Genomic DNA, 141,094 nt, shown 5'->3' with positions numbered 1-141,094 from the left:
TATTATTATTATTATTATTATTATTTTCATTATTATTTTCATTATTATTCATTATTAATTTTAAGCACCTCAGAAATTTCAACAGATAAAACTACTGAAAATAACCAAATGGACATTTTTTTACTTCAAAAAATACTGTAAAGCTTAACCTTATTCATTTCCTAGATGTAAGCCTTTTCACATTCTGCAAATCTCACAGTTAAGGCTGGGAACCAAATAACCCAATTTAAAAATGGGGTACAGAGATCAACAGAATTCTCAACAGAGGAATAGTGAATGCCTGAGAAGCACTTAAAGAAATGCTCGGTGTCCTTAGTCATCAAGGAAACACAAATCAAAATGACTCTGAGACTCCGTCTTACACCCAGCAGAATGGCTAAGATCAAAAACTCAAGCAACAGCACATGCTGGCTAGGATGTGGAGAGAGAAGAACAAGCCTCCATTGCTGGTGGGAGTGCAAACTTACACAACCACTTTGGAAATCAATCTGGTGCTTTCTTAGAAAATTGGGAAGAGCTATGCCTCAAGACCCTGTTTTCCTGGGCATATACCCAAAAGATGCTCTACCATGCAACAAGGACATTTGCTCAACTGTGTTCATAGCAGCTATATTCATAATAACCAGAAACTGGAAATGACCTAGATGTCCCTCAACAGAAGAATGGATAAAGAAACTGTGATATATTTACACAATGGAATGCTACTCAACTATTAAAAACAAGGATATCGCCGGGCGGTGGTGGCGCACACCTTTAGTCCCAGCACTCTGGAGGCAGAGGCAGGTGAATTCCTGTGAGTTCAAGGCCAGCCTGGTCTACAATGCGAGTCCAGGACAGCCAAGACTGCACAGAGAAACCCTGTGTCAAAAAACCAAAACAAAACAAAACAAGGATAATCATGAAATTTGCAGGCAAATGAATGGATCTGGAAAAGATCATCCTGAGTGAGGTAACCCAGTCATGCATGGATATATACTAACTTATAAGCGGATATTAGCCATACAATACAGGATAACCACACTACAATCCGCAGACCTAAAGAAGCTAAATAACAAGGAGGATCCAGGGAAGATGCTTAATTCCCATTCAGAAGGAAAAATAGAAGAGACATAGGAAGCGACTGAAGAGAGGGAACAGGATGGGAGCCTTCCATATTTGTCCTCTTAAAGACTCCACCCAGCAGGGGATCAAAGCAGATACTAAGACTCATAGCCAAACTTAGGGCAGAGCACAGCGAGTCTTTTGGAAGAGTTGGGGGGATACAAGGACCCAGAAGGGACAGGAGTTCCACACAAAGACCAACAGAGCCAATAAATCTGGGTCCAGAGGGGCCTGAGGAGACTGATGCACCAACCAAGGACCAGGCATGGAGAAGACCCAGGCCCCCCGACTCAGATGTAGCCAATAGGCAGCTCAGATTCCTTGTAGGTCACCTAGTAAGAGGACCAGGGGCTGTTGCCTGTACTTCAATCACTTCCCCCGGGTGAGGCAGCCTTGCCAGGCCACGGAGGAAGAGGATGCAGGCAGTCCTGAAGAGACTTGATAGTCTGGGATCAGTTGGTGAGGGAGGAGGACTCCCCCTTTCTGAGCACTAGAGGACACGGATGGGAGGAAGAGGAAAGGGGTGAGACTGGGAGGAGACAGGGGGCTCTAATTGGGATGTAAAATGCATAAATGAATTTTAAAAAAGAAGAGGAAAGGGGAGAAAAGATTGGGAACCATATTTACTGCAAAGCATGTCTCCAATACCATGTGAACTTCTACCCTGCGGTCTTTGGTTTCATCTTTTCAACCTGTACTCACCTCAGAAACCACCCTAGGATCTGATTTTTTAAAAACAAACATAAGGGCTGAAGAGATGACCTGGGGATGAAGAACACGGCTTGCTCTTTCAGAGGACCCGGGGTCAATTCCCAGCACCCATATGGCAACTCGTAACTGTCTGTAACTCGGGTTACAGGAGGCCCAACACACACACGTAGGCAGAACACATCTGAAAAAAAGAGAAGGGGGGCGGGGCTGAAGAGATGGCTCAGCAGTTAAGAGCACCTGCGTTCAACTCCCAGCATCCTCAGGGTGGCTCACAGCATCTCTAACTATGGGCTCAGGGGATCTGACGGCCTCTGTGGGCACTGAATGCACATGGTCCACAGACATACATGCAGGCAAAACACCCATACACATAAATAAAAATAAAGAAATCAAATCAGACCAATGGCTCAGTGCAATGAAGGTTTGCAAGTAAAGATGCGTGGACATCAGGGTGTACTGTGGGACACACTGTGGACACTACAACTTCCACGACGAGATGTTTCCTATGCTTAGTTTTGTTTTGTTTTGTTTTGCTTGTGCGTGTTCATGTGTGTGTGTGTGTGTGTGTGTGAGAGAGAGAGAGAGAGAGAGAGAGAGAGAGAGAGAGAGAGAGAGAGAGAGAGAGCTTGGGAGGGCAGATACCAGGGGAGGGAGAGATGAGTAGGACTGTGGTGCATGATGTGAAACTCACAAAGAATCAATAAAAAAGTTTTTTAAAAAAGTAAGTCCTGATGCTATTTGACGTGCTGGGGTGGGTTGATGGGCGTGGGGCTCCCCTTTTCTGAGGAGAAGGGGAGGGCGATAGGAGGAAGTGGGGATGGGACAGGGAAGAGAGGAGAGGGGTCTCTGATGTGAAGGAAATAAACTTAAAACATTTTTAAGTTAAAATAAATAAATAAAAATAAATGTAAAACGTTTCCTTAAATTTTTCCTGCTAAAATTTGAAATAAGTCAAGACTATTCATTTTCCCCACTTCTGTTTGACGATGCACTGAGATCTCAGCCAGTGATGTGAGGAAAGAAAAAAGTAAATGGCATGTGAATTAGAAGTAAAATGGTCTTTCTACATCGATGAAATGGTTGTTTATATAGAAAATCTTAAGGCACCACTAAAACATCTTTGAAAACTCATAACTAAAAAGAAAACTTGTAACTACAATAACAATATACCAAAATCAATCATATTTTATATTCTAATGGTGAAAAAATTAGGAAGTGAAATAAGAAAAACAATTTCATTTATTATATTGTCAGAAATCATGCGATACTTAGAAATAAATATAACAAATGACATTCCCTCTATGAAAATAAAAACTACATTAAAATCCACAAGATATTACAGAGAATTAAAGATCCTCTAAATAAATGGAGAGATAGACCAAGATCATTGAGTGGAACCTTCGGTGGCTTTTGACGTCACTCACCTGTAGGTTTAAAACCTTCCAGCCATACTTTGTCCAACCATTTTGTAGGATTTGTCAAACTGGTTATAAAATGTATGTAGGAATGCAAATAGACAAAGTGATCCTGGGAAAGAGTGCATTTGTGGGCTACCTCATCTGACAAATTCTCCAGGATGCTGCAGTAGCTGTGGCATTACAGCAGAAGAGTAAGGAGAGAAAACTCACTAGCTGGACTAGAACAGAGGACCCGGAAGCAGACGCTGCCTCAGGGAGACTGGGTTTTTAACAAAGGCAATAAAATAAGGAAGGAGCCGTTCCTACCGAATGGTTCTGGAACAACTGGACGTGTGATGGGGGGGGGCGGGAGGAAGTTACCCTCAACACCCTCCCCTTCCTCACCACACCACACTCAAAAGTTAAGCTGATGGCTGGTGAGATGGTTCAGCAGGGAAAGGCACTTGCTGCACAAGCCTAACAATATGAGTTCAAGCCCCAGAGCCCACAGGGAGGTGAAAAGAGAGAACCAACTCCAGAAAAAGATGACTTCCGCATACATGCCGTAGACGTAGCACATGCATTGATCTTTCACTCGCACTCACCGTGCGCGCACACGCGCGCGCGCACACACACACACACACACACACACACACACACATACACGGAGTGGGTTAGGTCTCTCGGCTTCCTGCTTCTACTGCCTTCCCTCTGGAACCATAAGCTGAAATAAGCTCTCTCTTCCTTAAGTTGTCCTGAGTCACAGTGTGTTATCAAAGCTATGGAAAAGTGAAAAATACACTCAGCCTGGACAAGAAGGCTCACTGAAGATCTAGACAAAGGAAATTGCCTTCTGCCACCCTGAACTGGCCAGAAACTTCCTTAAGGAAGAAGATGGGAGAGTGAGGCTGTGGCTTGGGCTGAGAGCTCCCTCCTTTTCTGAGCCACATCCCAGAGTGGCCAAGGACTGGAACGGTGCCTCCCACGGGCTGAAGTCCTGGCCCTGCACACTATTCATTGTGCGGAAGTGCTCCAAGCCCCTACCTCCAACTCCCACCCCACCCCTACCTCCCACCCACCCCACCCCTACCTCCCACCCACCCCACCCCTACCTCCCACCCCCAGCCTACTGTGGCACACTGCATCTATGAGCCCAAGTGAAGCTTTCCTTCCTTCCTTCCTTCCTTCCTTCCTTCCTTCCTTCCTTCCTTCCCTAAGTTACTTCTCACAGGACATTTTGCTGTGATAACTGGACAACTACTGCAGTCTCCTTTTGAGTGAAGTCAAGGAGATACACCTTAGACTTGGCAGAGAAGTCTTGCCATTTGCAGAGTCCCTGTGTGGACTGAAGATGCTGATTCAAGCTTTCCAGAAGGTCCCAACTTGACTGTTTGCTAAAGAACAAGAGCCAAAGCTTCTTCTTTGGTAACTTACACATTTACATATAAATTGCCACCTAATGGCTCTGCCCTCCTTTATCTCAGCTCCAGACTCTAATGAGCTGGAAAAATGTCCTGTGCCAGGGAATAATGACTCTTCCAGGCTAAGGAAGAGAAAGAAAGTGGTTCCTCACTTGCTGTGCCTTGGGGAAGGTAAGAAGAGGGAGAAACAATGCCCCATCCCCACTGAGACCCATGGCCTACTGTCTCAAAGGAAGAGAAAGAAAACATTTTGAGTTGAAAACGGAGTGGAAAATCAGGCGTGGAGGCATGCAAAAAGCTTGACACAATTTGTGGAGAGTGGGTCATAATTCTATTTGTTCTATCCCCATGTACTCATTGCAAATATTTCACCCAGACAGACTGAAGATGAAGATGAGCCTGGGCATCATCTGGTATGTGACCCATCACCATCCTTAGCTATTCAATGGCAGAGATCTCTGCAGACACTGGGAGATACCATAAGTGCCTTCTTCCCAAAGTATGCACCGAGGTAGGGTGCCAAGTTGGTCTTACAGCACTTTAAACACATTCTTGGGGCGGCTGGGAGGTAGTCCACTGTGGAGTGCTGGTCTAGAATGCACAAGGCCTCAGGTATGATTCCCAGCACCCCCAATAAATCAATGTTCCCTTTCATTTTATTCCCACCACATGTGAGAATTTTAAGAGCTGAGAAAACTACTCCTTGTCCCCATAAGTCACTTACAACTTGCCATCAAAGCAGTGACTCTCTGGTTTCCACAGCCAATGTGTCCATCAGCCCTCGAACAAGCTAAGCAAGCACCCTCCCACTGAGCTGGATCACCTAGTCCCCTCTTACCGTTCTCTCTCTCTCTCTCTCTCTCTCTCTCTCTCTCTCTCTCTCTCTCTCTCTCTTTCTCTCTTGAGATCAGGTCCCACTCTACAGCTTTGTCTAGACTTGAACTCATTCTGTAGCCCAGACAAGCTTTAAACTTGAAATCCTCCTGCCTCACAGCCTGCCAAGTTCTTGGAATTGCAGGATTACCTCGCCGGTCAGAGCAGAGCAGAAGTTCTTTTTCCTTAAGCTAACACTTTTAAAATTGTATTTATTGGAGCTGGGGAGCATGTGTATATACAAGAGCCACAAGACACGTGCAGCAATCAGAGGACTTCCTTTGGGACTCTGTTCTCTTCTTCCACCATGCAGATCCCAAGGAGCAAGCAAATGGCCATCTTGCTGGCCCTCAAAACTACAACAAAAAAAATCTCACCTGAGGCCCATTAATAGAATTTGGGGGTGGGTGGTCATAAAAATTGTTTTAATGTTTTCTGCTACTTCAAAACAAAGGTCAGCATTTCCACCAAATCTTAATGTGGGCAGCAAACTAGTACCTGTGACGTGTCTACCAGTAGAAATCACAGAGTTTGATACTCTATTCCAGTTTGTTCTGTCTGGAAATGAACTACGATAGGCAGAATTTGGGATTTGAATGAGGGCGTTGATTAATCATGTACCAAGAACAAATAGCAAGCAGCAGGGAGACGGCAAAGCAGCAAAACGTCCAGCGCCCAGCAGAAAGCACAGAGGGAGCCCTGAAGAAACGGTCGTGCTGGAGTTCCCAGTGGGGAGATTCCCAGAGGCCTGCTGCTCTCTCCACAGATGAGCTTCCAGCTTCTGCACCCCCACTGTAGATGCCTTTATGGCACAGGATAAGCAATAGCAAGTTCCGTTGTAAATGGTCAGTCTTCTGGCTGTTGTCAAGGGTGCAGTGTTTTTCATGCCTGTAGATGTTTGCTGTCCTCCTTCACCCATGTTCCAAGGTCAGAAGGCCAGCCTGCCCCAGGAAAAGGAGTCTCTGAGAACACCAGAGGCAAAATGTGCTTGGGTCTGAGACAAGGGGATCCATCGTGTCCTCAGAGTCGGCTTTCAACAAACGCAAACAGCACGTGAGAATTTACAGTTTCTGTTACATGCTAATGTCCCCTAGCGCGAGCATTTTTTTAAAATCATTATTTCAAAACGCCAGCAGTCAATAGACCTACCACTGCAGCTTGTCGTTTCGTGCATTAAGAAGCACGTCGGCCAGGCACGGCAGTGCGCACCTGTAATCCCAGTACTGGGGAGGCTGAGGCAGGAGGATGAGGAGTTCATGGCCAGCCTGAGCTACATGAGAACCATTGTTTCAGAAAAGAAGAAAAAAAAGAAAGAGGAAGAGGAGGAGGAGGAAATGGAAGGAGGAGGAGAGAAGGAGGGAGGGAGGGAGGGAGGGGAGAAGGAAGGAGGGAGGGAGGGGAGAAAGAGGAAGAGAGGGAGGGAGGGAGAGAGGGAGGGAGGGAGGGAGGGAGGGAGGGAGGGAGGGAGGGAGGGAGGGAGGGAAGCACTGCACTAGCCACACAGCTTCTAAAACTACAGCTCTGCCTTTGCAGTTCCCCGGGTGTGAATGAGCGCTCCTACGTCACTGCTGCCAAGTTCAAGAACAGCTACGTTTAACAACTTGTTTACACATTTCCTGAAAATGGAGCCATCGGTATCATCTAGACATGTGGACAAGGTAACTGCTGCACACCAGTGGTACCAGGGAGGCTGTTCCTGGACTTGGCCTGCACCCCCTGTGCGAACCCCTCACCGCCCCAAATCCCTGCAGCCTTCAGTGTGATCATACCAATAACAGTAACAAAAAAAAATTATCTTCACTCATCTCAAACCCTTGTCCTAGTCCAGCTGCAGCCATAAGCGCCCCGCATGGCCTGTCTCCCTCACACTACCAACAGTGGGGTAAGGCAGATGCTCTTGGAGTTGTTTCCAGGGAAGAGTGGGAGAAGATGTGGCTTTGCCACCTGGAAACATTTGGTGAAACCTAAAGACCTTATGGTTGTCATAACTGGGTTTGCTACTGGCATCTAGTGGGTAGATGTTGCCAAGCACCCTAGAACATGCAGGGCATTCACACTACCCAACCCAGAACTTTCCAACCCCAAACGCCCAAAGCGCAAGACCGAAAACCCTTTGTTGCTGTTATTTCCACTAAAGACGAGAAACCGTAACACACATATCTGCAGAGATGGCTCTGTGCGTGTTCCCTCAGTGTACCAGTTCTGGGAGAAGACCAGTTCTGTGTTAGTCCTTTTCCTCCGTGCAGCGACAAAAGCAACATCAGTAAAGGAGGGTTTCTCTGGGCTCATAGTTCAAGAGAAATGACTGTCATGGCAAGTAAGCCATGGTGACAGGAGCTTGGGGCCTCTGGCCAGCTGCCATCAGTAATTCATGCTGTTGCTCAACTGATCCAGTCCAGGACTGCAGCCCGTGGAATGGGGAGTCTTCCCACCTCAAGCTAATCTAGACAACCCCTCACAGGCATGCGCAGGAGCTAGCCTAACTGGGGTAACAGGAGGAGAAGGAAGAAGAGAAAGAGAGGAAGGAGGGAGAGGAAGAGGAGGAAGAAGAGGAGAGGAGGAAGGAGGAAGACATGCTGGAATCATCCTTGCCAAGGTCTGAGAGTCCACATTTCACAACCTGGAGTCTATACATTTTGGAGACTCTAATCCCAGATGCGTCTAAAGCCTGGGGAGACATAGCCTTAAAAACTGTTCCCAAAAGGGCTCAGTCAGCTGCCCTCTCAGGCTGTCTGTGAAATGAATGAGGTACATGATATGCATGTACCAAAATGCCACGGTGAGCCCTATCGTGTGTACAGCCAACATACGATAATAAATAACAAAACGGAGCTGGCAAGATGGCTCAGGGGACGAAAGTGCTTGCTGAGCAAGCATGACAGCGCAAATTCAGTACCTTCACCCACAGTAGGAGGAGAGAAACATCCTCTAAAAGTTGTTCTCTGAGCCCCACACAAGCATTTTGGAGTGTGCATACAGGTGCATGTGTGTGTGCACATTCACACATCATCACCATCATCATCATCATCACCAAGTTAAATGGGAAGAAGTGATGATCATGCATTCCACAAATATTTATTGTGTAATATGTGCCAGGACTATTGCAGGTTCTGGGACTAGACTAATGAGCAAAACAAAATTGGCTCTTACCTTGGAGAGCGTACAGTCTGGTGGAGAGGACAGAAAACAAATAAAGAATGCGGATTAATCTGTGGGTGGGTGGTGCACACCTGTAATCCCAGCACTTAGGAGCACAGCAGGGGATCAGAGTTCAAGCCTCAGCCACATGAGGAGTTTAAGTCTAGAATGAGCTACATGAGACTTTGCCTCAAAAATAAAAACAAACAAACAAACAAGCAGATAAGTAAGTAATTACAAATTGTGATTGGTGCTATGAAGGAAGCAAGAGCGGTTGTGTAATACTCACTTCCGGTAGCATCCTCTTTAGATAGGACGGTCAGGGAGGACCTCTCTGAAAGGGGGCATGGAAGCTACTACCTGATGAGTAAAAAGCTGGTCACAGGAAGAGAAAGGAGAGGAGACGCCAACTCTAAGGAACTGTCAGGGCAGGGGAAACGACTCCATACATGGAAGAGGCTGCTGGGTTCTTTTTGCTTTATTTTGGTTTTTTTGTTTTGGTTTTTTGTTTGTTTGTTTGTTTGTTTGTTTGTTTTGAGGCAGGGTTTCTCTGTGTAACAGTCCTGGCTATCCTGGGCTCACTTTTGTAGACCAGGCTGGCCTCGAACACACAGAGATCCGCCTGCCTCTGCCTCCCGAGTGCTGGGATTGTTGCTGCGTTCTAACCATCACAATGTCGTCGTAGAGGCTGGGGAGATGGCTCCGTGCCTGAGGAGGCAGGAACACAAGCGTGTTGGCCAGCCAGGGTACCAATCACTGAGCTCCAGGTTCAGTGAGAGACCCTGTCTCAAAAAGTAAGGTGAAGAGTGATTGAAGAAGACACCCAAAACCAACCTCAGGCCTACATGCGCACGCACATACGAAAGAATGCACGAAGGTGTCCTCATACATGTGTGCACACACAAGAAGGCATGCGCTCGTTCTCACACACACGTGGGCATACACACATGCATACACACAATGGGCACATGAGCGAATGGAGGGAGGAAGCGTGGCTGCAGGTACCTAGATGGACTTCCGGGCTCCCCCTTGCTCCCCACCAATCTCCCTGAACCCCTGTACTGAGCCAAAATCTCAAGATACCAGGAATCTGGATGAACTTGGCTGCATGGCTTGAGGAACAGCTCTACTCAGTATTAGTCAGGATTCTCTAGAAAAACAGACTTGATAGACTGAATATATTATAAATGGGGTTTAGTAGAGTGGCTCACCAGTTACGGTCTGACTAGTCTGACAATGACTGTGTCTGAAAGAAAAGCCCAAGAAGCCAGGAGTTGTTCTGCCTGTAAGGCTGGATGTCTCTGCTGATCTTCCATATGCGTCAGGATCCTGAGGAAGTAAGCTCTAGTGCCAGGGAAGGGACGGACTTGCAGGGAGAGGAAGGGCAAGCAGGCGGGGAGAGCAAGAGCTTCCTTCTTCCGTGCCCTTTACCTAGGCAGCTAAGGGGGGGCGGGGGGAGGCCCAGGTTTAAAGTGGCTCTTCCCACCCCCCAAAGATCTGGATTTACTGTAGGTCTTCCCACTTCAAATGATTCAGCCATGAAAAAAAAATCCAGAGGCTGGAGAGATGGCTCAGAGGTTAAGAGCACTGGCTGCTCTTCCGAAGGTCCTGAGTTCAATTCCCAGCAACCACATGGTGGCTCACAACCATCTGTAATGTGATCTGATGGCCTCTCCTGGCAAGTAGCTGTACATGCAGGGCAAAACACTGTATGCATAACAATAAATAAATAAATCTTTTTTTAAAAAAAGAAAAAAGAAAAAAATCCAGTATCCAGATGCTTGGGTTTCAGTTCACTCCACATGTAGTCAGGTTGCCAACCCAAACTAGCCAACACTTCTAGAAAATCAGAATTGCTCAAGACAAGTGTGGCCTCTGGGGAAGAGAGAGAGAGAGAGAGAACGCAGGGAGGCTCTGCTCAGATGTAGAAAGGGAATGCTACACAAAACTTATCAGAACTCTCCAGAAATAACAAATACTCAAGAATCCAGTAAAGGTATTAGAACCTTGGAGATCCCTTCAGCTATCTAAAGAGATAGTCTTTGGAGTTTTATAAAAAAAAAAGATTTTTAAAATTCTGTATATGAGGTGCGGTGTTTATGTGAACGTGGATTGCAGGTACCAAGGAGGCCAGAGGTGACAGAGTCCCCTGGAGCTGGAGCTACCAAAGGTTGTGAGCTGCCTGGAGTGGCGCACACCGTGCCTGATTCCTCTGCAAAAGCCGATACACACTTAACTGCTGAGCTGTCACTCCGGCCCAGAAATATGTCTCTGAACCAAGCAAACAGCTTCCCTCATTCTCCATGCCTATGACTTATGGACTGTGTCTCTTCTCCTCACCAGCGCTTGCTCTATTGTGAGTGTGTGTTCGTGTCTGTGTGTGTCCGTGTGAGCATGTGCAGTGAGTGTAGGAGCCAGAAGTCAATGTCACATCTATTCCACAACCACTCTTCGCTCTACTTTTTGAGACATAATCTCTCACTGAAACTGCACTCAGGTCCTCAAGATTGCACAGCAAGAACTTTATCTCCTCAGCGCCCCCCCTCTTTCCATGTTAAAGATATTTATTACTTTAAGAGAAATGTAGGCAACCCCCCCTAAGCTCAGAAGGCCATATCTCAGCTTGAGATATTTCTGGAGAGAGTGACTTTAATGCTAGGTGACGGTGGCGCACACCTTTAATCCCAGCACTCGGGAGGCAGAGGCAGGGGGATCTCTGAGTTCGAGGCCAGATTTGTCTACAGAGTGAGTTCCAGGCCAGCAGGACTACACAGAAAAAACCCTGTCTTTAAAAAAAAAAAAAAGCCGGGCATGGTGGCACACGCCTTTAATCCCAACACTCAGGAGGCATAGACAGGTGGATCACTGTGAGTTCAAGGCCAGCCTGGTCCACAAAGCAAGTCCAGGACAGCCAAGGCTACACAGAGGAACCCTGTCAAAAAGAAAAAAAAGCTGGCCTAGCTGGGGACACAGAATTCTTGATTCCAAAACCTTCCCTTTCCATATCAAGCGAGAGCTTGAGGCGTGAGTCTAGAGTTTCTAGCAAGGAGTCATGAGGTGGGATTGCATCAAACCCACAAGGGAAGATGGCGGAGCAAGGAAACAGATAGTGGGAAAGTGTGGCCGGGAGAAAGGCGTCTGCCTGAATCCCTTGGGGACACCCCCCCCCTAAGCCTGGTACCAGTGTGGGAAGGTCACCACTAGGGAAGGGATAAAGAAAGATCTGAGGGAAATCCACATGGCTGAAGCTCTAAGGCTGTGCCACGGCTGCCCATAGCCACCACACAGAGAAATGGCCACAAGCACAAAGGAAGTGAAAGATCCTGTGCCGGGACAAGGACACACACAGATGTGGGAGGACTCGGAGACACGGAGGAAAGAGGGTCACAGAAGCAGCCACTGATGTCTGCCGGGAGCCCCGGTGCGAGTGGACACATGTGAGCTTGTGGAAAGGACAAGAAGCCACCCCCGGCTGCCAAAGGGAGCCCAAGAACAGGAAGCTCGTCAGACAAGTGGGGCGGTCACTGCATGAATGCAGCCAGTTCAGCTGTCTCTCATGAGCCCCTCACTTTAGGTCGCCCTGTGCCACCTCGAGACTCCGGAGACTCCGCGGACAGTCACAAACAGCACGGAGGTCCTTGCCAGATGGGGACGCTGTGTTCTTGAACGCCACCTCCAGTACCACTGACTAAATAAACTTCTATTCTTCGTGATTGCCCAGTCTGTGAGTAAGTTCCACTATAGTAAAAGAAATCAGACTAAGACAGGAGGGTGTGGGGGAGAGGTTAGTAATCAAGACAGTGTTTTAATGCAATAACTTCTTAAAAATTAGCCTGAGTACATAACAATCCATCAGCAACACAATCAGGAGTACTGATTTTTTCCTTTCGCCTCAGGCTCCAATATGGTTCAGCTCAGCAAGGTTACTGATCCTGTTGATTAAAACCTTTAATAGTTTGTTCATCATGGATTTTTTTTTTGTATTGTTTCTTTTCTCTTTTCACGTTGCGTTAAAATCTATTTGGTTGCTAGGGTGTCAGTGGGGTTTGTGTATTTGTTTTGAGGCCCTCTTAAATTTTGCCCTGAGGTAAAATATTGAGTTAACCCCTACCCAATCTCAGTGCTGAGGAATAGGTCTAGGGAGAGAGAGATCGACCAAGATGCAGCCTCGGATACACCTGTGGATAAAATGAGATCACGGGTGCTCAGCGCCTGGACAAGCGTCGACCTTCCAGCTCTGGTATGACAGACGCTCCTGGCTCATCTCCCACGCCTTGCCGATTCCTGGGCACACTAGCTGCCAGCAACACATTTCCTGTGTGAGGACTTTCTTGGCCACCAAGTGAAAAGGATCGGAAGGGCAGGGTAATGGCCTGATAATACCGGGCCACTTCCGGATCTCACTTCCCCACCCTCCTAAGGGTCCTGGGGACATCTCTCAGATCTTTGAATGTGCTTGAATCCTAGCCTCAGGACATACGTCCAGAACTATCCAAACCAAGACGGACCTCGGTCCTTTAATTTTCTGACCCTCTTCTCTGTGTGTGTGTGGGGGGTGGGAAATAGTCCACTCTTGTACAGCATCCTGATTAACCTGACATCACCTTTAAACCCCGCTTGACAATACCTAACATACTGGTCATGATTTCCAAGCAGGGTTTAACAATGATGGGGGCATGGGGAGCAATGGCTCAGAGGTTAAAAGCACTGACTGCTATTCCAGAGGTCCTGAGTTCAGTTCCCACCAACCACATGGTGGCTCAGAGCCATCTATAATGTGATCTGATGCCCCCTGCAGGCCTACAGGTGTACATACAGGCACAACACTGCATACCTAACAATGATGGGGGCAGGGGTGGAAGCTGGAAATACAACTACTTCATTAAGATTACCCAACCTGTGGATGCTTATCCAGAAATGCTTCAGCGTCAAGGCAGACAGTGTGGGCTCCAGACAGTTGCAGCAGGTCCACAGGTCCCTACAGGGACGGCTATGGTGCTCATGGGGCAAGAGTTCCGTTGTGCTAGTTAGGTTCCTGTCGCTATGATAAAACGCTCTGACAAAAGCAACTCGATGGAGAAAGAGTTTGACTCGCAGTTGCAGCTTACAGTCCGTCGTGATGGGGAAGCCACAGCGGCAGGAGCTTGAAGGAGCTGGTCACATTGCATCTGTAGTCAAGAAGCAGATAGGAATGAATGTATTTCTCCTTATTATGTATTCCAGAACCCAAGCAGAGGGAATGGTTCCACCCATAGTGGGCACATCAATTAATAGAACCAAGATAATCCACACAGCATTCTCAGAAGCTAACCTTAATCTATATAACCAACAAGAGTTATGCCCAGAGGTTTGCTTTTTTTTTATTTTATTTTTTTTTTAATCTCATGAGTGATTCTGAATCCGACCAACTTGGCAGTTGAGAGCAACCAACATGGCCATGGTGTGCAATGCCAACACAGAGCATCTGGCAAACAATCCAGCTCTGGGGAAACTATTATCTTATATCAGGGAGCAGGTGAGCAGTTGTCCACCAAGGAGGACCTCAAAGAAGTCAGGGACTTGCTGCTGGTCAGTAAGGTGCCAACTGCTGTTCACACTGGTGTTACTACCCAGGGGAAGTCATTGCGCCAGCCCAGAACATTGGCGTGGGGACCCAGAAGACCAGCTTCTTCCCGCCGTTAGGCCTCACCACTAACATTTCTCCAGAGGCACCATTGAAATTCTGAGTGATGTGCAGCTGGTAAGGATGGAGACAAAGTGGGAACCAGGGAAGCCAAGCTGGCAAATATCCCTTCTTCTCCTCTGAGCTGTTCATCCAACAGGTAGATCTTTGCCAAGGACAATGTCTACCACCGGGAAATGCTACCCAATGGCGGAGGAAATTGCATTCTTGCTTCCTGGAGGCTGTCCATGATCCTGGCAGTGTTTTCACAGCAGCTGTCTGACTCCTCCCTCAGTGCCACATTCTATCCGTGGGTACCAGCACGGGGGGGGGGGGGGGGGCGGGGACTAGGGGGCATGTTCTATGAAGACTGGGTACATCATCTTCCAAGCTGGTGAAAAAGCCAAAGCTTCTCAGCTTGACCCACCTGCATTGGTGACTCCCGTGCCTGCAACCTCACTGCTACCACTGGACTCTGTTGCTGCATCTGCTCTGCAGTCTCAGATGATACTGAAACCAGGGACGCACTGGAGGAGCCAGGCAGGGGCAGAGGATCTGGTCAGCCTCTTTGACTGACCACCAAAGAGCAACTCAGCCAGCTTTATTTGAGAAACATGAAGACCTGCACACACGTGGGGCCTGGGCACACCCTAACAGGAGAGGCCCTGACTCCCAGCATTCTCCAGAGATGTGTGTCCTCTGGGTAACTTCCAGGCAGCACTGGGAGCCAGGCTGGACCTGAGATGGGCTCTGCTGAATGTTTGCAATCTCTGCACCCTGAGTGAGAAAATAATTGGCAGACACCTTTCCTGGCCATTAATTCTTCACGGCCAGCTCAGAGCCCTCGGGGCAATGTCTGGTTGTTTGCAGTTACTGCCAGCCTGGCCCTGAATTCAGAACAGGGTCTTGGCTCTCCCCTTACCCTCTTTATGCACTTCTTCTCCTGGTGCCCTCCCCTACCCTGTCCCAGAGCCCCTGAGGGGCCAGAGAGAGGTGCTCATGCAGATTGGAAGGGAGAAGAAATGGCCTTCCTCTGTACAGAGAAACTAAGGTCTGAAGGCCACTGGGTTAAACAATCACAGAAGAGAGAGAATTGACTTGTGCTTCTCTCTAGAAACTACTTCTTGGTGTGTGTGTGCTCTTTAACTCTCATCCCACGAATGCCTGCAACCACCTTCCACAGTGAGTCTTATTAGAACCCCAGAGGACAGATCGAGGACACCATCAATAGATTTGGACAGCAGCGCTAGTCTCTTCCAATGTCACATATTATCTTCCCTCGGTAAATATTTCCTATTATATCTATGCTGGCGCCAGAAAACAATAAAAAGTGAGAGACATTTCCTTCCCATCCCAACCCGCCAAAGAGAAACAAAATCTTCCCCAGCCCAGCCATTCTCACTAACCCATCAGTGCTAGCTTTTGTAGCATTTACTCATCACCTGTTGTTGTGCGACATCTCGTGGGGAGATACTAGCAAGGGTCTACTGACCCCTGACACAGCACCAGTCGCCAACCAATGAAACGAGCCCACGCAAAACTAGCTTAGTTTCCTTACAGACACATAGGTGGGTGGCTGCTTGCAAGAATATCTGTGACTCGATGGCAGCTCCCTTACCAACCTACCCTTGGGCGGGCGATAGCTCACGGAAGTTACAGCCCTAGAGCTCCCTGGACAGCTCGCAGGCAGCTCCACCTGAGAGTTTCTTATGCTCAGAAATTGTTTGTTGCTTTTGTAACCTTGAAAAGGGGGCTGCAGAAGTGAGTACTAGAAAAGACAGGAGGGTGCAGACAGCGTCAGGAACAGCACGTCTCTGTGTCTGTCCCTAATCAACTTTAACTGTCAACTTGACACAACCTAGAGTCATCTAAGAAGGGAGTCTCAGTTGAGGGACTGAGCAGGGCTATGTCTGTTGGGGGGTTGTCTCGATGGTCAGTAGGTGTGGAAGGGCCCAGCCCACTGTGGGCTGCACCATTCCCTGGGCAGGTGGTCCTGGGCTATATAAGAAACTAGGCAGCCATGAGCAGCCTGCAGGATGCTAGCAGCCAGCATCCTCCATAGCTCCTGTTGTACTTGCTTGACTGTGAAGTGGGTTCCCTGACCAGAAATGATGTCGTGGGAGGCAGGGTCATGGCTCCATGCGTAGGGATGCTTGCTGCGGGGCCTGATGACCTGCATTCAGTGTCTGGGACCCACATGGTAGAGGGGGAACTGACTCCTGAGAGTTGTCCTCTGGTGTACACACACAGAGAACACACACACACAGGAACGAACACACACACACACACACACACACACACACACACACACGAACGCATGCGCACGCACGCGCGCGCACACACACACGAAGAATAGTGTTGTATAGGAAAGCAAGTCAAAGATGGACCGTAACCCATATGGTGAATTTAACCCTTTCCTCCTCTAATTCACTTTTGGTTGGAGTGTTCTCATTTCTCTCATGCCCTCAAGCTCTTCCCTGCGTGTGACCAACAAAGATTTTCTTCTTCAGCATCTCTCTCGACCTGTTACCCCTGAACCTCCACAGCTATCCTGAGCCTACCATCCAAAGTTCCTGCCTCTAGTCCTGTCACCTAATCGGCTACAACTCTAAAATGAAGCGTCTGGACTACAGTCAGCTACTCTGGGGACATCTTGATGCCTGTTGGGGCCAAATGAAGAGTTTGGCACCAGCCGCTACCCGTGCTGGTTAGTGTCTCAGAGTAGTAGACAGAAGAGCTGCAGCAACTACAGTCATACCACGTGTGTGTAGGAGAGTTGAGTCTGAGGGTCACATAAGAGATGTGTACGTAATTGGTAACAGCCAACGCGACAAGTGGACTTGAAACCTGACCATAGGAGAAATAATTGGAGGATAGTGGACAACAAGAAATGACATTTTAAAGACGGTCTGAGTGCTGACCCCAAACATCTGAAGACTGTGGGAAACAGATGTGGTAGTTTATTTGCTCTGCTTCGCACAGACTGAGACCCACAAAGGTAACTACTGGAGGCAGTGGTTTATTTATATAAAGAATAATTTACAGACAATGAAAAATGGCCAGAAATAAACTTCTAAGTACTGGCATGAAATCCTCAGGGTAATAAGAGAGCTGACAACTAGATTTCCATTTCAGAACTTTAAAACTTTTCCTGAAACCCGTGTAATTTCTCCATCACTGCAATCACATATGTAGCCACCTGGTGGCGACAAAGGCACATTCTCAGAGCTAATTTTCGCTTCTAACTAGAATACAAAAATAAATCATGGATTCGGATAAATTGACATTAATCATCAGACTCGATAAACAAAGTAAGATTTGGTCCCCAGAACAACCCAAAGAGCTCCATCACAAGTAATTGGGCATTTTTGTACGTTTGGGGTTTGTTTTGTTTTGTTCTTATTTTTTAAACAGTCTTACTCTGTGTCCAAAGTGCCTGAAACTGGTCTCAAACTTCTGGCAACCCTTGCTCAGTCTCCCAAGAGTTGGGATCATAGGTGCAAGCCACCACATCCAGACAGCAATTTCTTTTGAGATTACTTTTTTTTTTTTTTTAAACTCAGGCTGGCCTCGAACTTACCGTGATCCACCTGCCTCTGCCTCCTCGAGTGCTGGGATTATAGGTTTGCGTCACCGCACCCTAAAGGCCTCTCCTCCCCCAAGACGAAGGGACTTCCTCACCTTCTGCACCCTGAATCATCAGTCTTGCAGTTTCTTGTTTGTAGAATAGCACTGGTGGGAGAGGGGATGTCTCCTCTCCGCCTTCCGTATAGGATCTGTACCGCTGTGGAGCGCCCTCATGCAGAGGGTAGAGGGCAGCATCTGCGTGGTTTCTAGTTTGAGGGGTGTACCCAGAACCCTCTTCTATATTTCCAGTACCTTACCTGGCAAGCTTCTGGACTCATTTCTGTGAGTGTGGCATGGCTCCGCCATGGAGTGGCCGCTTCCAGACTGTTGTAGCAGAAGACGTTAGGTGCGCTTTTCCAAAGTGTCTGTAAAAATTTACACTCAGCTGAGTGCTCCAGGGCTTTCACGCCAAGCCTGAATTCTCTGTTCAGATGCATTTTGGTGGAAGGGAAAGGGGGGGGGGCATTTCCGCAAACCCTTACCCTCCAACCTCTTGGGCGGCATGTGCAGTGAGTCCGGGCAGCACCAAAAAGTGATCACAGACCGAAGTTGGAAACTCCTCCCACTTACGTATTCCCAACGAACTCGTGGACCTGTGAAACTCGTCTGGAGATCTCCATGTCCTCGGTTCTGAACAAGGCCAGAGCGGCAACCCACGTGTTGAAACCTCACAGGGTGCCTCAGGCACGCCTCTGAATATTGGGAACAGAGAGAAGCAAGACACGTCACTGCCTGGAGCGGCTGCTGTAAATGTGCCAAGGGGTGAAAAGCTCTGCAAGGAAGAAGAGAACACATAGTTTGGGAGTGGGGGGGGGGTGGAGTGGGGGGGGGGTGGAGTGGGGGGGGGTCATAAGAGTGGGAGTGGGATGAGGGTGGTGGTGGGGGGTGGAGGTAGGGTGAGGAGTCAGGTGGGGTGGAGTAGGGGGGCTGGGGGTTGAGGGTGGGGATTGGATGGGGGTGGGGGTGGGGGTGGGGGTGGGGAGGTGGGCGTGGCCGAGGATGCAGAGTACAGGGAGGATGCATGGGCAGAAGATGATCCTCTGATAACTTTGAGCAGAAAGTAGAAGGAACCCAGGGAGCAACCCATAAGAAAGACTGTTCCAGAAACAGACAAGTGTTCAGTGAAAAGGGGCCAGGTAGGTGTATGTGTGACACATTCAAGAGAAGCTGGTGGAATAAGGTAGGGAATACAGGCTGTAGACCTGATGGGGCGTGGCTGTGTATAGGACCAGCCCAAGCACTGTTAGACCAGAGCAGAGTGCCTGTCTAGCATGCTCAAGGCCCTGCAGAAACGTGCATGCGACACACACACACACACACCACAGAGAGAGACAGAGACAGAGACAGAGAGACAGAGAAAGAACACCCATACAAAAAAAATGGTCATAAAAAGAGTTTGGGTGGTCTATAAAAATGACTTCAAGTATATATTAAGACCATTTGTTTTGTTTTTGTGTTGTTGTTATGCATACAGTGTTCTATCTGCATGTACACCTGCAGGCCAGAAGAGGGCATCAGATCTCATTATAGATGGTTGTGAGCCACCATGTGGTTGCTGGGAATTGAACTCATGACATGCGGAAGAGTAGACAGTGCTCTTAATCTCTGAGCCATCTCTCCAGCCCCCATTTGGTTTTGTTACTTAACAATACAGGCATCAAAAACAGTAGTAGAGGCAGGTTGTGCAAGCTCTCCTGTGACAAGCTAGCAAATAAACGCTGTACATAGTCTTTGTGCTGACGACATAACTTAGTCTCCTAGCCTATTCAAGAGAGGTGCCTTGTGGTTAGGAGGGCTGGCTGCCCTTCCAGAAGATTTGAGTTTGTTTTCCAGCACCCTCAGTAGACTGTCAATACCTGCCTATACCTCTACACCTCTATACACACACACACACACACAAACACACACACACACACACACACACACACTTTTAAAAAAGAGAGAAATCTTTTTTAAAAATAAAAATAAAGTAGAACTTGGTGGTACACACACCTTTATTCCCAGCATCTGGGAAACAGAGGCAGAAGGGTCTCTGTGAGTATGAGGTTAGCCTGGTCTACATAGCAAGTTCCAGGCCAGCCAGGGCTACATAGTGAGATCCTGGCCCCAAATTGATTTAATTTCATTAAAATTATCAGACCAGACGGTCTTTGTAGCAACTAATCAGTACAATAGCTACTGATACTTTTAACACCTTGAGAGAAGCCATGGTCTTATGTAAATGAATGGATGTGGCTGCATGCCAATAAAACTTTATTTACAAAACAAATAAAAGGAGCTGGGCGTGGTGGCGCTCGCCTTTAATCCCAGCACTCGGGAGGCAGAGGTAGGCGGATCGCTGTGAGTTCGAGGCCAGCCTGGTCTACAAAGTGAGTCCAGGACGGCCAAGGCTACACAGAGAGACCCTGTCTCGAAAAACCAAAAAACAAAACAAAACAAAACAAATAAAGGGCCCTACTTTGCAGGAACATGTGCACAACTGAATCTTCAGTGCTGAAAATAGTTCACACAATACCCATTTGGTAAATGAATGAACTGTGTTCTCGTTAACGGAGAGCACTCCAGAGCTGGAACAAGTATCAGTGGACTGCCGTTGACAAACTGGACCTCTTATTTGTCGCATAGGTTTCTTTAGGTGTAGGGTTGCCGAGTGAAAGGTTTATGACCTTGTTGACCACTACTTCCTTGAAATACCCCCCACCCCATCTCTACCTTCTGTGACACTCATTCTGGATTGTTGTAATTGCTGGTTTTCTACCTTCTTAGCCACAATTCCTGAATTTGACTCAGTTTCAGCATTCCTGGGATAAGCAAGATGGTCCCTCCCCTAAAGAACCCCACATCCTAATCCCTGGATCCTGGTAATGTCATCCTATACTGCAAAAGAAACTTTGCAGAGAGAGGCAGTTAGCTCAGGCATCTTGAAGGAGAGAAGCTGGTCTTGATTATACAGAGGAGTCCTGCAGAGAAAGTATCTTCTGTACTGTACGGATGCATTGCCTGCGGGTTTTAAAACCTATGGCCTATAGGAAAGGGTAGGATAGTAGGCGGGACATCCACCCGCAGAAAGGATCCTGGGATAGAGCTGGGCACAGGAGATTCCCCAGGGAAGATGAGAGGAGGACAGCGGCATGGTACCTGAACACAGGTAACCAGCCATGTAGCATAATGTAGATTAGCTTAAGTGGGTTGTTTTAATTATGAGCTAGTCAGAGAAGAGTCTGGCTATATGGTCTAGGTACTTGTAAATATATTTTGAGCGTCGTGAGTCATTATTCTGGGATCTTGGGGCCAGGAGGAAAAACACTCAATCCTACTACAGATGGTGTCCACCTTCGGGCACATAATCCAAGATTAAGACACAGGATCCGGGCACTAGTCAAAGGGTTCCAAACACAGGAGCTAGGTCAGAAAGCCAGGCAAGGCCCTTTTAAGAACTACCATGGTGGCAGGCCAAGCACTTGAGCAGCAAGTGCTGGTAAACAGCAGGTAGAGCTGGAAACAGTAGCCTGATGCAACAACTTGCTAGCGGTATAGGAGGCCTGGCCTCTTCAAAAGAGAATGATAAGGGACCAGAGCCTCAGGCGTGCTCCATAGGCAAAAAGGTTTCCCAGAGCGAAGTGGGCCCTGGACAGGTGGGTCAGAGCCTCAGAGCACAGCATGGTTCCAGAAAAGGATGAGAGAGCTAGGTGGCCCATGGGAAAACCACAGCCCAATTTGGGTCCATGTCAGAAAAGCTTACAGCTGCCTCTGGTCCAAGAGAGGCACCAAATGGAGTGAGGCAGAGCCAGCAGCCCAGGAAACAAGCTAGCTGAGAGCTGGGGCAGCTAGAGGCTGAGAAGCTTCAAGTGTCTGAACTGGTAGGGTATTGAGTTTGGAAAACAATAAAAGAGAAGAATTAAAAAAAAATTATAAGACCTGAGTGCACACCTTTAATCCCAGCACTAGGAAGGCAAAGACAGGCAGATCTCTGTAAGTTCCAGGCCAGCCTGATCTATAGAGTGAATTCCAAGGCAGCCATGGTTACACAGAGAAACCCTGTCTCGAAAAAAAAAATCATAGGAAAAAATTTGGTTTGAAAATATAAAGTCCTTAGGGAGAGAGTTGAAAAAAATAATAATAATTTCTGTTGTAAATGGAGGAACGCACAAACATACAGTGCATCTCCATTCCATTTGAATTAGTTTTTCTTTACATGCAAGTAATTTTTAAAGATTTATTTATTATTTATACAGTATTCTACCCACACGTGTACCTGCCCACCACAAGAAGGCACCGGATCTCATTACAGGTGGTTGTAAGCCACCATGTGGTTGCTGGGAATTGAACTCAGGGCTTTCAGAAGAGCAGCAGGTGCTCTTAACCTCTGAGCCATCTCTCCAGCCCACAAGTAATTTTTTTCAACTCTGATGACACTCTGTATATACTCTGGAAGAGAACAGAATGGCACGGACTTGGAGGAGACTGGGAAATGGATTGGAGACCATAGAACAGAGGTTGGAGAATTATTTCACTCAAAATAGGGAACCTTCAAAGGAATCCCATCTGGAACTTACAATAACACCAAAAAGAGGTGGTTCCAGATGAGAGAAATCTACAAAGGCTTAAAGAATTAAAGTGGCAGCCCACGGAGATGCTGGGTTAAAAAGGCTTCACTTATAAACAACATGGTCAGACCGGATATTACATTTATGTTGTCAAGGATCAACTACTAGGTGGAAGTCTGTATTCTGAACTGAAGAGTGCAGATTGTGTTTGATGCTGCACTGGAACAAGATTATACAATAGATTATGTGTTTCATTTTGTAGAGTTTGGAAAGTTGAGATATATACGCGTGCTGATGCATCATACTATTGATACATATTCAGAATTCCAATGAGCTTTTGCCTTGAATTCTAAGAAGGATGATTCTGAGGTTGCACATTTGTTGGAGTTGATGACTGTTTTAGAAATGCCTTTACAGACAGAAGCTGATGATGCTTCAACATATGTATCCATTAGAGTATACCAATATTTTAGACAATATGGCATAGAAAATATTACAGACAGCCAGGCGTGGTGGCGTACGCCTTTAATCCCAGCACTCAGGAGGCAGAGGCAGGCGGATCACTGTGAGTTCGAGGCCACCTGGTCGACAAAGTGAGTCCAGGACAGCCAAGGCTACAGAGAGACCCTGTCTCGAAAAACCAAAAAAAAAAAAAAAGAAAGAAAGAAAATATTACAGACATAATTTACAATCCTGCAGGTCAAGCAATTATGGAGAGATCTAACAAGAATTTAAAGGAGGTGCTTATAGAATAGAAGGGGGAAACGGAGTATCCGGGGGTAGATTAAATGATGTTTTGTTGATGTGAATTTTTTTTTAAGTCGATGAGACGGGCGGGTAGCACAGCTGTTAAAAAGCACTGGGCTTTAGAAAGGACTGACTTTGATAATCCTATAGAAGTCCTAGTTCCAGAGTGGAGGGAAGGAGGTGTGTTGCACTGGGGAGGAGATCTTGCATTTATTCCAACAGGAGAAGAAGAGCTGCCTCCCATTCAAATTGTTAGAAATCAGATTTACAGGGGGAGACTCCCTGAAGATCCTAGCTGCAGGCAGGAAGAGGGAGGTCAGCAGGACCAACAGGGCAGGTGATGTGTATGCTGATCCCTCTATGGGAACAGCCCTGAGACCGGCTGAGACTTAAACGTCTATGCATAGCTACTAAATCTTGTTTGCTACAGAGTCCTCATGACTTTTTAGTATGTGCCATCCTTTCATACGGCATGGACGGAGATTTATATTGCAATTTGCTTATACAGTCCAAACTAGCTGATAATGACAGATAGATGTCTTTCATCTGCTCAAACACAAAACTGAAAATCCATTCTTTAATTGATCTGTGCACACTGCACATTCCATACATAGGTCATTGCAGAGCTGTATATCACTTGTGAGAGTTAATATGTTTACAGAACAAAAGGACCAAACACCAACAGAGTGGAGACAGCCTTGACAAGACTCATCCTCCAGGATGCTGAGATGCTGAAAGACATTACTCCAGCATCCTGCTTGATTCAGCCTCAGACTCCTTCAGTTGCTGTTCCATCAGAGCTTGCTTACAGGACAGTTTCAAAGAAAGCTGCTGAACCCAATTGGTCCAGCTTTTCAGACTGTTTGAAACAGGACTTCATTTAAGCCTGCAATTTCACAGCATTTAGAGACTGGACAACAAATGTTACAGCTAGCTTTCTTAACCAATTTCCCATTTTTCTTGTCCCCTGACCCCCTGAAAAAGGAACATTATGCCCCAAATTAGCAGGTAGCGATGCTAAGAGAAGGACATCCCATTTCCCTTAAGGCGGGGTGGGTAGGCTTTGGTCGTGCTGTGGGTGATGGATGCTTGTCATTAAAAGGGATAGGTTACAAAATATTAAAATGGTCTTGATCCAGGAGAAAACAAGGTATAGGAGATTAAACTCAGTGATTTCTCTCTTTTTTCTTTTCTCTATCCTTTCTTAGATAAGGGTGGAAGAGAAAGGGGGGAAACATAGGAATATCATATGGGAATAAAGGGAAGAAAGGGGAGATTATTGAATCTACTTTTAAAGCAAAGAGTATTTATAAGCCAATAATCTAACAATGGTATAGATTTTGTATATTAATACAAAAATATGGTTAGTCTGCTCACATTGGTTTAGATTTTTGGGGTTTTTTGTTTTGTTTTTGTTTTGTTTTGTTTTGTTTTGGAGACAGGGTTTCTCTGTGTAGCCTTGGCTGTCCTGGGCTCACTTTGTAGACCAGGCTGGCCTTGAACTCACAGCGATCCGCCTGCCTCTGTCTCCCGAGTGCTGGGATTAAAGGTGTGTGCCACTGCGCCTGGCTAGATTTTTGTATATTGATACAAATTTAAGGTTACATTGGTTTAGATTATATATTTATACAAACTTAAAAGATATTTTTGATCCACATAATGTATGTATGCTTCAACTACTATATAAAATATTGGACTTTTTCAACTCAAACAAATACAATGTTCAGTTCCAGTCTTTCAAAGCTGCTACTACAAGCTGTTTAGGATAATTAAGTCATGCAAGTTAATAGTCAATCAAAGTCATGGTCATGTCATATACTAGTCTGGTTTACCACAGAAATATACAACCTGGCTTGAACAGATAGTGAACAGCTAGAAACAAGCAATGTTTATCTATTCAGATATGCTGTGGATGATGCTTATGTCCTGTGTAAATCTGTATTGATCGATATGTGGTCTTCAAAAGCCTGAGACCTATAGAAATAGCATTTAAAGATTTATTTTTTTCAAGAGCTGAGGACCGAACCCAGGGCCTTGCGCTTGCTAGGCAAGCGCTCTACCACTGAACTAAATCCCCAACCTCTCAAAGATTTATTATTTTTAAAGATGTATTTATTTATTATATATACAGTGCTCTGCCTGCATGACAGAAGAGGGCATTAGATCACATTGTAGATGGTTGTAAGCCACCATGTGGTTGCTGGGAATTGAACTCAGGACCTTTGGAAGAACAAACAGTGCTCTTAACCTCTGAGCCATCTCTCCAGTCCAAGATTTATTTTTTAAAGACTTTTCTGGCAATAAGACATGTCAGCTCCTGGCAGGAACCCATTCGACTCAGAAGAATATAATAAGCATTGAAAAATCTCCTTATGGCCGGGCGTGGTGGCGCACGCCTTTAATCCCAGCACTTGGGAGGCAGAGGTAGGCGGATCACTGTGAATTTGAGGCCAGTCTAGTCTACAAAGTGAGTCCAGGACAGCCAGGGCTACACAGAGAAACCCTATCTCAAAAAACTAAAATAAGAAAAAAGAAAAAAAATCTCCTTATGGAGTTTGCTTCATTTGTAGCCAGCTAGCCACTAAACTGCCCTTGCTCCCCTGGAGACAGAATGCTGTCCAAAATGGGCAAAATTTGGACACACAGAAGTTGATTGCTGAACTTTGCCAAGACAAGGTAGGCAGTCCTTAACAATTCTGCTTCACAAAAATGCCTGTCAGATATACTGGACCAGAAGGCTGAAGACTGATGCTCCAATATTATAGAGAAACTTTAGGGACTATCCAGGCAGCCAGCTGTCTGTCAGTTCTAAAACATTGGAAGCTGCTTGTCTGTACCTCCTGCATGCTCATGTAATATTTATACCTTCTCAAGTCTCTCATGGGGTTGAAGACAAGATAGTTATGGTCTTGCAGTAAAGCATAAGTTGTTTAGGATTTAAGAAGATGTTTTAGGTCCAAAAAGATGTTCTTAGATTGGTGATGCAAGTAAAGATAGAAAAATTTCTAGGTACAGAACTCTGAACACACCATTTAGGATAGATAGTAGAGTGCTTCCTCCAAAGTGGCCAAATACAAATGGACTGGACATTATGAATATAATTCTCACCTGATAGATTTCATAGTTGTTTCATAATTGTTCTTATTGTATATAGGTTATTATGTAAGAAAAAGGGCCTTTTATTGGACTAAAAGGGGGAATTGTAAAAAGAGTATCTTGTGCGGGGTGTGGATATGTTGTTTGTCAATTAAAAACCCTATGGCCTATAGGAAAGGGTAGAACAGAAGATGAGATATCCGGCAGGCAGAAAAGATTCTGGGACAGAGCTAGGCACTGGAAACTCACCTGGGGAAAATGTGAGGAGGACAGACACATGGGACCTAAGCAGAGGCAACCAGCCACATGGCATAATGTAAATTAGTATAAATTGATTATTTTAAGTTATGAGCTAGTGAGAAATGAGCCTAGCTATATTTGTAAATATATTTTGAGTCTCACAAGTCATTATTGCAGGATCTTGGGACCGGGGGGGGGGGGGGGGAGACCAACCCTACTACAGAGCCCGTGTCATCACCAGGGTCTACGTAGAGGCAGGAAGATAGCTGGCTCAGAGAGGGACATGTGGTAATGAGCCAGGGATGGAGCCCAAGTGACAGATCTCACCAAGTTAGTGGTTTTGAAAATGGTGAAGGGGCCACCAGCCTCAGAATGCCAATAACTTCTAGACACTGGGGAAGAGTAAAGGAACAGATTTTCCCATTGGAGCCTCCAGAAGACAGGGTCTTACTGTCTCCTTTGTTTTTGCCAGGACACCAGTACAGACTTCTGACCTTCATAAGTAAAGATAACACACTTGTAATGCTGATTTTTTTTTTGATACAGCAGCCTTAAGAAGCACACATAGAAGGGGAAAAAGATGTACTCATTGTGAAGTGACATGTGGTGGTGGCACACACACTCGGGAGGTAGAGGCTGGCTGATCTCTGAGTTTGAGGCCATCCTAGTCTATAGAGCTAGTTCCATGCCAGCCAGGGATACACAGAGAGACCCTGTTTGTTTGTTTGTTTGTTTGTTTGTTTTTGCATGGGGCTACATAGGCATTGATGGCTGAGGGTAGAGCTTGGTGGACGAGCACTTACCTAGTATTTGAAAAGCCCTAGGTTCAGTCCCCAGTATCACACAAATTGTATACAAAAATTAATCTAATCCTCAGACTGCGATGTTCAGGTCTGCTGTGCAGCTCATCCTCTTTTAGAGTTTTCATCCCCCTTATAACAGCTCACAGATGTGTCTCTCTAGTCCCCCACACTTTCCCACGTAGCACTGACAGAGTCTATTTACAAGTTCCAACTTCGAGCATTTTGCCAGGTATGGGGTTGTGCGCTATAGGTCCAGTTGTGTATGTTTAGTATGACAAAAACTGCATGTTTGCACTGCAACGTTTAAAGTCCTCAGCATATCATTCAGATAATATCAAATATTGCACTAGTTTAACAAACGCCTGTGTTAGGGGCGACAACCTCGGCATCTAGTAGCATCTTACTGAAGACTCTGGTTAATCCCTAACCATACAACCACAAAGAGGGGTAGGTCTGGTCCTCTCAAGTCAGAAGCTGTTCTCTACAGGGGCTGTCCCTCAGCAGCATCTGTCGCTATCTGAAGGCTTAAGATGTTTTACTTTTCAGTCACACTGGCGATGGGAGTAAGCTATTGGCACTGCATCAGGGAGCTCAGGGAGGTTGCTGAACATCCCACAACACAAAGGACTAACAATAACAATAACAGCAACAACAGCAACAAGAACAACAAGATGTGCCCCAAATGCAGCAGTGTGGAGGCTGAGGAAACCAGCTCTAAATCAGTATTTTATTATTTTTTTTTTTTTGAGATAGGGTTTCTCCGTGTAGCCTTGGCTGTCCCAAGACCAGACTGGTCTTGAACTCAGAGATCTGACAGAGTTTCAGTATGTAGTCCTGGATGGCCTGGAACTCACTATGTAGACTGGGCTGGCTTTGAATTCACAGAGATCCCCTGCTGCCTCTGCCTCCCAAGTGTTGGGCACATTTGGAGATGTTTTTTTAAATGTCTATTTTTATCTGAGTGTGTGTGTGTGTGTGTGTGTGTGTGTGTGTGTGTGTGTGTGTGTAGGTATGTACTTGCGTGCACAGAGGCAGTTGTGAGACACCTGACTTTCAACCTAACAACTGAGCTCAGGTCTTCTGCAAGAATAACATGTGCTCCTAGCCAGAGCCATACAAACCCCTGGCACCTTCCTCTGGCTAGAAAGCCTGCTCCCGCTGGAGTTACAGGTACACACCACCACACCTGGCTCAGCTGTTTTCAGACTAGAGTTTGGAATGGCTTGGGAACGCTTACCCAAAACTCCCAGTCACACAAGCCTACCTAACTGACAGTTCTTCCTAACTCTGGCACAGACACCTTCCAGTTTGGGATGTGCACGCAGGGCAGGCCCTGTTCCGTTCACCCCATCCCACACAAACGCTCTTGGGTGCCTGTGTTAGTTGGGACTCTACCCAGTAGCACAATCTACAAGGGTTGGGTGGACCTGTAGGAACTGACTGTCCTCACTACGGAGGTTCTGACCTTCCTAACTAGGATGTCCAAAGGCTTCAGAAACAGGAAGCACGCTCAAAGAGTCTCTGTCCAACTCTGATTTTTATTTAGGCATTTTTGCTTTTTGTTTATGTGTGCAAAAGTGAACATAGGGCTGCACTTGTGTACATGTGCATCAAGTGTGGAGGCCAGGGGTCACCTCAGGTGTCTTTGCTCAGGAAGGGACCAAGCCCCCGTAGTACTTTCCCAACAGACCCTTCCCTTCATTGTTCTTTTTAAGACAGTGTCTCACGCTGTAACCAGGGCTGGTCTAGTGCCCATAGCAATCCTCCTTACCGCTGCTCCCAAGTGCATCAGTTCAGGCATCAGCTACCATACCTGCCTCATCTGGCTTCCCCCACCACCACCACTAAAAGAGAAATAATAAATTCTTAGGTTGCACACTCGCCATTTCACCTTTATATTTTTCTTCCGAAGTACCTTGTTCCGACAGCAACAAGATTTCCCACAGAGCTGCTCTAGAGGATAAATATCCCATGTTTTCTCTCATATTCAGAAACTAGATTGTGTGTGTGTGTGTGTGTGTGTGTGTGTGTGTGTCTGTAGAACATGAAAGCAGAAAAGGAACTATGTGGAGGAGCAAAGGGAGAGGAACAAATTATGATAATAGGATGATTGACAAAGACTTTTTTTTCTCGTGTGGAAGCCAGATATATATAGTATGTGCACACATACAGTATTTTATGTGTATATGTGTGTGTGTGTGTATGTGTGTGTGTGCGTGTGTGTTTGCTGTAACAAATGATGAATTTTAAAATATTATCACATAGCCAAGTGTGGTGGTGCAGGCCTTTAATTCCAGCACTCGGGAGGCAGAGGCAGGTGGATTGCTGTGAGTTCAAGGACAGCTTCGTCTACAAAGCGAGTCCAGGACAGCCAAGGTAACATAGAGAAACCCTGTCTCGAAAAACCAAATCAACCAACCAAACAAACAAACAAACAAAAAAGCCAGGCATGGTGGTGCACGCCTTTAATCCCAGCACTCGGGAGGCAGAGGCAGGCTGACCTCTGTGAGTTCGAGGCCAGCCTGGTCTACAAAGCGAGTCTAGGACAGCCAAGGCTACACAGGGAAACCCTGTCTCAAAAAAAACCAAAAAGGAAAAAAAAAAAGTTATCGCGTTTATTTACTTATTGAGGACATGACACACATGTGGAGGTCAGAGGACAGCTTGCAAGAATTGTTTTTGGTTTTGTTTCCTTCTACCGCGTGGGTCTCTAGAACCAAACTCAGGTCCTCAGACTTGGCAACAAGCACCTTCACCTGCTTTAACTATCCTCCAAGCACCACCCGCCTGTTGATGCGTGGGGGCCCTGCCACGCTCTCTGTGGGCAGGCGTGGTGAGCGTGGGATTCGGAGCTGTCACCTCCCCGCGCGGATCACTACGCCCTCCAGATCCCGCGCCGCTGGAAAAACTAAGAAGCTGACCAACTCGGAAAAGCACGCTCCTGTCGAAACCAGTGCGAGCCAACCGCTGAAGGCTAGGTGCAACCTCTTTTTTTTTTTTTAGTTGACCAATCAGAGACTAAGATGGCCCAGCCTGACAGCCCTGAAAACCAATAAGAAACAGAATTCGTTCTCCCGGTGCCTTGGCGCGAGAACAGTTTACCAAAAGGCACTAAGTCAAAAAGGGGCCTTGGTCTCCGGCTGTTTACGGAGATGGGCGCCGCCGAGCGCCCGGGAACGTGACGGAAGCGAACCCGGCTCGCACTAAAGCCCCGCACGCGCTCCAGGTGCGCCAGCCCCTCCGGAGCCGACCGCGGCGCGGGAGAGGGCGACGTGCTTGCGCGCCGACGTCACGCGCCGCGCCCCGCCCCCCGGACGCTTATAGCGCAGGCCAGCGCGCGCGCGCGCACCATTGTGTGGCTGACTCGGCCGCAGCTGCGGTGGGAGGCGCGTGTTCGGGCCTTCGCCGTCCCCGCACCCGCACCGCAGCCCTGCCCCCCCGGTAGCCCGCCGCACCTCCGCCAGCCTCCGGGAGACCACCCGCCACGGCCATGCCGCGCGTCTACATAGGGCGCCTGAGCTACAACGTCCGCGAGAAGGACATCCAGCGCTTTTTCAGCGGCTACGGCCGCCTCCTCGAAATCGACCTCAAAAATGGGTGAGTCCGGGTCTGGGCGACCGCGCCCCGCGGTGAACGGAGTCCCCCGCCGCCCCGCTAAGGACCGAGTCGGCCAAGGCCGCGGCGCCGCGTGGCAGGGCCTCCAAAATGGCGGCGGCGGCGCCTCGAGCGCGCGCGGGGAGTGTGTTGGGGGGGGCGGTGGGAGAGGTCGCGGGAGCGCGCGGCGCGGGCTAACGACACGTCCGCCCGCCCGCCCGGCGCGCGGCTCGCGCTCCGCCCCTCCCGCAGGTATGGTTTCGTGGAGTTCGAGGACTCCCGTGACGCGGACGACGCCGTTTACGAGCTGAACAGCAAGGAGCTGTGCGGCGAGCGCGTGATCGTAGAGCACGCCCGGGGCCCGCGGCGCGACCGCGATGGTTACAGCTACGGAAGCCGCAGTGAGTCTTAGCCCCGCGCGCTCCGCGTCCTGGGTACCTGGGGGAGGGAGGGGGCGGGTGCAGTCGCCGGGGTGGGCAGGGTGGGACCTCCCCCCCAACCCGGGCAGGCGCGGAGACCGGGGGTCGTCGGCCCTGGGTATTCCTGGCCTCCTCTGCCTCCACGCTTGCCCGGGTAGCCGTGGGACACCGGAGCGCGGGGAATGGGGTCGGGTGGTCGGTTGATTTTAAGTTTGGAAGGGGGGGGGGGGTGGCTTCAGTTGGCCCTCGTTGGCACTGACAGGGGTTCTGCTAATGTTGAAAGCGAGGGTTGGCTGTACTTGTAGTATATGCCCTTGCTTATCTGTCAGTGCTTTAGCTAGCATTGAGGAAGTTTGAAGGAAGGCTGGGGTGGAGGTGGGGCAGGGGGCGGGGGAAAGGGAGGAGCTTGCAGCATAAGTCTTAAGGAGATGGGAGACTTGGACGGGGCCAAAGAAAATGTCATTTAAATTAAGTAATGTGGTATAGTACCACAAACTAAATCTAAATAAGCTTTATGCTGTATTTGAGCTGGTTGGGGCATGTTACTGGGTGGGGGTGGGGGGATTTTGGCTATGTGAAATGTTTAATGTTGAAATTGTTGCATGTTGAATTCAAACTTTTTAACAAGTCCTTGATGTTTCAATTTGAAAGTGACCAATGGGGCTGAGGCTGTGTCCACTGAGGCTAAGATGACTGCCTTTCCTGATTGGCCTTGGCTTTTCCATACATTGTGTGACCCTTGCCCTATGACCCTTTGGCTGACCTTACCGGAAGCCATGACGACAGCAGCCTTTTGCCATTAGACGCAGGGTGATGGTGAGGATTCCAAGGGTTAGACAAAACTGGTTAATCTGAACTAGGTGACTGTTACCTTGCGTGTTTTGTGGCCAAACCACCACCAAAAACCTCACACTGTGATGTAAGTACTTAGTGTAACTAGTAAACATTTTTGTAAAATGTAGAAATGCATGTAATCAGTTAAGTTTTATATTTTACAATGTTCTGTAAAATAAAACTTAGCGAGGTAAATTGAATAAAGGAGCAGTCACTCTCTAACAGATTGTAGGAGAGGGTTAGTTGGATTTAGTCTATTTGACTTGCCCTTAATTTAATTTAATTTGTGGCAAATCACAAATGTATCAAGGGTTTAGCAGTGTAATAGCAAAGTCCTACTCCAGTAATAAACGTTGCTATGTTTGTACTAACTTTCAAAAACTTGCATCCCTGACATTGCAATGCATCTAATTGCTCCCTCCGTGTGATAAAGGTGGTGGAGGTGGATACAGCAGTCGGAGAACTTCTGGCAGAGACAAATACGGACCCCCTGTTCGTACAGAATACAGGCTTATTGTAGAAAATCTGTCTAGTCGTTGCAGTTGGCAAGACTTAAAGGTATGTACCTGGGATTTAAATGGCAGGGCAGTTATTTTCCTTAAGAGTTAGTGCTACATAGTCTTGCTTTAGATTTCTGGGGCTTATCAGTCTTACTGTTATAGGATTTCATGCGGCAAGCAGGAGAGGTGACTTACGCAGATGCTCACAAAGAACGCACAAATGAGGGTGTCATTGAATTTAGATCCTACTCTGACATGAAGCGTGCTTTGGATAAACTGGATGGCACAGAAATAAATGGCAGAAATATCAGGCTTATTGAAGATAAGCCACGAACAAGCCATAGGCGCTCTTACTCTGGAAGCAGATCCAGGTAACGTGAGGGACTGAACAGCTTGTAGTTTGCAGTTGTTGCCTGGTTGTACTTAAACAGTGTCTCTTGGCTGTAGAAAGCAGATATTCCAGCCATAGCGGAGTAATTCAGACACATTCCTGAAGAGATTAAAGTCGCTGTCTCTTGTGTGTAGATCACGGTCTAGAAGAAGAACACGGAGTAGGAGTCGCAGGAGCAGCCGCAGTAGATCTCGAAGTATCTCAAAAAGTCGCTCCCGGTAAATACCATGGTATTGGGTACCTCTTAGCTTTACCTCTTGGACTACATGTGCTTTCTGACAAGGTACTGAAAGAAGTCTGGCATTTTTTTGTACAGATCTAGATCACGGAGCAAAGGTCGATCCCGATCCCGCTCGAAAGGCAGGAAATCGAGATCAAAGAGCAAATCCAAGCCCAAGTCTGATCGGGGCTCCCATTCACACTCAAGAAGCAGATCCAAGGATGCATATGGGAAGTCCCGAAGTAGGTCACGCTCTCGCTCCCCCAAAGAAAATGGAAAAGGAGATATAAAGTCAAAGTCCAGATCCCGGAGCCAGTCTCGATCCCATTCGCCTCTGCCTGCTCCACCCGCAAAGGCCCGTTCTGTGTCCCCTCCACCAAAAAGAGCCTCACGGTCCCGCTCTAGATCTCGCTCAAGGTCCAGATCAAGTTCCAGAGATTAACCCTGAACTCTACGTTCTTTGCACACTATAACGGAACACTTTCCTACTTGCTTAGGCAGTTACTCTTCCAAGTTTGTACTTGGCCTCTTCCTCAAGAGGATTTCCTGAAAGGGGAACACAGGAATTTGATTTGTGGCCAAATTTAATGAAAAAGAGAAAAGATGAGGTTCTAAAATGGCAGTATGAAGCCCTCTCCCTTCTTTGTAGAATTAAGATAATTTTGATTTTATAGCCTTTGAGCTAAAATAACTTTTGTAAAGATTAAGCTCATTTAGATTTTTTTTTTTAAAGTATTTCAGCAGGATCTGCTGCCGGGTTTTGTTGTTTTGTTTGCTTATTTTTAAATTAACTGTTTCAAGCTTTGGATACCGCAGGCTTTAGAGGGAAAACCCAAATTTTCAATTATGTTAGCTTTTTATAAAGCTTGAGTTATGTAAGATTTAAATAAAAGTTTGCTACCAAGATGATTGCCTTATTGAATAGGTCACTAAGGCCCTGTAAGTGTTGATACCTGCCATTTGTGGAGACGGTATAATTCTACTTAAGTGTAAAACGAGGCAAGCCACAGACCAGCAATAAATTATTCAGTTTGGATAACCTTATTTGTGCTGTTAATCGAATCTACCAAAGTCTTTTATCTATCCCTTTAATAGGTTGATTTAAAAGTAAAAGGGACTCGGTAGTTAATGCCATAAGATTTTTGTCTAATAGGTTTTTAAATAAACAACTAAAGGATTACAATTTGAATCCAAGAAGTAGGTCCTCGTACTTGAGACCTTGTTACCCTGTGTTCTGAAGTGGTCAGCATGATTAGTGTAGTGTATGGTTGGGTGGTCTTCAATGTTTTGAAAAGCAGAAGTAGCCTTTCTTTGACTAGAAATTCAGTTATCAAAATAGAAAAAGAATATGTGCTGCGTTTTCTACTAAAGGATGATTATATTTAACAGGTACTTAGCAGACTTACTTGGTAAAGTATTGGCTGGTTAAAATTCTTCCCAATAATCAGTCCTCTTTGTCTTCATGGGGCATTTGTGGTGGTTTGGAAAGCAGTGACATGGATAAACTAAATGCTTTGTACTTTATAAGTAAGGCATTATGGATACTGTGGAACCCAAGTAAAAATAAATAGTGCAAACTTGTAGGAATAACTGGATTTGCAGTTTCCGTACATCTTAAGAGGCCAATTAGTTGAGACTGCAATCAGTAAATCACCTTACATCCCTGTTATTGGTCAGACAGTTTTAAAGTCATTTCATCCTAAATACTCAACATTAGTCACGGTGTAGATGAATTGGCTCACATTTAATGCCTTCCTCAGCTGTCACTACATGACCTAGCAAAGGTTGGATTATAGTGGGTTATAGGTTGTAGGGTTGGTTTGTAGGAGTAAATAATCAGAGGACATGCAATAAAACAAGGCTGTGTGGTAAGCTGCAGATTCAGGGGACTAGGTGGGTGTCAGTACTGAGAGAACTTGGGAACAGGGAAAGGGGAATGTTTTCAAGAATTTATCTTACTAGAAAATCTTAAAGATTAACTTTAGGAATATAGTGTCAAATGAAGCTGCTGCTTTAGTCACCTTTTCTTTGATGCTTTGTTTAGATGTTAATAAGAAATAGGGTTATTTTTCCAGTGTAAGTTTCAGAACCTAGAGAAAATTGTATCTGGTTGTAGTTTACTATTTTGCCTGTTCAGAAACAGAAGTGATGGCTCTTTTTGAATTGGATTTGACCAAAGTTGTCTTTGTTTTCAGGGAAAACTATATAAAGGCTTGCTTAGCCCACAGCCTTTTAAAGGGGAAAAGCTAACAGTGAAATTTTACTTTCTGACTGCATGCATCTTCAACTGGGCTTGCCTTCTGCTAATGTAGTAGTACATGACAGACATTTGACTATTTTTAGCTGCCCTGATAAGTATATAATGAATAGGTAAATGCTAACACCCTTATAATTTTTCTAATGAGGGCAAAGGCCATTTTATTAAAAATCTAGGCCTATTTCATACCTGTAGACCCTAGTTATTAAAGACACCAAATAGACCTCTGCATTTAAAGCATTGGCCTTAGCCAAACTGACTGACCTAAAAGTTTAGTTCTTGCTGACAGTTGAATTCAGTTCCTTGCCAACTAATGCGCAGAATCTAAGAATCCCATCCTGCATACATTGGTTGATGCCCTGGGTAGAGTTTTAAACAGCACCAACTGATACAATAGCACAAGAGAAGTGGGGAACATCTTGAGTCCTGTTGGACATGATAGCATTTCTTGATATGCCACAGTGCCTTCATGGCCAGTTTGAATCCTGCCTACTTCAACCTTTATGTTCCCACTCCTCCTGTGTTAACATTGCTTTCATCTTGAATATTTTTTTTCCTACTTTGTTAACTTATTTTATGCTTTATCTCAATAAAATGCTTACGAAGGGAAAGACTTGTTCTGGATTTATTGTGTTGTCCCTTGGCACCAAATAGTTGGCAGGTGGTTTTATAAATTGGAGTTAGCATTGCCTAGCTATTGATGTGTGCTCTTTGTTTTAGCTCTAGAAAGCATGAAATGGGGATTGACAGTAGACAGTTTGACTTGTGTTACTAATTTCCTTTATTAATATGTTTACTAATGTCCATTTTTTATCTGTGGCTGGCATTTTCACGATTTTTCAAATTAAGTTTTAAATACCTTGGAAATCCTTAACCTCTAATGTTCTTAATCCTGGACATTGAGGCGCTCCAAGCTCTGCACAGTTATCTTTAATGCTGTTGCTTCCCTATTGTTTAGCCTTGTTCTCAGAAACTACCTGTGGTTGATCTGATTTCAGATACGTGGTGGTGGATACTAGTATGGAGTTTCATTTTCTTGTGTTTATAGGAATAATCTGGCGCTCACATATAGCTCAAGTTGAACACTTGGTCACAGCATGTGCACAGCCCTGGATTCAGGCCTTGCTGGCATGCAGCTCTCCCTCACATGCATATTGTAGTGTGGTACCTGCTTCTAATCTTAGTGTGGGAGGCTAAGGCAGGAGGATTGCTACAAATCTGAGGCCAGCCAGTGATAATTAGCAAGATACCTTGTCTGGGAGCAGGGGAGGGGAAACTACTTGGAGTATAAAATAATGTTTTGAGTCCAATTACTAAGGATGCCACTATTTACAGAGTCTTGTGCTGGTCTATATAATCTCAACTTTAGCTAAGGATGACTTTGAACTTTGGTCTTTGATTAGTACTGCTGACATGTTGGGTTTGTCCCTTTTGTCTTAAGGCAAGGACTATGCAGTCAAGTCTGGCCTCCAACTCAACAATCTTTCTACCTCAGACTCTAAAGTACTGGGATTATAGACAAGCTACTGTACCACAGCTGTCTTTTAGCAATTTGTTCATAGTTGGCTTAATGTGTAACTTGATAATACATGATAATAGAGTTCTGCCTTAAAATTATGAGTATTCTATTGAATTAATACATTTCTTAAAATCAAAAGGTTTTAGTTCGTGTAACATGAATTTTAACACTTCACACTCAAATTGCTACTTCAGTACATGTATTCATGCTTTGAGATGGCTGCTCTGAGGTGGGTGGCCTTGAACTCAACAACTGTTGCCTCAGCCCTCTGAGACCTCGGGTTACAGGCATGTGCCATGACACATGACAGTTTTATAGAGAATTTGAAACATCAGTAAGAATAGGATGAACCACTGCCCACGTAAGCATCTAGCTGTAACAGTATATACCTTGCACTTCCAATCTTAAGGGTAACCTAGGTATTTAATAATGCTAATAATATAGTACATAATTCTAGTGGGCATCTAAAATCTCTTTAATGCTCTGTCAAATGTGGGTGGCAAAAATCTGTAATCTAAGATGATTTTCAAGATCAGGGTTCACATGGTGAGATTGTCCCACAGGAGGAGGGTGGGTTTCTAAATCCATCTTTCCATTGCTTCATCTGATTGAAGAAGCTAGGTCAATATTGTGTGGTTTCCCAATCTTGGTTTTGCTGGTTAGAATCTGGTTCAATTATGTATATTTTGTGCTTTGGATTTGCTGTTGAATGGATAGATTTTAAGTCATTTTTCACTTACCTATACCACCACCTGGGAACTCATTTGAAATGCAGCTTCTTGGTCCCAACCCTGACACATACTGGGTGGAATCCAGCCTTACATAGCCCTAAGAAGCTCACCCGGCGGTACTAAGCAGAGTCACTTATGCTGAAAAAGCAAAGTTGTTTATCTGGCCTCCCAAGAAATGAAGAGGACTATAATAACTAGATTTACACTCAAAGGTCCCTTCCACTTGGACTTTATGAGAAAAGGAACACTTTGAAATGTAGGGCCCCATCTTGTTCTGTTCCTTCATGCCTCCTCTGCCTGTGCAGCCAATCCTCAGCTAGTCAGAACACTTGATTTCTAAAGTAGGTGGTGCCTAGTTCTAGAAACACAAAAAAAAAAACTTAGCTTTACATTTATTCTATTTTAACAAATTATTTGTAGTTTCATGGTAGTTGTGATTACACCCAGTTGAGTTCCCCTAACAGAAAGGTTATAATAAAACATGGACCAGAGGTGATAGAGCACTTTTCTGGCAGATGTGAAGCCGTAGGTTTGATACCCAGTGCTTCAAAACACAGTCAGCTCTGCTATCCCAGAAGATTGCCACATGTTCCAGTCCATTCTTTGTCAAGTACCATTGGCCCTACCACCCAGAGCCTGCCCTGGAGCTGAGTGTGGTGGCACCTGTCTTAATTTCACACCCAGGCGAGTAATGTTAGCAGCCACAGTGTTAGCAGAACACACAAGACACTAGGTTGAGTGCTTGTCGCTACAAAAAGCTCAAGGAAATGGAGCCAGGTTTTTAGGAAACTGCTATGTAACCAATAATCTGGCTGACAGGTTTGTGAAGGTCAGAGACTGCTTTCAGAAGTACTCTCCTGCTATGTGGGTCCTAAAAATTAAACTCCAGAGTTGGCAGCAAGTGCTTTTAGCCACGGAGCCATTTTTGGCCTTCTTGCTTGGTGCTCTGATAAGGAATTGGATTCCCTCAGCAGTACACATCATTTCTAACTCTCCCAAGTTACCATTTGATAACTAGTGTACTGTGGCACTTTAAAGGCATGGAGAACAAGCAAACCATTGGTATAGATGAGGGTTGGCACCATTGCCTAAGGCTCATGTGGGTGCCATGCTCAACTCAGGAAGTTGAACTAACCAGTTTTTTCAATTTCTGAAAAATACCCCAAAGTTTCTAAACTAGGTCATTATGTAATTGGACTGTCCCTTCTTTTGGACTGTTAAGCTAGCTAGGTGGCGGGTCACTTCATACTTAGCTGCTAGTCTTTGTGCGAACAAGATGAATATGGGGAGGGGAAGGGAAGTCTAAGTTCATTCTTCCTCTTAGTGGTCTGTCTTCTGGTGTATATGTCACTGTGATAGCTCCTGGGCAAAATGGAAATCAAAAATAGATAAAGGAAGCCAGGCATGGGATGCAAGACTGTAGTCCCAGTGCTCTGGAAGCAGAGACAAGTGGATCTCTCAAGAGTTCTACAAAGTGAGTTCCAGGACAGCCAGGGCTCTACACAAGGAAACCCTGTCTAAATACATGTGTTCAAAAAAGAGGAGATGGATTTTTCTTGAGTACCTATTTTGTGCCAGGTCCCATTGGAAAGCAGATGAGCTCTGAGAGTGCTTGTGACCATACGAAGATCGGTGGGGGCTTTTAGCAGCGGGCCTTGAGATTTCAGGGCTGGACAGAGTTAGGCTTCCGCTGTCACCTTGTCCTGCATCTGCTCCATTGGGTGGCCTAATGAGCCAAAACCAGGAGCATCCATCCCTTCCTATGGTGAACAGAGGCCATTGTCTAGGGTTGAGCTCAAGCACTGGGCCACACACGCAGACCAAAGTAGGAGTCCAAGAGATGACTAAACAGGTAAAAGCACTATGCCAGCAAGCCTGACACAACCTAAGTACAGTCCTTGGGACCCATATAGTCTAAAGAAAGAACTGCCAGCTGCCCTCTGGATATGTGAGCATGTGTATATGCACACAAGACAATGTTGTAAACAAAGTGGAGGAGGTATTCCTGGTAAAGTTACGTTACCAACCCAAATTAAACTATTTGGCCGATGGCTTTCCAAGGAACCAGGTAAAAACCAAATTTCCAAACAGGCCAGTCTCCTCCTCCTCCTTAATTGTTACAATCTAGAGAGATGGCTTAGTGGTTAAGAGCACTGGCTGCCCTTCCAGAGGGTCCAGGTTCAAGTCCCAGCACCTACATGGTTTAACTCCAATCCCAGGGCATCCAGTGGCCTCCATGGGCCCCAGGCAGACACAAGAACACATAACATGCAGGCAGACACTGGTACACATAAGTAGTGTGAACCTTTCAGTAATATGGTGCCTTGCTATTTTGCCCAGGCAAGCCCAGAACTGACCTCAAGGAATCCTGCCTCAGCCCCCTGAGTCACCGGGTCTACAGGAATATGCCTTTGTGCCCTGATATTCTCAAAATTGTACTGGTATCTCAAGTCAGTGCAGATGCTGTTCTTCCTATGAGGTCTGCTGATGGTTAAGTGGGCAAGTTCTCATGTCTGTGGTGGTTTTTCTCTTTTTTTTAATTCTACAAGTTAGTGTCTTTCCCAGCACCAATTTGGCATTACCTTTCTGGCTTCAGTGTGACTGCCAAGAGGTAGGCCCAGGGAGATGGCAAAGCAGGTAAAAGCTTTTGCTGCACAAGCTTGATCCCTAGAACCCATGATGGAAGAAAAGAACTGACTCCCAAAAGTTTGACTCTTGACACTCATGAACCATGGCATATGTATACTTGCACTCATACTTAAAAAACAAAACAAAACAATACTTTCTAAAGGGTAGGATGAACCAAGAGCCAGTGCATACGGCATGAGTTTAGGCATTTGATTCTCACCGGGCGTGGTGGTGCACGCCTGTAGTCCCAGCACTTGGGAGGCAGAGGTGTAAGTTGGAGGTCTGCCTGGTCTGCAAAAGTGAGTCCAGGACAGCCAAGGCTAAACAGGGAAATCCTGTCTTGGAAAAAAAGAAAAAAAAAAAAAAAGAAGGAATTTGATTTTCCATCAATGTCTTGACTCCACTAAGCACTGAGCATCCAAACAAAGAAAAATGATATCTGAACACTACCCCAAATGACCTGTGTATTTTCCTAGAGCTGTAGTCTAGTGAGGTAGTTGCCACAGGCCTGGTTCCCAAAGGCCACATTTGACAATGTGCCACCTTAAGGGTCCGACAGTGGCTAAAAGTGCCTGTTACTCATTTCTGTACTCTCAGCTACTTAGGAGGCTGAGGCAGGACTACATTAGTGATGCTGTCATAATAGGACATTTAAAAGGGGGGGAGAGTTTGGGAGTATTGCTCAAGGTTACAGAGCTTTGCGCATTTGGGGGGAGGGTCGAGCGCAGCCATCCTGGGAATAATGGGACTAGTACCCTAAGTGCCCTCATGATACTGACAGGATAGAACTCAGGGCAAGAACTCTGCATAGTCAGGCAGCCTCAGTCATGCAGGGCTAGTTCTATGAAGTTACCTTGGAACTCATTGGGTGGGCAGTTCAGTTATGACACACGATGACTAGCCTATAGGGGCTAACTATTCTGGAACTCAAGATAGCTGAAGAGAAATGACTTAGAACAAGCCAGAGGGAAAAAATGGGGTCAGTTTTTTTTACATATTTATTGGCGGATGTGATGTGGGCAGTTCTGCCCCTATGCTCAGTGTACCCACACTGCTTGCATGGGAAGCAAAGGAAAATTTCAAAGGAGCCCCCATTGTGAGGTGAGTGTCTGAGCTTTTTTTTTTTTTTTTTTTTAAGTCAGGGTTTCACTGTGTAGCATTGGCTGTCCTAGAACTCACTCTGTAGAGCAGGCTGGCCTCAAACTCACAGCGATACACCTTCCAGTGCTACCGGAGTGCTAGGATTAAAGGCATGCACCCCCACTGCCTTGTCAAGTGTCTGGTCATGAGACAGGGAAATTCAGTTCCAAGTCCACAATACCACAAGGGCTCAATGTCCTACCTGCTGTCACCATGAATGACAAAACGAAAGTGCAGCTGAGCCCTGCACTACCCCAAAACAACCTCCCCAACAAGAGAAATGCCAGTGCCAAGGGGCTGCTTCCCTGTGTGCTGCTCCTGACAACTTCCCCTTGCAAGTTTGGGGACCCCTTGCAAGTTTGGGGAATTTGCTTCCCTTCCTTGTGTTTGCTTGCTTCTTGTAATATTTTGAGTTTATGTGCATGAATGTTTTGCTCCATGTCTGTGTAGTACATGTGTATGCACGTACACCATGTGCATGACTGATGACTGCAGAGGTGAGAAGATGCCATCAGATCCTCTGGAACTGGAGTTCCAGATGGTTATGAGTACATACCAAACATGGGTCCTCCACAAGAGCAGCAAGCCTTCTGGTGGTACCTTTATGCAGCCCTTTTGGGTGTCTGTGTTAGAAGGATTCCTGATTTGTACAGTCTGGCTTGTCTGTGGAAGCAGAGATGTTTTCACACGCAAAGGGCAAAAACCTGCTGTTCTGAGATCCTTGGACTACTGAATCAGCGATGTGCGTCTACTCTGATAGGAACAGGAAATATGGGTAGCTTCCAAACAACGGTTTCCTCCATACTGCTGGATGCCAACATCATCTGGGCCTGCTCTTGGGAAGTGGGTGGAATATGAAGCAAGCATTGGACTTGCTCACTCCTAAAAGCAGGCTGGGGCCCACAGAGTACCCTGAACATTGGGGCAGAACTGCCCACATCACATCCGCCAATAAATATGTAAATAGGCAAAAAAAAAAAAAAATAGCAACTGAAGTCTATATAAGCTGTTTCTGGGTCCCACCTGCTCAAACTTCATGCATCTGTTTGAATCCCTAAAATATGGGTTTGTAATAGAGAAACCATGTGTTCAAATAGGTTTGCCATTTTCTAATACTTAGCTACTTTGGAATCTTAAATAAGCAGAGTATGAATAGAGATTAAACTGAGGGGTGTGTGTGTGTGTGTGTGTGTGTGTGTGTAAAGAGGTGTTGGTAGTCTCCATCCATTTTCTAACTAATCTTGCCCCTACAACACAAAATATGGTTAAAACCGTTGAGGCAAGGAAGAACACATGTAAAGAATAATTAAAATCTACATAAATTTAAACTTGATCACAGCAACTGGGAGAATTTATTATTTAAATAAGAACTATTTTTCATCTGGACTGAATCTAAAGATTTGGCTGATTGCTATCACAAAGGGCCAGATAGACCTGTCCCTTGTTTTGTTTCTCTGTGTAGCCTTGGCTGATCTGCATTCGCTTTGTAGATGCACTCACCGAGATCCACCTGCCTTTGCCTCCGAGTTCTGGGATTAAACTCGAGTTAAGTCTCTCTGATTTTACTGCTGTGATGCCAGAGTTAAGAACCGATAAAAGGGCCGCCTTTAATCCCAGCACTCGGGAGGCAGAGGCAGGCAGATCACTGTGAGTTCGAGGTCAGCCTGGTCTACAAAGCCAGTTCAGGACAGCCAAGGCTACACAGAGAAACCCTGTCTCAAAAAAACAAAACAAAACAAAAGAACCGATAAAAGAAGTCTGGTAGAGGCAGATAGTTAAGGAAATGGGAGGCACAAGAAGAGCAATGACTTGATCAAATCAACACATAAGGAACCATTATCGAACTCTAGAATATGGCTTGATAGTCTCCCAATGTTGAATGGAAGCGCAGGAGGTACAGTGATGTCTCCAGGTCACCCAACGGCTAGCGCGGCTGGAGTTCTTCATGCCAGGCAAGCTCAAGGCAGCCAGGCTTCCTTGCTCTTCAGCCGTCCTAGGAAAGTTTCCTGAAACTCCGGGAGTCGTCTTCTCCAAATGTGGAACTCGAGTGTGTCTGCAGGTGTGCAGCCTTGCCTAATACAGTCCGCTCAGCTGGATTTCCATCAGGCTGGCTGCTTCTCCAGGCCCTAAGGTTCCCAGAATCTCCACCCAGTTCTCCAGCGCAGCTACCTGTCCCAGGGGAAGAGGCAATTAAGTCTACACCCCCCCAGGGCCCGGACGGAAGGCAAAAGCTGCAACCAGGGCCCCAAGCCCGCGCAAACCTTCCAGGCTAGGAGCTCGGCGCGGCGCTCTGCAGGGAACTGGCCCGCCCCCACCCACTCCCGCCCCCGTGTGCGCAGGCGCGCGCCGCGCCGGACTCCCACGGTCGCTGGGTGCGGGCAGCACCCGCTAACCCTGCAGGTAAGCTCGGGTCCAAGGCTCCCGCTGGCTGCTGCCAGGACGCCACACCCCCGTCCCGGCCAGCACAGTGAGTGCTGGGGTCCTGCGGGCGCCGCCCCAGGTCCTTTCCCATCTCCTGCCGCACCCGCTGCGGGCTAGGGAGGTGGTTCCTCAGATCCAGGGCCGGGCGCTGCAGGTGGGGGCTGCGGGCTCCCGGGCGAATAAGCCCACCGGCACTGCTATCTGTATCCGGAGCCGCGGGGAGGGCAGAGGCTCGGCCTTGCAGAGAAATGCAATCAAGAGTTTCCATTAATGAGGGGATGTGGAGGGCGAGTTTGGGGTTTCCATAGGCCATTTGGCAAACTTTGCGCCGCCATCGATTTTCAATATTTTTGGCAGAAAATAGGATTTTTAAAAAATTGGCTATAAAGCGGGGGGGGGGGGAGGGTCTAAAGAATTCCGCCATTTTGGCGTTTAAAAAAGTAACCCTTCTGCAAAGCAGACGGATCAGTGACCACCCCGCCCGCGACAGTCTGCTTTAGTTCATGGAGTCTGGTGGCGGGTTTGGACACACCAGCCTTGCAGGGTCGCTTCCACCGGGTATCTGTGGCGGGGGAGAGCTGGCGAACCACTCCAAGTTTGCTGTGTGCTACTAGCACTAGTTCCTCTCCAACGCCTACCACCAGGGCATTTATTGGGTGTCTGCTGTATACAAGGCCTCAAGACCTCAAAGGACTCTGGGTAGAGTGTGTGTGGAAAGCATGTCAGCTAGAGACAGCAGCATGGACCCTTTCAAAAATTGTTTATTGAGCATCTGCTGTGTGCAGCTACTCTAGCTTTAAGTAGGATTCCCTGGAAACACAGATTAGGTTTCTGAGAGTAGCCTTGTGAAGCCAGCAAGATTGGGCAAAGATGACAAAAATCCTGATCTAGTCTCCACAAGAGGCCTCAGCCTATGGAGCAGGAAGCCCTGAACCTGAGATCGCCCTGCATAGACACCTCGAATGAAGGTAGCTAGCCACCCATATCTGGCTTAGGGAGAGAGACATTTCCCCTGGCCAGTTCCCGAGGACCCAATGCTGATGGCTGACAACTGTCTTCATTAGTCTCCAGAAGGGCAGCTCACTACAGACCTTTCCCACACAGGCACCTGATCTCCACTGCCCTTCCCAACCTCTGGTTTGTGCTCCAAGGCATCCCTCTTTCCCCTGTACTCCCTATGTCTTAAGTACCTTCTGTGCACTTGTCTTTCACATCTGTCTCCATCTCCAACCTTATCCTTTAAAGTACAAGCCTTATGAGAGCCCTTCGCCTTGCTTGCACCTATGTCCCCAGAGCACAGAACAGTGTTGATTGATGCTTCGTTGGTTTTTCCAGGGCTTGCCCAGTCATAAAGGCCATCTTCAGTTTCTGTGAGACGCCTGCCACATAGGACTGGTTTCTGAAAGAGTTCGTGACCGCCAGTATTTTAAACAAAAAGGTTATTAGATTTAAAATAATTAAAAGTTATACAAAGGTGGGGGTAGAGAGATGGCTCAGGGTTAAGAGCACTTGACGCTCTTGCACACCACCCAGGTTCAGGTCCTACACCTTCATGGTGTCTGACAACCATCTGGAACTCTCCAGTTTCAGGGGCGAAATCAGAAGCCCTCCGGTGTCCTCAGCGGGTACTACATGCACAGGGTGCACAGATGTACATTTGGGCAAAAGCAACCATACACAAAGTAAAAGTAAATATTTCTAAGTGGTACAGATATGTCAGCTGTGAGAAGCAAAATAGTTGGAACTGAAATTTGGGGGATTCTGGATTATAAGTTTTAAAAACTCAGCCGGGTGGTAGTGGGGCACGCCTTTAATCCCAGCACTTGGGAGGCAGAGGCAGGCAGATTGCTGTAAATTAGAGGCCAGCCTGGTCTACAAAGTTAGTCCAGAACAGCCAAGGCTACACAGAGAAACCTTGTCTCGAAAAAAAAAAATAAGTTTTAAAAACTCATCTTGTTTTGCTTGAATGTTTCTTTAATTAATCAGGTCATATATGTGGCCTTGTCTGTTTACTCCACAGCTTTATACTTATAATAGACATCTATAATATCTTCTGTGTTAGGGAGGAAAAAAAATCTTGGAAATAAATGAATACACGAAAACAGCACGAGGAGCCAGGCGTGGTGGCTCACACCTTTAATCCCAGCACTGGGGAAGCAGAGCCAGGCGGATCGCTGTGAGTTCAAAGCCAGCCTGGTCTACAAAGCGAGCCCAGGACAGCCAAGGGTACACAGAGAAACCCTGTCTCGAAAAAACAAAACAAAACAAAAAACAGTACAAGGGAGGGAAGGTGGGCACAAGACAGCAGCTATTGCAACCTGAATAGGCAGTGTGCATGTTATTGGCTGGAAGCCGCCATGCTCCCTGGCATTTCTGTCCATAGGGAGAGAGAATCAGCTGTTTGGTGAAGGCCTGATGGTTTCAGTGCTTCACAGCCAACAGTCACCAACGCCCCTTAAGGTAGGTGTCGTTACCACCTTGCTTTTATTTTACACTTAAGAAAACTGAGGCTCAGCATGGGGCAGCTACCCATCTGGAATCACGGTGTTAAGGGAATAAGAGGCTGAGAGTCCAACTCAAGACTCTGTCCCGAGCCGAGCCTTGTGTTCCTTCCTTCTCATATATGCCAGGCGCCACTGCCAAGTGCCGCTAGGCAGCAGCCGAGTAGCAACCATAGTACAGAATACAGTTCTTTCTCTTCTCCGTCCCCCATCCTCTCCACCGGATTTGAACACAGGATTCATGCATGCTAAACAAGTGCTTTGCCAATGAGCTATACCCAGCGTGTGGACCTTGTGCTGACTGGGTTTTCATATGCTACCCGTTGGCTATTCCCCGAGTACCCGCATTTGTGCAACAGATGCTTCAGCAGAGGCTTGACAGCTCTCTTTCAACTGATCATCTCGGGCTGCGCCCCGGGCTTAGAGGGAGTGGCGCACAGGGAAACACAGAAGGACAAAACCAAGGATAGAGTGTGGAACCTGAAGGCTATGCGCTCTCAAAGGGAATGGAAGGGGGGGGGGGTGTCAAAAAAGAAGTGATTTTGGACTTGGCTTGGGTTTTGTCATTGGCCAAAACAGGACCTTGGCCTGAGCTATTCTATACACACAGTGTGCATGGTGTTAGTGGTACCCTCCACACGTGCCATTGTACCCATCCTCACAAATAAAGGTCAGGGAAGGATGCAGGGCCTGGCCAGAGTTCTATCAATAGCCTGGGTGAAGGCCAGAAGTTAGCCCTGAGGCCAGTGTCCTAAAACGTTCTGCTCTCAGAGATGAGACCTTTCTTTTCAAGGAACTGAAGGGCAGTTTCTCCTCCAAGAAGATCCTTCCCTCCCTATCTCATGGTGGCTGTGTTTGGTTTGTAGACCCATCTGGATGGAGGGGCACAGTGACATGGACACACTAAGGACACTGAAAGGGTCTTCCACAGGGGAAGTCAATGTGCACCTGGTGGCCAGAGACAGTGCAGGTGCCCGTCCTCACCTGCCTGCAACTGCCTTTATAATTCCTAGTAAGTCAAGGCCAGGGGGCTGCAGGTCCCGTACCTTCTCTAGGTGTAGATATTGAAAAAGGATGACGTTTTTAACTTCTTTTGCGATTATTGGAGTTTTTTGTTTGGGGCTTTTGGTTTGTGTTTTGTTTTGTTTTGTTTTGTTTGAGACAAGGTTTCTCTGTGTAGCCCTGGCTGGCCTGGAACTTGTTTTGTAGACCAGCATGGCCTGGAACTCAGAGATTCCCCCGAGTCTGCCTCCTGAGTGCTGGGATTAAAGGCATTTGCCGCAAAGCCAGGCCGCGTTTCACTCTTCTATACCTTTTTTTTTTTTCACCTTTATACACATGAATGGCCGGCGTGAGGCAGAGTCACCAGGTTCATCTGTGTCCTGTCTTATCTGTGTATTTATTTCTAGCCAATGCAGCTCCCCTTGGTCTACCCAGCTCTGCCCTGGATGTATCCTACCTCCGGGAGCCAGTCCACGTGGGCACCCTGGAGCGGGTGGCTGGTGGCGAACCAGTTACGGCCACCATTCTGCCGCAGCTAGGCACCGGACCAGGGACCAACCACACAGTCAGGCTTCTGGATTGGACAGGGGTTTCCAGTTCCTCAGCTGGGCGTGGCCTGCGGGTCAGTCCCCACGATGACTGGCAGCTGCAGGGCGGGACCTGTGGGCTTGAAGGCGGGGCTTGAGACCCAAAGGCTGAGAAGCTCAGTATGAGAGCCTGTAGATGATAGGGAGGTGGTCGGGAAGGGGTTGAGACTTGGGCTTATTCTAGTGGCCTCCTACAGTGTTAGCAGATAGCGTGGGAGACCCAAAGGTGGGTGGAGAGCTGGTGAAGAAGTCACAGTACTCAGAATTTTCCATATCCTAGTTCCAGATAAGCGAGTACACACCACTGAACATGATAGCGGTAGAGCGACCACCAAGCCCGGAGGCGCGGCAAGAAGGCCTGGTCCGACACGAAAGTGGCTCGATGGGAGGCGACAAGGGCACCCAGCACCCCGGTAGAGTCCTGCTGCCAGGGGCAATGCGTGGGTGGAAGAGGCTTGGATAGGAACGTGACCGGAAGTGATCCTAAGTGGGCAAAACGGGATTGTTGTCCAGTAGGGGATGGGCTGAAGGGGATGTGGGCGGAGCCTGCATGTGGCAGTCCAGGGCTGGGAAGAATCAGACCCCACTGGCTCCCACAGAAGATGCCCACCAGGACCTTCAAGAAGTCAACTCTCAGGAACCCCCTGAAAACACGAGCTCCTGCAAGTGCCAGGATTGTGGGCCTCAGCAAAGCATTGGCCCAGATCTTGGTTCTTCGGACGACCGCTGCCCTCAGCTTTTCCAGAAGCGGTAAGAACCAGGGGTTACAGGTTTTTTTCTCTCTCTCTCTTTTTTTCTTTTTTTTAAGTCCTTAAAGCCTCTTTCCGGTTTCGGGCTCAGGTCACTGTGATAACACTGGATGCTGCTGAATATACATGGTTTTTCTAATGAAACCGTTCCATTTGTAGGTCAGTCATAGTAGAGAACACAGGCTGTACCATCGCTTCTGATCTCCTAAAACCCATGAAAAAGAGAAAACACAAGGAGTACCAGAGCCCCTCAGAGGAATCAGAGCCAGAGGCCATGGTAAAAAGAGGGAGGTGTGGAAAGAAACGCGGCACTGGAGACTGAGTTTTGTATTCTTGTCAATCCAAGATAGGAGGCTGGGTCAATAAGACTGCTGTTGGCAAACTACTCGGTCCGTCTTGAATCGAGTTGTAGACCTTGTTAGAGGGAGAGAGGCAGGCAGGGAGGGAGGGACTTAGTATATAGCCCAGGCTGGATTTGAACTTATTCTGCTTCTACCTTCTGCGGCAAACACATGTCGCCACACCTGACCCATAAATCTCTCTCCTGATTTTCTGTGGCTCCCTTCACAGCCTGTTGTCAGGATTAAAACACACACAAGGAAAGTGACACCCAGGGTGCATTGCCACAGTGGGGGAAAACGCCATCTCTAGCATCTAGTTCCTACGGGAGAGGTCAGGAAACACAGAGCGGAAGGTACAGGCGCAGGAAGACAAGTGGGCAGGGAGAATCAGCACAGAACGGAAATGTTCCCACATTCTGTGTCCCCACCTAGGAATGAGACCGTGCACTCAGGCCGTGTAACGAGAATTCCCGTATTCACATGGATCCATCCCTCCCCCATGGTACACACTCAAGCACTGGATTGACTGCAGGGCACGCACGCTAGCGGAAGCTTGCGATTTTGGGCATCCCATTGGACCTGAGAGCCAGGCAGGGGCCAGGGATCAGAGGCTGAACTTCCGTCCCTACCCAATAAGGACAGGAAGCTGGACTCAGGCTTTCTTTTTGCAGAAGCAAGAAGAAGGAAAAGATCCAGAGAGAGAGCCCACCACTAATACTCCAGAGACTGCAGAGTGGAGCAGAAGCCAGCTGGGTACGGTGGCCTGTGTGTGCTTGTTTCCATTAAATGTTTGTTTACTTTTGGAGGTGTGAGACTGAAAAGTGTGGGTCATGGTTGTATAATGTACACGTGGGCACGGATTAGCTTGTATGAAAGACACAGACCATTCATAGTTTGTTCGTGACTATGTTTATTCATGGGGTGGTTGGGTTTTTTTTAAAGATTTATTTATTATTTATACAGTATTCTGCCCACATATGTGCCTGCACGCCACAAAAAAAGCGCCAGATCTTATTATAGATGGTGGGGAGCCACCATGTGGTTGCTGGGAATTGAACTCTGGACCTTTGGAAGAGCAAATTGTGCTCTTAAGCTCTGCGCCATCTCCCCAGCCCCCTCCTGGGGTTGTTTATCTTGCATTATGCAGCTATGAGGTGGCCTTAATAGGAAGTCTGGGCTCAGTATCTGAAGACTTGAGCCATGTAGTATTGCTTCCTTCTGGTGGTACTGGTAAGCCCACACTGGTCGGAAGCCTGACCTTCCTGCTTAGGCCCCTTTAATGGTGTTTTGGTTCTAAGAGAGCCTTTATAATTTGATTCAGACCTCAGACCTGCTATTAGTATTTCTATTTCTACAGCTGTCAATGGATCTAAGCAGAGCTACATAGATGTAGCGATCTCTCAGGCCTTCGTGCCTCAACACTTAAACTCTATCAACACATGGTCTGAATTTATTTGTCTATTTACTTATAGTTTTATTACATTGTGGGGTGGCACATGTGCCTCAGTGCCTGTTAGAGGTCAGAGTCAGTTCTCTCCTTCCGCCACATGGGTCCTGGGCAATCAGCGATCCATCATCAGGCTTGGTAGCCAGTGCTTTTACACTGAGCCATCTTGGCATCCTGGGGCAGAGGTTGGCAAGATATGTGTGGCCTGGTATGGAGTAGGTTCTCACTGAATGCTTGTGTGAATTGATGTTGTGTATGTGTTGATGAGACCTTGTGGACTGTGCTTCTGTTGTGTGAGATTTTCCCAGAAAGAACCAGAAGGAAGGGTGAGCTCAGAAGAAGCACCTCCTACTCTTTCACCTGCTCCACCTTTTCTATGGGGCTTGACAGCACACACCTTAAGTCCCAGCACTTGGGGGGCAGAGGCAAGTACATCCAGTAGATCTCTGGAAATCTGTAGGCCAGCTTGGTCTACATATCAAGTTCCAGGCCAACTGTCCTAGCCACTGTTGCGTTGCTATAAAGAGGCACAGTGACCAAGGCAACTCTTATAAAAGAAAGCCTTTCATTGTGGGGCTGGCTTATAGTTTCATAGCTTAGCCCGTTATCATGGTGGGAAGCATGGCAGCAGGCAAGCAGGAGTTGGGGAAGTAGCTCAGAGCTACATCCTGATCTGCAGGCAGGATGTGAGAGAGACAGACAGACACACACACACACACACACACACACACACACACACACACACACTTTTGGAAGCTGGAGGGGATCTGTTTTAGAGATGGCCTCTGTGATGCCTTCATACACATCATATAAATGTGCCTCTTCTTAGACCAATCAGAAGAGGGCTCTGTCTTCACATGGCTTGGCAAGGAACCCAGCCTGGATGTCGGCCCTTGTAGCCCCCTCACCTGGGTATCAGTGTGTAGTACATAGATTATGGAACCGCGCATGGGAACTTTGGAGCTTGAGCTTGGGGAATGAGGCTAAAAGTTCACCAGGAGGGAAGGATACAGCAAACTGGAGGAGACCAGGGGGCTTATCCACGGAAGCAATCCAGATACTACGGAGAGGTGTGAGAGCCGGGCCTCTTTTCAGTAGATGATATGCAATACAGGATCTCTTTACACCTCTGTGAAGGGGGTACCTACCAGCCATTCCTGTCGCTTCAAGGGCACTGGGAGTTCTAAAAGAAACTATGTATATGAAATCCTGGAAGCATCTCTGAAACCCCAGTTCTGGCAACCAGACATGGCATGCAGATGGCTCCACCAAATGGTATAAGGAATAGTTAAGATAAATCATGGTAGTGTGTGAGAGAAGACAGAAAGATGAAGACCTGTTATATGTTATGCCCAAGATAACATTGGTGGGGGCTGTAGAGCTGGCTCAGGGACTGAAGACACTAGCTGCAAACCAGGCGGTCATGGCATACATCTTTAATCCCAGCAGTTGGGAGGTAGAGGCAGACAGATCAGTCGGTGCATTCCAGGACAGCCAGGGCTACACAGGGAAAACAAACAAACAATCAATCAAACAACAACAACAAAAGAGCACTAGCTGCTCTTCCAGAGAATACAAGTTCAATTTCCAGCATCTGTTAACTCCGGTTCCAGGGGCATCTGATGCCCTCTTGTGGCCTCCATGGGCATACACATGGTTCACAGATAGACACGCATGTTAAGACACCATATACAAATCCCAGCACTCAGGGAGGCAGAAGCAAGCGGATCGCTGTGAGTTCGAGGCCAGCCTGGTCTACAAAGCGAGTCCAGGACAGTCGAGGCTACACAGAGAAACCCTGTCTCAGAAAAAAAAAAGACACCACATACGTTGGGAAATATTAAGTACTGGTACAAGGAAGGAATTGATGTGAAGGTGGACTGGGGTGTAAGAGCTGGCAGATCAACCAAGGGCCTGTGAGAAGTGTCTGCTTGGTGTGTCAGGGAGGTCTTATAGCCTGGCTCTATTGGAGGATGGCTAAGGGGAGTGAACTCAGTCCTGGAGTGCCTAGGAGCCAGAGAGGAGCCTGAGATGAGAATGCTAGCAAATACTCAGGCCCTAACTGTGCTTGTGCCACAGTTTGGGGAGGGTAAGGCAAACGGGGTGTTGTGAAGGACTTGGTCATAGCAGCAGTGATCTGGATAAAATAGTCAGACAGGGTGGTGTGGCATCCCAGGGGCAAAAAAAAAACACAAAAAAACCCCCAAACAAAAACCCCCAAAACCAGCACCAACATGATTAGCTTGGCATCTGATTTTGTTTCTCCTTGCCCCTGCTGAGTGAGTGTAGATGAAGCTGTGTAGAGAGCTAAGTGTTCTGGAGGAACGTAGCAGGGCAAAAGATGCCCTGAAGAGCTGTGCGCTAGACTTGGCATTGGCATCAATCTTTGAGAGAGTTTGATAGCTCTATTGATTAGTTGATTAGTTGGCTCGGGTCATCGGGAGCTCAAGGTTTGGAGCGGTGACTAAGGAAATTAGGCAGCTGTAGAACAAATGAGTTCCACTGAGGAACAGACCACCACAAAGCTTAAATGGCCCAAGGCCGAGTGAACCAGAGCAAGGGAGAGCTAGGTCAGTCAGTCTGGGGCAAGACCAGGAAGGACTTGACTAGTCTTGCCATTTTGTATGGACCCCCTTCTAAACCATGTGTCACAAAAGTCCTCACAAGCTCCCTTTGGCAGATAACATCACAAAGCTGAGTCATTTTCCAGAAGTTAGAGCTGCTCCCCACCCCAAATACAAGCTGATTCTTTTTTTTTTTTTTTAAGATTTTATTTATTTATTATTAAGAATACAGTGCTCTGCCTACATGTACACCAGCATGCCAGAAGAGGGCATCAGGATCACATTATAGATGGCTGTGAGCCACCATGTGGTTGCTGGGAATTGAACTCAGGACCTCTGGAAGAGCAGACAGTGCTCTTAACCTCTGAGCCATCTCCCCAGCCCACAGGCTGATTCTTACACGTTGTTGGGTCTCTGATGGTCTGTGGCCTTCAGTGGAAGGCAGCTCAGCTGAACCGGTCAGCCCACCTTCTGGCCTTCTGGGTAACTGGCTGTCGCAGCCTTTAAAGTGTCCTGTGCATGGAGGCCAGGAATCTACCAGCGGGAAAGCTCCCCATCCCTCCTCCACCAGGATCCTTAAGACTCTAGGGGCTATGAACAGGACCTGAACTGTAGGCTCTGGAATACACGGTGCATGCATGGTTGTGTGTGCCTCTGTGGTGCGCATGTGTGTGTGCCTGTATGTTTGCACATACTTGTGTCCGTGAAAGTATGTGTGCTCATCACACACATGTATGCTCAACACTTGGTGAGTACACGTCTAGGAAGACTGTGGAATTGGTCTGCATATGGGGCACACCAGGCTCACGCTCACATTTGTGTGTCTATACCTGCAAATACTTGGTACACTAGTTAGAAAGGGCTCTTATTTCAGTGTTGTTTACCCCTCCACCTCTTCCTCCTTGTTCCCCCCCTGACTTCTCTCTTTCCTCCTCTCCCCTTTGTGAGCTTAGGTAGCACTGTGATTAAGTCCTCTGGCTCAGGCCTCACAACTGATCCTCACCCTGTTCATGGCGACAGAGCGGCTGAGACTCTGTGACCTTTGTGACCAACGGGGCTTCTGGTAGCCTGTGGGTGGAGGAGAAGCAAATAGAATCTTGTGACCTGGCCTCAGGTCTGATTCCCCCTGTGCCTGGCACTGTCATGGCTGAGTGGGGCGAGAGGTCCACATGGTCAGGCAGAGGCTGGAGCTCAATGGGGAAACAGGAAGCTGGTCCATGCCTTAGCAGAACCCAGGAGCCAGCCTGCCTGTCTTGTCTCTGCAGTGTCGAGTGAGAAGAAGGAAGGCTGGTCCTGGGAGTCCTACCTGGAGGAGCAGAAGGCCATCACTGCCCCGGTCAGCCTCTTCCAGGACGTGAGTTGGGACCTCTCAGCCTAAAGGGAGTTTATCCTCCTTAACCTCTCAGTTCGGGGACTCGCCACCAAGAGCAGGCCTTCTGGTGTTTTCTACCGGACAATCTTTGACACACAAGCAGAATGAAGTATAGAGTTGGAAAGGGTGCACTGTAAGGGACTTCCTGGGTGGGAGGAAATAAGGAGGTGGCCTCCCAGCTCACCGGTCACCTGCTGTCTTGTGGATGCTAGTACCTGTTACCCAGTTCACCATTGACTTCTTCGCCATGAGGCAGATGAGAGAGCCCTTAAGTCCATCCCAGGCCCAGCTCTTCAGATGGGTCCTGCAGCTCTCACCCTCTGGGAACCCCGCAGGGCAGATCCCCAATAAGTCACCCTTTGAGGCCAGCAGCAGACAGATGGGGCCTAAAGACAGCCTCTTCGCCCCAAGCCCACTAGGCAAGGATAAGGCTGGATGGCAGCTGGGTCCTCTCTGCTCCCTGCATTGACAGTCGCAGGCAGTCACCCACCACAAGAATGGCTTCAAACTGGGCATGAAGCTGGAAGGCATTGACCCCCAACACCCGTCCATGTACTTCATCCTCACTGTGGCTGAGGTGAGCTGGAAACACCCTCCCAATAGTTCAGTGTAAAGTGACACGGAGCCATGGGAGGGAGGGGGGAGAGAGGGAGGCGCTGCCCTGCCACTGGAAGCCCAGACATACAGGGAGATCCGTTGGAATATAGGAAAAGCTAAAAGCAAATACCGGAAAGATACGAAGGAGAGGAGCACTGGTATCAATGAATATATATTAGTTGTCCATGCTGGAAGGGGTGGGGAGCGTGCGAAAGCTACAAAAGGTGGGGATGCTGTCTCAGATCAAATAAGACCCTGCCCTCTAGGAAGATAGGCTGTGAGATGAGCATAGCAGTGATGCATCATGGGGCTTGCAAATGAGGAAGGATTCCATTTAGCCCAAGGGCTAGGAAAAGCATCAGAAGGCCTACCTGCCACGCCCCATACCAGAGCAGGAAAATTCAAGCACATGCAGCAAAGTGGTCCCTGGGGCATGAGATCAAGCTGTGACCAGAGCAGGGCGCATTGAGAGGGTACAGTGGGAGGAGGTGGCAGAAGGCACGACCCTGGAGGCACCTAGGAGTCTGTAGTAGTTTCCACATCCTGGCTGGGGTTTAGAAGGGCAGGAGGCTGGCTGCCTTAGAGCCTACCCACCTTGCACTTAGCGTTGGAACCCTGAAACTGCGGGCTGGCCCAGGGAGAGGTGAAGGAGGCAGAGGGTGGCATCCGCTGGCATTGACGTGCCTGTGATGCCCTGTACGGCCAGGTGTGTGGCTACCGCCTGCGCCTGCACTTTGATGGGTACTCCGAGTGCCATGACTTCTGGGTCAATGCCAACTCCCCTGACATTCACCCTGCTGGCTGGTTCGAGAGGACTGGACACAAGCTGCAGCCTCCCAGAGGTAAGAGCTCCCCAGCTTAGTCCCCGGAAGACAGTGAGTCCCCAGAGCCATCTCTTCCTCCCTTCAAGTCATCCTGCATCCCACGTGGGTTTTTGTTGTTTGTTGTTGTTTGGTTTTGTTGCAAATCCTTCCCGTTCTGATACAACTCCACTCTGAGGCTTCTAAACCCTTTGAGCGTTCACCAGGTCCTGTCTTCCTTTAGCAGAGGGTCCCTGAGGGTTTTGGGGACCTCAGACCTGCCTGTTTCTACTTCCTTATTGGGGCCCTCACCATGGCCCAGCCTCTGCACAGCGCTCTGTTCGTTCCCCGTGAGGGGCCCAGGTTACAAGGAAGACGAGTTCAGCTGGAGCCAGTACCTGCGCAGTACAAGAGCTCAGGCAGCCCCCAAGCACCTGTTTGTAAGCCAGAGCCACGTGAGTATCTGAGTAAAAGCGAACATCACCCCTGAGGCCAGAGTCACTGCAGCCAGCCCAGGGGTCTGACTCAGCGGAATGTAACTCATCGGTTGCTCTCAGCTTTAATCTGGTCCCTTCTGGTTCTAGAGGCATGCCTGGGGAAAGTCCAGAAGCCCAAATGGGGGGTGCTGGTCATACGTTTCCTCCAGTTCCCTCCTTTATCTTGTCTTTGTTCATTTTCTTTTAAATTACCTTTTTGGGGGTTTTTTGTTGTTGTTGTTTGTTTGGGGATTTTTGGGGTTTTTTGTTTTTTGTGGTTTTTGGTTTTTTGTTTGTTTGTTTGTTTTTGGAGACAGGGTTTCTTTGTGTAGTCCTGGCTGTCCTGCACTCGATTTGTAGACCAGGCTGGCCTTGAACTCAGAGATCTGCCTGCCTCTGTCCCCTTAATTGCTGGGATCAAAGGCGTGCGCCACCACACCCAGTTTGAATTACCTCTTTGAAAAAAAAAAAAGTACTCCATGTTTGGGGTGCACATTCCACACAGCACATGTGGAGATCAGAGGACAGAACTGTGGGAGTGGGTTTTCTGCCTCCACTGTGTGCATCGAGGGGTTCAGACTCGGGTTGTGCAGCTTGATGGCAGTAGCTTCTACCCACCCAGCCTTCATCCAGTTTTTGTTGCTACAACAAAGTGTCTAAACCTGAGTAATCTGGAAAGAAAGGAGCCTATTTTATCCTGTAGCTTCAGAAGTGGAAAGCTCACAATCAGGTGGCCCTTTCTGTTGAGGCTCTGGGGACGCTCCATGCTGGCGACCCCACCCTGTTGAAGGCGAGCATGGAAGAGATCACAGGAGTCAGAGGGGTTTAAGTACAAGCTTGCTTGCTTTCCTTCTTTCAGTCTCCTTTTCTTTTTATCTTTCCTTCTGTTTCTTTCTTTTTATCTTTCTCTCCTTTTTCTTCTTTTGTGCCCTCCCCCCCCCCATGAGACGGTGTTTCTCTGTGTAGCCAGGAACTCCCTCGATAGACCAGGCTGGCCTCCACTCACAGACATCCACCTGCCTCTGCCCCCTGAGTGCTGGGATTAAAGGTGTGCACTACCACTGCCAGGCTCAAGCTTTCTTTCTTTTTATGACTTACTTATCTAAGTGTGTGTGTGTGTTTGTGTGTGTGTGTGTGTGTGTGTGTGTGTGTGTGTGTGTGTGTGTGTTTTGTCTGTGCATATGCCAGTGCCTGTGTGCTACAGAGCCCAGAAGAGAGCATTGGAACCTGGAGCTGAAGCTACAGACACTTGTGGGTCGTGACGTGTGCTGGCCTCTGAACTCCAGTCATGATTTGGCAGCAAGCACTCTCAATCACTGTATCTCTAGCTTGCTTTCTAATCTTTCTCAGTGACTAGCCAGGGTCCTCTGGTCCCCTTCCAGCCCAGGGCCCTTTGGGGAACACATCTGAGCCATAGCATTCTCTGCTGCAGAATTCTCCTCCATACAGAGGTCCTTGCTGGCTCTGCAGCCTGGACCCCGACTTGTCTCTGCTCAGATACTCTTCCTTCATTTCTCTGCAGCTTAGTGTATAAGGGCAAAGTCTATCCTGGAGGCCTTTTCCTTCCTAATCTCCAGCATCCCACCAACTCACCTCCTGTTTTTAATCTGTTCAGGCAGGTGGCAGCTTTAGCAGTTACGTATCACATAATCCCAAGCAAAGGATCTCAGAGAGAGGAAGCCCTCACTGAAAATACCCCTGTACTGGGGGCTGGATGTGCACCCTAGTAGAGACCCCCCCAGATGACCATATTAAAGGACTAGAACGCCACTATGCTATTCACAGGGACAGTTGCTCTCCCATTCCAGTTCTGCCCCCAGAAACCATATTTGGGGTTAACGGGTGATTAATTGGGTCCCACTTTGTATTGTGACAGGAAATGAAGGGTTTTGTTTTTTGTTTTTTGTTTTTAAGTCAAAGTATTTGAATTCTGGCCCTGCTGTTAGCTGGCATTGTGTTCTGGGTCATAGATACTGCTTCCTTCTAAGAGGAGAGTAACTGTCTTGGGCAGGTGTGTGAAGGTGGGGGGGAGGCGCTGTCTTTTGAAGCTTCTGCCTGATTGTGGCAACTACCCAGCCAATACTAGTTCCCCCCTCCCCCTCCCCTTCCCCTCCCCCCTCCCCCCGCTCCCTGCTCCGTGCTCCCTGCTCCCTGCTCCCTGCAGTGAGGAACATGTCAGTACTTCCTTTCCCCACCACACCACTGCTGCCCAAGGCGAGCCTGGCAAGGCTTGTTCAGCAACTTGTCCTCAACCTGCCAGGACTTTTGGGTAAACACATAGCCGCCCAACAGTCACTTATCTTCTGCCACAAGTCAGCTTGTGACAATCATTGTGCTTGGAGGACAGAAAGCCCCCCCCCCCCACTGGCCCAGAGCCACCCTCATTCCCAGCATGCTTCTCCCGGTACCTGTTTCCCACTCCCAGGCTACCCCTGTAGAGAACCTACTCCTGTGTTTGCCAGGAGCTCTGGGCTAGCTCCAGCTAGCTTGGCCCTGGCTGTGGCAGCCCTCTTCTCACTCCTAGAGTCGTCCACCGGTGGGCTTCCAGGTGGGCATGAAGCTGGAGGCTGTGGACCGCATGAACCCATCCCTCGTCTGTGTGGCCAGTGTGACTGATGTGGTGGACAGTCGCTTCCTGGTGCACTTTGACAACTGGGACGATACTTACGACTACTGGTACTGGGACCTGCTGGGGAGGAGACACCAGGGCCAGGAGGCATCTCTAGGACCTCAGACACCTGTATGGCCCCACCCCATCCTCTCCTGATTATTCAGATTTTATTTGGGGGGAAATGAGCTGCCCTGTGGATCTGAGCTGTGTCATGGGATATGTGGCTCACTTTTTTCCTGTTTCATCAGAAAAATACCTTAGTTAAGATGTGCACACGCACCCTCATAGATCTCCACTAGCTCTGACAGTGTGCTGGAGTTTTCAGTTAAGGTGGCAGTTTTCTGACCCTGTCCTAGTCACCCATCTCCCTCCCACCAAGAAGGAGGCTGAGGAAGTCCCTGATACCATGCTGTGAGGACAGCAGCCTCAGCCCTCCCCATGTCTCCTGGGATAATGACATCCTCTTGGGTTTCAGGTGTGACCCCAGCAGCCCCTACATCCACCCCGTAGGCTGGTGCCAGAAGCAAGGAAAGCCTCTCACCCCTCCACAAGGTAAGGCCACTGCCTGAGCATGCATCCTTCTCAGCCTAGCTCTCCCTCCTGTCTCTTACATGTGAGACGTGTTCCCTGTACCTCAGGAGCAGGCCCTTTAGGATCAGAGTGGGGAACAGATAGGGCCTGGAGCATGACTCTTGGGGTCTAGGAAACGAAAGATGACAACCTCAAGCATGCAGGGGTCTCAAGCAAAGAATATATATATATATTTCTTTTTTTTCTCCTGGGTCCTGGGAACTAGCTTTGTAAGCCAGGCTGGCCTCAAACTCACATTGATCCTCCTGCCTCTGCCCCCCCTAAGTGCTGGAATTATAGATGTGTGCCATCCCTACCCCACCCCCATCCCAACTCCAAGTGCTAGGAACTAAGGCATGTGCCACCATGCCTGGCTTCTGACCTTGTCCTTGATCCTGATTGGGGACAGAGAGTTCCCTGAGTCACCTGCCAAGCTCAGGTATTGTTCTCACCGTCTTCGCCAGACTACCCAGACCCTGACAGCTTCTGCTGGGAGAAATATCTAGAAGAAACTGGGACCTCAGCTGTGCCTACTTGGGCCTTCAAAGTGGTACGTTGACTCTTGCCTTCCCCAGAATTGAGCTTGGGAAAACATGGCCCCGCCAGTCAGCCAGAAGAGGGTCTTGGCCAATATACAGTCTCCCCTGTGGCTCTCTCCTTGGAACCTTAGATCTTCCAAGCTGGGCCTTAGCCTGAAAGCACCTGTCTCCCCACAGCGACCGCCTCACAGCTTCCTGGTCAACATGAAGCTGGAGGCTGTAGACCGCCGGAACCCAGCACTGATTCGGGTAGCCAGCGTGGAAGATGTGGAGGACCATCGGATAAAGGTGGCTCTTGGACCCTAGGCCCGGGATGGCGGGGAGTGGGGAAATGGACAGGTCAGTGGGACAGAAATTCTGTAGGACGCTTAGAGGTCCAAGGCATGGCATGAGATGGAAGCTGAAGACCCCATCTCTCATTCTCTCCTTATCTGTGACTGGCTTTTGTGGGTTTGGATAGATTTCTTTTTCTCCGAGCCTTAATGTTATCATCTGTAAAATGGGTCTAATAATTGTTGTCCTTCACAAGGACTGAATGGCAGTGATGGCATTTTCACTGGTAGGAACCCTGAGAGCGTGTGGCCGAGAGCGGCTACCGTGTAGGTGGCCGCTGTTATTCTTCCTCTTCACAGTGTTGGCCTAGCCTTAGAGACTACCTCTGTAGCTCAGGGGACCTCCTGACCGAGCCAGGCTCTGAGAACGACCCCTGACCCCCCCAAGGGCCTTTCTTCCTCAGCTCCACTTTGATGGCTGGAGTCACAACTACGACTTCTGGATCGATGCCGATCACCCGGACATCCACCCCGCAGGCTGGTGCTCCAAGACAGGACATCCCCTGGAGCCTCCTCTCCGTGTGTACCCCCAGGGCACTTTTCTCTCCCCACCCCACCCCCACCCCTTTCCACCAGTCTCTGACAACCCACAGTGAGCCTGGGATGCCTACCCCTTAACTATCCCCCAGGACTTCCTGTTACACTAACCTAAGCATGTCCACATGTCCCAGGAAAGTATACAGGAGCCAAACTTTCCTTCCCCAAAGAGAGCTGACACCCAGTGGCAGGGATGGTGGCACAGCTTGGCTCAGGACCTGCTCTCCAAAGAGCTAGTTCCCAGGACTCTCCCCTCACATGGAAACTGCCCCTCCCTGTCCCATTGCCCTGTCTCTAGGACTCCATGCTGACTTCTCTCTCTGCCCCTGCAGGCCCCAAAGAGTCCAGCTCTGCCTCACCTGGGGGCTGCCCCCCTCTCAGCCACAGGAGCCCGCCCCACACAAAGACCTCCAAATATAGTGTTCACCACCGGTAAGTAAAGCCACAGCTGAGGCCCAGAGGCAAGCAAGTATCGTTTAGGGGAGTCTCTAACAGCTGTGACGTGAGACCCATCAGCCTTCCCCAGGACCTGAACAGGGCTAGAGACAAGTGGGTCCACCCAACTACAGCCTTCATCTCTCCAGGAAGTGCCCCACTCCTGGCTGTGACGGCTCCGGCCACGTCACAGGCAAGTTCACAGCTCACCATTGCCTCTCTGGCTGCCCGTTGGCCGAGAGGAACCAGAGCCGGCTGAAGGCGGGGGAGCTGTCCGACTCAGAGACCGCAGCCAGGAAGAAGAATCTGTCTAATTTGTCCCCAAGGAAAAAGCCTCGCCATCATGGCCGGTGCGGAGGCCAGGGAGTCAGGTCCTGGGCTTCACGGGTGTGGGGCCTCATGTCTTCTTGAGCCAGCCACTGATCCTCTGCTGCGGCCCTGGTCCCTCTCTCTCCAGGATTGGACGCCCTCCAAAGTTTCGCAAGACTCCACAGGAAGAGTTCCAAGGTGAGTGAGGGTCCCCTTGCTCAAGGTCTTCCGTCAAGTGGGTCACTGAATGGCCTGTAATTGATGGATTGTGACTGATGGACTGTGATTGATGGAATCAGACACCAGGGCACCAGAGAGGAGGGGGGAGCTGTCGCCTTAAGTCTGGGTGCACACAGAAGTGGCCACAGCCTGGGATGAGGCCTTGAGTGGCATGTCTCCTACGGACTTGCTAGGCGGCTGTGGAAATGCTGAGAAGTGGGTGGGTGCTGTATTTCCACAAGGGGCAGCCATGCCCCCACCCCCACCCCACTCTGTTATGTGACTCTAGGCTTCCTCAGGAGGCCATGGCTATCAGTTGTGTGTGACCTTGAGCAAGTTGCTGGGCATCTCAGAACCTCACTTTCCTCACTTGAGAGCATGCATGAGCATCTAACCGTTTAGAGTCAGTGGGTGAAATGACGGTGGTAGCTACTGCGGTTTACTGAGCCAGGCTCTCTGTTTGCCGTCTCTTGCTCGCCAGCCTCCTGCACTGTGTCTAGTTAACTAAGGAGGAATAGGAGGCACAAAGGCAAAATCATTTGTTCAGAGTCATTTACCTTGTAAGGGGCTGAGCTGGAATTCAAACTTGGACCTGACTTCTGCTACATGGCATTAGGCTTAAAGCCCTGCGCCCTAATGGCACATCAGTGCCCAGTCCCCTTGGATTCATTTGCATGGATTTCCATAGCAAAACATCACAGACTGGGCAGGTGCTGATTTCTCAAAGTACTGGAGGCACAGGCAAGGTGATAGGATCAGTATCTTCTCAGGCCTTTTTCTGTGGTGTGTAGACCACTGGCACCCTTGCTGGTTTCTCCTGTGTGAGCATCCTTGGTGTGTCTCACTGTGTGAGCATCCTTGGTGTGTCTCACTGTGTCTCTTGATTCTCTGAGCCTGGTGTCCTCAGACACTGAGAATGATAAGAGCTCAGTGCAAGGTAGGATAGACAACTAAGGAGGTCCTGGTAAAGTGTCCTGCACAGCTGCGTATCAGTCAGAAGCTTGCGCGTGGAAGACTCCCTCTTGCTGCTCTCTTTTTCCGTTGTTTTTTGTTTTTGTCTTTGTTTTTGTTTTTGAAGACATGGTTTCTCTGTGTAGCCTTGGCTGTCCTGGACTCACTTTGTAGACCAGGCTGGCCTTGAATTCATAGCGATCCGCCTGCCTCTGCCTCCCAAGTGCTGAGATTAAAGGCCTGCGCCACCCGATTCTTGCTTCTCTCTTTGCTGTTTCTTCTTGGTGGAAATAGAAGGCAGTTCTTGTAGCCTCAGGCCTGAATGACAAGCACTTTGTCTGGCTTCTGGGCCCACCTAGCAGGCTGTTCCTGGGTCGGGCTATGGTAGGCCCCTGTTCTGCCTGCCCTGGTGTACCTGGTCAGCTCCCAGTTGCTGGACTATATTTTGTTTGTTTGTTTGTTTCAGAACAGGGTTTCTCTGTGTAGCTTTGGCTGCCCTGGAGTCACTTCGTAAACCAGACTGTCCTTGAACTCACTGCGATCCTTCTGCCTCTGCCTTACCATGCGCAGGGATTAAAGGCACGTGCTACCACACCTGGCTTGCTGGATTACATTCTAACCACCAGAGGGCACCTCCTGACTGAATGTGGAGAGTTAATTGGATTGCTAGTCCTTTGTGGAGGGGAGGGGAAAGAGAGGAAGAAAGAAAAAGAAAGGAAGGGAGAGAGAGAGAGAGAGAGAGAGAGAGACATGTCATGGTGTGTTTCTGGAAAGAAAGAAAGAGAAAGAAAGGAAGAAGACAGAGAGATATCATGGTGTGCTCCTGGAGATCAGAGGATAACTTTGTAGTGTCATTTCTCTCTTTCTATCTTTATATGCATTTTGGGAATCCATCTCAAGTTCTCAGGCTTGCACAGCAAGTACCTTAAGTACCCTGACCTGCTAAGCCATCTCACCAGCTCAGAAGTCAATCTTCTGGCATTTGTAGCTGTGGCATCTCAGGGACAGAGCCCAGATCTGTCACCACCACAGAGGGCTCTCTACTGTACCAGCAGGCCTTTAACCAAGAAGGATACTAGCCATGGCTGACCCTTCTAGAGGCGGCTTCTCACATGTCCATGGCAGACCTCAATATAGGTTCTAGATGTGACCGTTCGACCAGGGGACACCACCTGGGAGTTGGCTGTGTTCACTGCCCGGATCCCACAAGGGCCACCTCTGTGAAAGAGCCGTTTAGCCTATGCAGATAGGTGGTTAAGTAAAATACTGTGACTGCTCGCAAGAGTCTGGGTGCTCTGAGGCTAGGAGTTAGATATGACCCAGGACATCAGAAAGGGTTTTAGAGTCTAAATTATGGCCAAGCAGGGGAGGCGCAGCCATTGGATCACAGCAAGAGCCGGCCAGCACAGAAAGTACAGCCCCTCAGTAATACTTAGGTGCAGTGCATAGGCATGGGTGAGATGCAGAGGCCGTCGGAGAGTGACAGTGGGGCTGTGGCAGAATCCTAAAGGCCTGAGGCATAGAGAGTGAGACGGGGCAGGAGGGTCAGTAGCAAGCAGGGGCTGATGTAGAGAACAGGACACCAGAAGCGCTACATTCTGCATCCAGAGTTAGTAGCAAGCACTAAACACAGAGCAGTTATCCTGAACTGTGGGCCGAGGCAGAGTAGGCCCACAGGAAAAATGGCCAAGCTGTCGGAGGTCCCTGGACCTGCTGGAGAGGATGGGGTCAGGTTGTCAGCAGCTGAACTGAGTAAAGTCCAAGGGATGCATGCCAGGCCTGCTAAAGAGGAAGCCAAACAGAGTGGCATCAGTCACCTGACCCACGGAGCCAGGGACTCCTGAGGAGATCGGAAAGCAAGCGATAGGCAGAGTCGGAGCGCTGAGGAGAACCCATTCTCCAGGGACAGAAGCACCCTAGGCTGAGAGAGTTGGTCAGAGTCCAAAGGGACTTCAGAAAGGACGCACAGAACTCAAGTCGACGTCAGGGATGAGCTTGTTTGAACACTGGGGACTGTTTGAGGCTAGCAGCTCCAAGAGCAGCAGCTGCCTCACGAGTCCCAGAGTGTTGGGGTCACTCCAGACAGTGGGTGCTGGAGCCTGTGAGCAGGCAACCCACTGGACCAGCAGGAGTAAGCACCGGGTCACCCAGGTGACCCTGCAGGCTTTCAGGAGGGGCCCTGGCCCTGGTCCTGTCTGCCATACCAGCCTGGCGTCCCCTGTGACACAGCTGTGAGCTGTCCCTGGTACCAGGTCATGGTTTTCTTTTTCTTTTCTTTTTTTTTTTTTTAAAGATTTATTTATTATGTATACAATGCACATCAGATCACATTATAGATGGTTGTGAGCCACCATGTGGTTGCTGGGAATTGAACTCATGACCTCTGGAAGAGCAGTCAGTGCTCTTAACCGCTGAGCCATCTCTCCAGCCCCCAGGTCACGGTTTTCTGTTTGTGCTTTCTAGCCCTCCCTCCCAGTGTGGTGCACCAGTCCCTCTTCATGTCCACCCTGTCGGCCCACCCTGACCGCCCACTCTCTGTGTGCTGGGAGCAGCACTGCAAGCTCTTGCCAGGAGCGGCAGGCATCACAGCCTCCACAGTCTCCAAGTGGACCATTGAAGAGGTACGGAGCCCCTCCCTCAGTCTCCTCCTCCTCTTCTTCCAATCCTAAGTTAGTCTCCCGCTAAACCACACCCCTCGCAGGGCACTGAGCAGGCCAGGGCCTGCCCAGATGGAGCCGCATATCACTCCGAATAGCCTCCAAACCTACGCTCATCCCTCCTAGCCACAGCAAGACTGGCCAAAACAGGCCCCTTGTGGGTGCGTCCTGTCAGTAAGGACCATTCATCACATGCCACCATACAAAGACCTAAGGATTCCCTGAGGATGGCATGGCTCGAGGGCACCAAGACCATGTGGTCTCACCCCCTCCCCCAGCCCCCAGCCCCTGGTCACTTTATCTCCTTTGATTTCCAAGGTCTTTGGCTTCGTTCAGACCTTGACGGGCTCTGAGGACCAAGCACGCCTCTTCAAAGACGAGGTAAGGTACAAGTGCAGAGGGACAGAGATGAAGCCACTGCCACTGAGACACCAGCATTGCCTGAGCCCGAGAGAGGCCTCTCTGCCCAATCATAGTCAACCACATCTGTGGGAGAGGTCGTGTAAGGGGACTGTGGCCACACTTGGAGATGCTATGTTCAGATTCCCTTTGGGAAGGAACACATAGCCTGGAGAAGGAATCCGTTTGCTCTTGTGCTCTCTGCCCCGGGGCAGTTGGAATCGAAGCCGTTTCACAGTTTGTGGTGGTGGGGAGAGAACACGGCTTCTAGCAGGCTGAGCAGATATTCCACGACTGAGCTACCTCCCTACATAGCACTGAGCCCAGAGCAGACACAGGGTGGCCTGGGTGTAGATGTTTGCTGCAGAGATTCTAACACAGTGAAATGAACATCGAAGATCTCAGGAAAGATAGGAAGCTGTTGAGTTCCAGGGAACAGAATGCCAGGTTTGGAGGCGGTCTGGACTAGAATCCTAGCTCTCCTGATTTGAGCAGCTTGTCTCCGAGCGCACATCTTGCTGTTTTTGAAATGGAGGTAGAGTGAGAGCATTGGGGGCTGCCTTGCAAGTCATGTGAACTTTAGAAGTAAGGAATGAGTCTTCACTGCAGTGTCTAGCATGATCGCATCCCTGGCATGTGTGTACATCTATCTAGCAACGTTATAGTCAGATAGGAATGCCCCCACTATACCAAAAGCCCAATATGGGGAGTCATCTATAAATGGTAGTCTGACATTTTGTGCACAGTTGCCTTTAAATAAAGAACTTTATTCGTGACTCTTAATTTGTAGAGTTTGGAACTGGAAGGAGCCCCTTGAGTGTGTTTAAGGTCTCTTTCCAGAACAATAGAAACACTCCCCTGCATCAGCCAGGGCCTGCGCTGTGAGGAGGGGGTGTCTTTACACCCAGCACAGTCTGCTCCTTCTGATCTGGGTGTTGGGCTTGCCCTGGGTGTCCAGCTAGACTCCTGTTTCTAGAACCTTCTCACAACATGGAACAAATGCACTGAGCTCCTTCTCCCTGGGATGGCGTGTTGTCTTACTTTTGTATGTTTGGGTTTTGGCTTGGTTTGGTTTGGGTGCTGAGAGTTGAGCCCCGAGCTTCCTGCATGCTGAGACCGTTCTCTACCACTGCTCAGTAACTGTGTCCCACCCCCACCCCAGGTGAATTTTGACTGAGGTGGACAGCCAATACCACAAGGTTTGTGCGATGTGTGTACTTGATCGAGACAGAACACTCCTGTCACACCAGGAAGTTCTGCCTCAGCGCCTTCTAGTCAGTCCCCACCCCAAGGCATAACCTTGTAGGTTCTAACATTTCTCAGCACTGTGGATCTGTAGCGCTGTGGTTCGGCTTTGCCTGTTGAGTTATGTGAGCAGGATCAGGCCGCAGGTGCTCTATAGGTCTCTCCTGGTAGCACTGGGGGAGGGGCCTGTATAGTGCACTAGACTCTCATTGGTTTTTCTCCACTTAATGAACAGACGCAGCACTCCCGTGTATGGACCTCTGAGTCCCTTTTCGCATACAACCTCCTTCCCCTGTTTGCTTCAACTCACTCCCTCCTCACAACTGGCCTTTCGCCTCCCTGACGAGAATGCACACTTAGCAGCCTTTCACACACTTGCTTTGAGGTAGATTACAGGCACCACGATGTTTCACCCCTGAGCTCAGTGACTCGTGACTTCTTTATACAATGTTGTTAACTGCAATCTGGAGTGGCTTCTCCAATCACCCACACCCTGTCCTCATGCACATTTCCTGTTACCTCAGAACATTTTTTTTAATAGTTTATGAGCCAAGTAAGACCCACATAGGTCCTTTCAGGTGTTATATGGCCCTCACATATCTTCCATTCGAGGGCAGTACTCGTTTTCTTCCTCTTTTTCTCACTCCGTGTTTTCCTTTTCCTGTGACATTTTTAAAAGTCTCGAAGTCAGGACCACTAAGTTGGCTAATGAGCAGGTAGAGGTGTTTGCCACCAAGCCCCAAGGCCTGAGTTCGATCCCCGAGACTTATATGATGGAAGGAGAGAGCTGACTCCCAAAACTTATCCTCTGGCCCCCCCACACACACACACACACATGTGGTGACAGGCACACATCCACACTCACACCCACACTCATACATACACAAAGTAATTAATTGTAATAGAAAAAAATTTAAACTAGAAATCAAAGCAAAGGCTTAGTTAGAGTCAAGTGTTCCTTGTTTCTCTCTGATTTGAGGGCAGGAATAGGTGGGAATAGGTAATAGTGTACCCTGTGCTGTAGACCTCAGAATGCTGGGTCTGCCCAGGTCTTCTATTGGTAGCACTGAGATTGTTTAGTGGGCTCCCCGGGCTGAGATGGGGCTGCTGGTGGCTGTGTTTGTGTTTGTTTTCACTTCAGGCGGTTCACGAACGCTAGATCCCACAGGTAGACGTGGAGGCTGTTACCCAGGTTACAGAATGGGTCCGGGCAGCGCGAACCTGATGACTAATGAGTGAAACTGCTTAGACCGGGAGCCAGGTTGGCGTCCTGGGCGCGTGACCTGCGCAGCCTCCTGGGGCCCTGTGCGCTCGGCTTTGTGCTCAGCTGTCCCCGTCTTACAATTCTTACTAACTTTCAAGCAAAGGGGCTCGCAAGCCCCACAGCTGTGCCGCAGCAGCTGGTGTCTCGAAGCTACTGTCTGTAAGGGCTCCAGAGACGCTTTTCCAGTATAGGTGGTGACCCCGAGCAGTCGGCAGAAAGAGAAACTGCATGCGTGTGACATGGGGAACCAGGCTGCCTCGCTTTCCTTCTCTGTCCCCATTGCTATCTTCCTTTTCTCCTTTTTCTCTCCCTTGTCCTTCCTCTTTGCCCTCCTCCTCCTCCCTTCCCCACCTGCCACACGCCCTCTCTCTCCTCCTCACACCCCCTCACATATCTACCCCTAACCTCCTTTCACCTGTCTCCCACACCCCTCACCACACACACACACCCCACACCGGATCCTCCTCCTCCTCCTCCTCCTCCTCCTCCTCCTCCTCCGATTTCCTCCTCCCTCTCCCGCCCCCTCAGATGATTGACGGCGAGGCCTTCCTTTTGCTGACACAGGCGGACATTGTGAAGATCATGAATGTCAAGCTGGGCCCAGCCTTGAAGATCTATAACGCCATTCTCATGTTCAAAAACACTGATGACACCTTCAAGTGACTGGCCGGGCGGGCCCTCCTGCCACCGTTGCTGGGCCCCCTCGGCAGAGGTGCTTCTTTTCCAGCCTTGAGTTCGGCAACCCTGTCCTCACTGTCTGACTAGGCTGGCCCTTCCCGGAAGGTGTATGAGAGCAGAGGAGCCTGGGAAAGGGGGGTCTTGGCCCTCAGCCTGGGAGTTCATTTGTCTCCAGTTGCCCCAGTGAAGGTGTCACTAAACTGAGGCCTGACTGGTAGAAAGGACTGCTGTACCCTTATTGTCTGAAGACTTGGGAGATGCTGGTCCAGTAGGCTTCCTCTACTCAGACCTATTTCCTTTGTGGAGTCGACCTGTGCTTTCTTCTTCTTGGCCCCTCACCTCCTACTAAGAAGTGACCGTGACCTTGGCATATACATTTCCACATAAGAGGTGCCTCCTCCCTCTCAGCTATGGGCTACGTATCTTTGCTCTGCTGACCAGAAGGGCAGTCCCCATCGTGGTCCAGCCCAGGCCCCATGGCTCCTCTCCTGTAGTTGTGTAAGTCTCAGAAACATGGAAGCCTCCTACTAGGAGCCTCTGGCTGCCTTTCCCCCTTTTGCTTGTAGCCAGAGATTCAGAGCCAAGGCACCTCTCTGAACGTGTCCAGTTCAGGACCACTCAGCAGCGAAGTGGCCAGCACCAGGGCTTAGTTCCAGCGGAGCGGGCAGATGGTTAGAGCCCGTATTATAACAAGCAGTTCCCAGCTTCCGTGACGCTGCCTGCACATCCTTTCTTTGTTGGATGCAGGAAAGATGAAGTCTGGCCTGATAGGCAATGCGGGCTAGGACATCAGACACAGTAGAGTCTCTGGCCTGAAGGACAGCTCCAGAGAGCATGGTGGAAGCAGCATTCTATCTGTGTCTGTGGATCTCAGCCAAGATATTACACATCAGTGAGAGGCCCCTGCCAGCCCAGCCTCCTGCCAGGAGAGTGTGGCACTCAACTGTCTAGCATACAACCACTGTGACATTGCATTCACTCTGTCCCTTAAACATTTCTCATTTTGCTCATGAGTCCAACCAAGGCCACTTGCAGTAGAGTTGGAAAGGTTCCCCGCCCCGTCTTTGAACTCTCTGGTCTCTCAAGTGCTTCTTGCCACTCTCCAACAGTCTCTCACTGCCAGCTAGGTCCCTGCGAGGGGCTCTGGGACTGGACCTTTCCGTCCAATTGGAGGCTCAGCCTCCACTCACTGCCAAACCCGTCTCCCAGCACATGTGGGGAGCGCCAGGGTCCAGCAAGAGCCACCGTGCCCATAAGTGGAAGCCAGTGCCAAGCTGCCGAGGTGAGGCTGCAGGCTGAAGAGCAGGGTCATCCCCCAGTCCATCCAGTATATTTATAAGTCGTGTGTGTGTGTGTGTGTGTGTGTGTGTGTGTCGTGTGTGTATATACACGTGTTGCTCACTCAGCAGTATCTGTCAGGTGCAGGTGTGAGGTGCAGTGTTGGGACTACTAAGGGCTATTGCTAAGCTATGAAGCTTTATTTGGTCCTCAGAAATGGGAAGCCAAAAGTTCTGTTGAGTTCCTGGTTCAGCCTTTTGCAGACCTCCCCTCCTTAGGCCAGACAGCTTCTGGGGAGCAGCCATTTAGCACCCAGCAAGCCTGATAGAGCCTCATATTTCCTTTCCCTTTCAGCCCTCAGGGGTAACTCTGAGCCTAGCCTTTCTGGGAAGATACCAGGCATGGCCAAAGGGGAGGGAGGGCTAGGTCTACAGGTGTGATGTTCCTTTGCTCCAAGTAAAAGGACCCTATCCGTGCTATCTCAGCTGTCTGGGTTGCCATGGAACCTGCCACCACCTTGTCTTTTGTCTGCTCCAACACTCAGTGACTAGCCTGAGAAGACAGGAAATGTTCTGTGTTCTCGGTTGGTGCTGTGAGACCACACAACTCCCAAGGAGAGGGACCCTGCAGCCTTTGCCATGCAGCTTGGCCGATGACAGTTGCCTGTGGGAAAGGCCAGATGAACCAAAGGCCTTGGAGAAGAGGACTCACAGCCTCCCAACTCTGAGGCCGCAGCTCTTCTGCACCAATGTCAAACCCTTTGGAAAGAAACCAAATCCTTAAAAAGCCAAAAGAAATACGTCTTCTGGCTGTCCCACCACCCACCCGCCCAGCTAGGTCCCCAGATAAGATGGTTGTAACCTGAACTGAGAGCTTGAGAGCAAACAGAGTTGGGTGGCTGTTTCTGGCACCCTGTGCCCTGCTCTCTAGCGACAAGAACCACTTACACTTTGTCCCCAGCAGGCTTGTCCAGCCTCTGCCAGCCTTGGCCTAGGACAGAGATGAACTTTCTGTTTAATTTCTAAGGCAAAGAGAATGGTTCCAGAGTCTAAAAATGAAACCTGTTTCCACCTTCATTCATATGCGGTATAATGGGGTTACATCTTTGTCCTTGCTCTGTGTGTGTGTGTGTGTGTGTGTGTTTACATGCTCACAAGTGCACATTCTTTAAAAAATCCTCTTGTTTAAACTAAAGTGACTCTTGAGGGGAGGAACATTACAAAGAAAATACAGTATTATTTGTCTGTGTATTGAAACTACATAAATAAATAAATGGTTGAACAGTCTGCAACCAGAGTCTGTTTCTCTTTTTGTGGTGAAATGCCCAGAACACACAGGTGAAGGTCAGAGTTGCGATGTCAGAGGAGACTAGTCCCTTACCTCTACTGCTAGGTAGGGGTCCCAGAGAAATCTTTCTCAACCTGTGGGTAGAACAATCCTTTCACAGGGGTCACTTAAGACCACCGGTAAAACACAAACCACGTAACTGAAAAATTATAGTTATGAATTAGCAACAAAAGTAATTTTATGGCGTTAAGAAAGGGTGAGAACCACTGCCCTAAAGAATCTGAACTTTATACTGAAGGATCCAGTTTATAAAGGTAAAAATGTGCCAGGCATGGTTGGTGCACACCTTTAATCCCAGCACTTGGGAGGCAGAGGCAGGTGGATCGCTGTGAGTTTGGGGCCAGCCTGGTCTACAGAGTGAGTCCAAGACAGCCAAGGCTACACAGAGAAACCCTGTCTCAAAAAACCAAAAAGAAAATCTAATTGATAGTACATTAATAAAACCTGAGGGGAAACACATGATCATCTCAAATGATGCAAAAAGGAGTCAACATTCTTCCACAAGAAAAATGTTCAGAAAACATGGGGAACAACTTACACAATACGGCAAAGGGCATCTTCACAATGTCCACAGCTGGTACCACACTTGGTGAAAAGCTGAACATCTCTGTCAAGGCTAACCAAGGTCAACACAAGAGCTCCTTCTTTGAGTGCTGCTGTTCTGCCTGGAATTAGATGTCTCCACCAGAGAAACTAGATAAGAAAAGTAAATAAAAGAACCCAAGTTGGAAAAGAAGAAGTAAAATTGTGTTCAGAAATAAGATGATCTTATTTTTAGAGAAGTCCCACATTAATAGGAACTCACTAGGCTGCAGAACTATCTAGCTAGTTTTTTGTTTTGTTTTGGGTTTTTTTGGTTTTCTTTGGGTTTTTTTTTTTTTTTTTTTTGGTTGGTTGGTTGGTTGGTTTTGTTGTTGTTTTGTTTTGTTTTGTTTTTTGGTTGTTTGGTTTTTGGTTTTTTGAGACAGGGTTTCTCTGTGTCTGGCACTATCAAGGTAGTTTATCAGCGTTACAAGACAGAAGATCAACACACATTTTTATCTAATTGCCATGACCAATCCAGAAGTATATCATCTTCCCACTGCCCTGCTAATTATCCCATAGCAAAGCACAGAAGGAATATTTCTTTTAAAACTCAGCAGCTCTTGTCGGGCAGTGGTGGCGCACACCTTTAATCCCAGCACTTGGGAGGCAGAGGCAGGCAGATCTCTATGACTTCGAGCCCAGCCTGGTCTACAAAAGCAAGTCCAGGACAGCCTAGGCTACACAGAGAAACCCTGTCTCAAAAATTTTTTTTTCAGCAGCTCTTAATGCCATTGAGGTACACATTAAAGATGGTTAGAATAGTAAATACCACCTTATATAGATTTGCCACAATAAAAATCATTTGTGTGTGTGTGATTGTAGGTATGCACATGCCTCTAGGAGTGCGTGTTTGAAGGTCAGAGGACAATCCTGGATGCCCATCCTTACTTTCCAATTTGTTTGAGACAGGATATCGCTTCACCACTGTGTACATTAAGCTAGCTAGCCTGGAAACTTCCGGGGTTATTCAGTCTCTACTTCCTACCTCCCAGGAGAGGTCCATTGAGATGACTGATACTTGAGCTACTTTGACCTCAGGCGTATCTGGCCATCACCTTAGCCACTGACTCATCTCCCTGGTCCACAATAAAATAATCTGTAAGGGGAATGCATGGGGTCCATTAAGCAGGCCATTAAACGAGACAAAGTGATGGGAAAGGAAGGGCCAGTGCAATACCAGGCTCTCTCTATAGAGTAGAATGAGTAGGGCCCAAGAGGATGGGGAAGATCGAAATGAACTCAGACTGGCGTATTAAGAGGATATGCTTTTTTAAAAAATCAGAATTGTATATGGTCATCGGTAAATCTGGGTAAGGATATTCAGTATGAAGTCATGCCTCACACGATGACATCATGGTCAGTAATCTGCTATAGTTAGGATAATTGATCCTATAAGATTATGTCTATTAGTGCTCTGTTTTAGTTTATGGAAGGGCACGCTATAATTCTCATAAAAGACCACCTAACTACCTAACTGGGCGTGGTGGCGCATGCCTGTAATCCCAGCACTCTGGGAGGCAGAGGCAGGTGGATCTCCATGAGTTCAAAACCAGCCAGTCAAAGACAGTCCAGGACAGCCAAGGCTACACAGAGAAATTCTGTCTGGGCGTGGGGAAGACCACCTAATAACACACATGTCAGATTATATACCCACCATGAAGTAATCTGTTATGTATGTATTTCTTTCTATAGATACTGACTGTACATGTATAGTCTACACATAGAGACAGTTTTTCAAGCCATTTGTCATAGTTAGGGTTTCTTTTTTTTTTTTTTTTTTTTTTGAGACAGGGTTTCTTTGTGTAGCCTTGGATATCCTGAAACTTACTCTGTAGATCAGGCTGGCCTTGAACTCAGAGATCCCCCCTGCCTCTGCCTTGCCAAGTGCTGGGATTAAAGGCTTGCGCCACCACTGCCTGACAGGCCTATTAGATTTTTAACTTTGTAGATCTTTTCCCCCTAAAACAGAAAAATATCCTTCCTTACTGTGTATAAGACTGCTGTCTCAAGGGTTCTGTTCCCAGCTCACGCTTAGTTTTTCTGGACTGAGACTGAACACGTGATTCACTCTGCCTGCCTGTGGATGGATCTGCAGGTGGCCATGGTGGAGGGTCAGGCCAAAGAACAAAGTGTACCAGGGAACAGCAAGAAGGGTATCCATGGAGACATGTTTAAACTGGGTCAGTGTCTTGTGTCTCCATCTTCATCCCCAAACGTATATCTTTTTTTTTTTTCACTTTTTTTTTTGTTTTGTTTTTTATTTTTCAAGACAGGGTTTCTCTGTGTAGCCTTGGCTGTCCTGGACTCGCTTTGTAGACCAGGCTGGCGTCGAACTCACAGCGATCCACCTGCCTCTGCCTCCCAAGTGCTGGGATTAAAGGCCACCACGGCCCGACTTATCTTTTTATTAAATTTACTTTCATTTTATTCACGTGAGTGTTTTGCCTGCATGTAAGGTTAAGTGCACCACGGAAGAAGGTGTCAGATCGCCCAGAACTGAAGTTACAGATATGTAAGCTGCAACATGGGTGTTGGGAACTGACCTTAGGCCTCTGCTAGAGCAGCCAGGACTCCCAACCACTGAGCCACCCTAAGATGGTATCTTTGACCTTCGTACCCACACAGCAGAGTCCATGCAGGGAGGAGGGAAGGGAAAGGAAGAAGGAAGTGAAGCGGGGAGAAGGTGTGGCAGCACAGAAGATGTCTTGGCAACTTTCTGCGGGTCACTGAGAAAGACGGACAAGGATAGGCATGACTGGGAGCCATGTTGATTGACGCATGGTTTTAGAGAAAGTTGGTAATGGGTTCAAAATCACCCTGCTAAGCCAGGCGTGGTAGTGGCGGCGGCGGCGGGGGCGGCGGCGGCGGGGGCGGGGGCGGGGGCAGGGGCGGCGGGGGCGGGGGCGGGGGCAGGGGCGGCGGGGGCGGGGGCGGGGGCAGGGGCGGCGGCGGCGCACGCCTTTAATCCCAGCACTTGGGAGGCAGAGGCAGGTGAACTGCTGTGAGTTCAAGGCCAGCCTGGTCTACAAAGCAAGTCCAGGACAGCCAAGGCTACACAGAGAAACTCTGTCTCGAGAAACCAAAAAAAAAAAAAAGGTCCGGGTTTACTTCCCATCCAGAAGCCGCATCAGGGGACCAGCCACAGTCCTCTGGCCTCCTCAGGTACCTGGTGCATGTAGGGCAGCTACACTCAGGCACACATACACATAAACTAATTTTTTTTTTAAAGAAAAGAAAATGGAACTTGTGTTGACATGGAAAGATAGTCACAAGAAAAAGAAATGAATTCCTAAGAAACAAAATGGCTGAACAATGTGTGTAGCGCGGTTCAGTTTTGTACGCAGATGTGTCCACTAGAGCCCAGACCAAAGTCTGGAGGGGTTGTCACCATTTAATTAACAGTGTACACCTCTAGAAATATGAGTGATGATGGCGTGGAGGGAGCTTTCACTTTCAATTTAATGTTCTTCTGTATGCTGTAATTCCTGCATACAGTCTGTACAATTGATTGCACTGTGTGGGTGGCTTTTTCCCCCCCCTGACAGCTCTGGGAATAAAGGGGAGGAGCTTGGCAGAGCAGCAATAGCAAAAGAGGCGGGGCCCTGGCCAGAGTCCTGATTTGCTCTATTCACTCAGGTCAGCTGCCTCCCCTCTCTGGCTCAGGGCCAGACATGTGCTGGTGTGCGTGTTGGGACGGGTGGTGAGGTAAGGCTGTGCAGAGCTCTGGAGAGCATGGGAACAGTGGGTTTTAAGGCACTAGGCTTGACTGTTGAGTTGTTGGCATTTTTAACAAAGCATCATTGGTAAAGAGCTGTGGAAGCAGCGAGGGCCGAATGCTTGCCTGGCATATGCAGGGGGCTGGCTTTGGTCCCCAGCACCACTGAAGTTCTGGGCATGATGGTACCAGCCCATAATCCCAGCACTTGGGAGGTGGAGCAGGAGAATCAGAAGTTCCAAGTTGGTTTTCAGTTATATAGTGAGTTCCAGGACAGCCTGGGATGCATGCATGAAACACTGTTTTAGGCAGAGTGAAAGTCAAACTCTAAGGTGCCTACTGCAGAGCGGTCACTTGGAAGATCTTGTCCTGCCTGTCCAGTTGCCTGGCCCCCGTTCCTTTCCTGAGTCAGAATGCTTAGCCTGGCAGCTTCTGATCATCCACGGGAGGTAGGACCCAGCTAAGCCCTGGTTTCCAAAATTCAGAGCAGGATACAAGTCTCCACCCCACTGTCATTCTTCCCCTAAAAGGATGCCAGGTCAGGTGACCCTGAGGGAAGCGGGGTCAGGCACTAGCTCAACACAAGGAGATGCAGCAGGGGTGAGCTGCCCACCCCTGCAAGTTATCCAGGAAGGGCTGGCCGCAGAGACAGGCAGCCCTCATCAGGGAAAAGGTGTGAGAGAGGTGGGCCAAAGAGGCCTTTTGATTGTCCATTCCCCATGTCCCAAGGGAAGGGGAAAGTAATTCCACTGATGCCATGTGGGAGGACTAAAGGGACAAGCCAAACTTTCAGCTGGACCATGGAAAGAGGGTGATTTCACAAATGAAAGTGACAGTGTCCGAGGGGACTTGGGAGGACGTTCATTGAGGCTCAGGAATTCACATGAGGCTCTGGGAGCCGAAGTCATTTGCCCAAGGTCACATAGCTCACCTTTGTGGTAGTTTTTTTTTTTTTTTTTAGCAGTTCAGAGGGTTCCTGGGGCACAGCTGTCCAGTAGCCAGCGGGGCCACAACCACGGTGATTCAGTCCAGCAGTTAATTAGTAACCGGAAGGTCCTGCAGCCGGCTCCCAGCTGGCAGGGCTGCGGGGCTGAACTTGTTGCTGGTTTGAGAGTCAGGCGAGTGGGTGACAGGTCACTCCTGCTTGGGAAGATTGGAAGGTGAGTCAGGATTGGGTTTCAGGTCAGAAGGACCTTGTGGAAGGAAAGAGCACAATTCCCCAGGACCTGCGCTGAGACCCAAGGTTTTCAGGTGAGCGGGTACCTGCCTTGTTCTCACCTTAAAGCAGCGCGGCATCTGACGTGTTCTACCTGACTACCTCGGGTACCTCCTTCCTAACTTCCCACTTTCTCCTCTGCCTCTGTGCGCGTTTTCCTTTCCCCTTTCTCCTTCCTTCCCATCCAACTGACTCCCTAACGAATGTCTACTTTCTTTTTTTCTTTCTTTTTTTTTTTGGTTTTTCGAGACAGGGTTTCTCTGTGTTAGCCTTGGCTGTCCTAGACTCACTTTGTAGACCAGGCTGGCCTTGAACTCACAGCGATCCGCCCGCCTCTGCCTCCCGAGTGCTGGGATTAAAGGCGTGCGCCACCACGCCCGGCTTACTTAACGAACCAGCTCACACATTTATTTCATCCCCACTTTCACTCTTTCCATTTCTAACTGTCTCATCTCTTCTGGAGACTCTAGGCTGTGAGTTTTTGGGGGCCAGTTTGCCTGGGTTCAAATCCTATTTATATCACTTATTAATACGGTAAGTCACTCACATCATTTCTCTTCAGCATGCCTTGGTTTCCTCCTCATTTAAGCCGGGATGGTAGGGCTGGGGGTGTAGCTTAGAGGTAGAGCACTTGGTTAGTCCTGGGTTCAATCTTCAGCAACACACATACACACACACATACACACACACACACACATACACACACACACACACACACACACACACACACACACACACACACACATACACAAGCATGGATGACGATAGCTCCTATTCTATGGGTTTATAGGAACAAAAGAAGACCAAGCTAGCCCTTGGGCTAAGAAGGCAGGTTAATGACACAGTCCAGTGGAGTGAAGCCAGGTACGATGACAGAATCAGATACAAGGAGGAAACCCCAGACCAAGTTTTTAGAGTTGGCAAATGAGGACTCACGAAAGGATTAAGGAAAGGAGGCCGTGTTGGTGGGGGGGATGGTGTCAAGAGCGAGAGCTGTATGTGGTTCCTACCCAAGCCCATCGTGCAGGTCTAGTGAGACGGAAGCAGGCCCACCAGAGATGCGCCTGGGGGAAAAGGTAAGACTAAGCAGCGGCAAGCGACGGGAGGGGTGACAATGAGGGCTCGCGGGTGGGAGATGACTGCTCACTGGATGCCGCCACCAAGCCTGATGACCTGAGTTTTATCTCAGGGACCCTTATGGTGGGAGAAGAGAACTGACTCTTTTTTTTTTTTAAGATTTTTTTATTATTTATTATTATGTATACAATGCTTTGCCTGCACATACACCTACAGGCCAGAAGAGGGCATCAGATCACATTATAGATGGTTGTGGTTGCTGGGAATTGAACTCAGGACCTCTGGAGGAGCAGTCAGTGCCCTTAACCTCTGAGCCATCTCTCCAGCCTAGAGAACTGACTCTTGCAAGTTGTCATCTAACACACACACACACACACACACACACACACACACACACACACACCACATACAACACATGTGCAGGCACACACAAACGCACGTCAATAAATGTAATGATAAAAATGAAATAATCAGGAGGAGACACTGATGCCAAGTTGGGCCAGGCTGTATCACAAGACAGTATAATGGAGAAAAGGAACTTCGGGGGGTGGGGGCTCCTAGTCAAGGTGACAGGGAGAAGTGACAGCAAACATCTTGAAGAGCTGTGGCCCGGTACAATAAAAAACAACCTAATAACAGTGGCCATGGCTTCCTGCCTTTCAGCAGAGCTATTTATTCAAATGCCCATTGTCTTCCCCCCCCACATTCATAAAATTATGCACCTACCATTCTGAAATTTGCTTTCCCCTTGATAATTGTATATTGTGTCCCCATTTTGATCCATGCAGGCTTATATATAGACAGAGGTTTGGTTGTGTAACTTTTCATTTTGTGTGTATGCCATCATGGGTCCTTCCATTCCCTGACTTCATCAGTCAAATGTGCCATGAAAACCTCCTATATTTCAGACCTGTCCGAGGTGTAGAGGATTCAGTACTGAGCAAGAATAGTCTGCCTTGATGGGCTGATGTTCTAGTTTGAGACGGAAAAGTAGAACTCTCGACTAGTGACATGGTAAGAGGACAGGAGTGAGGAGTGAACAAAGCTGGGTCCAAAGCCTCTAGGGGAGGCTGGCCACTGTGGAGGGGCTTGCTCAGGACAGCAGAGGCTCCGCACTGAAAGCCCTAAACCCCAGAAAGGCCAAGACAATGGTCACTTGATATAGGTCAGCACGGTGCCTAGACGTGCCACTGAGGCAGAGGCCTCTGCCGGTGTTATTGGAAGTCAGGTGTGTGATGTCTGGGGCAAGAGCTTTGTAGACAGAGGAAGCAAGCACAAGGCGTAAGCCTCGGACACGGGGAAATCAGTGTAGAGACCTAAGGGTGGAGGCAGGGTTGGAGGAGGAGAAGGAGAGAGTCCAGTGGGGACACAGCCAGAAGAGTGCCAGGGAGGGTGCCAAAGCTTCAGATGGCTGAGCAAGGTGAGGACACAGGTGTCATCACTGGCACGTGAGAGGACAGTCATCCCTCGTCCACTGATCCCTTCGGATGCTGGGACGAAATGGGCAGGCTAGCCAGAATGCAAGGCAAGGAGCAGAGTCAGCGTGGTCTGAGGTGTCCCTAAATGCCAGGCGGGGGCATTTAGGCGGTTGTTAGCTTCTGCTATTTTGTTCTTTTAAAGTCCTGTTGCCCAGTGAAGACCCCATGGGGTTCTTGTTACTGAAAAGAAATGTTGGCTGGGTGTGGTGGTGCACACCTATAATCTAAGCACTCGGGAGGCAGAGGCAGGTGGATCACTGTGAGTTCGAGGCCAGCCTGGTCTACAAAGTAAGTCCAGGACAGCCAAGGCTACACAGGAAATCCTGTCTCCAAAAACAAAACAACAACAAAAAAGAAATGTCCTTGGACTGACAGGTGTTGTCAACATGTCACCATGTAGACTTGTGCATTGGTTCAACACTTCTGTTTTGTGGGAAAACAAAAGACTTTGCTACTGTGCACTGCAGTATTCTTAGGTCAACACCTCCGGGTCCCTTGAATTTCGAGTCTGTAAGAATGCCTGACCCACCCACTTCTGCACCTAAAGTGGTTGAGTAGCCACACGCAGCACTCCAGGAAGACATTTGCTGTGTTGATCCCATCAATTCCTTCCTTCCTCAGAACACCTAACCACCCCTCCTGATGCCCTGGTAGAGGAAGGGATCCTGTGAGAACTTAACTGTCACGCCTAACAGCAAGGCCTTCGTGAGCAGGAAGCTCCTGAGATGTGAGCCCACACTCAGCAGAGCTGTGAGGCAGCCAGGCCTGCTTTAGGGACAGTGGGTCAGAGCTCATGAAGAGCCTATGGGGATGACCCAGGTATCCGGGTGCTTAGTAGTCCAAGACCAAAGCCAGCTGGATAGAGAAGCTTCTATAGGGTTTGGGCAGGTGGACTGTTCTCTGTAGCCATAGGTCAGGTCCCTGGCCCACTCCTCTAGACCTGTAGATCTATATGGTGGCTAGATAGACCCCTGGTTCTAACAGATAAGCCATGTATATACGTATGCCCATGTTTACACATACACATACACACGCACACACATAGACACACAAACACACACACATGCAGAGGGTAGATTATCCAACACACACCAATATTGACACAGACACACAGTGATGATTACATGCATGTGGTTACATAGTCACATGCATATATTACTAGACACGTTCTCATCTGAAGACAGACACAGACACTCAACATGCAGACTCACACACATGGTAATACATATAAAAATACATGCTGGTGCATCCTGCACAGTGACACACTAAATGTCTGGAGATTTTATATGCACTACACACGTAGCAAAACAATGATAAACTCAGCACAGATGCACGCTCACATGCACGGAATGCTGTCAAGCCAACACACGTACACATTATTTATATAATGTTCTGCCTGCATGTGGGTCTGCATGACAGAAGAAGGCACCACATCTCATTATAGATGGTCGTGAGCCGCCATGTGGTTGCTGGGACTTGAACTCAGGACCTTTGGAAGAAGAGCCAGTGCTCTTAACCTCTGAGCCATCTCTCCAGCTCCCATGTACACATTCTTACACACACACACACACACACACACACACACACACACACACACACACACACACACTGACACAAGTATCTGAAACCCACGGCCACACTAACATACCAGAGACATGACAAAGCAACAAAGCACATCACTGCACAAAACCCTTGCGGAGAGCACATACCCTGCCTCACATGGTCACGCATACATCTTGCAGTCCCCAGTGGTCCCTGTGTTCTTCTGGAACTGCTGCATAATCCCTCATCTCCTAGGGAGAAATGGTGTCCCCGAGAGAACAGAGGTCTCCCGTCCCATCCTAAGTGCTGCTGGATCCTGTGTGACATCACCGGCCCCCTCACTGCTGCCGCCGCTGGAAATTCTGAGCTCTGTGCCAGGGGCACCAGGCACTGACACTTGCCTCTTGTTGGGAGAACAGAAAGAGTCTCTCTTGTGCACAGCCTGCACTTGGCTCCAACTGCTGCATCTCCCGGAGGCCTCTGGACAGACCGCATAGGTATGTGGGACCTAGGCAGCCAGGGCCAGGCACAGGACCCACAGGGGACAACCTGGGGAGGGGTGGTGGTGTCCCAGTCTGGCTGTGGGAGCACAGCCCCAGCCAGGTGTGTATCAGAGAGGCCAGGACACACTCCCTCTACTGGAATTAACTCTACAGCCCGCTGTGCAGGAGTCTGACAGTGCTGGGCCTCTAGATCAGCCTAGCTGGGGTACGCCCTCCCTTCTCTTGTAGCCACTTTGTCTGCTGGGTAGCCTCTGGCCTCATGGAAGCTCCTGACCCCCTCTTACCATGGAACTCAAGTAGATACTGGCTACTTGAGAGAATTCCGTGGTTCTTGTCCAAAGCCCCCAGTGCAGTTGCTGCTACTGGACACTGGAGAAAGCACCTGGGCAAGAAGATTGTATTCAACACAGAGCTTAGCCTGGGATTATCCACAGGAAGCCAGGATTGCCCACATATCTGGGGAGCCCAGACTAGCCACAAAAGGTGGGGCCCCCCTAGAAAGTCCTTTTCTAAATCAAGTGTGGGGGCACATGTCTGCGTTCTCACCATTTGGGAGGCCGAGGCAGTTCAAGGCCAATTTAGGATATACAGCAAGTTCGAGGCCAGCATGGGCTACAGAGCAAGATCCTGTCTAAAACAATAGTGAAACAAAACTACATAAAGCCACCTTTTTAAAGATTTTGGGTACCTCACTGCGAAGTATAGGGAACTTTTCAGCTTAAGGCCTTCAAGGGTCCTTCCTGCTTTGGCCACCTTGGAGTTCTGGAGCTTCGGTGAATGAACCACAAGGGGTCTTCCTGTCCTGGGTGGGTGACCCCAACCTTTGGAAAGACCCCACAGGCAGGGGCCACTCTTATCTGTTGCTTTCCACCCCTCCTGAATTGTTTGGTGAGAAAGGCTGGGCCAGCAAATGTCATTTGTTCCATCTGTGCGTGGACTGGCAGCCTTTGGGGTGGGGAGCTGCTAAGGCTGTATTAGAGGTCCAAGGTGGGCAAGAGGGCAACCCTGCCTGGAGGCCGAGCCTCTTCATGCCTGTTCCTCCCTGTGCCCCCAGAGCCTACCTGATCACATCTGCAGAATGGCCTCCAGACCAGCTGCAGTTCCTAGCCCACAGGTCAGTAGTTCTTGGTTCTCCTCTCCACACCCAGCATGCTGCACCAGGGACCCCCTTTCTCCCAAGGCTGAGGAAATCTGTCGAGATGCTGGCCACCCTCATGAGCTTTCAACCAGGACTTGGATCTACCAGGTTACTGTGAGCTCGCAGAGTTGGCCATTTGCAAAGGAAATTGAAGAGATGTCTGGCTGGGAGCTATAAGAAGTCCGTTTGGTTAGAAAAATTTACGACATTGGTTTTGAAAATAACCCCACTCTGGCCACCTACCTGTAAGGGCTTGGACAAGTCCCCTCTGGCTTCACGTTTCTTTTCTTTACAATTGTTATGGTGGCCAGCGACCTCTCAAGGTTGTTAGGAAAAGCACAAGTGTGATGTGAATGCCTAGTTGGAGGAGTGGGTGGGTACGGGGGAAGGGGCGGGGGGGGGGGGAGAAAGGCGGTGAGGGGTGGGAATGGGTAAGCTCATCAGTGACCTTGGCGGAGCAAGGGCCTAGGCCAGAGGAAAGGGAAGGGGGACTTGCTGATCTTCGTTGTTTCTTTCCTTAATGTCTGCAGCCCTCTAGGGCCAATGGGAACATCAACCTGGGGCCATCCGCCAACCCAAAGTGAGTTCTGGTTTCTAAGACAAAATTCCTACCTAGCTGTCCCACGGCTGGGTCTCTTTGCTCTAGAAATAAGATCTAAGGTCCCTGGAGTGCTCCGAACCTTTGCCAGCTGGACCAGAATCCCTTTCGCCCTGTGCCAAATTGGCTTCATCTCTCATTAACTTCCCTGCTTTGACTCAGGCTGAGCCTTCTGCCTGGAGTGACCCCAGACATCTGCCCTGTCAGCAATGCTCCAGACCCTTCTCCCAGTGGGTACGGGGGCGGACAGGGTAGACCACCTTCCTCACTGTGTACCTGATTTGTCTCTGCTGGTGTTGACAGCTTTGTGAGCTGGGTGGGCATAGGAGGAGCCGTGTAAGGCTGAGTCCTCTAAGTTCCTTTGGGTGGTGAGACGTGCCTTTCAGGGGCGAGGCCATGAGGCTCCTGCAAAGCCACCTGCATTTTCCAGGTCAGATATTAACCGCAGACCTTGCTTTCTGAGCTTCCAAATGCTAATCCTTGGTCTTCTCCTGTCCACAGTGCCCGGCCCACGGACTTTGACTTCCTCAAAGTCATTGGCAAAGGGAACTATGGGAAGGTAAGGAAGGAAAATAGGAGGCTGGGGTCTCTCCCTTCTACAGCCTTCCACCGGCTATCTTCCATTAGCATATATAAAAAGAAGGGCTCGAGCTGGAGAGATGGCTCAGAGGTTAAGAGCACGGCCTGCTCTTCCAGAGGTCCTGAGTTCAATTCCCATACCCGGCAACCACATGGTGGCCAACAACCATCTATAATGTGATCTGATGCCCTCTTCTGGTGTGCAGGCAGAACACTGTGTACATAATAAATAAATACATCTTTTTAAAAAAAAAAAAAAAAAAAAAAGAAGGGCTCAACAGGCTGCATAACCATAGAGTGGGTGTGAGTGCTGCCAGGGAAACCCTGTCATCCCTGACGTCTTGTGTCTGGACTTGCCTTCAGGTCCTACTGGCCAAGCGCAAGTCGGATGGAGCCTTCTACGCAGTGAAGGTGCTGCAGAAAAAGTCCATCTTGAAGAGCAAGGAGGTACCGGAGCTCAGAATGGTCACCTCCCCTCCTGCCTCTTCATCTCCAGCCTACGGTGGGGGGTGGAGACCAAGATGGTCCCATCTCCCAGAGGTGCAGTGGGGACAGCTCAGAAAGTCTAGCCTCTACACAGGACCCTCAGCTCTCTAGAGGAAGGCAGGCCCAGCCATCCCCCTAGGAGCCTTCTGGAGGATGAGAAGGCCTCTCGTTAACAGGGTCCACTGATGGGCCAGCTCTCTCTGCCCTGTCTAGGTGTCAGGCTCCTCAAGTACACGCCGTGGGCTCACACCACACCCTCTTTAAAGGCCCCTTCAGCTTGGCCATCTTGGGTCTCTAGATGCTTCCGTGACTTGAATCCCTTCAATGCTGTTAGGAGGACAGAGAGAGGATTGAACGTCAAGTCAAGCTACTCAGGAGACAGAGTGGTTCACACTGACAAGGAAGGGAAGTCTTCCTGCATAGATGGCCTTGAACTCACCCTGACAGTGAATAACATTCGGATAGTTTGAAAAAGAGAGGCAGCATGTCCAGAGGCTAGGGAGATGACCAAGTCAATAAAGTGCTCTCTGTGCAAGCACAAGGACCTGACTTTGATCCCCCCCCATAACCCCCCCACATAAAAAGCTAAGCATGGCAGCATGAATCTCTAATCCCAGTGCTGTGGAGATAGATCCAGTGAGAGACCCTGACTCAAAGAACATGGTGGCGAGAGATTGAGGGAGACGTCCATCATTGACTTCTTACACACACACACACACACACACACACACACACACACACACACTCACACACACACACACGGTTGTGGGGGAGGAAAGAAGGGAGCATGGGGTATTTAGATGGATAAAATAGCAGGATCAAAGGCATGAGTAGGGTACTACATAGCATTTTCCCCCTAGAATTTCCCTGGGATTCACTCATCTCATCGTAGTATATGCGTTGCTTGTCACCCAGGGTGAGAGTTTCTAAAGTTACACTAGTACGAAGTGGCTGGGGTTGAGGCTCAAGACTCCGATCTCTAAGTCCTAGACAAGGAGGCTGGGGACAATAGAGAGCCTATCTGGGGCAAGGACACCTCCCTAAGCAAGGTCACCTGGGTTGTACTGGACCGTGGCATGGACCCCTTGTGTTGCGTGACTCCACAGCAGAGCCACATCATGGCGGAGCGCAACGTGCTGCTGAAGAACGTGCGGCACCCCTTCCTCGTGGGCCTGCGCTACTCCTTCCAGACCTCAGAGAAGCTCTACTTTGTGCTCGACTATGTCAACGGGGGAGAGGTGAGTGGACCGCAGGAAGGAAGCTGCCCTCCCATGTGCCCACGGCATCCCTACAAAACACCCACTCGGTAGCTCACCAAACTGGGAGGCTCCGCTCAGGAAGTCGCTTCTCAAGACAACCCAGGCCATACAGGCTCCTTTTCACCCCTGCTGCTGTACCTTCTTGCCTTTCCCACACAAGGTGCCTAGAGAAATAGTGGTCACTACTTCCAGTGCTACTGTTTCCCACACCCAGGCCACAAGGGTAGGGATAACCCATCACTATGTTTGTTTGTTTGTTTGTTTGTTTTTTAATCTTAGCCGGGCATGGTGGCATATGCCTGTAATCCCAGTGCTCAGGGAGACAGAGGTGGGAGAATCTCTGTGAGTTCAAGGCCAGCCTGGTCTACAAAGCAAGTCCAGGACAGCCAAAGTTACACAGAGAAATGCTGTCTAGAAATTTTTTTTTAAAAACTTATTTATTTTCATGTATGTGTTTTATACATTTTTTCTCCCAAAGGCAAGAAACTGGCATCAAAGTAGAGGTTTTAAAGATGGCCATGGGATAAGAGGTGTGAAAGGGCCCGACTTGGAGCCTGGAACACAGTAGCGGCTTAATGATGCTTATTGAAGCTGTGGGGAGCACAGTGTCGTGAGGGGTGGAGTCACCATGTACAGTGTAGTTTAGAATGAGGTGACTGGTCTGCACAGAGTGGAGGGCCTTGAAGGCCCCTGTCTCGTGCTCTAGGAGCTGGAAGCCAGCCACCGTTTCCCTGTCCTCTCTCCTAGCTCTTCTTCCACCTGCAGCGGGAGCGCAGGTTCCTGGAGCCCCGGGCCCGGTTCTACACTGCAGAGGTGGCCAGCGCCATCGGCTACCTTCACTCTCTCAACATCATTTACAGGTGAAGCCTGCTCTCGGCTCAGGGTCAGTCCCAGGACCTTCTTGCTCAACCAGGTGGGGCTTGTGTGAGCCATGAAGTCCCAGTGACTTTGGTCCTTTGACTAAGGAGGGTTCCTGTTCAGAGTTGGGGTATCCTCCTTTCTAGAGTCAAGTACCCAGCATCTCTGGGATTTCGTTTTTCACCCGTGGGAGCTTCCATGAACAGTTCTTCTACTGGACCAGAGTCCCAAGTTTACTCAGTAGGTGACTGTTTTCTCCTATTTTCTGCAGAGACCTGAAGCCAGAAAACATTCTCTTGGACTGCCAGGTATGTGAGGGGTGTGTGTGTGTGTGTTTACACATGCAGCTCAAATCTGTGTTCTCTAACCGCTGTCTGTGTTCATTGTGCTTGTATATGACAAATGTATGCATATGGTAACATTCGCTCTTGTGTCTATATGTGTACATATGTGATCATGCACATATATAGGTATAGAACCATGTGCACAGGAGTCTATGTGCTTGGGCAGATGTCAGTGCAGATATATATATATCTGTGGATGCCAGAGAGAACTCAGCTAACCTCACAGGATGGGGTTTGCTCCTTAGGATGGGAATAAGTTGACTCATGGCCTCTACGAATCCATGACCCTCACTGATCACTTGCTGCATGTGGATTGCCCTCTAGGGGGCAGCATAAGTTTGGAAAAGAGCACAGTGCCCGCAGAGAGGATTAGGCATGGCAGCTCCCGGAGTCTGACAAGAGCCCCTCAGTATCAGTCTACCTTCTCCATCCTCATGACCAGCTGATGCTGGTGGACTTGGCTACCCAGCAAGAACACCCTCAGGCACGGGCCTGAGTCATGATAAGCTAAAGTAGACAGTGGAGTGCCCTGTCCTCTGAGGTCTCCTGGCATCCAGGACCGAATCCTGGGTATGCGTGAAGATGTAGTTTGTGTACCATACTCCACAGCCACTGCTCTAGGCTGTGGCATTTGAGCTTTGACTACCAACCCCTTCCTATTGTCTCTCGCCCACAGGGACACGTGGTATTGACAGATTTCGGCCTTTGCAAGGAATGTGTAGAGCCGGAGGAGACCACATCCACCTTCTGTGGCACCCCTGAGGTATGTGGAAGATCTACGGAGAAGGCAGATTATGAATGGTTGAGGCCACAGACACTAAATAAAGCCACCAGGCTACCTCAGAGTGGCCTCACTCCATTCTCCCAAGCTCTTCCCTGAGTCAGCCCTGTGCTGAGTGTTCCAGGGAAGCACCATTTGGAGCGTGGGGATCCAGCAACCTCTGCTGAATTCTGCTGTTGCCCAGTGGACATAGGTCAACTCTAGAAGGATATGGGTTTGCATGCCTGTAATCCCAGCACTTGAGATGTAGGGACAGGAAGATCAGGAGTTTGAAGCCAGCCTCAATTATATAGTAGGTTCCAGGTCAGCTGAGACTTCATGAGACCAAAACCAAATATATGCAAACCTTACTTATCGATTATGATGTTAGGGTCTCGGCATGCTAGTCAAGCACACTTAAAAAGTAAAAAGATGTGTCGGAGTGATGGTTCAGTGCTGAAGAGTACCAGTTACTCTTCCAGAGATCCTGGCCTGGGTTCCTTAAACATACACATGGCAGCTCACAGCTGTCACGATTCCATTTCCAAAGGGACCAATGCCCTCTTCTGGCCTCCATGAACACTGCATGCAAGTGGTGCAAGCAAAACACCCAAAACACAGAAACTTTAAATAAATAAATCATGTGTGTGTGTGTGTGTGTGTGTACATGCATGCGTGTGTGCGTGTGTGCGTGCGTGCGTGCGTGTGTGTGTGTGTGTGTGTGTGTGTGTGTGTAGAAGTGGGTAAAACTAATTTAATAATATATTTTATTTCACTCAATATATCTCAAATATTCACATTTTACTACATTTTGTGAAATGGGGCTGTCAAGACGGCTTAGCATGTAAGAGCACTTCTGTCAAGCCTAAGGCTCTGAGTTCAATGCCCAGAACCCACATTGTAAGACAGAGCTCAGTTTTTCAAGTTGGTCCTCTGACCTCTTTATGTATGCACATATGCACACGCACGCACGCGCACATACACACACACACACACACACACACACACGTAAAAAATGTTGAAACGCCAGGTATGGTGGCACATGCCTTTAATTCCAGCACTCATGAGGCAGAGGCAGGTGGATCTCTGAGTTTGAGACCAGCCTGGTCTACTAAGTAAGACCAGGGCTATACAGAGAAAGCCTGCCTGGAGAGAGAGAGAGAGAGAGAGAGAGAGAGAGAGAGAGAGAGAGAGAGAGAGAGACTCTTTTACTGTGAGTAAAAGAATTTCAGAGCAGTTGCTCTACAGAGTAAGCTCCAGGACAGCCAAAGCTATGCAGAGAAACCCTGTCTTGCAAAACCCTAAAAAATTAAAAATTAAAAAAAAAAAAAGCTGAAAGCTAGGCGTGGTAGCGCACACCTTTAATCCCAGCACTCGGGAGGCAGAGGCAGGTGGATCTCTGTGAGTTTGAGCCCAGCCTGGTCTACAAGGAGAGTCCAGGACAGCCAGGACTACAAAAGAAACTCTGTCTCAAAAAACCAAAAAGAAAACAAAAAAAAAGGAAAAAAACCCAAGATAATAATTAGGGCTGGGTATGCACGCCTCTAATCCCAGCACTCGGGAGGCAGAGGCAGGCAGATTGCTGTGAGTTCGAGCCCAGCCTAGTCTACAAAGTGAGGCCAGGATGGCCAAGGCTACACAGAGAAACCCTGTCTTGAAAAAACCAAAATAATAATAATAATAATAATAATAATAATAATAATAATAATAATAATAATAATAATAATAATTAGGGCTGGGCACAGAGCTCGGTGGCAGGGTGCTTGCCTGGAGTGCCTGAGGCTTTGAGTTCAGCCACCAGCACCACAATCAATCGATCAGCAAACGCTGCATGTCTGAGCAGGAATCCACATGTCCATCGGACTTGCCTTAGGTTTAAAACCTTTCCTTGAACACCAACCTATCTTGGATGTTGAACCTTGAACCCGAGGGTCCGTGGGGCTTGGACAAGCACCAGAAGGGGCAAAAGGTTGAGGCTGCAAAGTGGAGCCGCACCTCTCTGTTCACCCTGGGGCGGGACTCTAGAGCCGCCCTGTCTGACTCCATCAGCCTGGAGGGCAGGAACCCACCCCCCCAGATGGAACCCCTACAGTTGGTTCTCATGCAGCTGACTGTCGGGCCATCTCTCCTGGCGGGGACCATTGTCTATGTGCATGAGGTACCTACTGGATAAAGCTGGCCCCCAAAGCCTGGCAACAGCCTGTCCTTGTTGGGTACAAGTAGCATTAGGGAGCAGGAGATGTGGAATTGTGACTCGGGTGGGAGATAGTCCTCCTTCTGAGTGCCACTGCTGAGGTGCCAGGCATACAGACAAGAGTGCGTACATTTGTTCCTGCATCCCCAGTAGGGTGTGTGTGTGTGTGTGTGTGTCTATGTGCGTGTGTCTGTGTGTGTGTGTGTCTGTGTGTGTGTGTATGTGTGTGTGTGTGTCTATGTGCATGTGTCTGTGTGTGTGTCTATGTGTGTGTGTGTGTGTGTCTATGTGTGTGTATGTGTGTGTGTGTGTCTATGTGCGTGTGTCTGTGTGTATGTGTGTGTATGTGTGTGTGTGTGTCTATGTGTGTGTGTCTGTGTGTGTGTGTCTATGTGTGCGTGTGTCTGTGTGCGTGTCTGTGTGTGTGTGTCTATGTGTGTGTGTGTGTGTCTATGTGTGTGTGTGTGTGTGTGTCTATGTGTGTGTATGTGTGTGTGTGTGTCTATGTGCGTGTGTCTGTGTGTGTCTATGTGTGTGTGTCTGTGTGTGTGTGTGGCGTGGCATGTATTCATGTGACAGGCTCATGTGCATATGCATATGGAAGCTAGAGATTGATGTCTAGTGTCTTCCTTAATCACTCTTCACATTATTTTTCTTTTTTAAATTTATTTATTTTTATTTTATGTGCATTTTATGTCCACGGGTGTCAGATTTTGGAGTTACAGACAGTTGTGAGCTGCCATGTGGATGCTGGGAACTGAACCTGGGTCCCCTGGAAGAACAGTCAGTGCTCCCAACCGCTGAGCCATCTCTCCAGCCCCACATTATTTTTCTTGAGCGTGTCTCAGACTGCACCTGGAGTCGATCGGTTTGGCTAGGCTGGCCAGTGATCCAGGGATCTGCTTGTCTCCAGCCCCGCCCCTACGCCGTCTCTTTGGGGCTACAAGAGTGAGCCATCTCACCCAGCGCTTATGTGACTGCTGGAGATCTGGAGATCTGCCCTCACGCTTAGACCCCAAGCATCTCTCCAGCCACCACTCTCATCATGTTTGCATTTAGGGACAAGGGAACCAAAGTTCTGGCAGGTCAAGTGCTCCACCTGGACCCACACACTGAAGGCGACTCAGGGCTGTATGATTCTCTTCCTGTCTGCACACCCATACAGTACTTGAGCGCAGCTGTTGCTGAGACTCTGTTCCTTGGCAGCAGTGAACCCCAGGCTAAGAGGTCAGCAAGCCCTTGGGACCGGCAGAAACACAGCGCTGCCTCAGTTTCTTTCCCTGTACCAGGCATGGCTCCCTGGCATGTTCCCATCAATATGACCTGAAGTGTACCCCATTTTGAACCTCTCCCCTGACATTAAGCTTTCCAGAACAAAGGTATTCCACATTCCTTTAGTTTTGCCCCTTTGTCACCTCGCTTCGCTGGATTTCCCCAGCCCTAGGACACAGGTAGTCTATCGGTGAGCATGTACAAATGAGAAGGCATGCCCCGCTTCCGAACTGTGGATTCAAAGATTGTGACTCCCTTTCGCACTCTTGTGAGACATACGGTGTGCACAATGCTGCAGGACAGTCGTGCTGATTCCTGTGTGTCCCCAATGCACTGCAAAGGACACCAACTAGACCTCTGGTGAACAAATATTAACAAACACAGGAGAAGCCATGTAGTGATAACAGCAGGAGCAACCCCTATTCATGTTCTCCTTTGAGTGCCCTGTTCACAGGTATAGAAACTGAGACCAGGGGTCCTCAAATAACTGTACTTCCTTAACAGTACTTGGCTCCTGAAGTGCTTCGTAAAGAGCCGTACGACCGAGCGGTGGACTGGTGGTGCTTAGGGGCAGTCCTCTACGAAATGCTGCATGGCCTGGTGAGTGGACAGGGACATCTACAGGGCATGTGTGGCTTGTAAAAGCTGAGGGTGGTCTCTGCTTTATGTAGCTTACCCTAGATTTGCGTGGGAGAATTGAGTGAGCTATCCCTCCACCCTGCGAAGGAAAGATGGGGGGCAAACTGAATGTGAAGAATGTATACCTTCTTTTCTTTTCTTTTTGAGACACGGTTTCTCTGTGTAGCCTTGGCTGTCCTGGACTCACTTTGTAGACCAGGTTGGCCTCGAACTCACAGCGATCCGCCTGCCTGTGCCTCCTGAGTGCTGGGATTAAAGGCGTGCGCCACTGCGCCCGGCTAGTGTATATGCCTCTTTTAAATAATGTTATTTTGGCAGCTTCCATTTATAACACACTCTCTTTGCAGAGTGTGTATGGTACCTTATTGTACCAAGAGGAAAACTGAGGCTGAAATGTCACAGTACTGGTAGATTGGGAGCCAGCCTGAGCTGTATACTTTAGGAGGAAGCCTGTGTGGACCTTCCTGAGGTTGCCTTTCCTCTGGGCTGGGTTTTCCAGCATGGCATGGTGCTTCAGAAAGCGTAAAGCTCTGTGTGGTCAGAAGGACCAGTGGGTGGAGGAGCTGGAGGAAGAGCAAGGAAGGGTAGACTGAGAACGTAGCTTAGAGTCAGTCCCGCTCTTTCCTCAGCTGTGTGGCTTGCCGGTCTCCAGCCTTGTGGTCTCTCACCTGCCAGTTTGTAGTGTCTGGCAGAAGATGGCTGCGAGGCCAGGAAGAAATGAAGGGGAGAGTAATATACAGAACCTCTGTAGGACCCCCCACCCTCACCCCCACACCCCTACCCTGTGAATGGGCAAAGCCTGTGGCTTTCTCAGCAATCCTCTCTCTTGTGCTGGAAGCCCGGAGGTCCTCTCTCTTCTGACCTGCCCCACGAGCTGTGGCCCTGGACATGGGCCTGGACAATCCTCCTGGCTACCCAGCTTGCTCTAAGACATGCTGAGACCCCTTCCCACGGTTTCACGGCTGAACCCCCAGTTTTTCTCCTTGTCTCCCCAGCCTCCCTTCTTTAACAGGGACGTGGCCCAGATGTATGAAAACATTTTGCACCAGCCGCTGCAGATCCCTGGAGGCCGGACGGTGGCTGCCTGTGACCTCCTGCAAGGCCTGCTCCACAAAGACCAGAGGCAGCGGCTGGGCTCCAAGGAAGACTTTGTAGGTGACAAGCCGGAGAGCACTGGGCCCTTCCTGTGGAGACAGCTCAGAAGCCCCCGGGGTGGGACTGCCTTCTGCAGCTCTCTAAAGCCAGTGCACTTGCCTGGAAGTGACCTTTTCTTCTAGTTGACCTCTTTTCTCTCTCTGCCTCTGTCGTCCGTCCGTCTGTTTCTGTCTTTGTTTCTCTTTCTCTGTTTGTGATGTGTGTGTGTGTAGGTCAAAGGTTGATGCCAAGTGTCTTCTCCAGTTTTTCACTGTATTTCTTGGAGCAGGGTCTCTCGCTGAACATGAAGCTCACTGACAGGCTAGACTGGCTGTGCAGGGACCCCCAGCGATCCCTCCTTCCTAACTCCTCAGCTCTGACATTACAGAATACGCCCTCACTCTTAGCGATTACAGAAGAGCCGGCGATTGAGACTCGGGTCCTCATTTTTGTCCACCAAGCACTTTACCAAGGGAGCCATCTCTCCAGCCCCTGACTACTTTTTTAAAAAATAGGGCATGTTTTTATTTATTTTTATTTTTAATTTATTTTATTTTTTTTGCCAGCAAATAGTTGCTGAACCCTTATTTTGGACCAGCACTGAACTAGGTGGTAGGGATTCAATAGCCTGGGTCTCTGACACAATTAAGCTCGAAGGTAGAAGAAGAGTGACAAAAATCAGAGATTCTATGCAATTATCACCAAGTGTGACAAATTCTCGGAAGAGATTGAACAATGAACAGAGATAGATAATAAGAGTATAGCCGGAGATCACTGGCCTGGTCTACAAAGCAAGTCCAGGACAGCCAAAGCTAACACAGAGAGACCTTGTCTCGAAAAACAAGCAAGCAAACAAAAAAGAGTATAGCTGGAAGCCAGTCGTGGTGGTGCACACTTTTAATCCCAGCACTCGAGAGGCAGAGGCAGGAGGATCTCTGTGAGTTTGAGGCCAGCCTGGTCTACAAAGTGATTTTAGGACAGCCAAGGGTACACAGAAAAACCCTGTCTCAAAATAAAACAACAAAACAAAACAACAAAAACAAAAGGAAGAGTGTATAGGGACAGCGTCATTTCACATTGGCATGGCCAGGCAGGTCCTCTCTGAGGAGGTGGCAATGAGGAGCCATGCAAAGAACTGGCTGAAGGCTTGCCAGCTACAGGCACAGCGCGTGCAAAGGTCCTGTGGTATGAACAAGGGGGAGAATGGCAGAGGAACTGCATGACCTAAGCATGTAGAGGTTTCCTCCTGCGTCTGTGCACAAATATGCTGCTTTCCACAGATATCTGAACAAGTCCCTTTGCTAGACATCCAGCTGGACACAAGATACAGAGATAAGTAATTCATATTATTCATAATATGTTCCCTGGACACATGCATTAAAAAAAAAAAAGATGAAAGCATCACTTTAAAAATGGTCTTTTTGTTACTCAGTGTAAGAACATTTCAAGGCCAGCAAACTAGGATGGGTGTAAGAAGCCTGCAACCATGCCTGACTACCTGAGTTCGATCACCAGGATCCACGTGGTGGAAGGAGAGAATTGGCTCCCGAAAGCTGTTCTCTGACCTCCACGTGTGGCACGGGCAGGCAGACGTCTGTCAGGGTTAGGCCAGGCAGGGCTGTAATAGCAAGCCTGTGTCTAAAATAAGAAAGATACAACCGTAGTCCCGAGGGCCTCAGCATTTACACGACAGGTTCTCGGACTGCCCCACCCCCACCCCAGCTCTATAGCAGCAGCACAGCCTTTTTGACCCATGTCTGGCACGGAATGAGAGTGTGTAAGCATTATGTACATTAAAAGATCTCGGGCTGGAGAGACGGCTCAGAGGTTAGGAGCACCATCTGCTCTTCCGAAGGTCCTGAGTTCAATTCCCAGCAACCACATGGTGGCTCACAACCACCTGTAATGAGATCTGGTGCCTTCTTGTGGTGGGCAGGCACACGTGTGGGCAGAATACTGTATAAATAATAAATATAAGTCTTTTAAAAAATAAATAAATAAAAGAGCTCCATGCCAGGTACTATGATGTGCAAGAACACTTGAGCTATTTGCCTGCCCATTCCTGTAGCCAGCTTAAAGATGCAGACTTCCATGAAGACAGAGCTCTTCTTCCAAAGAAGAGTTTGACTCTTAGAAGTCATGCCAGTGACTGTAAAAGTGACTTTTATTTGCCTGGCTCAATTGTTGTCTGGGAAGCTTACTGCCTCCTTCTGCTAACTTAGGCCTAGTCCTGGAAACTTCTAGCCTCTGTACAATCTAACCTAGGCCTAGAATGTTTTCAGCCTCTGAGATGTACTGCTTAATAAGTTCATCATTTCTTGTTCTTTCTGAGCTCTAGATTGGCTGGTTCAACTCAGTTGGTGACCGGTTCAACTCAGCTGTTCTGGCTCAAACTACTCTCCCAGCTGACTTGCTCAATCTGGCTTCTCTCTTGGCCCAGAATTGATCTGCTTGGCCTCAAACTAACTCAGCAATCTGTTCTATTCTCTTGGCTCCTTCTCATTTTCTGGCTCATTCTGTCTTCACCTGAGTTCTTTCTCTGCAACCCATCTCTCTATTACTGTCCTGGTAAAACTGCCTCCTCTCTCTGTAAAACTGTCTCTTCAGTAGCTTCCCTTTCCTCTCTCTTCTCATGAGAGTTGGGCATATCCTATTCTGTTGAATCTTCTCTGATTTGTCACATTTCTGCCACTCAATTAAACATCACTTTCAAACTTCTACAAACTAACTTTACCTTTGTTTGGGATTAAAAGCATATGCCAGCACTCCTGGATCTAAACTTTCCTTTACCTGATACTTGCTCTATACCAGGCTTACCTTGAACTCTGATCTGTTTGCCTCTCTCTCCTGGATTAAAGGCATGTTTGTATTCCAGCCTGATCACACAGATCTAGAAGATCTTTGGATGTGATTTCTTGTCAGCTGGATCACACAGATCTAGAAGGTCTTTAGATGTGATCTCTTGTCAGCTGGATCACACAGACATAGAAGGTCTTTGGATGTGATGTCTTGTCAGCTGGATCACACAGACATAGAAGGTCTTTGGATGAGATCTCTTGTCACCTGGATCACAAAGACACAGGTCTTTGGATGTGGTTTCTTGCCAGAACATCCATGCTCTGAGTTAACATTCCTCTACATGTGACTCTTTAAATTACACATTCACATAAATCAAACCTCTGGAAGGCAGTGCTTATACAAAGAGTTGGAGAACTGTTCAATGTGAAACAGACAGAGGGAGGGTCCTGCTGGGAGGGAAGGGGGTTTAGAAAAGAAGTGGGGAGTCATGCCCAGCAGCCACACCTCACTTCTGGGTCTCTGGACTCTGCAGTTTTTCTTGGGGCTTTATTTCTCATGTCTTTGTTGGTGAGTGGGTTTGTTATATTTCTCTGGATTGCATCCTGGAAGAGTCAAGATGTATCAATGTGCAGGGAGGTGGGAGGCTGTCTTCCAGTGCCCTCCTGCGCTCCCTGCCCCACTATGATCAGTTCTGAGTCTTGCTCACAGACATGTCTCGGAGCCTGGTACAGTGTGGTTGCTGCAACCTGACTGTGGAAGGCACCTCTGCTGTGGGGAAGAACACTTTGGGCTCAGATGGTATGGGAGGCAAAATATCTGTTGACAGAATGCTCTCTTAGCCAGAGCTGCAAAGGTCTGTCTAGTTGGTTGGTAGCCAGTAGGGGGTACCAGCTGGGGAGCAGCCATGGCTTCTGACCAATGTCTTCTTCCTGCAGCTTGACATTAAGAACCATGTGTTCTTCAGTCCCATAAACTGGGATGACCTGTACCACAAGAGACTGACCCCACCCTTCAACCCAAATGTGGTAAGTGAGCAAGGGTTCCTCTCCAAAATTTAGCATCTGGATTCCCAGGGCTGGTAGGATCTAGGCCAGCTCTCTTTACACAGCTGGAAAAGAGTCAACTCAGTGAGTTGTGCAAGGCAGTGAGAATTTGATCTGGCTCTAGCTGCCCTGGCCCCTGAGGGCTAGCTCAGCCTTAGAAGGTTGAGCCATGGGCTGTTCCTTCATCTTTCATCTCCAGCACCATAACCTCACAGGCTGGTGCAGTGTTTATTTTTGAGACATGGTAGCCCAGGCTAGCCCTCACAGCTCAAGATCCTTCCACTAAGCCTGTGTCACTTCACCCAGTGCCCTTACAGTTTTTATAGTCTTCTGTGTCACATAGTACACTTGGGCAAATCTATACCTTTAGACCTTTTCCTGGTGATAAAAATGACACACGTTTCTTGTAAAAAAGTGTGTAAAATGGTGTTGAAAGCAGCAATGGGGAAATGGCTGGGTATCTCACCAGGCAAGGGAAGCCACTGTTGGCAGACTTCCTTCCACACCTGAACACGGCCAGGATTCATTCACTATTTATACTTTTCCTATGGGAAGTTCCTGTCATTGGTTCATGGAGTCGTTTTCCTCACAGTGGTGAGATTACTGGCAATGGGATTTATATACCACTGGGAAGTTTGAAAACAAATTTAAGGAACAATGGCTACTGCTGCCTCTTGGCCTGGCAGTTTAGGTGTGAAGCCATTGGGCAAGTGTCTAAAATCTCTATAAACACACAGACAAGCGTAGAACCAAGACCCTCAGACAGGGGTGAGGCTTGCTCTTGGGACCACCTTATCATCATTTTATGATGTTTGGATGCTTTCTCCTTTGATTGAGTTTTTTGGGTTTTTATTTGTATGTTTTTGTTTGTTGTTTGTTTTGGTTTTTTGGTTGTTTTTTTTTTTGAGACAGGGTTTCTCTGTGTAGACCTTGTGTACATTTCTTTAGTATCATATTCTTTAAAAAACATTTTATTTAATTTTTAAATTTAGTGAATTGGTGTGAGGGAGATTTTGGAGTTACAGGCTCTTATGAGCTGCCATGTGGGTGCTGGGAATTGAACCCGGGTCCTTTGGAAGAGCAGGCAATGCTCTTAACCATTAAGCCATCTCTCCAGCCCTCTAGTATCATATCCTTTATTTGTCAAAAATGGAAACTATTTTTATTGTCAGGAGCTACATAGCTAGCAAGGTTAGGCAAGGAACATCGGTGATTCGCATTCTGGTCCAGGAACTCTGAGCCCCGGGCTGGGCCACTGCACGCTATGGCCCTTCTGAGAAGCTGGAAGTCATGGGTTGTTTCCTCAGACCAAGACCTGCACGCTATCTGCAGACCTTCCACCACTGCTCACCTGCTTACGTCATAAACCCCAGGAGCAGTGTCTTCTCCTCTGGAGAAACACCAGTATTGGTTTGCTCCTGCCCTCTAAAGTAGGGGTTTTCAGATAACAATCTTTTCTTTCTTGGGTTTTTTGAGACAGGATTTCTCTGTGAATCTCTGGTTGGCCTGAACTTGCTTTGTAGACCAGGCTGGTCTCAAACTCACAGAGATCTGCCTGCCTCTGCCTCCTGAGTACTGGGATTAAAGCGTGTGCCACCACACCTGGCCAGATGACAATATTTTTTGTTTGTTTTGCTTTTGTTTTTTCAAGACCGGACTTCTCCGTGTAGCCTTGGCTGTCCTAGACTCACTTTGTAGACCAGGCTGACCTCGAATTCACAGCGATCTGCCTGCCTCTGCCTCCTGAGTGCTGGGATTAAAGGCATGCGCCCAGCTCAGATGACAATCTTTTTAAAGATTTATTTTATAATTATGTGTGTATGTAGGTGGGTATGGTGTATGTGTCAGCTGGGGCCAGGAAGAGGGCATCAGCTCCCCTGGAGTTGGACTTTCAGGTGGTTGTGTAGCTTCCCAAAGGGTCCTGGGAACCAAACTTGGATCCTCTGCAAGAGTAGCAAGCACTCTTACCTGTGAGCTAGCTCTCCAGCCCCTGCGTGCGACACCACCAGCTGGCAGGTTTTTTCCAAAGTAGATCAGCCACTGTTCTCTGTGGAGCCTCGATCTGTGGTTAGCAATGAAACAACTGACACTGGTGTCTACAATCATCTCACTTGTTTTTTTTTTTCCTCCGAGTCCTCTTTGCTCCCATCAAGACAGTGTAAGTTTGTGTACATGGTGGCCTCAGAGTGCCACGAGAGACAACTCCCGAGGACCCTTTTTCAAGGCTTTGCTTGGTTATTTGGCAATCTGGTTGCGTAGTCACATGACTGGCCCATGCTAAAAAGATGGAGATACACATTCTAGCTCTGGAGTGGAAATGGAGAGTCTATTATCATCTTTCCTTTCTTTGCCTGGGACTCCTTATGCAGGTAGACCAGGCTGGCCTTATGCAGGTAGACCAGGCTAACCTTAAACTCATAGAGAAGTGCCTGACTGCCTCCTAGGTGCTGGGATTACAGGTGTAGGACACTTTGCCCAGCATCATGTCTTTTTAAAGACAGGATCTGAGTACACCTGGTTAACCTCAAACTTCTCTTGCAGCTGAAAATAATCTTGAAGTTCTGATCCTCCTGCCTCCACCTCCCAAGATCTGGGACTTCAGGCATGCACCACCACGCTCCATCTTTTTGTGACTTTTTTGTTGTTGTTGTTGCCATTCCCATATAGATCCCCAATATAGCCGAGTGGCCCGGTGTCTCTACCATATTATTCTATTTTGTCTCTGCTATTTAGGACTTATCAGCCCCCTAAATGATCCTCTTGTCTCCTCCATCATATAAGGTCCTTGAAAGTCTTTGCTTGCTCTGCTTTCTCCTCCCATATTCCCAGTGCTATGAGCTGAGCAGATGGTAAGCATTTAGCAAAGGCACGTGACTAAGGGCTTGTCTGAGGATGGGTGTGGAGCACAGGGCAGTGACTGTTAAATATGAAGGACCAGGAGGCACTCAGAGGGGAAGGCCTCACAACCCTCTCCCAGCTCTGGGATCCTTAGCTGACTTTGATCTCCATGTCTCCTTCTCATCTTTGGCTTCCAACAGGAAGGACCTGCTGACTTGAAACACTTTGACCCAGAGTTCACCCAGGAAGCTGTGTCCAAATCCATTGGTTGCACCCCTGACACCCTGGCCAGCAGTTCTGGGGCCTCAAGTGCATTCCTTGGATTTTCCTACGCACAGGATGATGACGATATCTTGGACTCTTAAAGAGACAAGCGCTTGTGAAGCCACCAAGACCGGCTGACAACTGTGGGGACTACCTCCTCTGCTGCCAGTAAGACACAATGAGTTTGATGACGCAGAGAAGAGGGAAGTGTTTTTCCATCACACAAAAGAACAGCGCAGGCCTCAGGCTGGCAGGATACCAAGTGCCCAGTTATCTGTAGTTCTCATTTGCCCTTCCTGGGAAATGACTTCTGTGTTTAGTTTTTGTTGTTGTTACTGTGACAAAATAGCCAAGAAGAGCAATGTAAAGAGGATCTGTCTGGGCTCACAACTGCAGCGGTTTCCGTCTGTGGTTGGCTGGTCCCACTGCTGTGGTCTTTAGCCAGAGCTGACTCGTCTTGGTGGAAGGAGTGGGGAAGAAAAGCTGCTTATATCGACCAGGAAGCAGAAACAAAAGACTGGGCTGGGAATAAGCTAGTCCCTTGAGATAAGATATTCCCAAGCGACATACTCCCTCCAAGGGGCACACCTCTTAGTCAACATTACCGCTCCATGCTATAAAGTTATCAGTCAGTGAGTGAGTGGACTAAATCACTGACGAAGCCTGGTGCTTGAGACCCAATCATTTGCTGAAGGCCCTATCAACTGAACACAGGGACCTTCAGAAAACACTTCAGAGCCAAACCGTCAGAGTTTTGAATATTGGGTTACATGATCCCAAAGTGCTTCCTGGTACTCTTGCCACTTGTGTTCTAAGCAAGAGAAAAGGAGGAGTGGGTTGTTAAAGTTTCCCAGAAGCCTAATCCGGTGGCTTCCTTTAGCATGTCATAAATCCCCCAGCCCTACTGGAATGGAACCTGGGCACAAGCTACCTCTTAGGAAAAGGGTTCAAATGCAGAGGGAAAAGGGGGAGATTGTTGCATAGGCAACCAGCCCTCTGGGAGAGAACCTCTTGGTATCTGAATTTTTATTTCGGTATATAAACTAATGCGCTGCAGTAAGCCTGTAGATGTTGCCTTGGGTTTCACAGTGCTCTGTGTGGATGGTGTCTGTTTCAGGTAGCACTAAATGCACTAGTTTGTTACTGGGTATGGTAGCCTCAACCCCTTTCAATATTCAAGGATCTCCTTGCTTTTAAGCCTCCATCATGGGGGGGGGGGCTGGGAGGGTGGTGACCACAATTTGGAATAGGAGATGGTAGACTCTGACATCATCCTCCCCTTAGCTCAAGGGAGACACGTGGTCCAGAGATGTACCTGGGCCATACCTGGGGCCCAAGGACGGGACTCTGAACTCTCTTTGAGTGTGTCCTGCAGAAGGGGCGACAGTGCAGACTGGAGCAGCCAGGCCCCAGCATACCAGGGTTGGAGCACTGCTTCTAGAAGCCTGAGAGTTCCTTTGATGACCTCAAAGCCTTTTAACATACTCCCTTTTTACTCAGTTGTCCAAAGTCAGATTCAGAACACTTCTCTTGGGCGAGTTGTGGGGCACATGTTCCTGTCTGTCAGTAATCCAAATAACCCTAAGCTAACAATTACTCTTCCTTCTTTTGCCAATGAAGAGACAAGGTCAGAGAAACTTCTCCTTGCTGGAAGGCCACACCACTAACACAGACTGGCATGTGGGACTATATTTTACCTAGGGTTCTACCCTGTCACCTTTGGATCCGTCTTCTCCTTTTTCAGGCTATCAGGGCCAAGAAATGAATCAGCATCTCTCATCAGAAATGGGCACAGTGCACATGCCCTAAAAAAAACAAAAACAAAAACAAAAAAACACAAAAAAACAAAAAAACAGGGAGGCAGAGCTCCAGGGCAACCTGGTCTACAAAGTGAGTTCCAGACAGTCAAGGAGACACAGTGAGTCCATATCTCAAAAAAGAAAATCTCTTAGATCAAAGCAAGAATTGGCTAGAACAAGCCAGAGAGCGATAAGAAGAGGTCTTGAAGGGAGCCTCACTCCTGGTCTTGGCCTGGTTATCAAGTTCATGTGCTTTACCTCATGTACAGAAGCCAGTCTTGGAGGCTGATGTCCTGGCTAGCTACAAAGCACCCGGCGTTCAGGCTTCATCGTTCTGGTTAGCCAGTGTGTGAGCACGGATGTATGTTCAGGACACTGCCCAATGGGGGTAGACTGTTCTGCTTTCGTTTCAGTTTCTTTTCCACAAACTCCTGGCACATACTTCAGGGTGGCCTCATTAGCCTGCTGGTTTGGGAACAGTGGGAGGACTTTCTTTGAATCAGAGTATGCTGGTGACTTTTACTGACTTTTCTTTTATACTTGGTCCCACTCCTTTCCTCTCAGTTTTGTCCCCTCTGTCATCTGCCTTAGGAATTAAGGGGATGGCAAGCCTGGGACACAGGAAAACAAAACACCAGTAACACTCATCTATTGAAGATCAAAGCTGAGTCACGAGTTATTATTAAGTATTGGTTTGGAAAAGAACCCATTTCTATCTGACCTGGTGTGGATTAACTGCTAGAGGCGGGTCACAGGGAGACGGCGTATCTTCCCTCATGTAGGAGTGTAAGTGTTGGGAACCTGAACGTGCTGTCAGGTCCACAACCAGCTGGTTCTGTTCTAAGATTGTAAAGTCACAGAATGTTTCACCAGGATAGAAGATACAAATGAAGAACGAGTGTTATAGCTGGGCACAGTGGTGCACATCTGTAATCCCAGCACTAGAGGAGGCAGTGGCAGGCGGATCTCCGTGAGTTCAAGACCAGCCTGATCTACAAAGCCAGTCCAGGACAGCCAAGGATACATAGAGGAACCCCCATAGAAAAAATAAAATAAAATAAACTGTGTTACATCTATATTTATTGAGAACATCCCACGTTTAAAATTTCCTATTTGTATGTGTGTGTGTGTGTATGTGTGTGTGTGCATAAACATGTGTCACAGGGTCATATACAGGTCAGAGGACAACTTACGAAAATCAGTTCTTTACTTGCATTATGTGGGACTCAGGGATTTAACTCAGGTTGTTGGGCTTAGTGGCCTTTTTGCCAGCTAAGCCATCTCACTGGGCCCATCCCGAGTTTTCTAAGCATCACCTACAATCCTCATAATAAGCGTTTAGGAACTATTCTCAATTTATGGGTAGAAGGTACTGAGATTAAGCAGCATGTCCAAGCTCACCGGATACAAGTCATAGTCAGAAACCGGATTTTGGAGCAGCTGACTCTAAAACCCACCAGCTCCTTGTGCGACCTGGTACCATGGACTCTGGGAAGTGCTCTCTTTCTGGTTCTCCTAGCACATCTTTTACCCTTGCTGTACAGAATGATCCTGTACCTTGCCCAACTCCAGACTGCTTTCATTTGCATCCTTAATTGCATACTGTAATTGCCATGCAACACTTCTCTAGAAAGTTCTCAGAGCTGGGGATTAACTTAATGGCAGAGCGAATGATATGGAAGGTTCTAGATTTGATATTCAGTGGGAGATAAGAGATGATTCTCTTTCACACTCTTTAAAATCAATAGGTGAAAATGCCAGACAAGCCGGGCATGGTGGCACATGCCTTTAATCTCAGGACTCAGGAGGATCGCTGTGAGTTCAAGGCCAGCCTGGTCTACAAAGTGAGTATAGAGAAATCTTGTCTCAAAAAAGACAACGACGAAGAAGAGGGGGAGGGAAGAGGAGGAGGAAGAGGAGGAGAAAAAATGAAAGAAAATGCCAGTAAAGAGCACAGTGGTTACAAAGCAAGTCTAGGACAGCCAAGGCTACACAGAGAAACATCTCGAAAAACCAAAAAAAAAAAAAAAAAAAAAAAAAAAAAAAAAGAGCACGGTGGCTCACGTTTGTAACCTCAGCACTCTGGGAGGTAGAGGCAGGCAGATCTACAAAGCGAGTCCAGGACAGGCAAGGATACACAGAGAAACCCTGTCTCAAAAGGGAAAATTATTAAAGAAAAGGCTAGACAAGTGTATTTTAATACCCTAAATACGCCTACTGCTGTGTACCTAAGGACATATATAAATTAAAATCAAAACCGCTGGGCTTCCTACATGCACCTGCATCACGCCGTGGGGCTGCAGCCGCTTTGTACACAAATCCACAGTGCTCTCGCTGAAGGCAGAGTGCTCTCCTGAAGAGAAGGGTGTCTGTCTGTCGTTTGCACAAGAATTCCCTCTGCATCATCTCCAGCTCTGCATCATCTCCAGCCCCTCACAGCTCCCCACGGCAGTTTCTATTTGTACACTTTGGTTAGATATGACATTTCAGGACTCCTGGCTTCCCAAGCCTCTCTCACTCAGCTGCCTTACAGAACCTGCCTAGACGCCCAGCGTCCACATCCTTGGAGGCAGGCCAGGGCGTGGCTTACCGCAGCAGGCTCGCCACCGAAACCCACAGAACCTTCGCCCTCGGGGAGACCCGAGCTTGCAGCGTGGGGACCTACCATCTTCATCGGCTTTTAATAGGAGTTGTTAGCAAATGAAAGAAATGGGTTTCTTATTAAAAAGCAGGGCACTAGACCAGCCCCTTACCCACCAACCCCCAGCGTTCGCTGCCAACTCGCCCAGCCGTACTGTCGCTCTGTCGTCATCACGCCGCGGCGGAAGTTGCTCGGGGCCCAGAGCCACGCCTTCTCGACGCGCGGCCTTGGATACCTGGCGGCCTCTGGCCTCAGGTAAGGAGGGGTCGGGTCTGGCGGGCCGGCAGGGCGTTGAGCGGTTTGGGAATGGTGACGGCCTGGCCATGCCGCTCTGGAGACCCCTAGGCCAGCCTTATGGGAAAGCCGAGGTCGGCAGAGGTAAACTGGGGGCGCGTCAAGGGTCTGGGAAATGGTCCTAGAAATGATGGAGACAGTCTAGCTCCTCAGACTGCGGATTTGTCGTCGCCCTGCAGGAGTATGAAAGGACCCTGGACGAGGAGCGTCAGGCCTTAGATTGAGCTATCACTGATACCACCCTTGGTTTTGTCTGCACTCTGGCAAGATTTCATTTACCTAGTAAAGTTATTAAAGAGAAAATAAGAGAGTGGTTGGACAGCGCTACCCAAATATTGCTTTAATATTATTTAATTAGTACCGCTTTTTAGCCTTTTCCTCTCCTTTTTTTTTTTTTTTGGTTTTGGTTTTGGTTTTTTGAGACAGGGTTTCTCTGTGTAGCTTTGGCCATCCTGGACTCACTTTGTAGACCAGGCTGGCCTCGAACTCACAGCGATCCGCCTGCCTCTGCCTCCCGAGTGCTGGGATTAAAGGCGTGCGCCACAACGCCCGGCTGCCTTTTTCTCTCCTTAAGGAAACTCATTTCTAATTCTAATAGGACAGGACACCAGATCTGCTGCTCTCCCGGGGGAGCGGGCAGTGAAGGGACTAAGGCACAATAAATTCATTTCTTCCCTTAAGAACCATTCAATACCCAGAGAAGATGAGTCACTCTTCCCAGACATCTGCCCTTAAGCAGAAAAATACGTTGCAGAAGCAAAACACCTATAAATCCCAGTACTGTGATGCTTGGGTTCGTTGTGGCATACTGTTGTCATAGGTCAGTGTCACCACTAATGTGGTCATCAGGACTCTCTAATCGGGAAACTGGAGAAGGCAGAGTACAGCATTGTGTGTACACAGACTGAGAGCAAGCATACGTGAGGATGGATGGAACATAAAAACACAGCTCTGTCATGTGGGGAAGCCAACATGACAGCATGTTTTCAGTGTCATTGAAGGCGTGTCATTGGAAAGGCAGCAGCGTGGTGACAGTGTGTCTGTAATCCTAGCACCCAAGAAACTTAAGACAATATATTAAAAAGTTCAAGGTCATCCTCTGCTACGTAGTATTAGAGCTAACCTAGGTTATATGAGACTCCATCGCAAAAGAAACAAAAAATTCTGAAAGTATTTTGTATATGCTCTCAAAACATGGATATGGATGGATTGGTATAGGGCAGTCTTCTAATAAATTAGGTAAAAGTAATGATGCCCAAGCCGGGCGTGGTGGCGCACGCCTTTAATCCCAGCACTCGGGAGGCAGAGACAGGTGGATCATTGTGAGTTCGAGGCCAGCCTGGTCCACAAAGTGAGTCAAGGACAGCCAAGGCTACACAGAGAGACCCTGTCTCGAAAGACCAAAAAAAAAAAAAAAAAAAAAAAGTAATGATGCCCATTTTGAGCACCAAAATAGGTTTCAAGTGAACCAAAAAATGTTTATAAATTTGATTTTGATTTGTTGTGTATGTGTGGGTGCACATGCCACTGAATGCTTGTGCAAGTCAATTGGCAGGAGTTATCCTATGGGTTTTTCAGGTTTGGTGGCAAAGTGCCTTTAACTACTGAGCCATCTCTTTAGTCCACAAATGGACCCAAATATCAGTATTAAAAAATTATGCCACAGCGCCTGAAGAAATGGCTCAGTGGTTAAGAGCACTGGGTGCTCGTGCAGAAGACCTAGGTTCAAATGCCAGCACCTACTTGGCAGCTCACAACTTCTATAACTCCAGGCCCAAGGATCTGATACCTCATACCAAACACACATCCAGGCAAAACACATTAAAAAAAAAAAACAACTATAGCACATTTGCTTGCACGAGACCTATACCAGATTGAGCTGGTCAGCATTGTCTCATGGAAGGGGCAGGCCTCAGAAGGCCTTGTTCCTCACTGAGGCTGTGTTGGCACATAAAAGTTGATGGAGTGCCAGGTGGTGGTGGCGCACATCTTTAATCCCAGCACTTGGGATACAGAGGCAGGTGGATATCGGTGAGTTCGAGGCCAGCCTGGTCTACAGAGTAAGTTCCAGGACAGATGAGGCTACACAGAGAAACTGTGTCTAGAAACAAAAAACAAAAAGCCAAAGTTGCTGGGGCAAGGAGAGACATGTTGCTCAGTGGTAAGGTGTTGCCACCCATTTCTCATATTCCCATAAGCAATCCTAACTAAATTAAAAAAAAAAAAGGAAATGAAAGTAGAGGGATGACTATTTGGGAAAAAGAATGGAGTTAGTGGGAGGGGGGTAAGAATGCAAAATGGAGATTGTGGTAGAAATACATTATGTGCTGCTGGTGTTGGTGGTGCATGCCTGCAATCCCAGCACTTGGGGAGACAGAGGCAGGCAGATCTCTGTCTACAGAGCAAGTTCAGGACAGTCAAGGCTACACAGAGAAGCCCTGTCTCCAGAAAACAAAACAAAAACCTGCTACCTGCATGCATGAGATTACTGGGTTAATGTATGCTAATAAGATCTTAATAAATAAATAAATAAATAAAGGTTGGGTGTGGTGTTGCACGCCTTTAATCCCAGCACTCAGGAGGCAGAGGCAGGTGGATCACTGTGAGTTTGAGGCCAGCCTGGTCTACAAAGAGAGTCCAGGACAGCCAAGGCACACAGAGAAACCCTGTCTCGAAAAACAAAACAAACAAAAAAAATTAATAAAAGGGATTATGTCACAGAAGTCCAAGAAAAAAACATCGTTAGATATACTTGCAAATTTTACCACAGGGAAAGCTCTTCTAAATGCATCATGCTGTCCAGAAGCCAAAAAGAGAAAAATTAATACTTTTAGATTTATAAGATGTGTGACCTGCAAAACCAAGCCAAAAAGTTAACAGAATCCAGGGCTAAAGGGCAAATAAACTTCTGAAATTTTTTTTTTTTTTTTGGTTTTTTGAGATAGGGTTTCTCTGTGTAGCTTTGGCTGTCCTGGGCTAACTTTGTAGACCAGGCTGGCCTCGAACTCACAGCGATCTGCCTGCCTCTGCCTCCCGAGTGCTAGGATTAAAGGCGTGCGCCACCACGCCCGGCTCGCTGAAAATTTTTTTCAAGACAGAGTTTCTCTGTGTAACCTTGGCTGTCCTGGACTCGCTTTGTAGACCAGGCTGGCCTCTAATTTACAATGATCCACCTGCCTCCACCTCCCCAGCGCTGGGATTAAAGGTGTGCACCACCACTGCCTGGCCTGAATTTTTTGTTTGATGACTGATTAGAAAATTATAAAACCCAATGGAAAAATTAGCAGAGGATGCAGACAAGAAAATGAGAAGTCATGCAACTAGCCAGTATGTTAGTGTCCCCTTATCCCCAGCAGCTGCTCTAAGACAATCAGTGAGTGCCTGGAGCTACAAGCAGTATCAAACCGTGTGTGTGTGTGTGTGTGTGTGTGTGTGTGTGTGTGTGTGTGTGTGTGTGTTTATAAGCTCTGACATTGCTGGGGCTGGAGAGATGGCTCAGGGGTTAAGAGCACTGGTTGCTCTTCCAGAGGTTCTGAGTTCAGTTCCCAGTAACCATGAGGTGGCTCACAACCATCTATAATGGAATCTTATGTCCTCTTCTGGTGTGCAGGCATACATGCAGATACAGCACAGATAGATAGATAGATAGATAGATAGATAGGCAGGCAAACTGATATTATAAAGCAAAAGTTAGGTGAATATGATTTCTCTCAAAATACCTTATTCTAGACTCACCCTTGTGCTTGAGATATACAGTATATGATGCAGTGAAGTATTAGGATATTGTTATGAAACATTAAGATATTGTTATGTTTCATTGAATAGAGCCCAGTGGTACCAAGAGCATCAATTTGATTGACAGAATTGGTTACTGAATAACTAGTAGCTAGATCGTATGTATAGCGCTGATAGGGTACACAAAGGAATGACTCATGTCCAGGGCAGATAGTGAAGGATAATGTTAAGAATTCATCATATGGGGGCTGGAGAGATGGCTCAATGGTTAAGATCACTGACTGTTCTTCCAGAGGTCCTGAGTTCAATTCCTAGCAACCATATGGTGGCTCACAGCCATCTATAATGTGATCTGATACCCTCCTCTGGCCTGCAGATGTACATGCAGGCAGAGCTCTGTATATATAATAATAAATAATAAATCTTCTTTTAAGAAAAAAAGAATTCATCATATGGCTGGGTGCAGGGGTGCACACCTGTAATCTCAGCACTTGGGAGGCAGAGGCAGGTGGATCTCTGTGAGTTTGAGACCAGCCTGATCTACAAAGTGAGTCCAGGACAGCCAAGGCTACACAGAGAAACCCTATGGAGTGGGGAATGGGGCTATGAAGGGAAGATTTCATCATACAAGTGTGGAGGAATACCTTCAGTGGATGTTTCAGCTGTCAATAAAGTGCTGTTTAGCCAATCAGCTGGGTGGAAGGCAGGGCTTCCTGGAGAGGAGGAGGAGGAGCTGGAATTGACAGTTGAGGTGGACAGTTGACAGAGGGAGTTGATGGTGAGAAACTGCCCAAGGAGGATCAGATTGGCAAGTGCTTGGGATTCAGTTGGTTATGAGGATTAGAGTAGTTTATTTTAGTTTACTAGGACATTAGTAGCAGTTTAGATTCTGTCCAGAGTAGTGCTTACATTTCAGTCTCATTGTGTCCTTTATTGGCTTCTTAGGCCCTACAGATAGAGTAACTGCGACATACAAGCCCAGAAGCTTATACCTTTAATCCTAGCACTCAGGAGGCAGTGGCTGTTGGATCTGGCAGAGTTTGAGGCCAGCCTGGTCTACAGAGCTAGTTCCAGAACAGCCAAGGCTACACACACACACACAAACACACACCTCACAGATTTTATCATACTACCCAGAAGGATTGTTTTGTTTATTTTTTAATTTTATGTGCATTGGTATATAGCCTATATGTATGTCTGTGTGAGGGTGTTAGATCGTGGAGGTACAGACAGTTGTGAGCTGACTTGTGGATGCTGAGAATTGAACCCAGGTCCTCTGGAAGAGCAGTCAGTGCTCTTAACTGCTGAGCCACCTCTTCAGCTCCCCAGAATGGCTCTTGTTTATGGAACTTTCCATTTTAAAATTCAGGCTATGCCAGGTGTTGGTAGCGCATGCCTTTAATCCCAGAACTCAGGAGGCAGAGGCAGGCGAATTGCTGTGAGTTCGAGGCCAGGCTGGTCTACAAAGTTAGTCCAGGACAGCCAAGGCTACACAGAGAAACCCTGTCTCGAAAAACCAAAATAAATAAATAAATAAAATGCAGGCTATATTTAATCTCTGGTAACAACCCTTGAAAAGTAAAATCATGGCTAGGAAGACTATTCTGGTTTTTTTTTTATTTTTGGGGGGGTGTTTTTTTTTTCAAGACAGGGTTTCTCTGTGTAGCCTTGGCTGTCCTGGACTCGCTTTATAGACCAGGCTGGCCTTGAACTCACGTCAATCTGCCTGCCTCTGCCTCCCAAGTGCTGGGATTAAAGGCGTGCACCACCACCGCCCGGCTTTTTATATTTTTTTTAATTGAAAAATAAAATCATTCATACTACATCTCAATTGCTATCCCATCCTGTGCATCCTCCCATTCCTCCCTTCCTCCCGCTTTCACCCCATTCCCCTTCCCTATGACTGTGACTGATGAGGACCTCTTTCCCTTGAATATGATGCTAGGGTATCAGGTTTCTTCTTGGTAGTCTGCTATTCTTCCTCCGAGTGCCATCGGACCTCCCCATCAAGGGGACATGGCCAAATAAGGGGCACCAGAGTTCATGTGAAAGTCAGTCCCCAGTCTCCACTTAACTGTGGAGAATATTCTGTCCCTTGGCTAGTCTGGGTAGGCGTTTGATGATGACTGCACATATTGTCCTTGGTTGGTGCCATAGATGGAGCAGAACCCCTGGGCCCAGATCTGCCCATCATAGTGTTCTTCTTGTAGGTTTCTAGGACTATTCTGGTTTTTTGGTAAAGGTGACAAAGACTGGAAAATAGTGTGTGCAAACAAATTCTTTTGGAGGGCAGTTTGTACATTTTTTTAAACCATTCAACAGATAGTAATCTGATGTAGAGTGCACAAAACATCCCATTCAAATGTCCTTAGAGAGATGGAGAGAAGGCTAAGCAGTTAAGGGGCATGCTGCTATTGCAGAGGCCTGTTTCCCACCATGCACATCAGTGACATATAACTGTAAGTCTACCTCGGGGATCTACCCTCTGGCCTCTGTCAGCTAAATTAAAAATAAAATGGGTCTAGTGGGCATAGGGATGCAGGCCTGTAATCTCAGCATTCAGGGAGGCAGAGGCAGGTGGATCTCTGTGAGTTCAAAAGCAGCCTGGTCAACAGAGCAAGTCCAGGACAGCCAGGGCTACACAGAGAAATCCTGTCTCAACAAAACAAAACAAACAAAAAGATATGATTGGTTAAATAATTGTGTTATATCCTTAAAACAGAATACTATGTAGTTATTTGGAAGAATTGATCCATATATATAAAGGAAGGATGTCAAATACACTGTGTTTCAGAGTAGCATTTGTGGTAAGATATTATTTTATAAAATAAACTAAATTATGCCTAAAATAATCTGGAGAGCTATCCTACACTTGTCAGGATGAGAAGTGAGGAATTACTCTGGAAATATGACCTCGTGTACAGCAGGAGGAAGGTGGTAGGCAAGGGCACAAGACAAGGCTGGCAGGAGAGCCAGAGGAGCAGCCAAAGCTAAGCCAGGCACAGGCTGGGCTGGGTGTGGCCATTGGTGCTGCAGCGCTGATTATGCCTTTCCCCCTCAACCTTTGAGAATCATCAGGGTTTACAGGTAGGTGCAGCTGTGTGTCCTTCTCCAGCATTAGATGGCATTTAAAATACTGCTTCTTTGGTTTGTCCTTTATAAGGTAACCATGGACAAGGAAATGCGGAGTACCATTCTTTTCAATGCATACAAAAAAGAGGTGTTTACCACCAACACTGGCTACAAGTCTCTGCAGAAAAGACTTCGGAGTAATTGGAAGATTCAAAGGTGACCATGATTTTATACACTCTTTTCTAACTGATAATGGTGGCCTGGTGGTAGATTTCAGACAATATTTTGAGGATTAGTCTCCATATTATTAAGTTGCTCCCAATAAAAAACAGACTCATTATAATTATGCATATGTAATATTTTTAAATGTCAGTTTTCTCTATATTTTATACTTGATCTTAGCCAAGAGGCCTTTTTTGTTTGTTTGTTGCTTTGGTTTTATTTGGGGGGGTTGGTTTTTTATTTTTTGAGACAGGGTTTCTCTTTGTAGCTTTGGCTGTCCTGGACTCCACTGTGTAGACCAGTCTGGCCTCGAACTCACAGTGATCTACCAGTCTCTGCCTCCCAAGTGCTGGGATTACAGGCATGTGCCACCATGCCTGGCTTCAAAAGGGCTTAAGTATATTTTAAGTTGGGAAGAAAAAAAAATGAGAGTTAAATGAAAATGCCTTTGTTTTAAGTGTGTTTCTTCAAATGCCTTTTTCCCTTGTGGCCATGAAGATTGAACCTAACAGCCTGTACAGGCTAGACAAACACTCTACCACTAAACTATAACTCCTTATATTTTGTTTGTTTGTTTTTGTGTTTTGTTTTTGTTTTTGGTGGTACATGCATGAAATCACAGCACTCGGGAGGCAGAGACTGGTAGATCACTATGAGTTCGAGGCCAGACTGGTCTACAAGCTAGTCTAGGATAGTCAAGGCTACACAGGGAAACCCTGTCTCAAAAAACCAAAAACACAAAAACAAAAATTTAGATAAACTAATGGAAGAGTTGATTGAACTAGTATTTGGAAAACTTCTCTATACTCTAGTGTGGGTTAATTTGAATTCCTTTGCTTATTGGGGGTATGCCTCTAGGGCACTCAAGTGAGGAGCTCTCCCTTTGGGAGAGAGGCTGTTCTAGCCCCCTAATTATCTCAGCCTTTATGGTTCCGTATAGTCAAGAAACTAAAATAACTCTTAAATTGGTTTAAATTATGGATCTAACTTTCACTTAAAATCATATTCCAGCTTAAAAGATGAAATCACATCTGAGAAGTTAATTGGGGTGAAACTATGGATCACAGCTGGACCGAGGGAAAAATTTACTGCAGCTGAGGTAAGGAATATTCATCCAGAATATCCACAGAAACCAAGAACAAGACCAGGACTAAGCAAGGGCCTGGAATCATGGATCTGAGTCTCTCCTCTACACCTACTGTGTTGCCCTAGAATACTCCTCTCCCTTTTGTGGTGATGAAGTGTGCTAACCTACAGAGTCCTAAACCCTCAGTGGAGGTGGTTAAGGGTCAGGTGCACTTCTTTCCCATAATTTTACTTTGAGCATAGGAAAACTCCTGTGTATTCCAGACTGGCCCCAAATCTGTGACTTCCTATATCCACCTTCTACATGCTGGAATTTCAGGTGTGTTTATCTATGCATTTAAACCCATAATAACAAAGGGGGCATTTATAGTGCAGGTAGGTGCTGGTCCTAAGTGCTGGGCCCTCTGACAGGCGTGCATCACCTGCTCCTGGTTTATGCAGTGTTGCGGTTGGACCTCAGGACCTTGTGCCTGCTGGGCAAGCACTCTACCACCTCAGCTACATGCCCAGTCCTTGTTTGAGCATTTTAGAGCTTTAATGCTCAAAGATAATCTTGGAGATAGATCTTTTTGTTTTGTTTTTGTTTTTTCTTTTCTTTTTGTTTGTGGTTTTGTTTTTTGGGGTTTTTTTGTTTTGTTTTGTTTTGTTTCTGTTTTTGGTATTTGAGAGAGGGTTTTTATGTGTAGCCCTGGCTGTCCTGGACTCACATTGTAGACTAGGCTGGCCTAAAAGTCCCAGAGATGCCCCTGCCTCTGGAGTGCTGGGATTAAGAGAGTGCACTACAACACCCAGAGAAGATAGATTTTATAGAGACAGAAAAAAGGGCTGGAGAGATAGCTCAGAGGTTAAGATGACTCTCTCCTCTTCTAGAGGTCCTGAGTTCAATTCCTAGCAACCGCATAGTTGGCTCACAACCAACTATTAATGAGATCTGGTGCCCTCTTCTGACGGGCAGGCACATATATAGCCAGACCACTGTATGGGGGGGGGGAGAAATTAATGAGTGCTCTGTCTGCACATACACCTGCAGGCCAGAAAGAAAGAAAGAAAGAAAGAAAGAAAGAAAGAAAGAAAGAAAGAAAGAAAGAAAATCGTATACTATTCTATGAACATTTAAATGGCTAATTGATTTGAAATGTTTACTTTTAATGAGTTAAGGCCTTATTCGTGGTATAGGCATTTTAAACAGAAGTTTTAACTGCATTCATTGTTTTTCCTCCACACAGTTTGAAGTCCTGAAGAAGTACCTTGACAGTGGTGGGGATATCCTTGTGATGCTGGGAGAAGGGGGAGAGTCCAGATTTGATACCAATATTAACTTTCTTCTAGAAGAATATGGAGTCATGGTTAATAGTGGTGATTATTATCTTACTACGTTTTATTCATTTGTGTGTCCATGTGCTTGGCACAGTGTCCACACGGAGGGCAGAGGATCACTGGGTGGAATTGGTTCTCTATGTCCACCAGTGGATGTCAAGGTTCGGACACAGGCTGTTAGGCTTGGTGACGAGCACCTTTACTCACTGAGCCGTCATTATTTTAAACAAAGGTATTGATCACTGTCTTAGTTTGGGTTTTATTACTGTGAAGAGTAACTAAGACCACAGCAGCTCTTACACAGGGGAACATTTAATTGAGGCTGGCTTACAGTTTCAGAGGTTATGGTGGTGGGAAACATGGCAGCGTGCAGGCAGACATGGTACTGGAGAAGAGGCTGAGAGTTCTGCATCTTGATCCAAAGGCAGCAGGAGGCGGTGCCACACTGGGCCTAGCTTGTGCATAGCAGACCTAACAGCCTGCCCCCACGATGGCACACTTCCTCCAACAAGGCCACACCTCCTAATAGTGGTGCTGCCATGGACCAAGCATTCAAACACTTGAGTCTTTGGAGCCATACCTGTTCAAACCACCACAATTGCCTACTTAATTTTGTATCATAGCCCTCTTGACCTGCTGGTATACTGGGGAAAACACTCTTGCAAACGTACCATGGTCACTCATTCTGAGATCCTCCAGTAGACTGAGCCTTTGATAAAATGGGAGAGATTTGAACCGCGTTCTAGGTTTCTTTTCATTTCAGACTTTGAAGAGTTTCTATGTCAAGCTTGTTTCTAATCTAAAATGCACCTTCCTCTTTTGCCCCATAAGATGCTGTGGTTAGAAATGTATATTACAAGTATTTCCATCCTAAAGAAGCTCTGGTTTCGGATGGAGTGTTGAACAGGTAAGAGTGTTGAAAATGGGCGTGCCCTTCACGTGCTTCTGTTCTCCCCCACCTTCACTGCCGCGCCTCCCTTCTTCCCCCTTTTCTTTAAATTATTGTTCTTCAGACTGTATTCTTGCAGCTTTAGAAACCTCCACATTTACCTTTGATCAGGATACATGCTGGATTAAACAATAAGGAGGCTTTATTGCTTCGTGTCACCAGAAAGCCTGGCAGCAGCGTAGGCTTTGAGGATGGGCTGCCTGACGGAGTGGCAGCATTAGGACCTCACTTCCATTGTTCTCAGCCCTGCACTCCTGTACTCCTGTTTGTGTAGTGGAGTATCTTTGTGTGCTAATGTCGGCGCCCCACTCACCCCCACCCTTTATTTAAATGTTTTTTTAAACCAAGTCTCCATATGTAGCCCAATCTGGCCTCAAACTTGTGATCTTCCTGCCTCACTCTTCCAAGTGCTGGAAGTACAAGTGTGTGCTGCCACGCCATCTTCCAGCAAGTTCTTTAGTTGTCTAATTCATAGCTACTTGCCACACCATCTAGAGATAGGAGGACATGATTTAGTCTCACCATTCCCTCGAGTACTTCCAAGCTTTGCTGTTCGAGCCCTCTTAGGCCCCATGCCCACGCCGTGCTGACCCTGACTTCACCTCGGGGAGAGCAGGGCTGAGTCAGCATCCACTGCCCTGGGATTTGGGGAAAGAGCACTTGAGGCAGCAATGTCAGATGCCCCGTGTGAGCCTGCCGTGTACACTGCCGTTACACAGTAATGAGCGTGGGTCTAGGATGTAGACCCTTTCCTCAGGACTCAGGATGGAGGACCTGAGACAGTGTGGCTGTCCACACCTCTGATCCCCACACTTGGTTGTCCAGTACAGAGGGAATGGCTAAATAGTGCGTCCCAGCCATGTCAACCAGTGCTCCATAGAAAGACCTTTTCCTGCTCTTCTTCTTTTTGTATATGTCCATTCTTTGAGAATTTCATACAGTGCATTTTGATCATCTTACCTCCCACTTCCCCTAATTTCTCTCAGATCCACTCCATCCCCAGAGCTCCCACTCTCTCTCCTCCTTCTTCTTCTTCTTCTTCTTTTTTTTTTTTTTTTTTGTTTGTTTGTTTTGAGACAGAGTCTCTCTGTGTTAGTCTTGGCTGTCCTGGCCTCTCTTTGTAGACCAGGCTGGCCTCGAACTCACAGCGATCCACCTACCTCTGCCTCCTGAGTGCTGGGATTAAAGACGTGCGCCACCACGCCCAGCTCCCTCCCTCTTTTTTGTCCCTCCCTGTTTTTTCAAGAGCCTGTTCAAGAAAAACAAAAAACAAACAAAACAAAACAAAAACAAACACACACACACGTACCAAATTGAATATTATTCTAGTTTTTAAAAATGTTTTTGAGTCAGTCTCATGTAGCTCAGAATACCTTTGAGCTACTGATCTTTCTGCCTCTCCTCTCAAGTGTTGAGATCACACGAGCATACCACCAGCTGTTTATGACTGTAGGGACTGACCCCAGGTACAGGCCAGCGGCATTCTTCCACCTGAGCTATCCCTATCTCAGGCTTAAGTTTTTTGTTGTAATTGTTATTTTGTTGGGGAGAGGTTGTTTGTTTGTTTTTGAGACAAGATTTCTCCGTGTAGCCTTGGCTCTCCTGGAACTTGCTTCCTCTGTAGACCAGGCTGGCCTCAAACTCAGAAAGATCTGCCTGTCTCTGCCTCCCAAGTGTTGGAATTAAAGGTGTGTGCTACCACTGCCCAGCTTTTTGTTTTTATTTTATTTTTTCTGTTTTTGTTGTTGTTTTGTTTTTTGAGACATCATCTACCTATGTAGCCTTAGGTAGCCTAGAACTCACAGAGATCCATCTGCCTTTGCCTCTCAAGTGTTGGTACCACGATGCCTGGTTCAAGTCTAATTTTTTATTTGTTTGTTTGTTTTTCAAGATAGGGTTTCTCTGTGTATCCTTGGTTGTCCTGGACTCACTTTGTAGACCAAAGCCTAATTTTTTAATGTTAAGTTTTACAAGCATTATAGCATGTGGGTATGTGGTTGTGCTTTTATTTAATTTTTAAAAACTGCCAAAGTACAGTTTTGTGTCTAGTTCATATTTACTGTTGATGAAGGCAGTGTGAAATGCCCCCAACTCCTTTGCTGATTAGATTTGAATGTTTTTCTTTTAGGGAAATTAGCCGAGCTGCGGGAAAGGCTGTGCCTGGAATCATTGATGAAGACAGCAGTGGAAACAATGCCCAGTGAGTGTTTTCTGCAGCTCCCGGGAGGAAGGAGCTCTTAATTCCATGAGTTGCCTTTTTCAAATGAGGATTTTTCTGGTTATGCGAATAATTCTCAACAAAAGGACCCAAAACTACCTCCACCAACTACAAATTGAGAGCTGGAGAGTGGTTAAAAGTGCATACTGGACTGGGAGGTGGTGGCACACTCCTATAATCGCAGTACTTGGGAGGCAGAGGCAGGCGGATTGTTGTGAGTTCAAGGCCAGCCTGGTCTACAAAGAGAGACCAGGATAGCCAGGGCTACACAGAGAAACCCTGTCTCAAAAAACCAAATAAAATAAAATAAGATAAAAGTGCATACTGTTCTCCCAGGGCCTTAGGTCGGTTCTCAGCAGTCATACTAGGCAGCTCACACTCACCTGTAATCCAGCTTCAGGGAATCTGAAGCCCTGCCCTGGACTGTGTGGGTACCTGCACACACACATTTACACATCATTAAAAACAGAGGAAAACCAGCTTCAACACATGGGGATCTGAGAAGATACAGGGTTTGGGTTTTGGGTTTTGTTTTGTTTTTTTTTCTTTTTCTTCTTCAGTTTTCTTGTATCTGTTCAGACTTATACTGGCCGAGTATATGGTCAATTTTGGAAAAGTTCCATGAGGTGCTGAGAAGAAGGTATATTCTTTTGTATTTGGGTGAAATGTTCTTTTTTTTTTTTTAATTAGGTTTTCGAGACAAGGTTTCTCTGTGTAACAGACCTGGCTATCCTGGACTCGCTTTTGTAGACTAGGGTGGCCTCGAACTCACAGCGATCCACCAGCCTCTGCCTTCCAAGTGCTGGGATTACATGCATGTGCCACCATGCCTGTCTGGTGAAATGTTCTGTAGATATGTTAGGTCTGTTTGAGTTATAACATCTGTTAGTTTCATTATTTCTCTGTTTAGTTTCTGTCTGGATGACTTGTCCATTGTTAAGAATGGGGTGTTAAAGTCTCCCACTATTAATGTGTGCAGCTCAGTGTGTGATTTAGACTTTAATAATGTTTCTTTTACAAATATGGGTGCCTTTGCCCTTGGGGCATAGATGTTCATAATTGAGATGTCATCTTGGTGGATTTTTCCCTTGATGAGTGAAGCGTCCTTCCCTATTTTTTTTTTATTATTTTTGGTTTTGGTTTGTGTTTTTTCAAGACAGAATCTCTCTGTATAGACTTGGCTGTCCAGGACTCAACTTTGTAGACCAGGCTGGCCTCAAACTCAGAGATCTACCTGCCTCTGCCTCCTTGGGTGCTGGGAATACAGGACTGCACCACCTCACCCAGTTCCCCATCTCTTTTGATTAATCTTGGTTGGAGTCTATTTTGTTAGATAGTAGAATTGCTATACCAGCTTGCTTCTTGGGTCCATTTGCTTGGGAAATCTTTTCCCAGTCCTTTTCTCTCAGGTAATATCTCTGGGTTGCCTCGTCCAGCCTTAATAGGAAGGGAGGTGCCTAGTCTTACTGCAACTTGATATGCCATGTTTGGTTGGCATTCATGGGAGTCCTGGCCTTTTCTGAAGAGAAAAGGAGGGTGGGTGGGGCGGGGGTGATGCTGGGAGGAGAGGAGGGAGGAGAAACTGCAGTCAGGGTGTAATTGATGATGATGAGGAAGAGGAGGAGTGCTGGAGCCATGGCTCATCGGTGATGAAGAAGAAGAAGAAGAAGAAAAAGAAGAAGAAGAAGAAGAAGAAGAAGAAGAAGAAGAAGAAGAAGAAGAAGAAAACAAAAACCCCACCCTATGTACAGCTTAAAAGGAAATATGGAAATTCTGCACTGTAAATCCATACTCCTCCCCAAAGAGAGTCATTGTGTCTTAAAAGTTTGAACTTTAAGAGCCGGGCGTGGTGGCGCACGCCTTTAATCCCAGCACTTGGGAGGCAGAGGCAGGTGGATCGCTGTGAGTTCGAGGCCAGCCTGGTCTAAAAAAAAAAAAGTTTGAACTTTAAACTTCTAGTCTCCCACCACCACATATAATGATATAAATATTTTATTGTTTTCTTAAAGATTTATTTATTTATTTATTATGTATACAGTGTCCTGCCTGTCTGTAAACCTGCAGGTCAGAAGAGGGCACCGGAGCTCATAGATGGTTGTGAGCCACCATGTAGTTGCTGGGAATTGAACTCAGGACCTTTGGAAGAGCAGCCAGTGCTCTTAACCTCTGAGCCATCTCTCCAGCCCAGTATTTTATTCTTTTAAATTGGCTCCATTCTAATTTATCCAAGTAATGATAGAGGTAAAGATAATTGCCCAACGTCACGTGACGAATGCATTTTCAGAACTTAGATTCAGACCTGTGTGATTTGCTTCAGAGTTTTTGTTTTGTTTGTTTGTTTGGTTGGTTGGTTGGTTTTGGTTTTTTGAGACAGGGTCTCTCTGTGTAGCCTTGGGTGTCCTGGACTCACTCTGTAGTACAGGCTGGCCTACAACTCACAGCAATCCACCTGCCTCTGCCTCCTGAGTGCTGGGATTAAAGGTGTGTGCCACTACACCCAGCCCTTGTTTTGTTTTTTTGAGACAAGGTCTTGCTTTATGTCCCTGGCTGGCCTGGAACCTGGTATGTGGTGTGAGCTGGCCTCATGGTCTTTTTGTGTCAGGCCTTTGAGTACTGGGATTACAGATATAAGCCACTACGTCCTGACAGAGCCTATACTTGGTTATATTTTCACTTATTGTGCGTGTGGGTGGGGGGGTGCATGTGTACAGCAGCCCATGTGTGGAGGTTGGGAAACAACTTACAGCTATTAATTCTTCCTTACGGTATGAGTCCTGGGGATTGGACTCAGGGCTGGGGGCAGACATCTTTACCTGCTGAGCCATCTCATGCTCTGAAAACCCATTCTGTAATGACGTGGATGTGTTGCTTTCTTACAGGGCTCTCACCTTTGTCTACCCTTTTGGTGCCACACTGAGTGTCATGAAACCAGCAGTAGCTGTTCTGTCTACAGGCTCTGTCTGCTTTCCCCTTAACAGACCCATTCTGGCTTTCTATCACTCAAAGGTACTGAATTTCTTAGATACGGGAGGGGAGCGGAGGGTATTATTTTGTTATTGAAGTAACAAAACTACTTTGCGATGGGCACACACCTTTAATCACAGCACTTGGGAGGCAGAGGTAGATGGAGTGCCATGAGTTGAGTCTACATAGCGTGGTCTACATATCGAGTCCCAGGCCAGCCAAGGCTACATAGGAATGCCGTTTTAAAAAGAAAAAATAACAGCAAAATAGTGATAGTGTGTGTGTGTGTGTGTGTGTGCAAAACATTTGCTTTTTATGATTGTTGGTTACAGGGTTTTGTAGGGTTTTTTTCTTCTTTAATTCTTTTTGCCTTTATGTGTGTGTATGATTATGGGCGGTGGGGTGATGGTGATGGTGGTGGTGGTGGTGGTGTGTGTGTGTGTGTGTGTGTGTGTGTGTGTGTGTGTGTGTCCGTGCATGTGTGTGAATATGGGCACATATATTCCATGGCACACAAATGGAGGTCAGAGCACAACCTTGGAAGTTTTTGTTTTTATTTTTGACCTTGTTTGAGACAGGATCTCTTCTTTTGTTCCTGCTATATATGCCAGGCTAGCAGGTCACAAAAGTCCAAGGAGTTTCTTTTCTCCACCTTCATAATCACACAGGAGTGCTGTGGTTATGGACATATGTGCTACTCAGCTGGCTTAATATGTGTTCTGGGGATTCAAACTCACGTCCCCACGCTCATGCAAGTACTTTACCCATCAGGCTATCTCTCCAGCAGGCAGTGACAATTGCAGAAGCAGTATGGTGAAAGAACTCACTCACTGAAGCCTAATCAACACTGATAATCATCATTTTTCCATATTTATCAGAAAGCAAAGATACTTTGTTTTTATTTACTTAATAGAGTGATGTAGTGGTTGGAGAGATGGTTCAGTAGTTAAGAGCCCTTGCTGCTCTTGCAGAGGCCCGTTTAGTTCTCCAAACCAACTTGGAGGCTCATAACTACTGTAACTTCAGTTCCAGGGGACCTGATGCCTTCCTCTGGCCTTCACAGGCTCCTACATACGCATGGTGCTCATGTGTTCATGTAGATGAAGCACTCATATGCATAGATATAAGTCTTTAAAAATAAATGACAGTAAAAGGTAATTGTTTTCATAGTTAATATTAGAAGTCTTTGTGCAAATTGGCATTTATTGGTGTATCAGGCAATTGCTAAATGATAAACAATACATGCAGGTTGTTTTGGGATATAGGTATCTGACATTATTTTGTTGCTAACAGAACCAAGGTGGAAAGCTGGCAGTGCTTGGCTCATGTCACATGTTCAGTGACCAATATTTAGATAAAGAAGAAAATAACAAAATTATGGTAAGTTTTTCTCTTTCATCAAGTTAATGCACACTCTGTAAGTATGACTTCCATGTCATTAGCAAATGCTGAGGCTGAGGATGGTGGCACACGTCTTTAGTCCCAGCACTTGGAAGGCAGAGGTTAGGTGGATCACTGAGTTCAAGGCCAGCCTCGCTGGTCTACAAAGTGTGTTCAGGGCATCCAGGGCTACACAGAGAAACCCTGTCTTGAAACAAACAAACAAAACAAAAACCAGATTGGTGAATCTAGGAAAAGTATTGGAAAAGCATGCTGGAGAGGTAGCTGACCCTGGAAAAGGGGTTTTGGGCAAGGGCCTCACTTGTAAAGCAAGCAGCTTAGCTTAGCCAAAGCACAGGGAGCTCTCTCAGGGTTTACAACAGCCTTGGTGGTACTCAGACCCCTCCTGGTTGTGCAGAAGAGGCTAACCAGAGCCAGGTAGGAGGTGATGACTAAATTAAGGTTTGACTAGTGAGTGTAGCGAGGGGTGGCAGCATGGCTTAGTAAGGGTTATTATGTGTACGGCTGGTCGCTGAGGAGGAATGAAGTAAGAGGGTAGCCTTGCCCTTTCTGCAGAGCAGGAAGAGCCCATGTCTCGGGAGGGGATAATGCATTTTCCCAGAGCCTGCTAGACCTGATCACTGGAGTTCCAGCAGCTCACCTGCCAGAGGAAGACGTATGCACTGAGCTTCTCGTTAGTGGAATGAGCCCTTCTAGTCTTACATTTTAGTGGAGGTGGGTTACGGGGTCTGTGTGGAGTTCCAGTGCCTTTCACTGTGCTCTGAAACCTAATGTCTGCTTTTGAAAAGCTGGGTTTTTAAAAATATATAATTATGATTTTGTCATATTACAGTAGCCAGAGATGAAATGTGTGTTTTTGAAAGTTTAGACTGAGCCAGGTGTGGTGACACACATCTTTAATCCCAGCACTTAGAGGTAGAGGCAGGTGCATCTCTGTGAGTTCGAGGCCAGCCTGTTCTATTGAGTGAGTTCTAGGACAGCGAAGGCTACACAGAGAAATCCTGTCTCAAAAAGGAAAAAAAAATGTAGACTGTCATCCCAGTAAACAAAGATTGCTTTAGGATTGTGAACAGGTTCTAGTACATGTTAGAATACCCTGAAATAGCTGAGCATGATGACGCACACCTTTAATCCCAACAGTCGAGAAGCAGAGGCAAGATGATCGCTGTGAGTTCGAGGCCAGCCTGGTCTACAAAGCTAATCCAGGACAGCCAAGGCTACACAGGGAAACCCTGTCTCGAAAAAAGAAAAAGGAAAAAAAAAAAAAGTCAGGCATGGTGATACAAGCCTTTAATCCCAGCACTTAGAAGGCAGAGGCAGATGGATTGCAGTGAGTTCTAGGCCAGCCTGCTCCACAAAGGGGAGTCGAGGGCAGCCAAGGCTACACAAAGAGACCTTGTCTTGAAAAACCAAAAAAAGAAAAAGAAAAATGAAAAAAAAAAAAAAGAATACCCTGAAGTAATGATAAATGTCTGATAGTAAAAGTTGCATTAGACTGAAGAAAATCCATTAGTTTCCAGAGATTTTTACCAATAGAAGGTTGATCACCCTCTTTCAAATGACTGAGGGGCTGGAGAGATGGCTCAGAGGTTGGGAGCACTGTCTACTCTTCCAAAGGTCCTGAGTTCAATTCCCAGAAACCACATGATGGCTCACAACCATCTATATTGAGATCTCGTTCCCTCTTCTGCCCTGAAGGTATACATATGGCAGAGTGCTATTTAGATGATAAATGTTTGGTTGTTGTTTTTTAGACAGGGTTTCTCTTGTAGCCTTGGCTGTCCTTGACTCACTTTGTAGACCAGGCTAGCCTCGAACTCACAAAGATCTATGTGCCACCCGAGTGCTGTGATTACAGGTGTGTGCCACCACGCTCGGCTTATAAATAAATATTAAAAAAAAAAAAAAAGAATTACTAGTTGTCTTTTCTACCTGCCTTAATTATGCTGTCTAGTCTGATCTTCAGTGTTTCCGAACAGCCAGGTGGCTAACTATTCATCATTCCCATGCAGGATGTGGTATTCCAGTGGCTCACGACGGGGGACATCCACCTAAACCAAATTGATGCTGAGGACCCAGAGGTAGGAGGACACTGAATCATTACAAACCGGAAGTGGGCCGGGCATGGTGCCACACGCCTTTAATCCCAGCACTCGGGAGGCAGAGGCAGGTGGATCGCTGTGAATTCGAGGCCAGCCTGGTCTACAAAGCAAGTCTAGGACAGCCAAGGCTACACAGAGAAACCCTGACTCCAAAACCCCTACCACCAAAAAAACCCAAAAAAAAACTGAAATGGAAAAATAGGACCACGTTCTTAGAAGCACTTCCAAAGGAGTAGATGACTCTCAACGCATCCCTGAGACAGTTGGAAAGAAAATGATGAGACTTAGGGAAAGGAAAGGCACCTTACAGAAAGTCAGAGATACACAGATAAAGTAGGTAAGCAATCGTAGGATTGATTGAGGTCAGTGCCTCTGTGTAAACACCAGGGTTTAAAATTTGCTCTCTGGAAGATGGTTGGGCTGGAGGGCTAGCTCAGTGGGTAAAGGCCCTTGTTGCTAAGCCTGACAGCCTGAAATCAATCCCTGGTTCCCACATGATGGACAGTTCAGTTGTTAGTGATGACAAGTGATGAAATCTCTTGGCAAGGAAATAAAAGTTTTGTAGACTGAGACCTGAGATGGTGGATGCTCGGCAGATTAAACTCCCATTTACTTGTGCTGAAAGGAACTCTCTCTCTTGGATTTTAGATTTCTGACTACATGATGGTACCAGACACAGCCACCCTTTCAGAGCAGCTCCGAGTGTGTCTTCAGGAGGGCGATGAGAATCCTCGTGACTTTACCACCCTCTTTGACCTGTCTATTTATCAGCTGGACACCACCTGCCTCCCCAAGGTCATCAAGTTAGTACTGAGACTGCAGTCCCCTCTGTTTGGTTTGAAAGCATGAGCATGGCAATAGTAGATAGGTCACAGCAGATGTAACAGGAAGTCAGTAGGGAAAGTGATGTGGGATAAGTGGATGATGTGGAGGAACTGCTACTAAGTACTATCCCCCTGTGTTCCAGGATCTGTAGGGCATTAGGGTAAGCAAGCCTTTTCCACTTCGCCAACAACTTTGCTGGGTTTTAACAGTCTTGGGTTCCAGCAACCCCTTAGTACACAGATGTGTGTGGTCCCCTTAGAAGCGCTTACACAGAGCAGAGAGAGCACTGAGGCTCGTGGACTTGTCCCTCACAGCCTATAAGATGCATGCCTGTGGACCATTTCCTCCTGATCTCATTTAATCCTCAGCTACTCTTCCTAGCTCCGCCTGTCAACACTCCTCATCTGCGCACATCTCTATTTTTTTGACTCCAGTCAATTGACAGACTGCATATTGTGAGTGCTGAGTACAGCTCAGTGGAAAGCTCTCCCCTAGCATGCAAGACTCTCAGTTCCATTCCTGATACTGGAAAAAAATGTTTTGGCTGTTTTTGGAAAACAAGTGCACCACTAGGGGGCCTTCCTAGTTTCTCACAGATTGGACCCCCAGGCCCTGAGTCTCAGCTGCTCCCTTGCCAGGACTTCTACCACGTGGGTAAACTTCCAGGGCTTTGCTCAGACAGTGATGTGTGCTGCAGAGTGCCCTACCCCAGTGGATTCAGTTCCTAAAATCATTCTCTCCCTAACGCACACAACTTAGCAGACACAGGTTAAAGTAAAGAAATGCTTGTCGAGCCAGGGTGCTGGCACGACCTCATAATATCCACATGGGGTGTGGGGAGACTGAAGGGGATGACTGAGTTCACACTCAATCTAGGCTGCAAAATGAGAACGCTCCTGCCTGTCTCATAAAAGTCAACTTTGGAGAGGGCCAGAGAGATGCTCAGTAGTTAAGAGCACTGGCTGCTCCTCTAGGGGACCCAAGATTCAATTCCCAGCACCAACATGGTGGCTCATAACTGTCCCAGTCCCAGGGACTTAATGTTCTCTTCTGATCGTCATGAGCACTGCATACATGTGATGCACATATATACAACCAAAATACCCTCATACATTTAAAAAAAAAAAAGTCAACTTTGGAGCTGAGAGTGGTGGTGCACGCCTTTAATCCCAGCACTTGGGAGACAGAGGCAGGTGGATCGCTGAGAGTTCAAGGCCAGCCTGGTCTACAAAGTGAGTCCAGGACAACCAAGGCTACATAGAGAAACCCTGTCTCCAAAAACAAAAACAAGCTGGGCATGGTGGCTCATGCCTTTAATCCCAGCACCCAGGAGGCAGAGACAGGCAGATTCCTGTGAGTTTGAGACCAACCTAGTCTACAAAGTGAGTCCAGGACAGCCAGGGCTATTACACAGAGAAACCCTGTCTCGAAAAACAAAACTAAACAAAACAAAAAGCTACCTGGTATGTAGTAGACAGTGAGTCAGTACTTGCTGAGGAAAGTGAGCACACTCGAGTTCGTATCACAAAGATGCACTCGTACCAGATGCAGTTCACACTGGAGTAGTGAAAACACAGTGCGTTACAAGGGTCATGGAATACGCCAGGTAAAAACCAAATCCCGTTGAGAGGACTGATGAAATGTGACAGGAAGTTCTCCTCTCAGTCCTCGAATAATAGTGTCTGATCCCCTAGAGAAGTGTCCTTAAGGATTATTCTGTTGAAGTAACGCTTTTTTTTTTCTGTGTAGCCTTGGCTGTCCTAGACTAGCCTTATAGACCAGGCTGGCCTCGAACTCACAGAGAGGTGCCTGCCTCTGCCTCCGGAGTGCTGGGATTACAGGCGTGTGCCACCACACCCAGCTAAATTACTTTTTTCTTTGCATTACATGTTATTTAATTTTATATGTTATAGTTTGGTCTCTTTATGTCATAAACACCATGACCAAAAGTGGCTTAGAGAGGAAAGAGTTTATTTCATCTTACATTACACTTCCAGGTCACAGTTAATCACTGAGGGAAGTCAAGGCAGGAACCACAGGGAATGCTGTTTAGTGGCTTGCTCCCTCTGGTCATGCTCAGAAAGTTTTCTTACAAAAGTCTGCATGTCTGCTCAGAGGATGTCAGTAGCAATCAAGAAGGTGTCCCATTCAAAAAAAAAAAAAAGAAGGTGTCCCACAGCAGGCCTGTCTGATGCAGGCAGTGCTCCAGCTGAGGCCACTCCTTCCCAGGCGTGTATAGTTTACAACCAGGATTAGCTATCACTCTGTGTGATTGCAGGAATCAGTTCTTTCTTTCTACCATGTGGGTTCTTGGATCAAACTCAGGTCATCAGGCTTGGTGGCAAGTTCTTTATCTGCTGACCCATCTCACCAGCCCAGACGAATTATTTTTGTTGTTGTGGTTACGTTATGTTTTGCTTTCTGGAAGCACTGAGGCTAGAACCCAGGCTGTTGCATATGTTAGGCATATGCCCTACTGAGACAAACGCTGTGTGTTTTCTGAGTAGTGTTGATGTGCCCACAGCGTGACCAGTTAGCTGTGCTCTACCACAGGGTCTCACCTTCATTCCCATGCTTTGTCTTCTTATTAACCCAGGGCTCATGAGGAGCTAAATGTGAAGCACGAACCTCTTCAGCTTGTGCAGCCTCAGTTTGAGATGCCGCTGCCAGCCCTTCAGCCTGCGGTAAGTGAGTGTGCTTATTAGGGCTCCTGTTGCAGCGCTCCACTGCCATGGACCCTTCTCGGCACTATGCATGGCACGTCCAGACACCACATCTGTTAGCATTCTGTTTTTTTGTTTTTTTAATTTTTAAAAATGTATTTATTATTATGTATACAGTGCTCTGCCTGCACATACACCCGCAGGCCAGAAGAGGGCATCAGATTACATTATAGATGGTTGGAAGGCATATATGAGACTGCCTGAGGGCCCTAGTTACTTTTCTATTGCTGTGAGGAGACACTATGACCAAGGCAACTTATAAAAGAAAAGCACTTCACTGGGAGCCTGCATGCACTTGGAGAAGAAGAGTCTGTCCATGGCCATCATGGTAAGGAACATGGCGGCAGGCAGGCAGGCAGCAGGCAGGCATGGCATTGGAGCAGTAGCTGAGAGCTCACATCTGATCACCAGGAGGAAGCCAAGAGAGCACAAGACCAGACTTTTGAAACCTCAAAGCCAAGCCCAATGGCACACTTCCTCCAAGGAGCTCCTACCTCTTAATCCTTCCCAAAGTAGTTCTACCAACTAAGGACTCAGGACTCAAATCCATGAGCTACCCTCCCAGGCACTGGGCGCTAAGGTCCTTAGCTTGGTTTTAACAGCCTGGAGGCAGTCTGTGTGTGACTCTCTGAGGAGACATGAACAAACATGCTCACCCTGGAGGACACTGACGACAGACAAAACCATGAAGGGTTACTTCTCAGGGAGCTGCATACCAAAACACCCGACCCCAGCCTCAGGAAAGCTCCATCTTAGTGTTTCCTGCCCTCCTTGCAGGCAGGCAGGCAGTTCTACCTGAGAGGAGCGCCCGCCTCTCCCCATACGCTACTGCTTCTCTACCCTCCAGGTAGACCTGTTAGTCTTAGAACTTTGTGTGCGTCTTACGCCTTGTAGTTTCCTGACTCCCATGAGTTTCTCTCTTCCCTTCTGGGTGGAATGTTTCTTTTGAGAAGCAGCAGCTACAGAACAGCAGCCATATGAAAGGTATTGTGTGGTTTCTGAGTACAGCATTAACTGAACTTGTGTTATCTTTCCCTGTCTCTATTTGTCCTGGAACATTTGTCTGTTTGTTTGTTGTGTTTTGTTTTTCCAGAGTTTCTTTATAGACCAGGCTGGCTTTAAACACAGAGATCTGCCTGCTTCTGTCTCCCTAGTGCTGATGTTAAAGGTGTGCTCCTGTCCTGGGCTCTCTTTTTGTTTGTTTGTTTTGTTTTTTGAGACAGGGTTTCTCTGTGTAGCCTTGGCTGTCCTGGACTCACTTTGTAGACTAGGCTGGCCTTGTACTCACAGAGACCCACCTGCCTCTGCCTCCTGTGTGCTAGGATTTACAGATGTGTACCCCAAACCCTGGCATATCCTGGAATCTTGAAGAGCTAGTAGGCTTTGATTTGCTAGCTTGAAATTGACTTTTTTTTTCCCTCTTTGTTTTTTGAGACAGGCTTTCTCTGTGTTACCTTGGCTGTCCTGAACTTGCTTTGTAGACCAGGCCTGGCCTTGAACTCACAGTGATCCATCTGCCTCTGCCTCCCAACTGCTGGGATTTAAAGGCATGCACCACCACGCCCAGCTTTTTATGAATTTTTGAGACAGGATTTCTCTGTGTAGCCCTATCCATGCTGGATCTCTCTTTGTAGACCAAGCTGGCCTAGAACTCACAGGGATCCACCCGCCTCTGCCTTCTGAGTGCTGGGATTAAAGATGTGTGCCACCACGCCTGGCCTGTTTTTGTTTTTTCTTTGGTTGTTTAGTTGGTTTTGGTTGGTTGGTTGGTTGGTTTTGTTTGTTTCATTTTTGTTGGTTTGTTTTGCTAGCTTGAAATTGGTGATGGTGATGTTTATGTCTTAGAGAACGGCAAACCCTATAGGGCATGTTACTTGTATGAGAGCTGGTAGTTACCAGCTCGCCAGTGGGGTCATACCAAGTTTAGTCCTACACTAATGTACATCTGCTTCCCCAATGACTTCTGTTCCTAAAGGACACATAATAGCCAGCTGGGTGTACTCCTGTAATTCAGGACTCAGGAAGTTGTGCCAAGATGATCACAAGTTTGAGGCCAGCCTGGGCTATACATATAGCAAGAGCCTATTTCAAACCAAAACAAGCAAAAGCATGATTATATGGAAGTAAGTTGTGGCTTCAAATGCCTTACAGAGTTCTAAGCGCTAGCCTTGTGCTGAATTCATGGTGCTGCTAGATTGGCTTAGTCAGTTTAGTGGTGTGCTCGCCAGAGAGTCCGCCTAACGGATGAGGGCAGCTGGAGGGGATGGAGTTGGGATGCTTCCCTGCAAGGGAAGGGCTCCGTCAGCTTCTCATTGCTTATGCTTCTTGTTACTGTTAGGCTCTGAGAGACTCTTTGCTGAAAGACTGCGTTTCCTCTAGGTCTTTCCTCCTAGTTTCCGGGAGTTGCCACCTCCTCCCCTGGAGCTGTTTGATTTAGATGAAACGTTCTCCTCTGAGAAGGCGCGTCTTGCTCAGATCACCAACAAGTGTGAGTATTGGCCAGTTACATTGTTTTCCTTATGAATTATATATACTTCCCATGGACCTCTGTGACTTGCTGTAAGAGAATGCTTAAAGATTATTCATGGAGAACTGAATCCGAGCAGATGGACGAAGTTGAACTTGTCTTCATCACATGTGAGTTTGGTCCTCTGAGGTTCGTTAATCTAGTGAATTAGAATGTGGCGCTAAGCAAAAACTCAAGTCTCACTTTTGGTTCCTAGAATCCCTTAGTTTTCACTGAGTGAGTGGCCATAGGTTGAATACTAACCTTGGCTTCTGCCTTGCAGACCTGAGTAATTGTTACAGCAACATTTAGAGTAGAAAGATTCACCGGGCGTGGTGGCGCACGCCTTTAATCCCAGCACTCGGGAGGCAGAGGCAGGCGGATCACTGTGAGTTCAAGGCCAGCCTGGTCTACAAAGTGAGTCCAGGACAGCGAAGGCTACACAGAGAAACCCTGTCTTGAAAAACAAAACAAAAACGAAAAACAGTAGAGTAGAAAGATTCACAGGCTGGCAAGGGTGACTCAGCAGATAAAGAGCTTGTAGAGAAAGCCTGATTGCCTGAGTTTAAGGCTTGGAAGCCATTTAAGGTGAAAGGAGACAACCCGAGATAAAGTCCTCTGATCTCCATTTGTGTGCCATGTACAAGCTGCTTCCCCAGCACACACATACAAATAATAATAATAAAACAACTAAGTAGTTAAAGAAAAAAAGCCAGGTGTGGTGGTGCATGCCTTTAATCCCAGCACTCAGGAGGCAGAGGCAGGCAGGTGGATCTCTGTGAGTTCGAGGCCAGCCTGGTCTACAAAGCGAGTCCAGGACAGCCGGGACTATAAGAGAAACCCTGTCTCAAAAAAAAATCCCAAAAAACCAGAGTGTTCTTTATTTATAAAAGCAGCACATCCAAGGTCCCCTGAGTTGCAAAAATGTATGTCCTGTGATCACATGATTCTGGGAAGAACTGAGTAACGAGGAAGGGAACACTTGAGACAGGATGTGTGCACTCTGGAGAGTGGAAGTGAAGGCCTAATCAACGGTTCTGTGTTTAGGTACTGATGAAGACCTGGAGTTCTATGTGAGAAAGTGTGGTGACATTCTCGGAGTAACCAGTAAACTTCCAAAGGACCAACAGGATGCCAAACATATCCTTGAGCACATCTTCTTCCAAGTGGTGGAGTTCAAGAAACTGAACCAGGAGGCCCACTGAGTGGCAGCCCTTCCGGTGGTGCAGCCCATGCAGACTGTTTACAGCATTCGCTAGTTCTTTTGGTTTGGTTTTGTTTTCTCAAGACAGGGTTTCTCTGTGTAGCCTTAGCTGTACTACACTCACTTTGTAGACTAGGCTGGCCTTGAACTCACAGTTATCCACCTGCCTCTGTCTCCCAAGTGCTGGGATTACAGGTGTGCGCCACCAGGCCCGGCTCACAACATCCATTAGTTCTGCATAGTACTTACTGGGCATCTGCCAGATGAACAACAGAGAATGATCCTTTAAAGAATGGAGCTTCTGTGCCAGCTGGAGGGGTCCGACGAGCAGTGGCAGAGTATATAAACGTGCACTTAAAAGGTTAGAGGATGGCGCTGTGGCTTATGAAAAACAGCCAGGCCAGAGCGGGCCAGTGTGCCAGATTCAGTACAGGAAGCAGAGCTGGCTCAGTGCACACAGACTCCAGAGTGTGCCAGAACCTTCAGCTGTACTTGTGTGGCGCGTGGCTGCTGCGGGAGTGGACAGAATTCCTGTCCTAGAGTTGAGAAGATTTCATCCTTGGGTTAGAATCAGCCATCAAGCCAGCTAATCCTTTCTTGTTCCAACTAATATGAGATTCTGAATGTCAAATTAATGTTCAAAATACCAAAGACTTCCTATTTCAGACTCTGAACTGAAATAAAATAAAATAAAATTTGTGTTTAATGTATGTGGTGGTTTGAATAGGAATGACCCCATAGACTCGTGCTTGAATGCTTGGCCCAGGGGAGTGGCACTATTAGTGGATGTGGGCAGGTTGGAGGAAGTGCGTCACTGTGGGGACGGGCTTTGAGGTCTCCTATGCTCAAGCTATGCTCAGTGTGGCACACAGTCTCCTTCTGCTGCCTACAGATCAAGATGTAGAACTCTCGGCTCCTCCAGCGCCATGTCTGCCTCTTTGCTGCCATGGTTCTCGCCATGACAATGATGGACTAAACCTCTGAACTGTAAGCCAGCCCCAAATTAACTGTTTTCCATTATAAGAGTTGCCACGGGGCTGGAGAGATGGCTCAGCCGTTAAAGGCTGGGCTCACAACCAAAAATACAAGAGTTGCCATGGTCATGGTGTCTCTTCACAACAATAAATCCCTAACACACTGTCTCCTCCTGGAACATGATAGTGATGTAAGTGAAAATGACAGAACTTCCGAGGGTCTAAAGCACCTTCCGCCTGCTGGTTGTCCCTGTGGCTTTTGATTCTTCCTCCTCATCCTCCTAAAGTTGTGGAAGGTTTACATCTGTAGTGCATAGATGGAAGAGGTGATTCATTTGCTTAAATCTATGATTGAACTTTTATCATTTATTAAACTCACTTTTTTCTCCTCGTTCGCGCTCAAGGTTTGAGTCTCTTATTGAAGATATGTGTAATGCTTGAGCTCATTAAAGTACTGTACAGACGTCTGGGCTGGTTCAAAATCAGATGAAAGCCTAGCAGGAAGTAAGAACTTAAGCTAACACTGACCCTGTGGACTAACTTGAAAGAATATGAAGCGGGGCACACACATTTAGTCCCAGCACTCAGGAGACAGAGGCAGGCGGATCGCTGTGAGTTCGAGGCCAGCCTGGTCTACATAGTTCAGGACAGCGAAGGCTACACAGAGAAACCCTGTCTCAAAAACAAACAAACAACAAGATGAAATAAATAAGTAACAAATGGCTAGAATCTCTTAATAGAAGCAAAGACATAATGGTTACAAGGTCTGAACTGTGCGTGTGATCATTACAGCCAGTAGTAATATAGCTCGTCAAAGCCGGGTGTGGTGGCACACACCTTTAATCCCAGCACTCGGGAGGCAGAGGCAGGCAGATTGCTGTGAGTTCAAGGCCAGCCTGATTCCTATAGTGAGTTGTAGCTCAGCCAGGGCAGCATGTGAGACTGTCTCAAAAAGAACTGGAGGGTAGGGAAGGAGACGACTTATTAAACTGGGAAAGACGGGGGGTGGGGGTGGGGGTGGAATGGCTCACTGGTAGAGCACTGGCCTATAAAGCTCAAGACCCTTTTCCAACCCACAGCACCTCCCAAAAGTAGACCAATGGAAAACCACCTACAAGACACATTTTGAGAGACAACCACGACAGCATATATTGTGGTTCCAGCGTTTGAGAGATCAGGGCAGGAGAACTACCAGCCTGAGCTATGGAGACTTTGTTTCAAAGAGAAAACAGTAGGGCTGGAGAGATGGCTCAGTGGTTAAGAGCCCTGGCTGCTCTTACTGGGACTCCAATTCCCAGCATTCACATGGTGGCTCGCAGCCATCCATAACTCCACTTCTAGGTGATCAGTCTCCTTCTCTGGCCTTCATGGAGACCATGCATGCACATGGTGCACATATCTAAAGGTAGGGAAAACACACAAAAGAAATCTTTTTTCTTTTTTTTCTTTTTGGTTTTTCAAGACAGGGTTTCTCTGTGTAGCCTTGGCTGTCCTGGACTAACTTTGTAGACCAGGCCGGCCTCGAACTCACAGCAATTCGCCTGCCTCTGCCTCCCAAGTGCTGGGATTAAAAGTGTGCACCACCACTGCTCAGCAGGAAATCTTAACAAAACAGAAAAAGAATTAAACATGGGAACAGTCCAGGTGTTCAGATGTGATAATGACATTATATAATGAAGTATTTAGGGGACACTTTAAAATATATTTTTATTTTATGTGCATTGGTATTATACCTGCATGTATGTCTGTATGCGGGTGTCAGATCTTGGAGTTACAGACAGTTGTGAGCTGCCATGTGGGTGCTGGGAATTGAGCCTGGGTCCTTTGGAAGAGCAGTCAGTGCTCTTAATCACTGAACCATCATCTCTCCAGCCTGGGACACTCTTGCTCCACCCTGTCTTGCTTTAAAGTCAGAGCAAGTATGGCTCATGTCCACAATCAAGCACAAGGCTGAGGCAAAAGGATTGCTGAAGGTTGAGACCAGCCTGACATACCAAGTGAATTCCAGGCCAGTCTGGGTATATAATACCCCTTATCTTGAATCAGAAGAGTCCACAAGCCACCTCTAAGACACCAGACAGTAATCATAGCTACTTGGGGGGCTGAGGTTGGAGGATCTAGGCTGGACTGAGTACATAGAAAACCCTACCCCTGCCAGGCACAGGTGCAGGCTTGTAATCTTAGCACTCAGGAGGCAGAGGAAGGCGGATATCTGTGAGTTCGAGGCCAGCCTGGTCTACAAAGTGAGTCCAGAACAGCCAAGGCTACACAGAGAAACCCTTGGGAGGAAAAAAGAGAAACCCTACCCCCACAACAAGAAAAAACATGCTGGGTGGTGGTGGCACACGCCTTTAATCCCAGCACTGGGGAGGCAGAGGCAAGCAGATCTCTGTGAGTGCAAGGCCAGCCTGGTCTACAGATCAAGAAACCCTGTCTCAAAAAAGAATAAAAAGAAAAGCCACAAGCCGGGCGTGGTGGCGCACGCCTTTAATCCCAGCACTCGGGAGGCAGAGGCAGGCGGATCACTGTGAGTTCGAGGCCAGCCTGGTCTACAAAGCGAGTCCAGGATAGCCAAGGCTACACAGAGAAACCCTGTCTCAAAAAAAAAAAAACAAAAACAAAACAAAAACAAAAAAACAACCCCCCCCCAAAAAAAAGAAAAGCCACACACCACCACCTAAGCATCAGAGGACTGTTTTAAAACTCTGTTCTTAGGGTTATTCATGTGCCTTACGGAAATTTATGGAGTGTTGTTTGTTTGGCTGCTTGTTTATTTTATTGAGACAGTGTTTCTCAGTGTAGCCCTGGCTGTCCTGGAACTCACTCTGTAGACAAGGCTGGTCTTGAACTCAGAGATACATCTGCCTCTGCCTCCCAGGTGCTGGGATTAAAGGCCACTGACTGGCTGTTCTTTTGTGTTGGTTTTGGCTACAGGGTTTCTCTCTGTCGGACAAGCTGGTGTCCAACTCCTAGTGACCATCCTGCTTCTGCCTTATAAGTTTAGGATGACAGGTATGGGCCACCCAAGCCAGCCTTGAGGTTTAGGGTTTTCTATTTTTTCCTTTTCTTTCTCTCTTCTTTCTTTCTTTCTTTCTTTCCTTCTTTCTTTCTTTCTTTCCTTCTTCTTCTTCTTCTTCTTCTTCTTCTTCTTCTTCTTCTTCTTCTTTTTTCTTCTTCTTTCTTTTTCTTCTTTCTTCTTCTTTTGGCTTTTGGAGACAGGGTTTCTCTGTGTAGCCTTGACTGTCCTGGAGTTGCTTTGTAGACCAGGCTGGCCTCGAACTCACAGTGATCCACCTGCCTCTGCTTCCTGAGTGCTGGGATTTAAAGGCATGAGCCACTACTTCCTGGCTTCTTTTTTCTTTTTTTGTGTTTTAATTAAGATTTTTTTTGTGTGGGGCTGGAGAGATGGCTCAGAGGTTCAGAGCACTATCTGCTCTTCCGAAGATGCCGAGTTCAATTCCCAGCACCCACACGGTGGCTTACAACCATCTGTAATGAGATCTGATGCCTTTTTGTGGTGGGCAGGCACACGTGTGGGCAGGATACTGTATAAATAATAAATCTTTTTAAAAAAGATTTTTTAAAAAAATTCTGGGTATGGTAACACCTTTAATCCCAGCATCCAGGAGGCAGAGGCAGGCAGATCTCTGAATTCCAGGCCAGCATAGTTTACATAGCTAGTTCCAGGACAGCTAGGACTACAGAGAGGAACCTGTCTTGGAAAAAACAACAACAACAACAACAACAACAACAACAAAAAAAACCCTTTTAGGGGCTGGAGAGATGGCTCAGCAGTTAAGAGCACTGACTGCTTTTCCAGAGGTCCTGAGTTCAACTCCCAGCAACCACATGGTGGCTCATAACCATCTATAATGTGATCTGATGCCCTCCTCTGGCCTGCAGATATACATGTAGGCAGAGCACTGTATATGTAATAAATAAATAAATATTTCTTAAAAACCCTTTTAAGTGTATGCATGTTTTACTTGTATGTGTGTGAGTGCACCATGTCTGTGCCTGGTGCCAGTGGGTTCAGAAGAGGGCACCAGGTCTCCTGAAACTGGAATTAACCATAGTTTTGTGTCACTAAATGCCAGTTTAGGTTTTTGGAGTTTTGTTTGTTTGGTTTTTTAAGACAGGGTTTCTCTGTGTAACCTTGGCTGTCCTAGACTCGCTTTGTAGACCAGGCTGGTCTCGAACTCACAAAGATCTGCCTGCCTCTGTCTCCCGAGTGCTAGGAATAAAGGCGTGCGCCACCAAGCCCAGCTCTAACACTGTTAAGTTTTGAGCATTGAACTAAAGGATGTAAGGGGAAAGAACTCGTCTTCAACCATGCGGCTGCCCTCTGTGCAACCAGAGTTACCATAATGGCTGTCCTGGACTCACTTTGTAGACCAGGCTGGCTTGGAACTCAAAGTGATCCACCTGCCTCTGCCTCTGCCTCCCAAGTGCTGGGATTAAAGGTCTGCACCACCACGAGCTGCAGAAATAAATGTTTTAACATTGCAAGAAGCACAAATGGAGACAAATCTACTGTGGGTGAAAACTTTCTATGTTGGGAACTAGTTAGTCCAGGGGCCTTGGACTCCCATTATGGAGAGGGACACACCTTGAGGTCTCCGCCACTAGGGGCCGTCAGCTTTGTCGTCCCTCACCGTCAAGCTGACTAGGTCCAAGACTCTCTAGAGATGCCAGACAGCTTGGCGCCTCCTTCCTATCAGCTCTGGGAAAGAGCCAAGGTGCTAATATGCCTGTCAGGGTCCACACTTCCAGAGAGTCCAGAGAGACCCCTTAGAGTCATGCTAAAGGACTAAGGCTCCCGCTGTGAGCCTTCCTCCTTCTCCTCAACCATTTTCACTGTACATGGGATTATAATTCCCGGAGTTATGTACAAATGGCATCAGTCACTGTGTTCTCTTTGGCTTCTTTCAGCATAATTATTTCGAAATCAGTTTCTACTTGTAATTTGTTGACCCAATTGAGTGTTTGGACTGTCTTCACTTTGGGCTATTATAAGTATGGATGTGAAGATACAAGGCTTCTCTTCTTGTTTTAAGAGAGTTTGAGTTTTGTCTGGGGTGGGTTTGTCTGTTTGATTTGGGCTGTTTGTTTTTTGAGCTGATTTCACTGCAGAGCCCAGGGTGACCCGGAATTTACCACGTAGAAGAACAAAGGGCTCAAACTCCCAGTGTACTGAAGACTGGTGTCCCTGTGAAATCGGGGAGGCAGGGGATGGGACTTTATGCTTGTTCATGTTCTGTCAATCAAGCGTCTTCCCAGCCCATCCTCCGCTCCCAACTCTTGCTTTGCAGGCCAGCCATTGCATCTGTAGGAACCTTGCCTCTGCCTCCTGTGTGCTGGGTTTACAGCTGTGTGCGTCCTTTCATTGTCTTTTCCGTTCTTTGAGGCAGGATCTTTTTTTTGTCTTTTCTTTCTTTCAATATTTATTTATTGTTTATACAGTATTCTGCCCACATGTACACCTGCAGGTCAGAAGAGGGCACCAGATCACATTATAGATGGTTGTGAGCCACCATGTGGTTATTTGGAATTGAACTCAGGACCTCTGGAAGAGCAGACAGTGCTCTTAACCTCCGAGCCATCTCTCCAGTCCTTGAGACAGGTTCAAGACAGGCTGGTCTTGAACTTCTGGGCTCAATTGGTCCTCACATACCAGCTTCCTCCTAGCTGGTATTATAGGCCTGCACCATACATGTTTGTTTGTTTGTTACTTTAGGTGGTGGCGCTCACAGGCTCATTCTACTAACCCAGTACCTGAGGGATCGGTGCAATTTACTGAATGGCTTTTTCTTTCAATTTTTTTTTTTTAATCTTTAAAATGTGGGTTGATCTTGGAGGTGGTTGAGCAAGCACTTGGGATGCAGAGGCAGGTAGATCTCTGAGTTAGAGGCCAGCCTAGTCTACAGAGCTTGTTCCAGGACAGCCAGGGCTACACAGGAAACACACACACACACACACACACACACACACACACACACACACACGCACTGAATAAATAAATAAACAAACACATTTAATTTAATTAAAATATGTGTTGAGGATGTAGCTTACTTAGAGGTGGAATGGTTGTCTGGCAGGCTGAAGGCCCAGAATTGCTCAGAAGATGGAAGCTGTAACTCTGGACAGAAAGGCACGTAATCCTATTTATTATTTGTCATCAGTCAGTACTTTTGTGTCCTACTCGTTGCTAGGCCCAGTGTGTTTAATAAGATTTGGTCTTTCTCTTCCTGACACAGGAACAGCTTTGCATTTAGAGCCCAGGGTGGGGCAGATAATTGAATGACAAAGTGACTAGAACCTTTCCATCCCAGGAGAACAAAAAAGCCCCAGCACAGGTCAGAACGGTTGTTATCTGCCTTGAGCCTAGAGACCACTCCCAGGTGTGATGGCGCCTGGGTGGCAGGAGTCCTCTTCCCAGGGGCTATGCCTCGGTGGGCTGATAAGTAGAGGACACCCTGGAGGTCACCAGATCCCTTTCAACACTTGGGTCATCTGGCTGCCTGACTCCCCTACTTCTACTGGTTTCCTGGCCCCACTTCCAGGACCCCAGGTGGCCCCTGCATCTGCTCCCTGCCTTTTTGCCTTGGGCACATATCTTAGGCAATTTTACAGGTTCTGGGTTTTTTTTTGTTTTTTGTTTTTTGTTTTTTTGTTTTTCCCAAAAGGAGATTGGTGATCTAAATGAGTGTGCCGCCTGCAAAGCAGTTTCTGGGACCTCACAGGACAAGTGTGAAGACAGTTGGAGTCAGAATAATAATCATAGTACTAACAGAAGAGCTGCAGGTGTTGAGAGAAAGGCAGGTGGGAAGCCCTGGGTCCAATCTCAGCAACAAAAACAACCTAACAGGAATATAATCCTTTTTTTGTTTGGTTGGTTTTGTTGTTGTTGTTGTTGTTTTTTTTTTTTTTTCCAGACAGGGTTCCTCTGTGTAACAATAGCACTGGCTGGCCTCATATTGATAGTGATCTACCTGCCTCTGCCTCCCTGAGTGCTGAGGTTAAAGGTGTGTGTCACCAAGCCTGGCTAATATAATGCTTATTGTGTGCCTTAAGCATATTCATATATTTGATCCTATTACCTCCCTACAGGAGAGGTATCTTGGTAGTGTGTAGGGTTCAAGGATCATACCACAGCACCCCAAAATAAAGTCTGGGGGAGAAAAGAATCTCTCACTTGTTTGGCACGCTTTGACCTTGTTATTCTGCAGAAACCGTAGAAAAGGGAATAACTTTACAAGGCAGTCTTTCCTTTTTTTCTTTTCTTTCTTTTTTCTTTGAGACAGGATTTCTCTGTGTAGCCCAGGCTGTCCTGGAATTCACTCTCAAACACAGAGATCCGCCTACCTCTTCCTCCCATGTGCTGAGTTAAAGGTATGTGCCACGGCATTCAGCTAAAGCAGTCCTTTTGTAAAGGAAATTTACATTTGTAAAGGAAATCTACACTAGCCAGCATTCTGTGTTAGGAACTGGGCTGCTGCCAATAACTATTTTTAACTGAGACTTTTGTTGTTTTGTTTTTTGTTTTTGTTTTTTTATTCCAAGACAGGATTGCCTCTGTGTAGCTGTCCTGGACAGCTTTGTAACCAGGCTGGCTTGGAACTCACAGTGATCTGCCTGCCTCTGCCTCTGGAGTGCTGGGGTTAAAGGTATGCGCCACCACGCCTGGCTTAATTGAGAGACTTTTATCTGCATAACAAGAATACGTCTATTTGCCACACAATTTCTTTCCTTATCCTCAAGTAACTTGTATCACCACCATCCTTCCAGAAGCCCTAGGGACTCCATTCCTTTCTGTAGCACAGGAAAATTAAAATAAGTGAGGCTTCATATGACATTATTTTGTGGGACTCCAGTGGATATGTGACTAGTTAAATATGAGGGTTTTTGTTTGTTTGTTTGTTTATCTATTTCCTATCTATTTAATTTGCAAATAAGCCAAAGACACTAAGGAGAAAGCTATTTTTCCCCGTTCCTTACTGTAGCGCATGGGGCTCCTACCACTGCACCCCAAATAAAGTTCAGGAGAAAATAATCTAGAATTAGAGTTTGGGGAAGTCTGTACCTCAGTTTCTCCATCTGCTACCAGATAATACTACTATATAAGTCATTGGATTGGATTGTTAGGAAGATGAAATTAATTACATTTTACATGTGAAATGGTGACCAATACATAGAGAAAAATTTAAAACCAACCAACCAGCCAAACAAACAAACAAACAAAAGGTTAGGTGTGGCGGTACATCCCTTTAATCCCAGCACTCAGGAGGCACAGGCAGGCGGATCTTTGTGAGTTCGAGGCCAGCCTAGTCTAAAAAGTGAGTGCAGGGCAGCCATGGCTGTTACACCAAGAAACCCTGTCTCAAAAAACAAAGAAGCAAAAAAGTTAGTAATAATATATTTTAATGACCTTTTTTGTAAATAAGCTAACAGGCATGGGGAGAAGTTTGATAATTTGTCTGAGATAATGCAACTAGGAATCAACTCCCAGGAAGTCTGGCTGTGAAGCACACCACCAGTGCAGGGCAAATGTCCACATGGATTCCTCTGAAGAGAGAGTGGAGGCCAAAGCCTTGAATTAAGCCAGATTGAAACTTCTAAGTCTTCAGTCGGAGTGCTGACCACATGGCTCAGCAGTTAAAAACCCTGACTTATACAAATCCAGACGCCAGTTTGTATCCGGACCACCACTTTGCCGGGGGCGGTGGCGAACACCTGTGATCCCAGCATTCAGGGCAGCAGAGGCAGGCTGATCGCTGTGAGTTCGAGGCCAGCCTGGTCTACAAAGTTAGTCCAGGACAGCCAAGTCTACACAGAGAAACCCTGTCTCGGAAAAAAATAAAATAAGTCTTCATTCTTCTGTAGTAAATAAAGTTTGCAGAGTTGGACTGTCTTCAGG

The 141,094-nt window shown here is 47.6% G+C and overlaps 4 protein-coding genes across 11 annotated transcripts; all 4 read left to right on the top strand.

Annotated features, from left to right (window-relative positions):
* The first annotated feature begins 30,692 nt into the window (after positions 1 to 30,692).
* Positions 30,693 to 34,360, top strand: SRSF6 (serine and arginine rich splicing factor 6). The gene is made up of 6 exons (XM_084775330.1): positions 30,693 to 30,960; positions 31,210 to 31,358; positions 32,644 to 32,768; positions 32,873 to 33,081; positions 33,236 to 33,319; positions 33,418 to 34,360. The coding sequence occupies exons 1-6, from the start codon at positions 30,854 to 30,856 to the stop codon at positions 33,761 to 33,763; spliced, it is 1,020 nt and encodes a 339-aa protein (XP_084631456.1). The 5' UTR covers positions 30,693 to 30,853; the 3' UTR covers positions 33,764 to 34,360.
* A 12,939-nt stretch (positions 34,361 to 47,299) lies between these two features.
* L3MBTL1 (L3MBTL histone methyl-lysine binding protein 1) lies at positions 47,300 to 71,880 on the top strand. Of its 4 annotated transcripts, none has more exons than XM_084775084.1 (21): positions 47,300 to 47,530; positions 47,928 to 48,142; positions 48,388 to 48,520; positions 48,710 to 48,857; positions 49,016 to 49,133; positions 49,869 to 49,950; positions 54,474 to 54,562; positions 55,053 to 55,157; positions 55,884 to 56,019; positions 56,341 to 56,432; positions 58,978 to 59,129; positions 59,540 to 59,616; positions 60,099 to 60,184; positions 60,351 to 60,461; positions 60,910 to 61,024; positions 61,375 to 61,474; positions 61,627 to 61,827; positions 61,935 to 61,984; positions 65,420 to 65,577; positions 65,932 to 65,994; positions 69,050 to 71,880. In XM_084775084.1, the coding sequence occupies exons 1-21, from the start codon at positions 47,395 to 47,397 to the stop codon at positions 69,182 to 69,184; spliced, it is 2,502 nt and encodes an 833-aa protein (XP_084631210.1). In that variant the 5' UTR covers positions 47,300 to 47,394; the 3' UTR covers positions 69,185 to 71,880. The 4 variants fall into 4 exon arrangements, with proteins under 4 accessions (XP_084631210.1, XP_084631211.1, XP_084631209.1 ...); XM_084775085.1 differs by having other exon boundaries at positions 48,707 to 48,857; positions 69,086 to 71,880; XM_084775083.1 differs by having other exon boundaries at positions 48,707 to 48,857.
* Positions 71,881 to 77,195: 5,315 nt separating this feature from the next.
* SGK2 (serum/glucocorticoid regulated kinase 2) lies at positions 77,196 to 103,011 on the top strand. Of its 4 annotated transcripts, none has more exons than XM_084775091.1 (14): positions 77,196 to 77,284; positions 81,693 to 81,934; positions 82,995 to 83,054; positions 83,609 to 83,658; positions 84,178 to 84,235; positions 84,619 to 84,702; positions 85,848 to 85,979; positions 86,748 to 86,860; positions 87,130 to 87,166; positions 87,879 to 87,965; positions 91,933 to 92,028; positions 93,063 to 93,218; positions 96,936 to 97,025; positions 100,082 to 103,011. In XM_084775091.1, the coding sequence occupies exons 3-14, from the start codon at positions 83,019 to 83,021 to the stop codon at positions 100,244 to 100,246; spliced, it is 1,104 nt and encodes a 367-aa protein (XP_084631217.1). In that variant the 5' UTR covers positions 77,196 to 77,284; positions 81,693 to 81,934; positions 82,995 to 83,018; the 3' UTR covers positions 100,247 to 103,011. The 4 variants fall into 4 exon arrangements, with proteins under 4 accessions (XP_084631217.1, XP_084631219.1, XP_084631218.1 ...); XM_084775093.1 differs by having other exon boundaries at positions 77,236 to 77,375; positions 85,851 to 85,979; XM_084775092.1 differs by having other exon boundaries at positions 77,237 to 77,375; positions 81,879 to 81,934.
* Positions 103,012 to 104,682: 1,671 nt separating this feature from the next.
* Positions 104,683 to 132,568, top strand: IFT52 (intraflagellar transport 52). Of its 2 annotated transcripts, none has more exons than XM_084775089.1 (13): positions 104,683 to 104,840; positions 111,778 to 111,902; positions 112,920 to 113,007; positions 114,221 to 114,350; positions 115,143 to 115,218; positions 117,389 to 117,460; positions 120,358 to 120,484; positions 121,736 to 121,822; positions 123,856 to 123,924; positions 124,594 to 124,748; positions 127,367 to 127,454; positions 129,873 to 129,981; positions 131,047 to 132,568. In XM_084775089.1, exons 2-13 carry the CDS (start codon positions 111,784 to 111,786, stop codon positions 131,202 to 131,204), a joined length of 1,278 nt encoding a protein of 425 aa, XP_084631215.1. In that variant the 5' UTR covers positions 104,683 to 104,840; positions 111,778 to 111,783; the 3' UTR covers positions 131,205 to 132,568. The 2 variants fall into 2 exon arrangements, with proteins under 2 accessions (XP_084631215.1, XP_084631214.1); XM_084775088.1 differs by lacking the exon at positions 104,683 to 104,840 and adding an exon at positions 104,845 to 104,963.
* Positions 132,569 to 141,094: the final 8,526 nt, after the last annotated feature.

The sequence above is a fragment of the Acomys minous genome (genome assembly GCF_964271855.1).
Source record: "Acomys minous genome assembly, chromosome: 3".
In the NCBI taxonomy this organism is placed as follows: domain Eukaryota; kingdom Metazoa; phylum Chordata; class Mammalia; order Rodentia; family Muridae; genus Acomys; species Acomys minous.
The sequence above is the reverse complement of the archived record's forward strand: the minus strand, read 5'-3'. Positions and strand labels throughout refer to the sequence as shown.

Excerpts from the sequence above, each read along its gene's own strand:
- IFT52 (XM_084775088.1), top strand. The coding sequence starts at position 104,940 with ATGGGAAAGCCGAGGTCGGCAGAG. Across the intron at positions 127,455-129,872 it reads TGCCAGCCCTTCAGCCTGCG|GTCTTTCCTCCTAGTTTCCG; the intron begins GTAAGTGAGTGT and ends CGTTTCCTCTAG. Across the intron at positions 129,982-131,046 it reads TGCTCAGATCACCAACAAGT|GTACTGATGAAGACCTGGAG; the intron begins GTGAGTATTGGC and ends TTCTGTGTTTAG.
- L3MBTL1 (XM_084775082.1), top strand. The coding sequence starts at position 47,395 with ATGGAGGGGCACAGTGACATGGACACACTAAGGACACTGAAAGGGTCT. Across the intron at positions 61,828-61,934 it reads AAGCCTCGCCATCATGGCCG|GATTGGACGCCCTCCAAAGT; the intron begins GTGCGGAGGCCA and ends CTCTCTCTCCAG. Across the intron at positions 65,578-65,931 it reads CCAAGTGGACCATTGAAGAG|GTCTTTGGCTTCGTTCAGAC; the intron begins GTACGGAGCCCC and ends TTGATTTCCAAG.
- SRSF6 (XM_084775330.1), top strand. The coding sequence starts at position 30,854 with ATGCCGCGCGTCTACATAGGGCGCCTGAGCTACAACGTCCGCGAGAAG. Across the intron at positions 31,359-32,643 it reads TTACAGCTACGGAAGCCGCA|GTGGTGGAGGTGGATACAGC; the intron begins GTGAGTCTTAGC and ends CGTGTGATAAAG. Across the intron at positions 33,082-33,235 it reads TACTCTGGAAGCAGATCCAG|ATCACGGTCTAGAAGAAGAA; the intron begins GTAACGTGAGGG and ends TCTTGTGTGTAG.
- SGK2 (XM_084775091.1), top strand. The coding sequence starts at position 83,019 with ATGGCCTCCAGACCAGCTGCAGTTCCTAGCCCACAG. Across the intron at positions 87,167-87,878 it reads ACATTCTCTTGGACTGCCAG|GGACACGTGGTATTGACAGA; the intron begins GTATGTGAGGGG and ends TCTCGCCCACAG. Across the intron at positions 97,026-100,081 it reads CACCCTTCAACCCAAATGTG|GAAGGACCTGCTGACTTGAA; the intron begins GTAAGTGAGCAA and ends GGCTTCCAACAG.